The sequence below is a fragment of the Mytilus californianus genome, unplaced genomic scaffold, assembly GCF_021869535.1.
Source record: "Mytilus californianus isolate M0D057914Y unplaced genomic scaffold, xbMytCali1.0.p SCAF_3, whole genome shotgun sequence".
Lineage (NCBI taxonomy): Eukaryota > Metazoa > Mollusca > Bivalvia > Mytilida > Mytilidae > Mytilus > Mytilus californianus.
In genome coordinates this window covers 35,259,155-35,390,278 of record NW_026262679.1, presented here as the reverse complement: position 1 = coordinate 35,390,278, position 131,124 = coordinate 35,259,155, and the positions used below count along the sequence as shown (strand labels likewise).

The window sequence follows — 131,124 nt, the reverse complement described above, 5'->3', positions numbered from 1 at the left end:
AAAGATGCAGAACCAACTTTGGTAACTGGGGAATTAAAACTTAAGTCCAATGGAAATACACGCACGAGACATTTCAAAAGCAGAAAACGAGAGGATTGGAGAAACACTCTGAAGCAAAGATTTATATAACTAAAAATATGGATCATAAAAATGCAAATCAACAAAGTAGATATATGCATTGGTCACTGGGAGGAAATATCAGCACATCCTGCTTTGCGTAGAACATCGGTTGCATTGTCTTGTGGTCAAATCCTCGGTACAATCAAATTCGTGGTAAGACAACAATAAAAAAAATAATTAAAGTTTTCAGTGCAGGACGTTCCTGTGAAGTTATATATCCCAGCAGGCAAAACATCCTTTGTTAAGAATAGTTGTATGGGTGCGCAACATAATTATCATACTAGTCACCCCAACCCGGAGAATATTGAACAAGTTGTCATATTCCACATACAGGTGTGGATGGTATCAGGTTGTTTTTTTTTTAGTCATATGCCTGCAAAAAAACGTAATGTCGGGAGACGTATCTGCAGTTTACCATAAGAATAGAGTGAGTATTTTACATTTTCTTTGCTTTTGAAGATGGCTGGGTTAATGTCAAGCGTTAGTACATGGATATTAACCATTATCTAGACCTACTAGCTATAATAGATAACGTAGGTAATAATGTAAATTCTTATCTATAGTCCATGTTCTGGCATGATTTATCAAGAGACTCATCCAATATGATATTTAAATTATATAGTTCCAGTTGATATTTTGACAACATCGGTCATTGATGGATATCAAAAACTGTTTTGGACAATTGTAGCCGACTTCAATTTCGTGTAAAGTGTAACTTCATTGGAAACCTTTGATTCAATGTTAAAGTCAAGATAGAGAACAAACATGACAAAAAATTCACATTGACAATATAAAAATGTACAGGAAACCTCCTAATTTCTAATAATTAGATATGAGAAGATGTGGTATAAGTGCCAATGAGACAACTCTCCATCCAAGTCACAATTTGTAAAAGTAAACCATTATAGGTCAAAGTACGGCCTTCAACACGGAGCCTTGGCTCACACCGAACAGCAAGATATAAAGGGCCCAGGAAATGACTAATGTAAAACCATTTAAAAACTACTTAATAACTAGACTTTTATGAGTTCCACTGAATTATAAACATAAAAATTTAAATATGCAGCTTTTCTGTGATCTGTAATTAAACACACAAAAGCTGAGCATAGTGGAACTATATAGCATAATCATCGATTAACGTATTTTTTGTATTATATTTAAAGTTTATTTTTATAGATCCCTCATTAATAAGGCATCAAAGAAAAAAAAATACCCTTGAAGACGTTATAATCATTTTGACTAACGAAAACTAGTAATTCAAAAATAAGTAGCAAAAATATATACTTCCCCTTTTTATGCGAAGTTAACATCCTAATTTTTACCCAGTTATTATCTTGAAGAGTTAACAAGTACTCATTTTGTATAATGCATAACTGAATGTACCGAAGCTCATTCATTATAAATAGTGCAATACATATGCTCAAGTGTTAATTATTGAATTAATGGACATTCAATACCATTTCGGCAACGGAGACAGGCAGTGTTTTTTTAAGGATGTAGTATATTTAGAATCTGTGTTTACTTGCAGCTTATGCCAATCCTTAACCTTCACACAAGTACAATCTTCATTTTTCTTTTCTTTGATTGGATAGTGCGTTTTGTCTTTTTGCCATGTGTCAGGTTTCAGTAATTGTTGTTCATCATATGTGAATAGTGTTCTCTAAAATGCTCGTCGTTTGTTCACGACATCACAGAAATACAATTAATTTCACAAGCCAGTGTAAACATCTGAATGTACATACATTGCAAGTATCTGTTACGTTATGTAAGTGAACGTATTATTTAGATAAACTCTGACAATGCAAGGTTATAATTTCCAATGTTAAAGTCAATACTATTGTCTCAAGGATAGTTTATTTAGCATGACAATTCCCTCTTTACAAGTAACAATTGTGATCACTGATAAATCATCAAGGGCGGTAATTCGCATTCTGTAATAACTTACGAACAAGAGAAGGGCGCAAATGTGCCATTGATAAACGAAGTATTCACAATTTTACATGGTTAACTATGGGATCCTTGTAAATGTAAAACTTCGAACTGTCATTTGAGATTTCAAAACATGTTTTTAACCAACTCGGATAATTCAAACCATTTCGTTGGTTGATTATTTCCTCTTATTCATAAATTAACTGTTTACAAAATTTTGAATTATTCGAAAAACGAAGGATTTTCTACACCAGGAATAGGTTACCTTAGCTGTATTTGGCAAAACCATTCGGATTTTTGGGTCCTCAATGCTCTTCAACTTCGTACTTGATTTGGCCTTTGACTTTTTTTTTATATGAGCGTCACTGATTAGTCTTTTGTAGACTTAACGCGTGCCTGGTGTACAAATTTAAAAGCCTGGTTTCTTTGATGAGGTTTTTGTTCTGCTTGCAAAGTACTGAAGTAACCGAAGATCCGCGGAATACAATAAAAAATGATTTAAATCATTCGGGTTAGCTGTCACCAGTCGTCTTTGGATGTGGAAACTGCAGTCATAGGCGATCGAATTAAAGTCAAATAGGGTTAGTCAATTTTGATTTGCTTTAATTACCATTATGACTAATTAGATATCCACTATAGATTAACAAGGACAACTGTCGACGTTATTTCTCAAAATTTTCAGCATTACATAATGTGAGACCATTCAAACTAGAAAAACCAACGTCCTGATTTGTACTAAGTCAATCAACGAAAAACAAAAATGAAATACAGCAACCAACACCAACTGTTGAATTGAGACATGAACATCAAGAATGTGGCGGGGTTAAACCTGCTTGTGAGCGCTCAACCCTCACCTAACCAGGGACAGTGGTGTAACAACACGTCATAATATTTTTTATTGGACAAGGCATAGTATATTTATAAAAAGTGTTAATGCATTACAACCTTCACCAGGAAACGATATCAACATAGATGTTATTTGACAGAATTCATAACTTCAATAATGCTGCATTGTTTCCCGTTTAAAGCATTGAAAAATCAAAGTATCATCTTCTTTTCAACTGTTTAGACAATCTGGACATTCTCATTTGATGACAACATTGTTGCAAGAGGCAATATTCGGTTTATGATTGGACAATTTTCTTTGATAACAAGGAGAATCAGTCGCATATTAAAATATATGATGGCAATAATTACCACATAGGTTCACATGAGGGTGTCTATTCTCGATGTTAACATATATGATGGCAGAAATTACCGCATAGGTTCACATGAGGGTGTCTATTCTCAAAATAAACATAAAACCGTCGTGAGCAATGCAGGCACTTTATGAAAAAAATCCTGTATGAATCATATCACGAACTTCACATATTCTGCTAAAAAAAACTGAGAGAAACTTCAGAATGTGAAGAAGTAAGCTTATCTACTTGCACTTATTTACAGATCAGTTAATATATATATATATTATTATAGCATGTTATAGTTTATGTACCTACGAGCATTTTTTTTTTATAAAAAAAAGTCAACATTAGGAGTACATTAGTATGTCAATGCTATCTGACATGTAGAGAAGTCCCGGATGTGTTTATCAACTGACATGAAGTCTTAATATGGTATTAAGAAAGAATTTGGATAAATTTGCACAAGATCAACCCATTTTAACGTCAAAACAATACAAACAGCCAGACGTCTCTTTCATATGCAAAAAGACATTTTATGATAACAAAATTGTTTTAACAATAAACAGTACATGAAAACCATTTAAATCTTATTCGCGATAGAAACAGAGGGAATTATTAAAACAAGTTTGCTGTTCTCATTTCCTGGAAAATAGGTAAAAAATCTAAATTAACAAGTAGGTTTTTAATAATATTTGGAAATCCAATAGTTCCTTTTTCGTAGTCATATGTGTTGAAACCCAATATGTTAAACCGAGCGGAAGAAGTTATGAAGGAAATGAGGCTACAAACCTTAAATGATTGATAAAAATAGTCTGCCTTTGTATTTTGAAACACATCATAACGTCTTAATGGTTTTTTCTTAGTCGCTGTATACAGAATAAAGGTAAGATTATTTAAGTATACAATGAATACGTAAACAGATAAAAAAAAAAAAAGCTTGTTCATCAATACCACAAATTATCAAATATTACAATAATCACACTTACTTTCAGTTCCCGTGACCTGTTTACAATTATGATAACTCAAATGACGAGAAAAGAGTTTTCTTGATCTTTGATCTTTTCTGTATGTTGAGGACCATTATGACGCCATATTTAAAGTCAGAGTGTTTAAAATTCGTGTTCGTGATAGATGAAAATAATTTAATGACAGTTTATGTAAATATCGGTAAAAATTTCTGACTCTTTTCTTCGTTGAAAGTTTTGATTGTCCCAATCTTTATCAACACTTCTTAATAGTCCTTTCACGCAAAATGTCTATTTAATAGTGTTCCAATAAATCTGGGGATAGTTACGATTATCCGTTGTAATTGTTGCAATCAATTGTTTGTATTCAACAAACAACAGATTTGTTAACTATACATGCAAAGAAACGATCAAATTCATTGATGTTTTGTTTGGTTATATTCATAATCGTTTTGGAGATAGTTTACGGTCAAGTGATTGTTTTTCTAGGGACGCACAAGCCTATACAATTTCACTGAATTTCAATATGTGTCTCTTTATCGAATATTCATTCCTTAACTGTAATGAATTGAAATTTATGTACAAACGAAAAAAAACATTTCAAGACATTTCAACAAAATGAGCAATTATAAGACGAAATACTTCTTTTAGAAAATAAATCTATTCTACACTTCTCCGATGAAAATCCGCTTAATTCTTGTATGATGCATCCAAAGTTACAAGTGATCATTGTCTTTTATTTAAGACCTTGATATTACAAGTTGTCTTCGTGATCTTCCATCAAATTTTAAAGAAAAACTGATTTTCATAAATATTTCATGTCTAAAAACTGTCATAATTCCATCGTAAATAAACAAATCAAGGATTAAACAGACAACTGAGAACTCCGAAAGGAACGAGATCGGTTGTGTCTTCTGCTATGTATGTTATGAATCATCCACCATGGAAATTCAAACTTAGTGAAAATATCACAAATACAATAAGACACAATCGGTTAATTTACAGATTAGACAACCATTCTAGTACCTAAAGATCTAAGATCGCGAAATCGTGTTGCTATTAAATTCAGGCAAGGACACATGGCCAACCAACTCGTGGTGATGACCGTAAAACTTGTGAAGTATCGATTTCAGTTGTTTTTCGTAAAAACTTTGGTGGAAAAGTTTTGCGTTAAGAAAACAAAACATCAACTAAATCTTATTATTGTAACATTGATTTATTGTGTAATTATGATTACTCTTGCAGGTATTAAAAAGGTCCCTATTAACATTTTTACTAATGGGGGAAACCTGGGGTATGGGAGACAACTCTTACAAATATATTGCAAGTCATTTGTGAGTTTTAACCTAGCAGTAATTGAAACAGTGATCAAGCATTTATGTTGTTTACATTTGGTTATGAGAATGTTGCAGGAGCATCTAAGAAAAGTTTGACTTCAGCAAGCATTTAATTAAGGAATTACATGTTTTTAAGGATTAAAAAATCAAAGGTTGAAAAGGTAGACAATTAACATTCATTCATGACCTCATTTAGATAAAATCTTGGAAGGTTTGGAAAATTTAATTCGAATGATATGGATAAAATAGTGAAATTATAAGGTTTTAATTCTAAGCTATTGGTTAATAGGCTGTACTTAACTGTATGTCTTTGGTTTTCAGATGCAAACAGCAATATTCTAGAAGATCTGATCTGAACATTAATCCTAGTACAAACTAATGATAAATCATAATCTACACTAGCACAAAGATAGTACTTAGATAGTGACAGACTGTCAAAATGTTGAATTTTGCATCTGCTGACAGGGGCATTTCGTAGTTGTGGGGATGAAAACCAACTTTACGTTTTATAATGTGGATGTGTCAATTTGTCCCAAGGTTAATCGTCCCCATACTGAATAGTACTATTTGTCCTTATTATTGACTACAGTTATTATTGGGGTCATATAATTTTGACTTGAGCACACAAACATACTACAAAAAGAGACTGTAGAAGGTTTTGAAAAATAAATGAATTTTGTCTAAAATTTCTTCTTTTTTTTTCTAATGTCTGTAAGCCAAATTGTTTGAAAATTTTGTAAATTTGAAACTGTCAAATTCAACTAAAAGTTTGTGATTTCGAAGGTTTATAAACAATGATTGTTTCAGCAATTTTTTGGATGAATTAAACGATAAAAAAAATTCTGGCAAAGTTTGAAAAATAAATGTGTTATCTGAGCTGACCAGAATTTTCGACTGATTCAATCATTTTAAACCATTTGTTTACATGCAGGCTACACATACTACCATGACATTTCAGATTTACTCTTAAATATGATTCTACTTCACATTTTAACAGTCATGGATATTCCTAATGAGAACAGGTGCAAAAACACGCAATAATATATGCCTACTAGTGTTTTTGACCGGTTTTTTTTATGGTACCCCCAAAACTGGTCATATTCAATATACCATCAACAGAAAATGCAACGGTGAATTTCAACAGTGTAAGTATAAAAAAGATTAAACGAAAGGAAAATGCTGGGATTACCAAGGCCTACCCCCTTAAGTTCACAACTCTACAAACTATTCTTCAAATCTTTGTTGTTTGCCAAAAAAAACCTTATTGATAGAGTTTATGAATTGTTGTTGTAAAATAAAAGTGTCTTCTACGTATATTGTATGGATTATTATCAATTCCCGTATTTACTATTTGAAACACGACTAACATGTCAACAAGTATGTATTGTCGCTGGACGTGAAGCATCCATCCACCAATCAATCAATCTTTAAACATGCTTAAATTGAAATTTTAAAAAAACGGAAGGAGTTGGTTCTTAAAAAAATTGGCCGTTGACAGTTTGTCCTGTGTAAAAAAAACACTTGTGTGTTGATAAAAATTCTAATTTGACATCTAGATGTCTATTTCACTTTTTTAACAAAAATAAGAAGATATGGTATGATTGCCATTTAGACAACTCTCCACCAAAGACCAAATGACATAGAAGTCAACAACTATAGGTTATCAAACGGCCTTCAACAATGAGCAAGACCCAAACCGCATTGAATATGGTTTCATTGACACACAATTTCTGTTATGCATTACTTTTCTTTTTTCTCTTGTGGAAGATTCACAAACGTATCCCTTATTTGTGAACAGTACAATTAAATCAATGAACGTGTCGTGAGGGGTAGGACTGAGTTACGCAAAAAAATGTAGGCAATCTGTTAGCAAAAGCTTGTACACGGATGGTTGTTCAGATCATATCTTCCAGAATATTGTTGTGTATATCGGAAGAAGAAAGACATACAGTTAATTACAGCCTAACGCTTTACGATGAAACATCACTCCTACATTGTTCTTTCTATACTTATATTAATATTTTTTTAGAAGCCTTGCATATATAAGATAAAAAGATGTGGTATGATGGCAAATGAGACTTATCTCCACCAGAGACCAAATGACATAAAAGTTAACAACTATAGGTCACCGTACGGCCTTCAACAATAAGCAAACCCATACCGCATAGTCCGCTTTAAAAGGCCTGGAAAAGACAAATCTAAAACAATTCAAACGAGAAAACTAACGGCCTGATATATGTACAAAACAATGAACTAAAAACAAGTAGGAAAAATGCATGAATGATAATTGCCTACCTTACAGTCCTTGGATGGGGTAAACTTCCCACTAACACCATACACCATTATACCATTCACCATACACCATTACACCATACACCCTGTGCCATTACACCATACACGTTACACCTTTGCACCTTACACCTTACACATTACACCATAATGCATTTTAATTTCAAAGAAAGAGTGCGACTACAAAATTATTTATTTATTTTAAAAAAAGAATTTCGATCACCATATTGTAAATTAATGTATAAAATAAAAAATCAGTTCTTATCAATATTTTGCATAGTTTTAAATGTCGTACAACATTCATTCACACCATTCCCGATCGCATTTTACACCATTACACCATTCCCCTTACACCATACATCATAGCATCATACACCTTCTACCATTGCACCATATGCCATACATCATTACACCATACACGTTTTTTTGGGAAGTTTACAACATTCAAGGGCTGTATCAGCTTTATATTTTTACTTGTTTTTACCTAATGCCTAAATTTATTGATTGGTAGAGTCAAACTTACTTAGTCTTAAATGCTGCTGCATCATTCTCATAACCAATTGTAAACTACTAGGTAAAACACAAATACATCTGACAGTGTTATCTCCCTTTCTAGACATGACAAATGTAAAACAATAGACCACTTTCGAGTTATGTCCTTCACCGGAAAAGTTCTTCAATTTTGTGCGCCTTTGTGACATCATTTACCAGATAGAGGGGATCGCCTGTATCCCTGCTCTATTAAAGTTTGTCAAGCGTCTTTATGATCCTCATTATGCAGGATAAAATAGAAATAATATTTGTTCCGTAAGTACTTAATCACAAATGATAGCAGTGCTGAATATCAATTATAAAAATTTAATTTGCCGAATAATTCGTCCAATATAGCATTATCATTTTTTCAACCAATCGCTCAACATAGGAACGAAAGTGACGACGCCCCTAAACGCACGAATGATGTTCACTAAAACCAAAGTTTTTGACGGAAATGCAACGAACTCGAAAGTTGTCTATTCAAACGAGAAAACTAATGGCCTGATGTATGTACAAAACAATGAACAAAAAGAAATATGAATAATACATACATGAAAACTGCCTAACTTATTCAGCTTTATATTTTTACTTTTTTTACTTATGCCTAAATTTATTGTTTGGTAGAGTCAAACTTAGTCTTTAATGCTGCTGCATCATTCTCATAACCAAATGTAAGCAAATAGGTAAAACACAAATACATTTGACAGTGTTATCTCCCTTACCATAGTTTCCTTCTTAAACGTTAGTGTGATTTTAATTTTCTGTAAATACGAAAAAATGCTAGTTAACTCATGTTTATTCATTCTATGATATTTTGCAAAAATATTATCTTACAATCTTTATTATAATAAAATTGTTATTTCATAGGAAATAAAGAATATGCAAAACCAGATTAGAGAAAAGGTATGATAATTCAAACTATGGGAATTTATGACAGCTCGAGATGATAACAATATATATTTCAAATAGTCTATTTGGGATAATATACCTTTCATGGAACAAAAGCTCCTTTTTTTTTTTAAATCAATGAAAAATACATAAACTTAAATTACAATGTGTAAGTCTGTCCAAAATTCTTCTTTTGTTTACAAATTGGACTCGTTTACGAGTGTGTCACCCTCTAATACAAGGACGTTAAAAATACCTGTTCAATATTAAACAAAATTAAAGTAATAATTGATCCAGTAGCATGCATGTCTTATTCTGTACAAACTTTAGTAATAACATTTTTACTTATAAATTAATAAAATAATTGATTTTTTTTATATTGGTCAAACATTTTGTAGACAATTAGGAATATCCAAAAGGTTAAATGCAACTAACGTTATAGCGAAAGAAAAACTTATCGTTTTTCCTACTAAAAATATTTTTGATTTGTCGGAATAGAATAAGATAAGAAAAATTCAGCTTTCTAGAGGAGTTGCAATAAAATAATGCCAATCTTTTAACTTAACTTAACTTAAGGTAAGGTTATGTTCAACCAACTATCTATTTGTGTTGTGAAAATAACATCTACCAATCAGAGTTTTTTTTATGATGGCTGGTCGTCAAATAAGAATTATCGTCGTATCTGGACATGAAAAACATGACACTAGTATGGCAACATGGTCTTCTCTAAGGGTAAGTAATTTGTCCCATTTGTAGTGGAGATAAAGGGTTTGTGATACTCAATCTCTAGTTTATTGTGAAATTATTGTGGACTTGTGTATGATTTTCGACTTTTTCTTGTTTGACGTGATGCGGTTTGTCCTGATGCAAAATAATGCCTAATCATTATTTATTGGTATATGTTATCGTAGTTGATATCATTTTATTTTTCCTCAAGGTCATTGCTATGAAGCAGAAGATCCGTGAATTAGATAAGACACAAACAGAAATATTAAACCGAATGGCATCCAATGGGTAAATTTCATGAATTTTTGTTCCTTTTACCGTTATTATATAAACAAAAATATATACTGCCAATGAGACAACTGTACACCAGAGTCCCAATAACGTGGATCTTCGTAACTTTATGTCATCGTTCTTCCGTCAATAATGAGCAAAACCCATACCATTTAGCGAGCTATGAAAGGCTTTGACATGAAAACTGAGACATAATTCAATAGAGAAAACCAACTGCCTGATTTATGACAATAAACGAAAAACAAACATGAGAGACAGCAATGAACGACAAGAACTAAATTGGAGACTCCTCACGTAAGAGAGGCACATACAAATTGTGGCCAGGTAAAATATGTATGTGAGCGCTCAACCATCCTTCTTACAAGGTACAGTGGTAAACCATCACAACACAAGAAAAAGCTGTAAAATGCAAAAGTTATGAGTTTATGATATAGGTTCAAAACTCGTTTTGAAATTCCCTATTGTATAAAATATCTTAATATTGTGTTCAGAATTTCTTAATAAAACCTTACATAAAATGCTTTAAAGACACCCGGACATTTTGCTTTTTTCAGAGAATGCTAGAAGTTCAATGGACATTCTTAAATTACATAGATATAAATCTTACATTTTAAGACGATCTTACAATATCTTTCCTTGTGATGAATAAATAACTATTGTTTTTATTTTTTTTTTATCTAAAATCTATTGTTAATTTTGTACCGAATCACAGTTTTAGTTCATTTAAGTTTTAGTTAATGTTTCAGCAAGAGTGGTACTTCAATACTGACTGCTGCCTCCAAAGACATATTACGTAAGATTATTTGAAACATTTTGTGTGAAAAAAATATGGTTTCCGAAAATCTCATGTATTTCCTTTATGCACTTTCTTTGTCTTTTTTTTAAATTATTGTTTTCGTAAAGTAACATGAAAACAATCTATCCACTGGATTCCAGATTATTAGGTAGATTTAGCTTTATTATTTTGTGGGTTAATTTTTCATGACAATACTGTATGCTTTTAGAGTTAGAAGAAAGTGTGAGCCGAGTGGACACTAAATCTATTGAATATGCCAATAATCTAGACAATGTTACAAAGCAAATTTCCAACTTGTTGTTGAAAACAAGTAGATTAAATGTACTTGTTGATAACCTACAGAATAAGGCAAACTTAGGCGAGAGAAATAGTAAAGATCGTTCTAGTGACATGTCAACTAATAATCATTGCTGTGAATGTTCATTAAATGCAAAAGAAAAGAACGAATTAGTAGGGGTAGGTAAAATACCACGGAGGGAAAAAGGTGAAGCATCTGATGAAGATAATACCGAATATAAATCAGACAATGAATATTGTAGCGCTGACGCTAATATCCATAACCTATCGAGTTTTGTGAATGTCCGGACAGTAGGACTACTGGCCAATGCAGTTCAATCTTATGAATCAAATATCAACCCTTGCAAACCTCTCGGTGGAAACAGCGATACAAAATTCTTTAAAAAACTAGGAATCTGTAGTGATAATGATAAAGGTCAAAATGCTTTCACTAATAGTACTAGTAGTGAAGAAAGTATTGTAGATGAAAACAGAAGTGAAGAAGACAACTCATCATATACATTTAATAAGAAAAAGGATGACGAAAATTCGTCTGAGATTGAAAATTGTAACACACCAAATATAAAAACCACGATCCGTAAAAACGAATCTGGCTATAAAAGTAAAACTATAAAAACACAGAACGACAATCGCGTTAGCTTTCATACTATCCACAAAAGTTCTGGAGGGTGCACAAAGGAAAACGTTTGCAGGACGGACCTGCAAAGAGAATATTCGAATGTTTCAAATATAAAACCGATACAACACATCACAGATGAAATAAGACCAATGATGAAGTCAGTGACATCGTAAGTATCTTTACAAAATATCTACAAAGAACTCATTGTTTAAAATCTATACTTTTCCCTTTCTTAAGTTATTTACGATTTTCTGTTATTACTTTCCAGACGAGTACCCCGGTTATATATCATACTGTTATTGTAAATAATCAAAACAGTCATTGCTATCGTAGCAATAGCTTGCATGATGTCTCGAAAATTTTGATCCGATGATTTTTCTCCTCAAAAGCTCACTAAAAGAAGGACGAAAGATACCAGAGGGACAGTCAAACTCATAGATCGAAAACAAACTGACAACGCCATGGCCAAAAATAAAAAGACAAACAGACAAATAATAGTACAGATGACACAACATAGAAAACCAAAGACTAAGCAACACGAACCCATCCAAAAACTGGGGTGATCTCAGGTGCTCCGGAAGGGTAAGCAGATCCTGCTCCACATGTGGCACCCGTCGTGTTGCTTATGTTATTACAAATGCGGTAAATAGTCTATTTCGGTAAGTCACATTCGTGAAAAGGGAGGGTATTGTAGTTACGACATAAGGAACATATCCGATATCATCTGTGAAACGGTTATTCCATAACGGTCAACCAACTCGTGATGGCGTCCGTAAAATTTACGAAGGGATGACTTCAACTTCACCATTTGGAACTCTTGGTTTAATAGCTTCCTTGTGAGCAGCAATCCTCTATCAAGGAAATCATGATAGGAAACACAAGCCCGGGAATATCGTATCAATTGGGAGATATATACTCCGTATGCAGGCGCTGCTGGAATGTTGCTACATAGAAATGGAAAGTGCACAATTGGGAAGCTGAAATCATCTCTTTTGTCGTAAAGTTTTGTTTTCAACCGACCCTCATTGTCAATTTCTAGATGTAAGTCAAGATATGAGGCAGACTTAACTGTATCTGTAGTATCCTTTATCTCTAGTTCGATGGGATAGATTCGTTCAACATAGTCACCAAATTTTGTAAAACATGACTCATCAAGTCATTAAGTCAATAATGTTTTAAAGTTTAACATAGATAAATCCTTGAAATTACTACTGAATAGGCAAATCTCCGTTTAACTAGTTCATTATTAAACAATTATGGAAATGATAAGATCTGTTGGTTTTGAGATAAAAAGTATGTTCTATATAAGACCTTTATGATATTGTTTCCAAATTCAAAGCATGTTTTTCTTGAAAAAATAATATAAACTGTACGCTCGATACCAAAAGTTTGAAAACCAAAATGTGAAACATAGGAGAGTTTAAAAAAAAAACAGCCATAATAGAACAGCCAAAATCAGTCTAAATCCGGTCAGATTTGTCTTTTTAATTTAGCTACGGCACAATTACATCATGTTATAAACGATACATTAACCGAGACAATCTATCATTTGCGTATCTGTAAGAAACATTTTATTGAGTTCAGAATACATTATATAAAACTGCAAATCGATGAAAAAGTTAAAATGAAAAACGGATAATATATCAAGTGAACATTCAGAGAAAGCGAGTTACATATGTTTCCTTACAAATAATTTGACATAAAGATACAGTCTACTTATGTATTCTACCATAATTATTTCATATTGCCCTTACATATATGACAAATAATTCGTTTTTTTTCGTACAAATATACTGATATAATTGATTTATCGATGTTTAATAAGAACAACTGCCTTTAAAATTATACTTGTCAAGAAAATACAACTATCAATGTATATTTAGATACAGTACAGCCAGGCGATCATCAAGAGGAAGACACGAGGAAGACATTTATGATGAAAGTATGAAGGATAAACAATAAAACAATTAGATGTGGTATGATTGTCAATAAGTCAACAATCCACCAGAGACAAAAGAACGAAGATGCGAACAACCATAGGCACCAACCGGCTTTCATAAGGATAAACTATACTTATTTAATAAAGAAGTGATAATGATATATGTAATATTGTTTTGTACTTATATCTATTTGCGATAAAGATTGAATTTGAGAAATTTTTAATTGAAAAGGCAAAATTTGTAATTAGAATTGGTTGAACTTTTAATGGAATCATTGGTAAACTTTATGTGTTTATTTTTCTTAATCAAATAAAAGTGCTAATAATATATATATTTGAAGGACTTTTCGATGCTGGTCAACCCAAAACTGTTAGAGAATGGTATAAGTATACCAAACATATGACAGAATATGGTAAGTATTTTGACATCAGATATACTAACTCGTTACAGTTTGATAGTCATTAAAAGGTTAACAAAGTTTAAAAGAGATGTTACATGATAAAAGCACAGTTTGGGGTGCATGAAGCCCTGTTTCCCCCCCCCCCCCCTTTTTTTGTGTTTTAATACTCGTTTATTTAATTTTTCTTTAATTGTTTAATTTCATTTTTTCCATTACTCTTGTCTAATCTTGCTCTTATCCAATCATACAATGACTAGCGTTTGAACGTGCTGTCCCTCTTCTCTTAGAGGCATAACTTTTATAATGTAATTGATGTAGAAGGTTAATGATTTTTAAGTGCGTTGTCTGGTCTAAATGTCATTTTTCTCTGTTTAGTTGTTTTTTGGGGGGAAATCCGTATATTCAATCAAAAATTATAACGGACAAAAACATTCCCCATTTCCATTCTCAATTTTAAAAAGTGACATTTGCTAATGCCATGCTCGTTACTATGTATCGATAATGCTGTGAATGTGCTACTGTATAAAAGTATCCGAATAAATCATTAAGGAAAATTAGATTGTCGTTTATCTTCTGAAACATACTTTCAACGTGCCGAAAATATTGTTTTTAGAATTTAAGATATTTTTACAACATAACCATATATCGATTTTAATATTCGCCATCTCCGAAAGTCTACCCTGTAGAAACAGTAAATCCAATTTATGTTCTCATGTTAATGTGATAGTCTTTACTAAGTTCACCCCAATCAGGAAAGCCCGGGGCCTAAAATGTTGGAATTAAGAGGTAACAGTAGTTTCGCGATGTTCAAACCTCATAAATCAAATAAGAAAATGCCAATCTAGGTAAAACCAAAAACTGAGAGAATCGTACTAACTCAAAAGGAGTGAGAACGGGTGCTAAGCCAGGATCTCGCCATGTCTTCAGCTATGCATACATCAACCGCCATGCGAATCCCTACTCAGTCAAAATGTCCGACCTAAGAATAATTTGTAGAAATGTTTTTTTCGCACAATAAACCTTCATTAAGCATGTTAAGAACAGCAAGAGCTAAATGTTTTGAAAGTAAAAAAAGCATCAAATTATTGCTAATAACGAAACAAGTTAAAATGTGCATACAGAAAGTATTGTTTGTCAAGGTTTATAAAAGACATTTTAGATCAACAGTTAAAAACTGTGAAATGTTCATTACATTTTTTAGCTTCAGCTAGAATGAGATCAGGAACAGTTAAACTAGGAAGATCGCCTAATGTTATTTTGGTATTAGATACATCTGACCGTATGACAGGGTATTTTCAGAAGTTAAAATCAGCTGCTCTACAGTATGTGTATGGTAAGTTCAAACAGAAAAGCAGAAATTAGATTAAATGAAAGATTACACATGATAAAATCGGTAGCATAAATACCACATATTAAAAGCTGAAATGCTCATTGTAAATTTATGATTGATTTGAGGGATAATAATTATGTTTATGTTATCAAATATTTACCTTTTCTTACAAAGTGTTAATAGGCATACACAACTACATGCTTTTAAACCAAATGTTATGTTTTCCTTTGACTGTAACGACCAGGAAAAGAAATTATTTCTCAAAACCGAAGAACAAAAATAAAATCATGATCAAAACTTTCAATTTCTAAATTCAAACAAGTTTTCCTCTACAGGAATCAAACAAAGTTCGGAATGTGGCGATATAGAAAATGGCATTGGATTAGCAGTATTTGGCCGAGAAACACGACTTATTCAAGAACCAACAAGTGATTATGAATTAGTAATAGAATTGATAGGTAATATCATTTAAATTATTTTTCACAATTTGACAGTGTAATGTTTATATTTTGTTGGTACAAAATGTATTTTCAACTACGGCTAAACAATAACAACATATGTACTGTGGATTGGGTATAAGAATAAAATGTCAAAAAGGAGTCAGTAGTATAACGACGAAATACCATGGTACCAAAATCTTGAAACTCGTAAAAAAATGTATTACAGAAATACAGAACTCCAGGGTAAATTCAAAAAAGGGAGGTTCATAAAAACTGAAAAATCGGAACGAATTGAAATAACGATCATATTCCTGACTTGGTACAGGCATTTCCCGAAGAAAATGGTTGGTTAAACCTGGTTTCATAGCAAGCTAAACATCCCACTAGTATTACAGTTGTTTATAGTTCCGTTGTTTTGACACAATTGGGTGAGCAACCTCAATCGGACACAATAGGTTAATGTGACAATAATTTGGATCCAGCAGCCACGACTGTATAATTATACATCACAACTGACTTATAAATTCAAATATATATACAAATAAATCTAACAAAGACTCCAATAAAAAGTGGATGTAGCTGATAGCAATTCACAAAGACGCCGATAAAAAAATGTTGTTGTTAATAGTACATACCGTCTATAGTAAACACTTATAAATTAAGTAGGATATTAATACAAGTGTAAACAAAATGGAAACAACACTGAAATACCTCTTACGTGCGAATCTCACAAGAGGACCCACCTGCAATAAATACGCAGAAAGTCAAAACCCCAAAAGCTGGATACATAAAAATCGAGTCACCTCAAAAGTATACGCCCAAAAGAAACATAATATCAAGAAAACAAATAAATGGAAAACAGAAATTAAAAAAAAAACACAACTTCAGCACCTATAATCTATTACTCAAGTCCAGTTTGTATTATTTGTGAAGTAGACTCTGATTATGTATCTTTTAGGGGTTGATCCGATGAACTTTTTGAGAAAAAGGACGAAACGTTCTTTGACAAAACCCTGGCTCATTAATTTTTTTGCTCAGACACCGATGACGTTTTACAAAGTCTGAGTTATAGCTGCAAGCTCTTTGATATCGAGGGAATTGAGGAATGTATACTCCATACGCGAGTGAAGTTGTAAAGCAGACAACGTCGCCCATTTTTACGCCAAAATGACCTTTAAGGACGACATGTGTCCTTCTATTTACCGCTTTTTAATGATTTGTTTGTTTTCATAGTATCACTCAGTCTTAAGTTTTAAGTGTACTAATATGATTACCACATTTATAGAGTAGCTTTAAAACGCTTCGTTATTTAAAATATAAATATGAAGATTGTAAATATTTGTCTAAGGAAGATTTTCTATTAATTATAACCACATTAAAGGACATTTAAGACCGGAAGGAGATGCACCTGTTCTAGCGGGTCTATTGATGGGATATGCAGGAGTAGCTTCATGTAAGTACAATTTGAACATTACTCTGATAAGATAGAATTCAATCTAATAGAAACCACAGCCGTAAGTGACTTTGTTTGCTATATAAAAGTTAACTTAAGCAATAATAGAATCTCAGAACGCGTGTTTCCATAAACAAACAAGAAATTTTCAGTTTTTGAAAGTACTGTACGTTTTACAGTGATGGTGTATTTACTTTGTGATACCCTCGTTCATGTCTTCTTTCATTCGATCAGCTTGTTTATAGGAAATAATTATACAGACCACCGAATGTCTTGCCTTTTCATACAATTTTATCTTCCAAATTATCTAATAATTATATCTCAGGTGCCCGTTGTTGTCTACGCGTTTGCATTATTCCTTTATTGAGCAGTGGCAAGGTCGGGCATTTTATTTCAGCATTTTTTATGATTTTATTTGTATATGGCGTTCTTAAATGTCAGTGTTTTTATACGATGGAAAAAATCCTTAAAACACCAAGTTTTACACATTTAAGATAGAATTTTCCATAAGAAGATGACGAAATAATCAAATTAAATATTTATATGTGTGGCGTCAAATAAAACCAGATCATTGTATTGTTTGGATAATTTAACATCCAAAAGAACTTACAAAAAGCATTTGGACTAAACGCAAAGAAAATTTATGCCTGTAATAGCAGGTCCCAAATTAGAAAAAAAAAACGTCGCGAACTATAAACTCATCATAGATACCAGGCTTAAAATCTGTACGTCAGATGCGGTGCGTTTCGTCTACCAAAGACGTATAAAAGCAACAGTAGTTTACCCCTGTTCAAAAGTCATAAATCGATTAAGAGAAAACAAATCCTGGTTACAAACTAAAACCGAGGGAAACACATCAACTATAAGAGGAAAACAACGGAACAACAGAAACACTGAAGTGCAACAAAAACAAACGTCAATGCAACATACATAGAAACGAGCTATTTGATAACAACTGCCATATTCCTGACTTGTTACAGGACATCATCAGTGACGCTCGAATAAAAAAAGTTAAAAAGACCAAACAAATTACGAAGTTGAAGAGCATTGAGGACTTAAAATTCCGAAAGGTTTTGCCAAAAGCAGCTAAGGTAGATGCAATCTATTCCTGTGGTAAAAATTATTTTAGTATTTCGAAATATTCAAGGCTTTGTAAACAGTTAATTTATAATGATCACCCCATTAATGATAATGCAATTCAACACAGAAGTGATGACTACTAGGCTGGGGAAACCCTCGGGGAAGAAACCTCCACCAGCAGTGGCATTCACCCAGTGGTTGTAAATAAACTCATCATAGATACCAGGATTCAAATTTTGTATGACAGACGCACATTTCGTCTACAAAAAAAAACTCATCAGTGCGCTCGAATAACAAATTTTAAAGAGGCGAAATAAGTACGAAGTTGAATACCATTGAGAACCCAAAATACCGAAAGGGTTTGCCAACTACAGCTAAGGTAATCTTTTCCTTGGGTAGAAAGTTCTTTGTATTTCGAAAAATCCAAGGTTTTGTTAACAGTTTATTTATAAATAACGCCATATCAATGATAATTCATGTCAACAAAGAAGTGATAAATACTTGTCTGCAGATATAACTTTAACCTTTACTCTTTCAGTTTAAGCAATTTTGTTCTTCAATATTATCTATGTTGAAATACATTTTTCATTCTTGATAGCCTTTTTTATTTGGTATAAAAGGGGAGAATATTATGTTGTTTTTATCATAGAAATTAGATTTGCTTTTATGAATACTAATATTTACTCACAGGTTTTTTAGGCTGCTACAAAGATATTGTGTTACAGGCACACATGATAGTTTTCACTAATGGATCTTCAGAACAATGTAAACTTTCAACTGAAAATGGCGAAAATTTTATTTTTGCTTTCCGGAAATCTCGAGTAAGTATGGTGGGATGATGAGCATTTGCTAATAGTAATTCATGTTTTAATATTTGAAGCAAACTGAACTATGATTTTATATTGATATATATATATATTAGCTACATCATTTGTTAAACTGCATTTCAATATACTAATCAAGAAAAATCAAGGTATTTTTTATACACACAATCTATTATTCATGCCCATTTTAGAATAACTAGTTTTATCATTGTTGGCTATTGTATTGGTGAAAGAAAAACATTCTTGAAAATATCCTGTTTTATATTTCGCCGACCTTAAAATAACTTAATAATTTATTTACTTTAAGGTACCATCAGACATTAATGGTGTTATTGATGAGATAGTTTCGTCCACAACTAAGATTTTTTATGTGCCTATTGGCGGAAATCAATGCAACAATGTAAGTATTCTCGGTTATTTACATAATAAATTACTAGTTTAACATCAATACTTTGTCATATTACGTATCACTTATTGTTGTTTACTTACGCATTGCATTAAGGTAAAAACAACTATTAAACAATCTTTTTAGGGGAATATCTTTGTTACTATATATAAATATAAGAAGATGTGGTATAATTGCAAATGAGACAACTCTCCACAATATACCAAATGACGCAGAAATTAACAACCATAGGTCACTGTGCGGCCTTCAACGATGAGTAAAACCCATGCCGCATGGTCAGCTATAAAAGGTCCAGAAATGACAAATGTAAAACAATTCAAACGAGAACACTAACAGCCACAACATATAAAAGAGAGGCGAAAGATACCAAAGGAACATTCAAACTCGAAAGATACGAAAGGGATATCTTCTCATTTTATCACAGTGATAATTACCATTTGTTGATGATAACTTTAGCTTTAATAACTATCAGTATAGTTGCTTGATCTTGAACATATATTATAATTGTCCCATGGCCACTGATAGACAATCACATTATTCAGAATTTGATTGTTAAAATCTTCATGACCTTTTTTTACTTCAACTAGCATTGTTTGTTTGTCGCAAAACGACCGAAAACTCTATACAAAAAAGAACAAAAGAGATCAATTATTGTTGTTAATTTCCCTTATCTGGACGGTTGTGTTCTCTTAGCCCCCTTCCCACGGTGTATATTTTTCCATAATTTCGAAATTATGTGTCTAGTATAATATAATAAGACTATATGTATTTGTCTTGATTTTGCTGATGTACTATGGACTTAATACCATAATTATACCATATACTATGATTACTTATATATGTAGTTTTGTCAATAAACACATTACAAAAAACAAAAAAAAATACAAAAAAAAAGTATTAATAATAATATAATAAGATGAGCGGGCTGAATTAAATAATCATGACATTGACTTAGTGAAATTTTCAGATTTTGGAACAAGCTGTAGGAAAAACTAATGGAAAGATTATACCAGTCAATGAAATGTATCGCTTGATCAGAATGACTCGAGTTATGGTATGTATGATGTTATGTCGAGGTCTTTATTGTAAACCTATTTGTCAATCTTTTAATTCAGATTTGCTACCTCAGCTTTCAGCTGATACAATTTATGGTTACTGATTATCATATAGTTATATTAATATTAACAGTACCAATTTCATTATACCAGATGTGGATTTTGACAATTATTGTCTCTTCAGTGATGTTCAAGGGCAAAATATTTCAAAGTCCGAAACATTATACAAACGTTGAATAGCAGACAAAGCTAAAACGGACCAAAAGAAAAGCAAACTCAGAACATAAACATGCTATGCTTGAGGAAGATACATTCTTTTATTTTATTGATTTCAAAATTTTATAACAGCTAATTCAAATAGATCAATATTCGTTTTTCCATCAAAGTACTAAAGTCCTTGATACTGGCCTGGTATTATCATCTAAGACAATAAGTACCAAGAGATATATTTTTCTATGGAAAGTTATAATGCATAACGCAAAACACTGTTCATTCAAAATATTTAATTATTTGTAAAATTCCGTTCAAGTATTTTATCATGCGTTAATAATACTACATAATAAGAAACTCTCAGTGTATACAAGGAACAATATGTTTTGTGATTATTATCATTTATGTTATTTTTTGTGTTTAAACTCGTAAATGATAAATAAATTTAAATTACAGTGATTTCAATGATTTGGAAGCCATTTCACAATCAGTTTATTTATTTTCATTAAGATGAGGTTACGACTTTTATACAGAACCGTATTTTCATCTTAATAAACATCCATATTTGCATGTATTGAGCGCAGGAAAATGTTAAAAGTTTGCCACAATTATTCAGATAAAAACTTTTCATTGAGCCTATTTATGTGAACAAAAGTTTACACAAAAGCTTTAAAGATATGGTACATGAAAAATGAATATATAAGGAAATAATCTAGTTTAAGTTAATTTCATTACATACTCGATTCAATTAGAGGAAACACCGATTGATCGATGTACCAATCTCGTAAATTCGTTAAGAATATAAAATTTAGGATAAAAAAAAACCTTAACCTGAGTGGAACGCATTGGCTCTAAACGGAGAAAAAGATCGGGTGCCTTGTTAGGATAAGCGTCCCCTGATGTGCATGTATTCCCCAGATGTGAATTAAAACGTAATAAAAAAAGAAACAATGGTTTAAAAGTAAAATGATAAAAATTCCAAACTCGGAGAAAATTCAAAACCGAACGTCCTTTATCAAATGGCAAAATCAAAAGATCAAACACATCAACGAATGGAAAACAACTGTCATATTCCTGACTTGGTACAGGCATTTCCTTTTGTAGAAAATGGTGGATTAAACCTAGTTTTATAGCTAGCTAAACCTCTCACTTGTATGACATTCGCATAGAATTCCATTATATTGACAACAATGTTTGAACAAAACAAACAGAAATACTGGGTAAAAATGTCATAAATTGGGGTACAGCAGTCAACATTGTGTTATAATCTTAATCACTATAAAAACAGTGCTTTGTTGTTTGCTTTGTAATTTTAAAAGATGTGTCTTAATTTAAAATTAACTTGTCTCAGAAATGTTTTCATGTTGCAAATTAATACTTAGTGAAAAGTGAAATTACTCCGACAAACAAAATACATGTACTGATAGCAGTGCTCATCCAAAATTCGTTATACAAATAAATTACCGTCTACAACAGAAGAAAATGGATACATGCGTTGTAAAATACACACCATTTCTAATTTTGAAATCTGACTGATGCAATATTGCACTTAATAATTGAAATACCATTGTTTTGATTGCAAGAGTTAAACAAAATTATTGTTTGAGGAATATTGAGAAGTTAATTCTAATTATTGGTACTTTACCAATTTTCGTAAAAAACTTCATGGTCTGTGCTTTTTATATGATACTTTTGTGCTTAGAATTAAAGACAGAAATAGGAACTTATCGCAACACATGCTTTCGTAAGTTTGGGTTAATTGAATCCTGACAAAAGTTGTAGCCCTTTCATTTTTTTTTTTTTTTTTTTATATAAATCGCATATATATTTGTATAAAACAAATTTAGACATTGTATAAATAAAGGCAATAGTAGTATACCGCTGTTCAATAGTCATAAATCGATTTAACTGAAACAAATCCGGGTCACAAACCAAAACTGAAGGAAACACAACTACTATAAGAGGAAACGAAACGGAACTGCTACAAAAACAAACGCCAACATACATAGAAACAGACTATGTGATAAGAACTGCCATAACGTGTCAATATTAAATATACTATACTATTTCAAAACACAAATAGCTGCTGTTAGCAATATTCTCTATATTCGAATAAGAGACTGTTGTCTTCAATATTGCAATATAAAATAAATTTACATTACAGTTACTGGCAATTCAGATAGCTTCCGATATACGATATTTAAAAAATCAAAGCAGAGAAGACATAAAGAGGAGAATTTCAAATCACTCTAGCTTGGATGATAAGCATGTAAGATATTGGAATATATTATGTTTGTCACCGAAGTGTCGACAGAAATTATATTTGACGGTTAATCTGCGTTAGAGTTTTACGGTTAACTGAAAATAATGACATTGCAGCACTTTTTTGAAAATTGTGTTATAATAGGGATTTAAAATCGGTAATTGTTGATTAGTGTTTAGCATCATCATGTTTTTCTAACAGAAAACAACATTTTATTCTACTGTACTAAAGACGAATTATTTCCTTCACGGAAACTTTTATAGCAAATAAAGGCAACAGTAGTATACTGCTGTTCAATATACTATACTATTTTGCTATAAATACTTCCTTTCTCAAAAAACTTGTTGTACATAAAATCCAACTGCATTGCAGGTCGTGAAAATAATTTTATAATTGAAAAGAATATCGTCATTGTTTGAGACTTGTCTGTATGTAAAAATGAAAACAACACGTTATAAATTTAATGCGTCCGAAGCGCTTTCCTTAATTTAACTTCATCGGGAACGCTCAAAGCCGAATATCTGAAAGTCAAGGATGTATAAGAACCGAAACAGTTGAGGAGCTATATGACCAGATGTACCTAAAAATAGCCAAATTCATCTAAATGATTGAAAACTGTATATGAATTACAGTAATGATTAATGGTATAATTCTCAAAGCATATAACAATGTGTCAAAACAAAAGGAAAAGGGGAAACGATCACAAATTTTACGATAACTAAAGACTGTTAAACACAACACTCATTTTGAACTCTGTGTAAACATCTGTCAAAAAAACGATCCCTGTTTATCCAATTTTATTATTTGATAACTTATACTTTATTTGAATTAAATGATATATTAACAAAACAGGGTATTTAAAAAACAAATTATGAGTTCCATTTTATCCTGATCAAATTACTCTTTTACGGCTTAAAAGACTTGTTTGAACTGATTTCAGTAAAAGTTATCAAGCTCGATATAAGCCAGGAAACAAGTAAAATCTCGTAACGGTAACGGTATTGTTTGTTTTTTCAATTATAATTTTGAAAGATGAAAGCAGATTCACCCTAAATAATCTGCATGGTTAAATTAACAAGCCCATAACATTTTCAACGTAGTTGAAATCAAAGGTCAAGAAAGAAGTTCAGAAATATTATAAAGAATTAATTGTTCAAATTATTTTAGGAAGATTGTCTAGATATGGTACCAGAGTTCATCAATCCTTTAAATTTTGACAATATGCGAGGTCTATATCTGGAGTTAGGTTGTCATACACTCACATTGGGAGATAGAGTAAGACGAGGTCCAGATTGGACTTACAACGATCAAGATTTAAGCCTTCCAGGAACAGCTGTTGGATATGATCGAGACGGTAAACAACATTCAACGCATACACATAAAAAGACGATAAAAACTATCAAAACCATATTCTTGATTTAACTTCTAATGTTGTTATCGAACTTTAAACTTCATTTGTGGTCCATCTTTTAGCATACAAAACATTTTCAAGATTTAATGTAGCGAAGGCATTTTATATAAAAAAAATATTCATATCAATCTGAATAGCTCATAAACATTGTTGTCAGATTTTTTTTTTATTATTGTGGTAGACTATATTTTAAAGTTTTTCATTTTAAGAACTATAATTTTTCCAGCTAATCAACCTTCTTTAAATAATGATAATTTTGTGCAGATCGGTAGGCAAATTTGGAGGCACTGATGCAACAAAGGTTACATTTTTATTTTTGTTGGCAATTGGCAATCTGACTCAAACTCAATAGTTATAATGTATTTATGGTGTTTTATCAGAATATATTATTTCTTTCTTGTCCATTCTGATCGATATATTTTAATTGAAATCTCATCGGAAGGTGCCAATCTGTTCCTACTTAACAAGAATGGTGATTATTAAGAGTTTAAAATTGTAATGATGCTTTCACATAGCTTTCTATTGGACCCTTTTTATAAATCTCCAATGTTAATCTGACCAATCTTAACTAAACAGGCAAACATAATGTAACGTTTATCATTTAATTTCCGATCAGATGAAAACAGGGCACTCACACACAAGCAAAAAACAAATATTTAATTCTAAACGACTGTATAAAACGAATATAATATAAAGAATATTCTTGGCAGGGAAAATTGAATATAATCTTTAAATTTTTATATGAATATTATCTAAACTCTATGTGTTTTTAATAATACTCTTTGAATACACGTATAACTCTGATTATGACAGTTAACAATGGAAAAATTTACTTACAATATTATCATGTTATATTACTAACACCAAATTTGAGTCCGGTAAGCTGCTTCTTTTTGATTGCTTGAGCATTTTAGCACATTTAGATTGCACTTTGTAAATACAGCTGTTTCACAAGCCACGCCACTTTTGGGGAGATATATAATATTCATAGATATTTCGTGTTGTTTACGTACTGGTTCCCAGATATGATCTCTATGTTTCGTCTCATAGAGAAATAACTTGGGAATGTTACCAGTATAAAAACAGATGGTAGCGGCGATAAATGAATTCTGAGGGACATCTAAAGTGGGGGTAGGGATAGTACATTATTTTAGTATAAGTTTAAACTCTTAGAAATTCGGGGCATATAAATGTTGAAAATATGCCGCACAGTCCTATGTTTTGACCTTTGAATAAAAAAGTAATGTATATCAACTTTCGGTTCTATGAAATAATTTATTACGAAACTTCATAGTAAAAGTGGCACAGCTTTAGCCGTAAAGGGAGTTCCTATGGGAAATTGCATTGTGTATATTTACAGAAGTGCAACCTTTAGATTCCCATGTTTTAAAGTATTTTATTAAATGGGCTGCCCAAACCTCTTTTGAAGGATATTGCAGAAAAAACGTGTAATGCACAAAGAAATCATTATAAGAAAGAGACGGAAGATAGCAAAGCGAGAATCAAAAATGAAAAAATGAAAAAAGGGCCGACAAAATCTTGAGAAAAAACGAAAAGACAAATAGCAGTCATCAAAGCACTGCATAAACAAAAAAAGAATTGGGAACACGAGCCAAAATCAAACTGGGGATAGTCGCAGGTGTTCCAAAAGGGGGCGCGGATCCTGCTCCATATGCGATACCCGTCATATTATTTCTGTATAATACGTTGCAGTATCGTACGGCTCGCCTACTTTTGTGATTTTATTATGAAATTGAATCCCTTGTCCTGTTCAGCGTTTGAAAAACTTAACCTTGTCAAGTTATCCAAACACCACATAATAACAAATATGCCGTACTTGGATGATTAAGCTTTTGAATAGGTTAAAAAAACTATCTTACAATTCAAATTATAATTCCTTATTTCTACTAACTCTTACACATCTATTTTATATTTCAAAGCAGTCTCTTTTTAATATAGGGTGGGTTATAGTAGAGTGGGATCATGGCAATATCTTACCCTATCCACACGATGAACAGATGGATAGACTACAAATAAGAAAAGTCAATGAACCTAGAATTTTGATCGATGAGCTGATAGCAGTTGGTTGTAGAGTTGTCAGAGGTATATAAAAGAATGATGTATTATTAAAATTATTATGTCTTAGTTTCTCAACTTGATACTTTGAATTCAAAACAGACATCAAAATTTTTTTTTTCTCAATGACTCATTTGATGTAATAATTTTTGAATTTTCTGCATGAATTGCTAAACTAGTCGTGAGGTAAAAAAATGTTAAACTGATATGAAAATATTTTAATATATTCAGTAACTAATAACCAAGCTAATTCATAGGTAGGGATTGGAAATATGGTGATCATGACGGAGGAAAAGGAACAGAAGGAACAGTTTTAGGTGTTAAACAAGAAGACAAAGTAGTGGTGAGAATAGTAATTATTTAAAAACACTTCTGCATGCCTATTTTTCTAATTTAAAACAAATTATTTTTTCCCTCCATAATGCAATTTTATATTTCAAGGTTTGAAGCGGAAAATGAACAAAGATGTGTTAACGGGTTCATCGATTTCAAAGAAAAAGCACCTTGCAAAATTCTTTAATTTTACTTTCAGATATACTGATAATGTCCTATCACTGAATAACCCATATTTCAGTCAGTACTTGCATCTCGTATATCCCAGTGAACTTGAAATTAAGGATACTACTGATACAAGAAGGACTGCTTCATACCTTGATCTTTTCCTCAATATTGACACAGATGGACGACTTCACACTAAAATCTATGATAAACGGGATGATTTCAACTTCCCAATTATCAATTTCCCATTTCTCAGCAGTAACATACCCTCTGCTCCGTCGTATGGTGTTTACATATCTCAATTGATACGTTATGCTCGCGCATGTTCACACTATACTGACTTCATATACAGGAGTGTGCTCCTTACGCAGAAACTGCTCCAACAGAGTTATGAGGAGGAAAGATTAAAAATGAAACTCCGTAAATTTTATGGACACCATCACGAATTGTGTCTAAACTAACTAATGACATTTTTACCACGTCTTACATTGTGGTTTAACATCTATGTTGTCTCTCTGCTAAGTACCGAATGTGACCTATTCCCGAATATGACTGTTATAACGAGTGTGAATTTGCATTGCTATACGACGTGTCTCGGTATTTTCTACATCCAACATTCATGTATTTATTTTTGATGTTTCTGTTATGTTTTCGGTTGAATAATGTGTTATGTCTTATCGTTTGTAGTCCAAATAGTTATAAAATTGCCATTCAATACCATCATTGTCATGAAAATTGTTTGGATGAGTATTGTGAAAATAATTGTATAAAGTTCGAGATTGCATGTTAGTTACGTAAGCGCGTCGTGTTTTTGATATCCTGTGGTGTCTGTCGTTGGAATATGTTCGTTGTTGTGTCGACTATTATATTATTTGTTTGTGCGTTTCTCTGTGATGAATGTTCTTACGTGTATTTGTGCTGTATTTCTGTCACGTAGTGTTGTCACTTTAGCGATACTTTTTAACATTGTCATAAAGCGGGAGGTTTGGCTAGCCATTAAACCAGGTTCAACTCAACATTGTTTTCTTAAAATGTCCTGTACCATGTCAGGAATATGGCAGTTGTTATCAAATAGTTCGCTTCTATGCATGTTGGCGTTTGTTTTTGTTGCACATCAGTGTTCCCGTTGTTCCTTTGTTTTCCTCTTAATATAGTTGATGTGTTTCCCTCGGTTTTAGTTTGTAACCCTGATTTGTTTTCTCTCAATCGATTTGTGACTTTTAAAAAACGGGTATACTACTGTTGCCTTTATTTACCGTTAGAACAAGTTAGTATCAATGAATTGTAGAAAGCATTCAGGACATCGAAAAGGAAAACCATGTAAACGATACAATTTAAAGTATCCGAATTAATAGAACTAATGATAAGGAAAGTAAAATTCTTGAAGTCAAACATCTATTGTGTGTGACAGTCAAAACAAATTTTTCTCATTAATTTTGGGACCTCAACGCACTTCAAAGTTGTACTTGATTTGGCCTTTTTTTTTGTATATATTTTAGTGTCACTGGTTCATCTTTTGTAGACGAAACGCGCATCTGGCATACTAGATTATATGTCTGATTTCTTTGACTTAATTTCATCTTAAAGTCACATCTTTTGAAACTTTAAGAACAAACAAGAAACATAACACGATTCAAATGCATCAAGCGAATCAATGTGACTTTTAAATTACTGTATAGAGTCGACAACTTCTGCTAGGGGAAATAAACGGGAGATAATAATTCTGCTCAGATTCCTGACCATAACTTGTTTGCGTTTGGTCGCTTAACATGTCATTAACGATGCATCGTTAAGGAAAGCTATAAACGCAAAGGGAAAACATATGAGGATATCTTTTGTTGCAAAATGTTGAAGAAAATTATTTAGGAAATATAGAAAAAGATAACCGTAGTGTGTTATTTTTTTGCATAGGCAGGTACGAAAATGATATTTTACATATTGGTGTATATTGCTTAACACAGCCTTAAACTTTATGAACCATCCAGCTGTATATCAATATATTAAAACAAATAACATAATTTTTATTTGCTTTATATAATTTATATTTGCTTAAAAAAAACTGGACCCGACCGATGTAATTTTTCTTTCAACGACATTTTTTTAATTTATTCCTTTCTTTGCTAAAGTTTATTATTTATTTGCGCAATTTAAGTCACCATCAAAGCAGGAAACTTTATTTAGTCAAATTTTAAGTGATATTTCTGAAATTAACGTTTTAATTGATATGGCTACACTTTAATAATACTACTGAAATCAGATAAAGTACCAATCTAAAGTTTATAAAAAGTTAAGAAAGGAGACATAATTGTTCTGTACAGGAACATAAGACTCACATGAATATAAGTCTCATAAAGGACTTTTGGGACTCGAGCATCACTCATGAGTCTTTTATATAATTGAAATTGACTATGATTAGTTTAAAAGACTGCATGAAAAATGTAAGAAAAACTATGGAATAAACGATATCGCATTGATGCCTATCAACATAAAACACAGTCAACTATACCTAAATGAATATTCAAAATTTGTTCAATGATAATTGTTCACTTTTTTAAATACTAATTAGTGCAACTCTTCAGACAAATATAAGCTGGAAAGACCTATATTATGCAAAACTAATTAACAGAAGAGTAAGATTAACAATTCATATGGGATAATAAACGATATATTTTCTGAGCAGCAGAAAAGAAACCAAAAATGAAAGAGATTTCCAGTAGCACAAACTTAAAGAGCCAAATAAAGTAAGAATTTGAGAAGAGCATTAATTTGACTACTAAAAACTCGGAACGTCTTTGCAAAAAAAAAAAACAACCAAAAATAGATATGGACAAAATTCAGCATAAATAACTTCCTCTAAAAATTCAAATAAATAAACAACAACAAAAAAACACAAAAAAGCTTAGCAGAGATATATTACAATCGAAGAATGCATACTTACATTCACTTAACTAAAAGATAGCATCGTGAACACCAACTGCTGAATACAAACAGACAGAGGAAGATATTCAAGTGTTTTCCATTATTTGTGACTTTAATATGACATATCTCACTTTTACATTTGAATGAAACGGTGTAATGCTCCAAACAGTTACTATATGAAACACAGAGACACTTTACATCGTCCTGACTTTTTGATTGGCAATTGGTATCTTAATTATTTCTTTTAATAGTTGCACATAATGACTATCGTGAATCATTTTTAAACGTTTTGAAGGTTAGAATGTTGATATTATATTAGTTGATTGGTCCTTATATCTTGCATGCTGAAAAAACCATTTGAATGATTATATAGTGTTTTGTTAATCAGCAAAAAAATATTTTAAGGTAAGATGGGACGGGAAAAAAATAGGCCTCTATAAAATTGGATATAAAGGACGTTTTGAAGTGAAGTTAATGTAAGTATAACGTTTAATACAAATAAACAATTAATCATATACAGATACATGAGATAACATCGGACTCAGACAGAAATTTTTATTTTAACATTTGATAATTCACACATAGTTTCATCATCGGCTGTTTTGTCTAAAAAGTTTTTTATTATGACAAAGTAAAAATAGGAGAGAGAGAGAGAGACTCTACAAAAAAATGGATACATGAATTGAGTTAGTTGGTAAAAGAACGTTAAATTGTAACAATAAAATATCTTATTACATTGTTTTTTAATAGAAGTGGGACACTTAAAGACGTATCGTATCTGTATCTGATACGTTGACGTATATGAACGTATCATACTATTGGTTATTGTTAAAATACATGTAGCAATCGAGAATAGGCAAAAGAGTTGGAAAAAAAAGTGAAAGGTTGATAACTATTTTTGGTCTCTATCAATTTTAATACCTGAATTATTTTTTAATAATTGTGTAAGGTTTATGACCCCTTCTGTGGCCTGTGAATTATGAACTTTTCAAATTGCAATAGCATCAAAACAGCAAATATAATGAATAATAAAGATGGGTCATTTTGTACATATACCGAGGGGAAACTTCGTGCAAAGCATAATTATTTATAGTTTCGTTGCATTTAATAGAAAAGGGGAATTTGGTGAAAATAAAATCAAGAATTTTGTAGAAAATCCACAGACTTTAATACAGAGATTTTTGTTATAAAATTTGAAACATAGTTTACGCACTTGTTTTTCTGTAATCAGCTAGCGTTTATTGTTTACAAAAAGTCCTAAACAACCTTTAAATTCCAAAACACCTCGTGCTGAGTCACTAAATTCGAGCGGACCCTAGAAGGTGTACTTGAATTGGTCCATATTTTTATTTATTTTAAATAAATCTAATATCTAAAATTAATAAACTTGTTTTAAGGAAATCATTGCTAGCACTGCATGCAATAATCCTCTATCTATCATATACCGAATTGCCAAATATGAGACTACAAGGGGAAAGGCTGTGGCTTTTCTTTAAAATTTCCATATGTTTAGCATTGAAGCAACACAAGGGTACATAATCCTTAATAGATGTATTTAAAATGTGTTTATATACAGTCTTGCTTCTTGTATGTCAAAATCATGACTTCTTTTATCTATTGTTACATTTGTTGCCCTAAAGGTGATGTTTCTACGATATATGATATTTACAGAAACTAATAATACAATTATGAAAGCATGGACGACAGCAGAAGCTAACATCTACACACATGAGCCACACATTTAACAATCACATGTTTTTCGTGTCAATCTATATACTTGTATATGTATTAGCACTCGATATTTAAATCTTTAGAACTACCCAGGCGTGAAGTTGAATTATATTTAACAATTAAAGTTTACGTTGACAATATCTATACGCGTACTTTAAATTTTCTAATAAATGAATAATTCAACATCAGCAGAGTCGGATTGGTGACTGCCACCAATTTTAATACATTTAGCAGGCAATACTTTTTTTTCAAATAGTAAAAAATGAAAGAGAACAAAAATTTTCATCACCCTTTCCCTATTTGTTCCCTCTCTTATCCTTGTTCTCGAAATTATCATCACAGGTTTTGACTCAATCATTAACTATATTAAATTCATGCCTGAAAAGTGATGATCGATGGTTTAAATATCGAGTGTTTAGATATAAACGAGTAAACATAAATTGAAAACTATCGTGTTAAAAAGAGAGTGTATTAATGACTGAAAGACATCTAACATAACAAAAAAAAATCCACATAAACATGTTCTATTTAAACACGTAAATAATCAATTTTGATCAATAACCCATAGATACGTTCAGATACGTCAACGTATCAGATACGGATACGATACGTCTTTAAATGTCCCACTTCTAATTGCGTGTTATATCATTGGTTCCTCATACCTTCTTTTTGTTTTCTGTGAAAACTTTGAGATTTCATCTTCATGTTTGATATTTAGTTTAATCTAGTCTTGACATTGATCATTTCATATTATTACAGTGATAATTATTCAAACGAAGACCATGAAATAGGGTGTGTGGAAACGGATAGGTATGGTCATAGTGAAGAAATGTTTAAAGAAGCAACAACTGGAAAATACCAAAATGCTCCATATTCAATGAATGCTAATAACCGCGGTCCAGAAGACTATGTTATTCCAATATATTCCGAAACATCAAGTAAGCAAATTACTATTACATTTTCAGAAAATTCGGTTCTTACTTAGCTTTGAGCGTGCTAAAATACCAAAAACTTCTAAATTTGATTGAAATGTAGAAACAAAAAACAGGTAAAACACAACGAATAAAAACTGTTATTAATAAATGGACTTGCAAATGTTTTCAATTCAGTTCGTCTGTTATAAACAAATTCAAATTAAAGCAAACACGTGTATCAGGTGCATGAACACAAAATATTTAGTCATGTTTTGTCTTTCAAGTCAATGTTCGAATGATTCTACTATAGTAAATTCAGGACTGCTAGGCGGTTTCAGTCATGTAAGATATGCTCAGTCTAAAGGATTAAAGACAAATAATACGTTAAAGAAAAATATGTTTAGAATTCATCTAATTGGCGACTGCCTTTTCATTGTCTTTGCCCCCCCCTAAAGAAACTCATCAAAGATAACTGGCTTATAATTTTGTACGCCAGATGAGCGTTTATTCTACAAATACACCTCAGTAACGCTCGAAATTAAAACAAACTTAAAGAGCCAAATAAAGTAAGAAGTTGAGAAGAGCATTAATTTGACTACTAAAAATTCCGAAACTTTTTACTAAATACAGTTAATGTAATATATTCCTGGGGTAGAAAATCCAGAGATTGTGGTGATTTTTGTATCATGTATTTATTCAATTTTTACACCATAGCCAGTCCTTCCCATTTCTTCCCATTTTTGTTTATGTCTATTTACTCCTTAGGCACCCCCATAGCTGATCATACAACCGTACCGATATACTTGAAAGTCCATTTCAATTTTTTTTTACAGCCGATTCCAACGAGTGTGTAGCTAAAGGTAGAATCTTTTGTTAGCTTCCTTGCTAGCTCAACCATGAAATGATTATTACCTAAAAATTGGAAGTAGCAAAGCGCCATTTTGTCATCCAATGAAAACATTCATAGCAATGGCCTGTTAATTAATTATTTAAAGGTTTATCTAGACTACTTTACAAATGAAATTTCATTTCTTAATGTTTGATTGAATTAAACAAAATCTTTTTATTACAATAAATCAGAAGCGGAGTAACGTTTTTTTTTTTTTAAATATTTACGCCGTAAATAGGCAGTTTAGTTAATTAGTGTCTTTTGGTGTATTCCCCACGCATGAAATATTGTTATGCTCTTGGTGTCTTTTTTTCATATATATGAATAGTTTTTAGAACTAAAATCTTTTATATTCACACAGGAAAGAAAAATTATCATACTACTTAATATCATGCACGGTTGACTTGTGGACCATTTATTTAGTTAAAAATGCAACGAAAAAAAAACCAACTGCAGTTTGGAATTGAAAATATTGCAGAGTTTGTTAACATCCACTTGGTCCGTTAACATTACCTTACTTATTAGTTTTAGATAAATAATGCAGCCATGAAGAACAATTTTTATGTCTTTACTTCATTTAGATTTAATTTGACCTAGATTGAATGATCAGGTCATCTGTACTTTTGGACACCTTCCAATCTTTTTTTGCCTCTCCGGGTGTATTGTAAACATATGTGTATGCGTAAAAGGGAATACGGTCAGCATTTGTCAATCATATCCAACTACATTTTATTAACTTGATGTAACAAATTCAACAGACACGTAATATATATTATTATTTGTAATGTCTGACGAAGAAGAATTTTTTTTTAGGAATTTCAGCTTTCAGTTATTTTTTCACCATTTATCAATTGAAAATAAAATTGGCAAATCAAACACACCTACAACATGCTTGTGAATTATCTTATAATTATCACTGAATTTTAAATTTAGATTGAAAATTTATTTTTGAACTGACTTGTAAAACTAGTTTTACAATGTTGATATTCTGCCACTTAATTCTGATTGGTTCTCTGCTTAACTATTGACTCCACCCAAAGGCAGGATGTACAGAACCTTACCTAATAACGATTTCATGGTTGAGCTAGCAAGAAAGCTAACCAAAGATTCTACCTTTAGGTACACACTCGTTGGAATCGGCTGTAAATGATAAAATCTTCAATATAAAGATATAAGGGTGATACAGACTGCCCTATTTTCTTTACATTGCAAATTTTATTTTTGGCTTACCTTGTAACATCTTTGCATATGTTTTCTTTTGTCTTTCATTTGTTTTTTTTTTAAATTCAAAAATAAAAACCACTGATCGACTTGAAATCAAACTTGATCTTTAGCCTAATTTGAAAGTTATGGTCTCGTCATAAAACCAATGGTACCGCTATTTGTAAAATAGCACAAAGTAGTAAACAAATAAAAACAATTAAATATCTCTGAGAAATCGTATTATGGACCAAATGCTCTCAATGTATATTCCCTATCGACTTAAATTAAATATTAAAAAACAGTTTAGGTTAAAATTTATCTTAACTCTCCTGGAAAAACAATTCTAAAAACGTTTGCATATAGCACTATTTTCTGAGATCTGTCAAGCTATTATCAAAGTTATTCTTTTTTCTGTGTTATGGATAAAAATTCTCTTTGATGCAGATATTTTATTCGTTATTACTCAATCATTTCACAAGCCATAGGATCAAAAAAGAGTTTGAACAAAAATGAACAGAATAAAGAAATTCGCATAGATGTCATGGCTACGGATGACTGACGAAAACTGAGTACAAGGAGGTCAGGTACTAGCACATACCTGATCCCTAGAGGTCAGACCATACTCATTCTAGTTATCTAATGACTAATCTAAATAATGATTATTGAAATCAACATTAAGTATTACATGTTCTTTCTTTTAACAGTAAGTGCTATTTGGGAACACCAGAAAGGTTCACAATGGACGAAATATCCATCCGGAGTAAATTTAAGGATTGAAAAGGCATATCAAAGGAATAAAACAGGAAAAACCATCATCCAAATAGACCACACAACGTAAATTATATCTTCATTTTTATAAGAAATATTACCTCGTAAAAAAGAATGAAAACCTGACATGTACATGAAATAAACACTTAAAATCTTGAATCGCAAATGACCGCAAATGATCAGTGCAAACCTTTCTGAAATTGTCAAATTTTGAAGCAAAAAAGCAATTTATATGTGAAACTTTTCATTTAAATTAATTAATTTCATATAATTTCATCTTATGGTAGTTTTTTCACCAATACATATTTATTGATTATTTAAAAAAAAGATTTAGAAAGGGGAAATAATTGAGCAAATTATTTGTTTTTTTGTATAAGAGAATGCCCAATTATAAGTCATTTTCGTATAGGGTTTATCTTCAGAATGCCCTTTGTAAGAGCTATCCGCTATTTTTGGTATTTCAAAATTCCATCATTTAGTGTTCTTTCTAGTCACATGAAAGTGCATTTTCATTTATAATCATTACAAAATATCAGAACAGCAGCTAATTGGGAACAAGCACGGTGACTTATATTCTAATCATGATTTTGAAAAAAGGTCGATATAAACCACATTTTGAGTATAAAATAAAATCGGTATTTTTTATGTATTCACAAACTACTTTTATGGTGACCATGAGTATTTATAAACAAAGATACCAGGCTTATAATTTAGTAAACCAGACGCGCGTTTTGTCTACAAAAGACTCACCAGTGGTATTTGAACCAAAACATTTAGAAGGCCAAATCAAATACAAAATTGAAGAGCATTAAAAATCGAAAATTGCAAAACGTTGTACCAAAATACGACAATATAAGGCAATCTATGCTTTGAGGTAGAAAGACGTAGTATTTCGAGTAATTCAACATATTATAAAAAGTAAATTGCAAGTTATTTGTTTATATATTTATATATGATAGAACGGCATAACAGAATTAAATTTTTACACAATTAAAATGCATGACACGTGTTTTTTTAATGCATGTTCATCGGGTAGACTCAAAAACAAAGTTGAAGAGGTGAAAACATTTCAATAGCAAAACACAGCACTTTCTACTTGTCAGACCGATATTTTTAGAATAGAGATATAAGTTCATATGCCAAATTCACTTGCAACCAATTATAAATAAAACTAATGTAAAGTGGTTTTATGTCCTCTAAATGAAAAATATTTTCCTCCTTTCTAGAGTCCTTTCCTTACCATTGATTTTGACAATAATAATATTTGATATGAATTTGAATTACAAAAAATATAAATCACGCCTGCAATATTGAGCATAAAAAAACGTTATAATGCCTGCCATTGAGTTGAGTCTAAGGGCAGAAACAAAAAAGGTAGATTTTCCGACAGGTTTTTGAATTCTTTATTCTATAAAAACAAAGATTGCCATACTATATAAACTGGAGTGACGAAGAAAAAGGATATCAAAGCGAGTATCAATCTTTCAATTTTACGTTAACAAATGTTTTCTTCGTAAAAAGCAGGTATAATTTCTGTTATCGATGCCAAAATTGCTGATAAAAATCCTTTCATGTCTAAATAATTCTCTGTCATATACGACATATATGATCAAGAAACAAGATAATGTTATAACATATTTTAAAAAGCTTTGTGCAGTATCAAAAAACCCATACAAAATCAAAGCATACATAAGTAAAATTTGAACATAATTGGGTCAAGATGCGCAATTTATGTGCGGTAATAGTAGCCATTTCCTCAATTCCACTACCCATATCGTAAACTTCGATATGTGTAATGGATTGTATCGAAGCTGAGAAACTGTTAAACTATCGGGATACGAAGTGAGATACTTTTTTTCAGCAATCATAAATACCCCGAAATGCCTTTTGTGATGCGGCTTCAGGAGGTGAAAAATACCTTTTTTCTCAAAATATTTTCATTGAAAATTTTGTTCCTTGCATACATTTAATACATTGTAACACAATATTTTTTACACCTTTATCCAATGGTCCTCTTCACGTCATGTTAACAAATGGTTAAGCTCAGTCACTTGTTAAAAATTGAAACATGTCCAATATCACATAGATCTTTTGATTACGTACTTTTTTAGTACCTCAATTTGAGGTGCATTAGGTATATTGGCTAAAATTGAGGACGCCACGACAATCGCGCGTCGCATAAACAAAGTCACACTGAGTATTCAAAAACCATCATATTATGTATTTAACAGAACCCGTCATTTTTTGGTTCACGTGATTAGACATTTCTCATTCGAGTAAATATTTCATGGGATTTATGGACACATTTTCCTAGCATTTAACAGAGAATATTTTCCTGTTGTGTGCTTCTTCGTATTTGAAAAATAGCGTAAATGTCTTGAATAAACACACAGAAATGTATGTATCAATAGAAAGTTACGCTCAAATATGTACTTCACTACGACTGGTGTGGGAGGATCAGAATTATGAAACTGATAGTTTTTCGAGGATCATAAAACTAATCGGAATTTTAATAAAAGGACACTAAAGTTAAGTTTGAATACGTGGCTGTACATGTTTAGTCAATATATACCCAACTTTATAGCGACAGTTATGTCATCCTTTAATTTTATTTCATTAAGATTTCCCGTATTTATCACAAAATAATACAAGTAATGTATAATCATTATTCTGATTTCACTTGTGTTTAAATTATCTATGATATCGTTAGTTGAGTTGAGTTCAGTGCTTTTTATTAAATATGCGATTTGTGGTTTGATAACGAAGCGAAATTTATGTTATATTCATGTAATCATACCTGTTACCTATAGGTTAAATATATGGCAGTTGTTATCACATAGTCCGTTTCTTTGTATGTTGGCGTTTGTTTTTGTAGAAGTTCAGAGTTTCTGTTGTTCCGTTTTGTTTCCCCTTATAGTTGATGTGTTTCCCTCAGTTTTGGTTTGTGACCCGGATTTGTTTCAGTTAAATCGATTTATGACTATTGAACAGCGGTATACTAATATTGCCTTTATTTAAACTGATTAGTTATACATGGTTAAATTATTTCAATATGAATATCAATGACAAGTAAATAACGTTTCCTGATAAAAATAAGGCATGCACGTAGTCTACTATTTGGGGAAAGTTCACATAAAGCCTGCTTGACATATACGAACAATGTGACTTAAAATAGAGACAAAGATTGTATGTAATTATTTCTTAATATTTTTTAGTATCCACATCTAAAGTAGGTAGTTTCACACTATCTATGAAGCCTGCTCTTGATGGCTCATCAAATAGAAGTTGATTATTTGGAGAGAGGTTAAGTAGAGAATTTTGGCAGACCCATTAATATAACGCTGAGTGTAAGGACACTTATGTTATTTGGGTATCAAGGATAGTCTAATCTATGTCGTCTATATATGTGTTCTTATTAGATTTGACACAAAATTTAGAAGAAGATATCATATGTTTTAACCTTGTCTTGTACACCGAACAAACATGTCGTTTATACCTCTAAAAATATACAAGAAATGGTCTTCGATGAAACATACCTGCTTTTGAAAAAGGGTTTCTTACCAATATATTGAAAAAGGTTTTGACATTTAAGTTTTCGATAATGAAGCATGAACATGTATAAACATTATCGAACAGAATGGTAAAGAAGTTATAACCAATATACTTGAGATCCTGGAAGGATTTATGAAAAGCATAGGGATTACAATTTTACAAATTTTGTTGGTATTACAATACCACATTCCCCGCCTATGGCCTATCAGTTGATTCGATATGTAACAGAATGATCGCGTTATTGAAACACAGGTAAATAATATGTTCTCTTAATTCGAATACCGTTCCAAAGCATAATGTGAGTATTGTTTTCAACTGGACAGTTTGATTCAGTTTTATACCCTAAACTATTTCTGTTGTCATTTGGAAATAAACCTGAATGAAAAACATTTTCTAAAGATGCATCTTAATTTATATCATGTCTATGTGGCCGAAAAACAGGAGAAACACGTTTAAGATATGGCAATGAGATTGTACTTTATTTTAGATATATAATACATTTTTCAAGAATGGTACAAGAGAACGTCCAGAATAGGACGGAAATGGCAGTTAGAAGGAGAGGTGAGTTGATTATTTGATAAATTAAGCTTGGCTTCATAAAGCCGCCTTTGTACAGAATGTCTAATTTGTAAGGAGATAAACGTACACGTCAATTAATCGACAATTAACAACAATTATCAGCACATGTTTACCAACAATAAATAGAGACCACCTTCTTGCCTTCATATGATGAAAAAAGTCTGCAAACGTTTGTAAGTTAGCAGTGATAACGTAAGAGTTGGTATCAACATTTAATTTCAAAATGAATCAAAATACAAAAAATGTATGTTGAAATAAACTCATCATATATACTTGGATTAAAATGTTTTATGCCAGATGCGCGTTTCGTCTACGAGGTAAAGGTGTTTATATCGGACGCACGTTTATATTGTCCGGTTAAACTTTAATTTCAAAGTTAAATTTGTCTTTACATATTTTGATATGTTGTATCTATTGAATAGTTTATATAATTGATGTTTAAACTAGCGTTTGTCAAGCAACTAATGACTTAAATTTGCAGAGGACTTTTATGGTTGATTTAGGTATTATCAATTGCAAGTGAGTATTTATTTTCAAAAATGTGTAGCAGAAATGAGTGTTAACAAGTAACGCAAAATTCGACGCATTGGGCGTCTAATCTCTTTGGTGTCTGAGTACCTCGGTATCTCCGTTGCTAGTTGAAGACGTTGCAGCAACTGTCAAGAGTAAAAACGGGAATACATGCATTTAAATTATATACCCAAATTTTCTATTATTTCATTTGACTTTTCACGAACTCTTAAACACTTTCTCTTTTATCCCAACGGTACATAATACTCATGAAATTATTTATAATATGTCATGTGCTTAACTATTGAATACAATAATCACTTATATTCCGAGTTAGTGTCTTCTTTCCTCTTAGACATTGTTACAGCTTTTTTTTTCCTATTGCCTTCTTTTAATTCAAGTGTTTTTTTTCTTTCAGATTGATGCCTCTTTAAAACGATGACAATAACCTACTGTCTCTTTAAGCATTCATTGAAGAACACTGAAAAACATCAGTGGAATAACATAGTTTGAAACTACAATTGTATTTCAGATTAAAAAAACCTCTGTATTATGTTGCTATCGAAGGGGATTAACCATTTTATCGATGAGTTTTCTATTTGAATTTCTTATTATATTTAAGAAAATATTTCTTCTTACAACAATGTCGCTTTCGTCATTATGACTTTAACATCTAATAATTTATATAAAAGTAAGGAAATTGGGGATCTTGGCAAACCACAATTCCTTCATGGTCTCATTGAATATTACAATTAGCAACAAATCTGAGGACTTACTTTGTATATATTGGATACCTAAACTTCATTAAGCTCCGTAAAAACAACGATACATTGCCGGCTCATCTGCATGTTCCAGCAAGAAATTGTTCGTTAGATTAACAAAACTTTGTCCGCAGTGAAAGAGGGATTACAGAAATACTGTGACACTGTTTACTCGCGTAGTGGGATTAACTATATGTGGATGTTTAAGAAATCAAAAGAACTTCTGGAAAATTGAAAATCTCGGTCATTCTCTGAAATAAATTCTATCAAAACCTTCGATGTTTCCACCCTTTACACCACCATACCACATGAAAAATTAAAATCCCGTCGTAAAGAAATAATCCACGATGCTTTCCTCCATTAAAACGGTACCATACGCTATCGAGGAACAAGTGATCAATATGCTGGAGTATTTCATCGACGACATACTTGTTGAATGTGGAGGAAGTATTTTCCAGCAGGTTGTCGCCATTCCTAAGGGATCCAACTGTGCACCTTTTTTTATTTTCATATGAGTCGGAGACTCCTTCAGACGCTTTTAAAAAAAAAAGGATCAAAGTCAAAGAAGCTAGATCAATGAATGTTTCTTACAGGTATATTGAGGATATTCTTTTCATTGACAATGCCTCGGCAAAAAATTAATGAGACAGGGATTTGTGAAAGAACGTTTCGACGAGTCCTTGAAGTCTCAAAAAGTTCATTTGAAAGTACCAAGACATAATAGATAAACATTCAGTGTCTACTTCACAAACAATACAAGATGGTCTTGAGTTATAGATTCTATGTACTGATCTTGTGTATCTTTTTATTAACTTTACAGTATTCCCTTTATTTGTTTTTGTGCTATTATGTTTCTTTTGGTCGTATGACTTTTGACGTGACAAGGTATTTATGATTCTCACTATCGTGTGTTTGACTTTTGACGTGACAAGGTATTTATGATTCTCACTATCGTGTGTTTGACTTTTGACGTGACAAGGTATTTATGATTCTCACTATCGTGTGTTTGACTTTTGACGTGACAAGGTATTTATGATTCTCACTATCGTGTGTTTGACTTTTGACGTGACAAGGTATTTATGATTCTCACTATCGTGTGTTTGACTTTTGACGTGACAAGGTATTTATGATTCTCACGTTTTGGTCCTGTGTTGCGTTTCGAACGCAAAGAGGTTTTTACAGTATTGTTTCCATTTTCACCCTGATCTTAATATTTTAATTGATTTGTACTTTATAGAGAAAGTTTATACTATATATGATATGTACTATCAACTACAAAAACTTTTTTATCGACGTCTTTGTCAATATACAATCAACTACAAAAACCTTTTTGTTGACGTTATTGTCAAATTCACTATCGACTACAATTGTTTTGTAGGAGTCTTTGTTAGATTTATGTGTATGTTGTTTTTTTTCAATTTTTTAGTCAGTTGTGTAGTATGTCTGTGATGTTTGTTTACACAATTTTGGCTGGTGGATCCCAATTATTGTCACATTAACCTAGTATGTCTGTTTGGGTTGCTCAATATATTGTCAATATAACGGAACTATAAACAACTGTCATACAAGTGGGACTTCATTTTGTATTCATATGAAGCAGAAGTCATGCAAAACCTTCTGAAAGAAATATATGATATGTACTATCAACTACAAAAACTGTTTTTTATCGACGTCTTTGTCAATATACTATCAACTACAAAAACCTTTTTGTTGACGTTATTGTCAAATTCACTATCGACTACAATTGTTTTGTTGGAGTCTTTGTTAGATTTATGTGTATGGTTTTTTTTCAATTTTTTAGTCAGTTGTGTAGTATGTCTGTGATGTTTGTTTACACAATTTTGGCTGGTGGATCCCAATTATTGTCACATTAACCTAGTATGTCTGTTTGGGTTGCTCAAGTTATTGTCAATATAACGGAACTATAAACACCTGTCATACAAGTGGGACTTTATTTTGTATTCATATGAAGCAAAAGTCATGCAAAACCTTCTGAAAGAAAATGGAATGTTTTAAATTACACGTTCGAATATATTATGATGAATTGTCACTCAACTACCCACATTATAGCAAGTGCTTGCGTACAAGTGGGAGGTTTAGCTGGCTATAAAACCAGGTTTAACCCATCATTTTCTTTCGGAAATGCCTCTACCAAATCAGGAATATGACAGTTGTTTTCCACTCGTTCCGCTGGTTGATAAAAAATTGAAAACAACACGTTTAATAATTTCATGCGTCCGAAGCGCTTTTCTGGATTTACCTTCATCAGGAACGCTCAATGCCAAACATTTGAAATCCGAGGGATGCATAAGTACCAAAATAGTTGAAGAGCTATATGACACAAATACCTAAAACAAATAGCCAAATTCATCTAAGGTCAATTTTGCCTGAGGGAGTTGAAACCTTAGTTTCTTTATAATTTCAAAATTTATAAACGGACAATTTTAGAAAAGTTAGTTATAAATCATTCAGTACCGAAGTACTGACTACTGAGCTGATGATACCCTCGGGGACTGATAGTCCACCAGCAGAGGTATCGACCCAGTGATGTAAAAAATTGAAAACAACACGTTTAATAATTTCATGCGTCCGAAGCGCTTTTCTGGATTTACCTTCATCAGGAACGCTCAATGATAACGTTCGATTTTGTCAGTTTTATGGACTTACCCTTTGAATTTACCTTGGAGTTCGGAAGTCATACAAAACCTTCTGAATGAAAAATGGAAAGTTTTTATTTTCACGTTCGGATAAATTAATGATGTAATGTCACTCGTCAACCCACATTATAGCAAGTGCTTGTGTACAAAAAAGATAGGCGAAAGATACCAAAGGGATATTCAAACACATTAGTCGCAGACAGACGCATACTAACAGGAAACCCTTAAAACAAAACCATATCAAAATTCAGATTCATTATAAATAACACCATTGATTGGTGAGATAAGCAAATCTTGTCTTGCCAAGAAAAGCCGCCATATTGTCTTGCGGTCTGATAACCCCTCGGTAGAGCAGAATTCAGAATTAAACATCTGTCGTTTTATTTGGCAGTTAAAACTATGTTTAATCAAATTCAATATAAGTCAAAAATCAATAAAAGAGCGTAAGGCATTATAGAAATGTGCTTTATATTCATTTCATAATATGCAGCGTTTGAGAAGCAAACCAACTGATATATGTTTTTTTATGCGATGAATTAATTAATTTCTTCGAAGAAATGTTTAATTCTCAACCCGTATTTGGAAACTTAATTTCACACGTTCGTAATAAATGTCAGTTTTATCTAGAGTCACATATGGTGAAAAAAATTAACACCTTTGTAAGAGGAGTTCGTATGCGGAAAACTTAATACAAATCAAAACAAGTTGCTTTTTTTTTTTAAAAAGTCAATACGTGAACCTTAGAACTTTTTTATGCTAATTATTATTTCATCTGAGTTGTAAATTATATCTCAGTATTTTCATTACCATGTGTGTGGAGGATAATGTTTTCTTTTTATTGTAAATCAGGACAATTATGGCATGCTGAAAGTGGTGTTAAATATAAAAGAGGGACGAAAGATACCAGAGGGACAGTCAAACTCATAGATCGAAAACAAACTGACAACGCCATGGCCAAAAATAAAAAGACAAACAGACAAATAATAGTACAGATGACACAACATAGAAAACCAAAGACTAAGCAACACGAACCCCACCAAAAACTGGGAGTGATCTCAGGTGCTCAAGAAGGGAAAGCAGATCCTGCTCCACATGTGGCACCCGTCGTGTTGCTTATGTTATTACAAATCCGGTAAATAGTCTAATTCGGTAAGTCACATTCGTGAAAAGGGAGGGTATTGTAGTTACGACATAAGGAACATATCCGATATCATCTGTGAAACGGTTATTCCATAACGGTCAACCAACTCGTGATCGCGTCCGTAAAATTTACGAAGGGATGACTTCAACTTCCCCATTTGGAACTCTTGGTTTAATAGCTTCCTTGTGAGCAGTAATCCTCTATCAAGGAAATCATGATAGGAAACACAAAGTAGGGAGATAAGGAATGTTTTAATTTCAATAGTTCATTTCTGGATGGTGTTAGCTTTCATTTTTACCAGTGTGAAAGGTCAAACTACTACCAATGGATGACACTTCTATGGTGTTTATTGGTAGAGGTAATATTTCAACTAGAATCCCTCAGTAAGTTTATATATTTTCTTTTTAAAATACATATTTCAGAGCAAGTACGATATTTTGTTTCATAAAATGTGAAAGTTTTATTCCTACCAAATAAGACAAAATCTACTTGCTTACCATTTTATTTTGTGCCGTAAAATCCCGTTCCACCTTAGAAATGGGTTTGGATCCAGCTAATACATTCAATTTGCTGTTTATACATGTATACTTAATATACCCGGAGCCTGTTTTTTTGTTTGCTTATTATCGTGTCTGTTTTTCGTTTTTTTTTTTTTTGTGTAAAAATATTGCCATTGATTTATATCTTGTACAACACTGGTCAATTTGATGTCATTTAGCTCGCTTTGCTAAGACTACACATTCAACGCCATGTTTATTGAAAAGTTCTCTCATTGGCAGGCATAGTTTACCAAATATTATATAATCATATCAGTCGCAGTATAATTCGATTATTATGAAATGCGGTTCCTTAAATCAACATACGTAATAAATCTCCAAACCTTACACTGTTTTTTGCTAACTTATGTTTGTTGCCTATAATTCAGAAATTTAACAGTGTTTTGGGGATTTTTTGCTTAAAGTTAACTTTTTAAGCATGGGTCCCTTTTCAAAAGTCTCCCAACTACTACCTCATATGTGAACTTAAGTATAGGGGAAATTTTGTTCGCTATGTTAAAGAAACCTTCTACTTGCTCTATTTTGCATGTGAAGACCATAAAACCGTCGTCTCTATATTGACAGTGTAATTTGATGTTTTCTTTCCATTTGAACTTATCTAAGATATTTATTAATAGGACAGACAGATGAAGATATGTGCATGATGGTGAAAATATACCACCTATGGAGGGGCCCTCCTATAACTTGTTTGTATAACTTTCCATTAAACTCACATTTATAGTTTCTTAGAATTAATTAAACAAATGCAGTTGAATCTTTTTTGTTGAGAATCTTCAAAGGATATTTTTTTGTGTCAATTAATTCTTCTGCATTGATAACTGTTTCTTTTAAATTATCAATGATCATATTTGTGTACATTAACGTTTCATCATAGGCAATAAGAATACATTTCCTTTTTACCTCGTGTGTTTTATTAATGAAATCTTTTGTATCTTGAACTTAAAAGTTATGCCTCTACAAAAATGGTTTTATATTAGATCATTTAATCTCTCAATGCGTCTCGTGGTAGAGTTACACTTATTGATGATCAGTTGTAAGGAACATTAATTAATGTCTCCCAATAGTTGACCATTACTCAATGCCTCATTAATTATTTCTAGATTAATTTAATGAATTTTTGAAAGACTGAGGTACATGTGTCCATGTTTTGAATCATTATTATACTTTAAGGTAGCACTACAGTCTAACAATGATTTTTTGAAGATATTTTTTTTTATCACATAATTTTGAATTAAGTATTATTCTACACAGTTTGTAAAAATCCCAAAGTCATTATCATATCACAACAGGGAGTAAGTTGATAATGAACTTATGTAAATAAAAGCACATGATAATTAATCTAAATATATAGGCATTTGGGAGGGGCTAATATATCAATCATCTGTTGATACCAGTGTCCAGCTGTTAATCCCTGACCACAAGATACATATTGTGGTCTTATCTCATTGTATTGCAACCAAAGTAATTTATATAACATGTTTATAAACAGAGAAAAAGAAAAAGATATGAACAGGAAAACATATAAAGGGAAGAAATCTACAAAAAAATTGTAAGGGTTCCGCGGAACCCAGTGTCTCGCCTACTTTTGCTGTTAGTCGCAGGTCAAGAAAAATGGGGAAAAAATTATTAAAAATGTTCCTCTAGATACAATCTTTTGATTGTAAGAAGTTCTTTTTAAGTGTGGTAAAAATCCAAGAAGGTTTATGAATCTAATAAATGTTTTAAAAACTTGAACTGCAGACTGTACGTAATGTTAACTGGAATAAAACTAAGTCCATTTATAAGTAATATACGGAAAAACAGGAAATAAATTTTTACAAAATTTCCTTCTAGACACTAGATTTTGATCATAAACAAGCCTCTGTCCAAGTTTGGTACAAATCCAGGATAGTTTAAGAAAGTTATTAAAATTTGAAAAACTTTAACCACAGATTGAATGTTATGTTAACTGGCAGAAAAACTAAGTCCATATATGAGAAAAATACGGATAAACAGGATTTTTTTTTTACAAAATTTTCTTCTGGATACTACATGTATCTTATGAATATAAACAACCTTCTTTCCAAGTTTGGTACAAATTTAGGATAGTTTAAAAAAGTTATTAAAATTTGAAAAACTTTAACCACAGAGTGAATGTTATGTTAACTGGCAGAAAAACTGTGTCCATTTATGAGTAAAATACGGATAAACAGGATTTTTTTTTTACAAAATTTTCTTCTGGATACTATCTTAATATCATAAACAAGCTTCTGTCCAAGTTTGGTTGAAATGCAGGATAGTTTAGGAAAGTTATTAAAATTTCAAAAACTTTAACCACAGAGTGAATATTTGTGGACGACGCCGACGGAATGTAGGATCGCTATGTCTCGCTTTTGCGACAAAAGTCGCAGGCTCGACAAAAATGAAAAAAATATGGAAAAGAGTGTGAAAGTATCTCTGAAAGCCTCTGACTGCCTGTATAAATTTCTTCTATTTGATTTCTACATTTAAATACAGTTTTAGGCATTTTAACCAATTTTAAGTTTATGTGAAATTTTTCAATTCCATAAAACTCAAAAATCATGTGGGAGTGTCTTTTTTTAAAGAAGTGGATGGTCTTGGATCTTTTTATGAACATGTCTTTTGATGCACAATTTTAATGTTCTAGCTAATTTCAGTAATAGTATATTTCTTTTTAAAATACAAATGAAAATTATTCTTTATAGTGAGAATAACGATGTTAAATATTGATTATATGCAGCTGGTCAATCCTGTTATTCTCTTATCTTATACTGTCTGGACAGAGGCGGAGCTTTTTCTATATTTAATTACTACATCACAGATATTGGTCAAATCTGTGACGTCAAACTCCCGCCAAATGCCAAGTTAGTGTTGCACAGTGCCACACATAATGCAAAATTTACAGCATTAGAGCATCAAAGAGACAAAGTGTGCGGGTCTATTGATAAAGTAATGGTGTCAGAACACTCCTGGGGTGTTCCCAGTAGAATTTTTGTATTTATAATGCATTTATAGCGGTTCTAAGGGGGAAATTACGTTTTTAGGTCATTTCTCAGAATAATTTTTCATGAGATTTGTTAGGAAAAAATTAAAATATAAACTTTATGGGTACCCCCTTTGGCTTGACTTTGATATATGTGACTAAAGGGAGTATTTTCTACAATACCGTGTCCCAGTTTTTGGATAATTTGTTTCTAAATGAATTTATAGGTCTCCAAAGATGAAAAGTTAAATGAGGTTTGGCACCCAGCAGTAAAATCAATATATCTTCTTACTGGAGGCATATATAAAAAATCTGAGACACGGTTTTGCAGCTTGTATATGGTTGATTAAAGGGATGAAAACAAATGTTTACTACCATTTGACCTGAATGTGCCATTTCCATCCAAGTTGGAAGACCACTTTTTGGGCAATTAATGAGCTATATTTTGAGATTTATCATAAAAAATATACCTTGGTAAGATTAATATTATAATAATGATACCAGGACCACTTCAAACTCTGGAATATCGAAACTGTTAGGACATAGATACAGCTGTACTCCACATTCATTAGGTGACATTATATTTCTGATGGGAAGATCAATTATTTAAAAGTCGTCAAGCGTTATTACAGTTGTTTTAAGTTATAAATGCGACGTTTGACTGTTATGTTGTTCTTATGGAGTCAAGCCATTCAGACTATTTGTCAGGTTTAATTCCCCACGGACTCGGGTATCAAATAAAATTGTTTAATCATTGTAACTTAAATTTGAAATAAAATCATCAAAATTAGCACCAACATTTCTATTTTCTTCTCAAATATTTTAGTATACGGACATATATACTAGTATTATACTGTCCATTGCTAACATACGCATTCGTTTGAATTGTTTTACATCTGTGATTTCGAGGCCTTTTATAGCTGACTTTGCGGTATGGGTTTTGCTCATTGTTGAAGGTCGTACGGTGGCGTAAAGTTTAATTTCTATGTTATTTGGTCTCTGGTGGAGAGTTGTCTCATTGGCATTTATACCATATCTTCTTATTTTTATACACCTTGGTGCCAGCGTTTTTATGATTTAATCGAAAAAGGCAGGAAATACGAGAAACAAATTCTATTCAATATGATTAAAATAATTTATATCTTCTTACCAAGTCCCTGTGGTCAAGAAGAACAATAAAACAGTGAAGTATAAGCCCATGGCATTCATCCATCATCAAATATTACAGGAAAAACATTGATAATTAACCTTTAATAATATATATATAGATTTAACCAACGTTAATATATATTGTGTTAATTGTTTGTTACAAGCATATATAATATTAAAATTATCGTAGTTTTTTAACTCTTATTGTAGAAATAAGTACAAGTCGAGCTGATAGAAATTTATCAAATAAATGTTTTACCATGATATATGCAAAGTAACTTCCCCTTTCTAAATTGAAAAAATGGTATAAGCGTGCAATGAATGCCAAATTATTATAATAAAAAGTGAAAATTGTACACTAGAATCACGGTAAAAATGTGTACGAACCTCGTTTCTAAGTGTTTAAAATATGAAATTGATCATTATATCTTTGCTAAATTAATACTTGAATATTCAAATATATGTTATGTGTTTAAGGATTAGGTTCAATAAAAGCTGATATATAAAGGGTCAATATGTATTAATGTTGGAGATCCACCGCCACTGGGGCCAGTAAGTCAAAAACGTAGGCTTATATGATCCATCGGACGTTGTGCCGAAAGTTGTATGGACTCATGAAGTAGAAATCGTGCTCGCGTTCTAGCAATATGAACCCGGGTGTCAACGACACACTTACCTTTGGCCCGCTGTGACTGCAGTCTCCAGTGGTAACTGATATCTTCATTTTATTGCAGTTCCATTTTTCCACAGTCTTCTGCTAATACATCCTTTCCTTGAAAATGATAGCAACAGATATCATGATATTTCGGAAGATGTTTCTTAGCCTTTCTGTCTTTGAAATACATTGGGTGCAAATAAACTTATCTTAAATAACAGGATTAAAGTTTTGTACGCCAGATATACGTAAGATATCACTACAACCTTATTCATTTGGCCTTATAATAGATGTATGTCATCTACACATGAGAGATTTTTCTAAATATTGTAATTTTACAGTGCAAGTGTTAAATGGTAAATTGTAGTTCTTCAGTCATAGGAAAACAATATATTGTTTACATCGTGAGGTGTGATACCATATCTAAAGTAATTTTGGATTATCTTTCTTTTACGGGCTAGAAAATAAGAGGTAAAAAATCCCGAACATATAAACTTTGGTAACAGGGGAGTTATTATATAAATAACACATAGCTGAGAGGGTGATAGAGCAGATTGTTACCTCGAGAAAACATTGTCAACTGAGGTGAAGCCAAGGTTGACAATGTCTTTTCGAGGGGAAACAATCTGCTCTATCACCCTCTCAGATATGTGTTATTTAATTTATTATACTGAATAATCTGTTATTACTGTCTATTAAATTTCAAATTCAAAGTAATAAACTATGTGTTTGGTGGGGTTCGTGTTGCTTAGTCTTTAGTTTTCTATGTTGTGTCATCTGTACTATTATTTGTCTGTTTGTCTTTTTGTTTTTGGCCATGGCGTTGTCAGTTTGTTTTCGATCTGTGAGTTTGACTGTCCCTCTGGTATCTTTTGTCCCTCTTCTATGACGTCTTGTAGATATAGCTACCATCCGTATGTAATAAAGCGCACACTTGATCAAGCGTCTCCGTGAAGGGTAATAGAGTATTTACCATAAGATAGAGTAAATTGTCTCCCTCGTATTAACCAATCAAAATCTGGCATTTTGACATGAAGTATAATAAAACATAGAGTCCAATGGAAATACACATACGAGATAAATCAAAAGCAGCGAACGAGGTGAATAGAGAAACAATCTGGGGCAAACAATAATGTTTGGGTTGCTCAACAAATGTTGTCAATATAACGGAACTATAAAGAACTGTCATACAAGTGGTAGGTTTAGCTAACTATAAAACCAGGTTGAACCACCTATTTCTTCTTTAAATGTATGTACCAAGTCAGCAATATGACAGTTGTTTTCCTTTCGTTTCGTTGGTTGGTATAGTCGACCGTTTGATTTTGACAGGTTTTATGGACTTCCCATTTTTGGATTTACCTAGGAGTTATTTTTTTGTTAATGCTTTTTTTGCATAACTAAACATTTGGACAATAACAATCCAAATCAACACCGTAGATAATAACAGGTGCCTGGATGGATAGATCAGCACATCATGCTTTGCATAGAACATCGGTCGTATTGGCTTGCGGTCAAATCTCTGTTACAATCTAATTCACGGTAAGAAAACCAAAAACGATAAAAGGGCGTTTGGCAATTATTTCTGGTAATTCATTTATGTAAAACTGAGAGAAAAAAAAAACAATGTGATTGTTCCTGTGAATTTATACACAAGCAGCCAAACATCCGATGGGAAGAGTAGTTCACAACATAATTATCATTCTAGTTACTCTAAGCAGAATAATATTAAATCAGCTGTGGTACTGATATTCCACATACAGGTGATGATGGTAGAATGCTTTTTCAAGAAAAGGCTATTTGCCCATAAAAATCGTACGGATGTCGTGTCTGTGGTTTGCCATGAGAATAGAATGATCATTTTACATCATCTTTGTTGTTTAAGATGTCAGGATAATTGTCAGGCGTTATTACATGAATGTAAGCCATTATTTAGACCTACTAGATAGCGCAGGTGGTTAAATTGTTACTTGTTATCTCAGTCAATTTTAATTCCAAAAAATGTTTTTACATCAGAATCCATCATGATATTTAAATTATATATTTCCAGTTGATATTTTGACATCGATCATTGATGGATAAAACTGTTTTGGACGATTTAAGCCGATTTCAATGTTGTGTAACTTAATGTTTAAGCTCATTGGGCTATTTGCTGCAACGTTGAAGACCTTCACGCACCTGTCAAGATGGAGAGCAAATATAATAAATCATTATGTCATGGCATTCATTCAAGAGATTAATATTACTTTGACTATGAACCATATTTTAAATTTACAAAAACTTATTACCCTATGATAATATGTAACGGTTTATAGTTCGTAAGCCTTTCTTTCTTTGTGATGCATTTTGCAAATTTAACCCAACTCAGCCTTATTCCAGATCAAACTTGTAATAAGGATGCATGGAAAGGTTTCGGCTTTTGATATACACGCAATAATCCCAACGTGATTTGTTAATTTGGTATAACGAACGCAGCAATGATATAACCGATATACTTCAAACAATATGATTGGTAAATTTTGCACAAATATTAGTTATTCACTTATTTTGGTACTACCATCTGAATGTTTGGTAACCTTGACTAAAAAATTAATCCCGTCTTTTATTTTTAGTATGAGATTGCCATGGGGTCCAAAAGCCTGTTTTGGGATTGATTGGGGGTCAAGGAGTTTCACCAATGTTTGACGGACAGGTTGAAGTTAGAGCAAGATCGGACACAGGGGGTCGGAAAATCTTATTCAATAACGAAATTTGCTCTCGGCCAATTGGAGAAATACTGGGAATCATTGGGTTTTTTTCACATTGTTTCCATCAATTAATTAAAACTTAGCTTCCAATATTTAAATGATTTAATATGAGAAATTTAAAGATATTATCAATACATAATAATAAAACGACTGTCTTTTATTTGTTCTTATAGGCAGCATTCAGTAGTAGAGAGGATGTACCTAAATTTTCTAATCTATATGCCAAAATTCTAAATAGGTCTTAACAATATCAAAATATACTGGAAAATTCCCGACTTCTGATAAAACTGCTGTATAACTGGATTTTTATTAATTCCATTAATATAGTTATAAAATTTAAATATGCAGTTTTTCTGTAATCAGGTTGCCATGTATATTATCCAAAGAAAGCCTGCAAAAACGCTGTAATTTGCTGTAAATTGATTAAAAGTACTGCAAACCTCAGGCCCATAAAATAATATGTGTTTGATCGTGTGGTCAAACACACGAAAGCTTTGCATATTGCAACTATATACCATAATCATCGATGACGTCTTCTTATGTTTTTTTTTTGTCAAAAATCTATGCTTATAAGCACGGACGTCGTGCCAAAAGTTACCTCTCTGTGAAATGGTTTCGTGTATTGGACTGGAGTTCTAGCACTGTGAACTTGTCAGCGACGTTCTTACTTTGGCTTGCTGTGACTGAGGTTTCCAGTGGTATATCTTCGTTTTATGGCAGTTGCATACTTTACTTCAGTCTTCTTATATAATATTCTTTCCCTGAAACAATAACAGCGGATATAATGATATTTCGGAAGATGCCTTCTATCTTAGTAATACATTGGGTCCAAATAAGCCGTCAATACAATCCTTTTCATTTGAACAACGATATTTCCTCATAACAGATGTATGTCATATACCTATGAGAGATGATATATAACATTGCAACTTCAAAGTGTAATTGTTAAATGAAAGTTCTTCATGTTATGAAATTTCTCAAAGGAAAACATTCGTTTAGGTATAATACCATATCTTTACAAATTTTGAGTTATCTTTCTTTTACCGTTTATCAAATGAGGAGTAAAGATGCAGAACCAACTTTGGTAACCGGGGAATAAAAATCTAAGTCCAATGAAATACACACACGAGATAAATCAAAAGCAGAGAACGAGATGATTGGAGAAATATTCTGAAGCAAAGATTCATATAACTAAAAATTTTCATAGTAAAAATTCAAATCAACTCAGTAGATAAATGTATAGGTCCCTGGGAGGAAAGATCAACACATCCTGCTTTGCATAGAAAATCGGTAGCATTGTCTTCTGGTCAAAGCCTCGGTAGAATCCAATAAAAAGTTTTTAGTGCAGGACGTTCCTGTGATGTTATACATCCTAAGCAGCAATCCTTTGGTAAGAGTTGTTGTATGGGTGCACAACATAATTATCATACTAGTCACCCCAACCCGGAGAATTTTGAACAAGTTGTGATATTCCACATACAGGTGATGATGGTATCAGGCTTTTTTTTTTAATCATATGCCTACAAAAAAAAACTTATTGTCGGATGGCGGGTCTGCAGTTTACCATAAGAATAGAGTGAGTATTTTACATCTTCTTTGCTTTTGAAGATGGCTGGATTAATGTCAAGCGTTAGTACATGGATGTTAACCATTATCTAGACCTACTAGCTATAGATAACGTTGGTAATAATGTAACTTCTTATCTCAGTCCATGTTCTAGCATGATTTTTCAAGAGACTCATCCATTATGATATTTAAATTATATAGTTCCAGTTGATATTTTGACAACATCGGTCATTGATGGATATCAAAAAATTGTCTTGGACAATTGAAGCCGACTTCAATTTCGTGTAAAGTGTAACTTCATTGGAACCTTTGATTCAACGTTAAAGTCAAGATGGAGAGCAAATAAGACAAAACATTCACATTGACAATATCAAAATGTACAGGAAACCTCCCGATTTCTGACTTTTGTGCGTTCCATTGAATTATAGACATAAAAAATTAAATATGCAGCTTTTCTGTGATCTGTAATTAAACATACAAAAGCTTAGCATAGTGGAACTATATAGCATAATCATCGATGACATCTGCTTAACGGATTTTTTTACAATTTTTAATGTTTATTTTTATAGATCCCTCATTAATAAGGCATCAAAGAAAACAAATAAAATACCCTTGAAGACGTTATAATCATTTTGACTAACGATAACTAGTAATTCAAAAATAAGTAACGAAAATATATACTTCCACTTTTTATGCGAAGGTACCATCCTAATTTTTACCCAGTTATTATCTTAAAGAGTAAACAAGTACTCATTTTGTATAATGCGTAAATGAATGTACTGAAGCTCATTCGTTATAAATAGTGCAAGACATATGCTAAAGCAAGAATCAAATATGGAAATATATTTCGGTTTCAATTGGTAAAGTGTTAATTATTGAATTAATGGACATTCAATACCATTGCGGCAACGGAGACGAGCAGTGTTTTTAAGGATGTCGCCTATTTAGAACCTGTGTTTACTGGCAGCCTATGCCAATCCTTAAACTTCACACAAGTACATAATTTCAGAGCCTGACAGTCTTCATTTTTCTTTTCTTTGATTGGATAGTGCATTTTGTCTTTTTGCCTTGTGTCAGGTTTCAGTAATTGTTGTTTATCAGATTCGAATTGTTTTCTCTAAAAGCTCGCCGTTTGTTCACGACATCACAGAAATACAATTAATTTCACAAGCCAGTGTAAAAATCTGAATGTACATACATTGCAAGTGTCTGTTGAACTTTTAAAAGATTTTCATTGTTGTGTTCAGTAAAATTCGCAGCAATATTTAGATAAACTTTGACAACGCAAGGTTGTAATTTCCAATGTTAAAGTCAATACTTTTGTCTCAAGGATAGTTTATTTAGCATGACAATTTCCTCTTTACAAGTAACAATTGTGATCACTGATAAATCATCAAGGGCTGTAATTCGCATACTGTAATAACTTACGAACGAGAAAAGGGCGTAAATGTGCCATTGATAAACGAAATATTCACAATTTTACATGGTTAACTATGGGATCCATGTTACATGTTAAACTTCGAACTGTCATTTGAGATTTCAAAACATGCTTTTAACCAACTCGGATAATTCAAACCATTTCGTTGGTTGATTATTTCCTCATATTCATAAATTAACTGTTTACAAAATTTTGAATTATTCGAAAAACTAAGGATTTTCTACCCCAGGAATAGATTACCTTAGCTGTATTTGGCAAAACCATTCGGATTTTCGGGTCCACAATGCTCTTCAACTTCGTACTTGATTTGGCCTTTTACTTTTTTTTTCGAGCGTCACTGATTAGTCTTTTGTAGACTTAATGCACGTCTGGTGTACAAATTTAAAAGCCTGGTTTCTTTTATGAGGTTTTTGTTCTACTTGCAAAGTACTGTAATAACCGTAGATCCGCGGAATAAAAAAAATGATTTAAATCATTCGGGTAAGCTGTCCACCAGTTGTCTATGGATGTGGAAACTGCAGTCATAGGCGATCGAATTAAAGTCAAATATGTTTAATCAATTTTAATTGGCTTTAATTACCATTATGACTAATCAGATATCCACTATAGACCAAAAAGGACTACTGTCGACGAACTTTTTTCTCAAAATTTCCGGCATTACTTAATGTGAAACCATTCAAACTAGAAAAACCAACGGCCTGATTTGTACTAAATCAATCAACAAAAACCAAAAACGAAATACAGCAACCAACGACAACTGTTGAATTGAGACATGAACATCAAGAATGTGGCGGGGTTAAACCTGCTTGTGAGCGCTTAACCATCCCCTAACCAGGGACAGTGGTGTAACAGCACAGCATAGTATTTCTTATTGGACAAGGCATTGTCTGTTTATAAAAGGTGTTAATGCATTACAACCTTCACCAGGAAACGATATCAAAATAAATGTTATTTGGCAGAATTCATAACCTCAATCATGCTGCATTGTTTCCCGGCGTTTAAAGCATTGAAAAATCACAGTATCATCTTCTATGGAACTGTTTATCCAATCTGGACAATCTCATTTGATGATAACATTGTTGCAAGAGGCAATATTCGGTTAATGATTGGACAATTTTCATTTTTTCTCCTCTAAAACTTAAAGATCATATCTTTGATGACGAGGAGAATCAGTCGCATATTAAAATATATGATGGCAATAATTACCACATAGGTTCACATGAGGGTGTCTATTCTCGATGTTAACATAAAACCGTCGTGAGCAATGCAGGCACTTTTGAAAAAAATCCTGTATTCATCATATCACGAACTTCACATATTCTGCAAAAAGAACTGAGAGAAAGAAGACTTCAGAATGTGAAGAAGTATGCTTATGATCTACTTGCACTTATTTACAGATCAGTTAATATATATACAAGTATATAAATATAAGAAGATGTGGTATGAGTGCCAATGAGACAACTCTCCATCCAAGTCACAATTTGTTAAAGTAAACCATTATAGGTCAAAGTACGGACTTCAACACGGAGCCTTGGCTCACACCGAACAGCAAGCTATAAAGGGCCCCAAAAATGAATAGTGCAAAACCATTCAAACAGGAAAACCAACTGTCTAATCTATATAAAAAACGAGAAACGAGAAACACTTATGAACCACATCAACAAACGACAATCACTGAACATCAGGTTCCTGACTTAGGACAGGTGCAAAAAAATGCAGCGGGATTAAACGTTGTAATAGGCTCCAACCTTCACTCTAACCTGAAACAATAGTGTAACATCACAACATGGAAAGACACACTATAAAATATGAATTGAAATGGCTTAACTCAATCAAAAGACATATTTACAAAAACAAGTGAACATACACTGAACGAATAAATTTGATCTATGACACATTGTAAATACAACATTAATTCAAAAAAAAGGGGGATATAACATGTTATAGTTTATGCACCTACGAGCATATTTGATACAAACAAAAAAATCATGTTTAATTCCTTATTATCAACATTAGGAATACATTAGTATGTCAATGCTATCTGACATGTAGAGAAGTCCCGGATGTGTTTATCAACTGACATGAAGTACGTTAAATGGAAGAACATACAGGATATGGCATATCCAGATATAATTTGTGATTGTTGAGCGAAAAACCAACATTCGAAAAGGAAGCGTGTGGAATTAAAATTACTTTCAAATAAAGGTGATTAAATAGGACTTTTGCCAATATTTACTGTAATCACTACAAAAACTACTTGTATTGCTTTAACAACATTAAATCTCAGAGGAACTGAAGCGTATGACAACGTCAGTCGGCGATCCTTTCAATTTAATACGTATAACTTACATTAAAATAGATAATGTAAAAGAAATGTATAGCTACTTCGTGGATAAGAAAAGTCAACCACCCTTGTAAACAGTATACCTCAACAATCGTGTTTTTCGAAAATGACACTAGAACAACACCGTTTTCTTTAATCAAGGCTAGTACTTCCCATGTCTACTAGTATTCAAAAGGTCAGTATCTACAGATAATCTGGTTCCAGCGAACATTTCAAAGTTAACGCGAGAAAAATCTCGTTTAAAAAAAATTTACCAAAATATGATTTCGAACTTTGTTGTATTGGGTTTTTTAATTTCTTCGTAGAGGTTATCTATTTTCAAAGTTTTCAAATGACATCTTTCGACCAGCACATACTAAATGATATGTTATAAATTTCTGTCGCTTATATACAACAGCAGAGCACATATCGAAGAGGTCTTCTCAATGAAAATAATTTCAGAAATTATTATATTCAAGTTCCAACCCCAAGGGTTGACTGGAGTATAGAAATATGGACATTTTCCGACGTTAAACCTGATGTCTCGTGAAGGAAGAGTGTCACGCTCTCGGTACGTTAAGAATCCCTTGGAATAACTCTTTGACGGGTCTGTAAGTAACCTGTTTCAAGACAAAATGCCTGTCCATATCCAAGATAACGTCTCTTATTCAGTGGCAGTTTGAAATTCCAACCCTTCATCTCGGTCGGCCTACGTTGCGAAACCTGCCATTTGTATTAATTGTTGAGGGGTTCTCATCTTGAAAATGCAAGAAGCAATTGCCACTATAACAATAAGGAGATGTGGTGTGATTGCCAATGAGACAACTATTCACGAAAGTTCAAATGAACTAGATGTAAGCAATTATTGGCAACCGTACGACCTTCGTCAATGAGAAAAACCAATACCGTATAGTCCTTTATAAAAGGCCCCGACATGTAAAACAATTTACGAAAAATACATATGACAGACATGAACCAACAACAACCACTGAACTACAGGCTCCTGACTTGAACCAAAGATAACCACTGTACTATATACAGGCTCCTGACATGTATGCTGGCGCCAAACCTTTCTCCTAACTCGGTACAGTGGTGTAACAGTACAACATAAGAACAAACTGTAAAAATCAATTGAAAATTAAGGGCTTAACTCATTAGATCGATACAAAGCAGAAAATAAAACAACTAACAAACACCCTGACCGGACGTTGCAGGGAATTTATACATCCCCCACAACAAAAAAGACATATTCATTATTTTTTTATTTGAAAATCAGAAAGATTACAATGCCGTATCGTTCTGGTTTATTTTTTATTTTCAAAGTATGTATGAACAGCTACTTTCCAATTTGCATGGGCATTCATCATCGTATAGTTAATAAATAAATTTATTTTAATGATGTAATACGATATTCATTTATACTCGTGAATATCATAATTGACGAAATGTAGTCTGCGTTTACAAAGTCATTGAATCGTGTATATCAAAGCTTTGTTTTACATTTTTTGTAACGATGTCTGTTTCAGAAACACTGGTCAAACCCTTTCTTCTTTCTCACTAATGAAAATATAAAGTAAAGTTAGATAATGAAATCAAAGCGCAGTATCTTAAGATGTTATGTGTCAGTAATGTTCAAAATTCAACTTTGATATAGTGAACCCTTTCATAACCTAACGATTTCTGGACTGAAGATAATTTAACCGTCAGATCTAGACATTTACAACAAGTATGAATATTCAATGTAGTCACAAAGTTAGTGTTCAATTTATAAGGATTCGTCGTCTATTTAAAGCTGGTGTGCGATCATGTTATAATTCTTACCGAGAAAAGATGGCCGCCTTGTGTTAATTCTAGAGATACTTTCTGGTTTTTATATACCTCCGCCGATTGGCGCGGGCATTAAGGTTTATCCTTATCCGTCCGTCCGTCCGTCCGTCCGTACGTAAACCCAAATGTTCTGAATCTTATACAGAAAATACAGCCAAACACAGACAAAGTTTGAATTTGGGTGGCGTCACTTTCATCGTTCTTGAGTTATGGCCCTTTATATATTGAAAATTTTGCAAATTTGTCGTTTCCGCACTCTAACTATACTTTGCCACAACCAAATGTTATGAAAGTAATACAAAATGCTTATTACCACCAAACACATGTCAAGTTCAAACTTGGGTGGCGTAACTTACACTGTTCTCGAGTAACCACATTACTGTTTGTTATTGAGCAATGAGAGCACTCAAACACAGGCACTTGTCTCAGAAAAAAAAATTCCTATATATCTTAATATAACACAGTGTTTTATTAAGGTATATAGGGGTAAAATTCTGAGAAAAGTGCCTGTGCACTCAAACACTCAATCAATCTCTAATGACAAAATACAGAAACAAATGTCATTTATTTATTTTAGATTTCTTTTACTGATTCCTTTTTCAATGAAATAGAATTTGCAATTTAAGCTATAATTCTCTGACGGTGTGGAAAAGTCTTATTATAATAGAAAATACTTTTAAGAGAAATCAGAATTCTATCTTAAATGATTTTTGAGTTTCCTCTAAAATCTCAATGGCCATACAACAAAAATCTTGAAATCCATAGTATTTTAATTTGCTCTCGATTAATGTGATATATTAAAGCGTTGATTCGAATAATTGAGTGGGTGGAATCAATTTTTTTAATTATTTTTGTCGTCTGATTTTATACAGGTGTAAAATAAGGATGAACTAAAACGAATATGCCTCTCTAATTTACCAAGATCAGTACCATTCAAAATTCAAAAAGATTTTACGTTTGACAATAGGAAAAACAACTTATTTTTTTTTTTTTTTTTTTTTGTGTTTTTTTTATTTTTTCGGGGGGAGCGGTTCATAACCAGTCCTTTTCTTAGTGAAAAGACGGCTCAATGAGACTTCTCCACGCATGTTCGTCATAAAGAGTTAAACGGTACAATAACTTATATATAGTTTACACAAATCGGACTAAACATGTTGTAAACAATCCAATACAGTGGGGTTGATAAACCACAAGACAGCATGACAAACTTTCAATAAATCTTCCTGTTATTATATCTCGTCTGATCTATATTCGAGATATCAGATAATAAAGCTTAGATTTCTATAGCCTTAGATATCTCTCCCATGGGGTCTACCCCCCTAAACACGAAAACTGACACAGGGTAATCTCCGGGTTACTTAGTTAATTTCTCCCTTTTAAAAAGTAAATCTTTGAAAAGATCATAACTTTAAGGACATTTTTGGGTTGTGTTTTATTCGAAATGATTTTAGCATTAAATTTGCCATATACGTATCGTTTGAAACAGAATAAACAGATCTGTTTTGTTACTGCATAATAAGAAAAATATTTGTTATGCTCATGTAAGTCTTGTCACTGGCTGAAATATACAGTTGTGTTGTATTTGAGATTTGATTCAGTTATGAAAATGATGCAATATAGTAAATATCCATTTTATGTAATTACATAATTTGATTTTGAATAGCGTTAAGATGGAAACATATTGAAAAGGTATTCATATTACTTTTCGGCGTAGCTGATGTTTATTTAATCAAAAGCATGTAATGGCGCCAATTTCAGATCTTTTATGGTTGTTTCTTTTACGCTTTATGCGATTGCTCCCCCGGATATTTGTATTTCGTTGTCATGTGACCTTTTTTGCACTATATATATGAACAAAAAGATGGATGAATGGTGTGCATTAGTCGGGATGGATGGATGGATCTGGTGATAGGTATAGAATTTATGACGTCATGATTACATATATATGACTGATCCAGTGGGAACTGCTACATATTTATTCAGGACGAGACTAGTTAATGTGTTAAGAACTCAGTCTGTTTTTTGTTTTGTTTTTTACTAAAATGACGGGCTGAGTCAAATTTTGTACCTTTAACGCCCCAGTGTTCCAACTCCCTAACACCGCGTGTTAAATGGTGAACTGGCAGAAAATTCCCATTTCCAAGTCTTCGATTGAACCTCAGCAGACGATCGAACCCACAACCCCGTGTTCTTCTGTTGGTGATATTGGTTTTCTGTACGTTTCTTGGTGGCGCTATACAGTTTTTTCCAAAAAAAAAAATTCTTCTTCATTTTTAGAGTTTGTGTGTGTGTATTTTGTTAATGTGTTGTTCCGTTGCAATAGCAATGGCATATATACATGTATGTACCTTAGATCAGGAAAACTCGGAGTGACTGATCTCCTCTCATTCATTACTGTAAATTAATATTTGCTCTTTCTTCTGTAAGTACGCTGAATTAGTTTCGGAACAAAACATACGGGAGATTTCATCAGCATAATGTGCCTTGTTTGGATAAATGTCCTCATGCCGATTGTTGCCTTATATGTTAACAAGGAAACGAGAGGCTCTAAACAGCGCGCGACGCTCACCTGGATCTGTGTGAATTTTCAACATTGAAGACTAAAATATAATTCATAACTAAGATTGTATGTCTGATCTCATATTCTCTCTTTCTCTTATAGTTTTTGTTCTCTTTATCTTCTTTAGAATTTGCCAAACACAATGACCACTTATTTGTATATGTTGTCTTGCTTATCATTTTGCTGTTTAAAGTTTTCTTTGTCTAATATCGTTTTCGTCTATAATACAAAACTAGAGGCTCTAAAGAGCCTGTGTCGCTCACCTTGGTCTATGTGCATATTAAACAATGGACACAGATGGATTCATGACAAAATTGTGTTTTGGTGATGGTGATGTGTTTGTAGATCTTACTTTACTGAACATTCTTGCTCCTTACTATTATCTCTATCTATAATGAACTTGGCCCAGTAGTTACAGTTACTTTATAGGAAAATGATTTTTTATCCACCTCACTGTCTGTCTGTCTGTAGTCCAACTGATACTATCATGTTTGTTGGATATTGATAAACTTTTACAAAGTTTTAGAACACTACATGAAGATGTGCATAAAAGAATATTATCCAAGTTCGACATAATTAAAGGGAGATATTTGAACTTGCGGGGTTGGGGTAACCTTTAGTGCGTTCACTGAAAGATCTAGTTTTTATTAGTTTAACTCTATTTCAATGTACTGTACATCAGTTCAATATTTATTTTGGTTTTATTTTTGTCCTAGGTTATAGAAGACTTCACAAATTACAATGTTAGAAGTGATTACAAATAAGTACAACATTTGTACTAATTTTATTCTTGTCCCATATTTCCTATGACTGTACATAAAACAACAGTTGACATGTAATAGTCTTATTAGTGTTCCATGATTTCTAAGTACACACGTCTGAAATAACAGTATGTATAATTGTTATTCTAATATTATCAAGAAGATATCATGATCAATATTTTACTGTCTTATTGTCGTACCTTTTTTACTAAGGAAGACAGCAGAGAAAAAAATTATGTTCTGTTGATGTCATGTGCTTCTTATGATTGTACCTTTATTAAATATCTGAAGAGGTCTAATTCTTGTGTTTTGTAAAAGGTACTTTTTAAAATTTTTTATCTTGTCCCATTTCGTTTTGATTGTCCAATTTCTTTCTTTTTTGAATTGTATTATTCTTGTCTTGCAATAAAAACGAAATAATTAATTTTTTTTTGGTAGCATGCTGAATACTTTCTATGTGAAGAAATAGAAATGAGGAGTTTATATCAACAAGAAAGCCATCCAAATACATGTAATGTTTTTGTTGTTGTAATCAGCATTCTAATATCCTTAGACACATTTCATTGCATATCAACCCATTCTTCAAACTGCTGTGTAACACAATGAATAGAATAATAAAGAAAATGTTGTTTTATTATTATTTTTAATATTTTTTAAATTCTTTTTTCATTCATTTTTAACTTTCTGTTGGTACCATAATATAATACATAATATATATATATTTGTTTAAGACAAGTCTAAATTCATGATGATAAAGCAAATGGTATAACAACTCTTTGTCTTAAACCAAAACTACCAAGAAATGAAAGAAAGAATAAATCTGATTTAGAAAAAACACAGAACTTCCTGCAACTGTTCACTCCAAATGTCAGGATAGATAACTCTTTGCAATTTAATACACATGCAGAATTTTCAAAATAACCATTCTTGATGTAGTTAAAGCATCTAGGAAAATTCATTTCTTTAAATTATTACAACATGGTTGTTCAGAAATTGCCTCCATTAGCAATGTTTGAAATCAAATTCTTAAGATACTGGCCAAAAATATTTTACAGTTAACGTGTGAAATACATTCTTTATGTTGTGCACTTAAATAAAAAATATAAAAAAAAAAGATTTTTATTTAGTTACACAATCTGTAAACTTTGTCACTCTTTTCTTCATTTCTTGAAACTTGTGTAAATACTGTTATACAAAAAAACAATAAAATTTTCAACAACGGAACAAGCATTTACATTATATATATAAAAATAAAACGTTCATAACAAGTTTCCATGACTATAACAATAAATGATATGATACTGCATGGAATATATGACTTTATCAAATGAAATGTTTCAACTTCAAGTTGAAATATTACAAAATGTAAATAGATTAAAAAAAAAAAATTTCTCTTATATTATGAAAGAATTCCCTTTTAAAAACAGGATATTAAAAATGTAGCCCCAGGATAAAATTTAAAAATAAAAAAGTTTAGAAACCTGTTTATCTTACAAGTTTGGTAGTTAGAATCAAAAATTGTTCAATAAAAATATTATTAATTTTATAAAATATTCTCTGGTTACAAATTTCTAGCATATTTAGTTTTAAGAAAAAATATTTTTATTTAAAATATCAATTAGACTTTAAAATGATATTCCATATTTCCATAAATTGGAAGCAATGGGAAAAATACAGTTGTTTTTTATACATCCAAACACTTGTGAAATAGAATTTCCCAAATTTCAAATTCCTGTCATATGTTTATAAATATGAAAAAAGTGAGGCGACAGTAGTCTACCTATGTTCAAAAAGGAGAATTATAAATTTGTTTTGAATTAATGAAGAATTGATGAGATGAAACCAAGTTTAATCTTATTAACAATATTTGAAACTAACAAATCGTGATGTATACTGAATAGACGTGCAAAAGTTTTAACTGAGCGTGATTCTATGTAATATAGATGATTACATGTGAAACTGGATGACTGCTATAAGGTGGGAAATTAATTCCAAGTCTGCCAATAAATTAAGTAGATAAATATTTCACTTTAATGAAACAAAACACTATATTTTTCAACTATATCTTAACTCTTGTCAGTTAGTGGAAAATAACTGGGAATAAACAATTACTTATACATGAGAATACCTTAAATAGAAGTCTATGCAAAATTACCATAAAATATATCAGTGTCTTTAAAATTGTATGTTAATATCAATGCTTGAATGTTGTACCATAAGACACTGAACATTTATAAGACCTCTTCTAAAATCTTTTGGTAAAATATTTGACAAAAGCTTTCCTTTTTAATAAATATAATTAAATAACTCAGAATGAAAATATACACATCTTTATAAGTCTATTAATATAATTTGACAACCAAATTGTCAAAAGCTTATTAATTCACTGATTTCCCTTACATCACAACCTTTCATTTTATCATATCGTTTTCTTTCTTTTCATAAATATATTTACTTTGTTTTCCATTAAATTTAATTTTGTAAATCTTTATCATTTTGTTTGTATATTTACTGGTAACTTGATTTTGAAAATAATGTTAAAAGTTTAAGTTTGGCCTTTACCATTGGAGGTGAAAATCAGTAAACTAAAGCCATGTCAACATATGAAAAAACAATACATAAAATTCTGTTAACAGATGAAACAATGCATAACATATTATATATGATCAAGGTGTATTGTATATTACATATACATGTGATGAAAACATTCACTGGCAGTTTTCTTTTTAAAAATATACATATTTACAAACATGGCAACAAGTTTCCTTAATGTTAATAAATCAAAATCTGTTTGCCTGATTAGAGACTCTCTACTTTGCTTCTTTGGGTTATTATTTAATTATATTTCTTTTTTTCTTTTTTTTTTTTTTTTTTCTATTTTCTAATTCTTTAGCTCCTGCAATATCTTCCACAGATGTTTCACACTCCAGGTCCTTTGAGCAACACAAAGTGTAGAATGCATTTAATGATAATAATGTGTTGAGATCATTAGCTTTTTCTACACCCAGTATATCTATCATATAACAGAACAAAAAAAGTTTAAGGGAAATTTCATTATTTTTAAATTGTCTTTGCTTTCATCCCCTGTTGAATGTAGAAATTGTCACCGTAAATGTTCAGTTTGGGGGTTTAAATTTTATCAAAATTTGCTGTTTCTGAAGTTGGACTGCTAATTTTGCTGCTGAAGTGAATTTAGTAAAAGATATATACAATCAATTTTTTTTAATCTACTTATACTAATTCTACAATAAGCTAACAAAATCATCTAATCAGGCACAGTCGTTCAAACCAAGGGAAATTACTCTTTTTTTTGGGGGTCTATCCCTTTTTATGTTAATCTGATCACACCAGAAACTTGTTTTATTGTCATCATGACAAATTGTGATTTAGGAAACTTGTATGCCTTTTCTACGAGATCATTTATATAGATTAAATGGCTTTTCTTTGAGTATAATTGAAAACTTCAATGTACCATTAGTTTTGTTTATTTTGTCCATCTTTGCTTGGCCATTATCCTGTAAGTATCCGATTTTTTGTTTGCTTCTTTATCTTTTAAACAGGCAAAGGTTCGTTAAAAGAACTAGCTTTTGTTTAAAACAGAAAAAAAACTGCCTTTCTATATATATATATAAAATTTATCTACATTTTCACTTTACATAGCAACTGCTGCCCTATAAATTATATGTAATCGAACATTAGTTTGTTTTTTTTTCAATTGGAAGGTTTTGCATATCATTGTTCTAGATATAAAAACATCTTCCAATCCAAGTTTCATATAACATCACAGGATCTAGTTTATCTTTGGCAACATTATCTCCTTACTTTATATCATATTGTCCTCATTTTTTTTGGCCCATGTGTCATTGATTTGCACAATTTTATTAACTCATAGATATGATTGTTGGATGTCCTCGAAAGTTCAATCCATATTTTACGTCATTCCATTAATGACTTGTTTTTTGGCATCCTGATCTGTATGTACATATTATGTACAAGTGTATGTACAAATTGATAGCACTATAAAATCTGGCAGTAAAACATTTGGAATGTGTAGTTCAGTCTCTGTATCACAATTAATGAACACAGTCAGTAATTGGTTCCATGTTTAGGCTTTAAATAGTTCATGAACTGGCCGTTTTTCCCTGGTCCCGGAATTACTTGGAACATGACGTTTAGTATCACAGCACTATGTGTGTAATAAAGAACAATTAAAAAATCCTATAAATACACAAGAATACTATACGTATGTTCGGTCAGGAAGTGGTTGCGTTAAGTTAACTACTGTCTTTGCAGGTGCCCCTCCATTGGGAAGGTTTGAGCCCTTCGGCTGAATGTTCACAAGTAAATTTAATTGTTTTACTGAGTTATTACGCTCAAGGTCAGAATGATTAACATATCGTGGTTCTTTATTGTCCACAAGTTTATTTGTATGATTTTTCGTTAGAGTGCCATAAATTTCTCCTGGGTTTGCAGTCATGTGATCTCTCTTTCTACAGGAATGTACTTTGTAACCAGCAATGAAACTGAAGATTGAAGACAATACTATAGCACAAACAATTCCAATTGCAGACTCGGCTACAGAAATTGAGGATTCTTTTTTCTCTGTCATTTCTTCTTTTCTAGGAACTGTAAGAAAAATGAAAGACATTATTTACTGCAAACAAAAACTCTTAATGAAAATTTCATCAAAGTTGTAAACAACCTATAAAATCTTTAAAACAATCAAGTTTTTTTTTTATACAGGTTGAATGTTTATCAGATTTGAGACAAAAACTGGCAAGATGCAGCATACAACAGGTTTTTGAAGACTATAAAATACAGCTATTGAACTGTTTAATTCCATTATTCCATGCTTTTAGTATTTCTTGTTTTAGGTTTGGAACAAAAATTCAGAAAAGAAAACTAAAATCAAAATATAAAACAACAGAAGTATTGTTATAAAAGCAAATCAAGGCAAACAAACTAATGTGAAAAACTATAAGATGCAAATTAATTCATTCAATGATATAAAACTCAATTAAAATTTTAAAAAAAAACTAATGCAAAGAAAATTAATTAAGCTATATAAATCATAAACTGGTTACATAATGTATATACTGATTACATGAACTAGAATCAAAGCAAGATACCAAATATGCATTCTATTTCATAAGAAATAAGTACAAAGCTCTAGAGATGTATAATAATATATTTACTATGTGCCAATTATTTTTCATTTCGTTTAAAATATAATTATCTGAAAACTTTAAACAGAATTAAATACGAATTTGAATATGTTTTTCAAAAAGACTATCCAAATGTGGTTACTTGGTTTAAAGATTGAAAAAAAGCTATGTCATTATGAAGCATTCAGGTACGACTGACGTTTGAATGTACTAATTTTATTTTGCATAACAACAAACAAGTGATCTAATTTTCTATATTAATTTAGTAAAAAATTACCAAAAATAAAACAAAAACAAAAGATGTAAAACAACAAAAAATATTCACAAAAGGACTTGAGGTCAAGTCTTGTGATTATTTTCCCAAATTTCTTCCTCAAGCTTTGTATCAATTTCAAAAGAAAATATACATTAGAATATATGATACAGAATAAAACTATAGAGGAATATACACAACTAAGCAGGTAGGCAAGACTAGTTAGAAAAGCAACTAATACACTACAGTAGAGAGACAAGTTAGAATAACAACACAATGAGTACAGGAAGTGACAAAAGCAATAGACTGGTAGGTAACCAGTCACAAATGGGTTTCTTGTTTTAGGCAGGAAAAGAGCTGATGTAATAAAGTGATTTTGCAGCTGAAGTGACATATAAAAAAATTGTGCAAATCCTTACCAAGAGGTTTTTTGTCCCCATGAGATGGTTCCTCAGTGGGGTACAAGGGTTCATCACTTAAGAGGGAACCTTGATTTCCTAAAAAAATAAAGTCTTTCTTAAGGAAAAATGGACTAATAGACGGGAAAGCAAAATATTTGGAGAAAATAAAATCTTTGTTTTAGATTTAAATAAATATAAACTTAATTTTGAAGAAGAAAAATAAATGTTTAAATTATATGTCATGCAATAATAAGATAAAGTATAACAGAAAGATATTACTTCATATCAAATACAACAACATTCAAGAGGCACACATATACAAATATATATGTATATAATTTGAATAACAGAAATAAGAAGTGTTATGTTTATATTTACGATATATATTTCCTAAGTTATTAAATAGATAATATATATATTTCAGCATGGAAAAGGAATGGAAACAGTTGCAGCATATTTTATAATCTCCACTAACCATTTTCTTCAGAATTGTCTGGAACATTGTGTTCTGACTGTAGACCATCCTTTTTGGGGGGTTCACACTTGCACTCGCAAGGCTTCTGACTAGTTGTGGGAGGGGCTAATGTAGTGGTAATGGTTGACTTGGTAGTTGCAGTTGTGGTGTCTGTGACAGAAGGGAAAACAAAAACAAATATAAAAACCAAACTCCACGTGTACTACATCAATAATCAGACCAAAACATGCTTAAGAATTTCACTCAGAATAGAAAATTCAAAGAATAAAACATAATCAAACAAATGTTTAAAAGCAGAACATATAAAGGAAATAATATGAAATGATACATTATAAAAATCACCATTGTAACATCGAAAATGATAAAAATTTAAGTCAAACAATAATTCCCTACATCTCATACCAACCTTCAACGCCACAATTCTCGTGATGACCTGTAAGAATGCCCTCAAAGCCTCGGTCGCTGGCGACACATTCGTTATTACTCCAAGAGCAGTATGGGTCCTGCAGTCCAATACAAGTTCTACATTTTTTCATCTGTGCACATCTTTGGAGTGGGATAGAGGCTACATTTGAGTTAGACAAAACAATAAGTTTCTTCACACCCTTCTTGTTGAAAATTTTCATGCTTGTAACTGGTGCTTTGTTCTCAAAAACTTGTATATCTTCAATGATAACAGACTCAACCTTGGCTCCATGTCCTTTATTTATTGACTTCAGAACTCTTCCGTCATCTAAGAAAAAAACAAGAATCAAAATTATATATTTATATATACAATAAACTAAAAAAAGAAGATTTGTATCAATCATGTGTTTTATGGCATATCTATGACTACACATTTAAAAAAAGTAGTTTAAAACCAGGACATATGTTTCTTAAAAAAACTGTACATTGTCATAATAGTGGTAGCGTGACATCAAATTGTACAAGAGAAAATAAAGTTTAAAGAATTAATGTAAATCTTTTTTTAAATAAACTGTTTAAAGGACAATTACAATTCAAATGTTATCATAGCTGACCATTTAAATTTACTTTTGACGTACTGAAAAATTGCATGTAAACAACACGAAATTGGACCTAATTATTTCCAATTAAACTAAAATAATTTTCAAAAACAGTCCATGTAAATGTTGAAATAAAAACTTACTCTTTATGTTGTTATTGTTTTGCAAGGAAAAGAAAAGTAAACTTATTTGTATGGATCAACTCACGATTATCAATAAATCCGATTAGCCCAAGTTTTGTTTTTAAGATTGTTTTTCAATATTTTTCTAACCAGTGAACTTTTTAAAACCTGTTTGACCAACTTAATGCTCTTTTATAAAAAAAAAACATTTGGCAAGCAGTTTATTATCTAATTATTAATTACAAACATTATTATGAAATCATTTAGCTTTGCAAACAATTAATATTGGATAAATTCCAATAAAAAAGTTCAATAACATTTTTTCTTGGCTTCAGTCCAATAAAAATAAAACTTCTAAATCAGGGACAATTTCTACTAAATTTTTATTCTTAAGTGCTACAATAAATATTCAGAAAGGTTTCATCTTTTACGTAATAAGCATAAATTATAGAAATATGTTTACCTCTAACACATTACATGCTTATTGTACCTTGCTATATATATTCTATATCTTAATAATGGGCACTTATCTTGCATAGAAAGATTTTTTTTAAATAAAAAAGAAATTTGACACACCTGTTTAGCGAAGAACTGCTTTTCACTATTCAAATCTTGTCTATAAATCATTTTCCTAAATTATGGATAATAATTCAAATTCAAATAAAATATGGTGATTTTTTTTTCAATTACATGACCCCTCAACAAGCTACTAAAAACCTTACCTGTGCCTATGAAGATGATGTCATAGTATCTTCTGTCTGCTGCATGGACCTGCCAATCAACAGCTAAAGCTGTAAACAGGGCACTGAAAAAAAGTCAAAAATGCAAATGAATGGGTGCTTTATATGACAATAATTTATACTTTTTCAATTGAATTTCAATGAAAACAGCTGCATACAAAGATGAAAGTTTTAATGTATCTGAATTAAATCTCATTTATAAACAAAATGTAGCTTAATATAACTCAGAGATTTATTAAGTCAACGCTGTTATTTGATTATAATTATATTTCTTTTGTTAAACTTTATTTCAAGAACATAAAATAAAGCTTACTTAATTCCATGCATTGTAACAATGGGGGCGCCACCAGCAGCAGGTACAGCTTTATCCATTAATGTATGACTCTTGATGAAATTCAACGCCTTATCTCCTAACTGATGAGTATCGTTTGAACACTGCTCTGGGTGTGGTACTGGTGTCTCTTGTTGTGGAACAGCCAACCAGTTGTGGGATGGAGATGATTGTCCTTTGAACTTTCCTTGGAATGTTTTGACAATGTCAGAATAGCGGAATGCACAAACAGCTGAACCTCGTACACTGTTAGGATGTGTTTGGAAAACAGCATATACCATGTCTGTTCTATTAGCACTATGAGTTGTAGACATAGGATTTCCCTGTCCAAGGTCAGATGTTGATTCTGAGGGTTGAAAAATTGTCAATTTTAAATTGTGAAAACAAAGAATTAACAAAATTCATACAAGACATAAATATCAATCAAGTGAATTTTAAATCCTGAAATTTTCTGAAACAATGATGCCAACTATCTTTACAAAAACATCAATATTTCATTTGCAATTATCAGAAAATCAATCTTAATTAATCCCTAGTCTATGGATAAAGTAGAGGCAGTACAGACAAAATAATTCATGTCTAATCCTATTATTTTTTCATGAAGATGATACAACCACATTTAAATGCTACAAATAAAAAAACTTACGTATCAGGTCAAAATGGAAAGGATATTCCCCTGGTATTGAACAGTTCAGTCTTGCCTTGAAAAATGATGTCCATAAGTTCTTCATCAGGTAGTTACCTCCCTTGTCATTTTTACAAACTCGAGCCACTCGTGAAAACACAGCCTAAAAATATAAAGTTGAATTCTTTTTAAAGTCTTAAAAGAACTAAGATGTCGACAAACTAGCATTTAATTTATAATTTTGTATTTGCTTAGGCTATGAATAAAATTTTTATTCTCATGTACCAGTATTATACATCTATCACCACGATCATTAGAAATTTTAAGTTCCGGATAATTTAATTTTCTCAAAATGATTAAAATGTCATGTCTCAATATCTTACCTTTCCACAGTTGATATGTTCTACAGCAGTTTCTCTAAAGAAAAAGTAAACTTTATCCCCAATGTCAAATGAACTCACGAAGTCTGGATCTAAAGAAAAGAAATATACACCAATTATTCAACATATAATTTCCTGAAGAAATAAAGGTCAGCTTATCATGATAATCAGTAAAGATGAGAAATATTAAATCGGTGACTGAATTTTTATTCAAAAGCATGATATTTAAGTCAAGACAATTAATGTATTAAATGTCCTTTAAAATGAGAGTAAACTGGCTTATTTATTTATAATTTAACAATATCATATGAAATACATAAATCATAAATGTTAATGAGGACCGTAAAGACATAAATGGTTAATAAATCTAAAAAAAATCTGCTATGGCATAAAACTCACCATTGACTACCTTGGAGTCATGTTGCACTGTTCGTACCATTGAACCCTGGTGTATTTTTAGGATTAATGGATCTCTTTCTGATGCATCTGCGACTGTCCCAGAAAACAACATACCATCTATAAAACATTGAAATATGAGAAAAAAATTAAAAATTAAACAAAAAAGTGTTAGTTTTCAGATTGATTACAGGAAGGGAAAAGAAACTACATTTGTTATCCAATATATGGTATAGATCTATAAAATGAACTATTTTTTTATTGAATAAAGTGTTGTTAAAACTGTTTTCACATTTTTGTTTTTTTAATGTTACAACCTTGCATACCATTGGTATCCACTTTAGGGATTCTATCACACTGAAGATTTATCAGGGATTTGTTCACTGTTGTTTATAATTCATATTTTATGTTATATTGTTCTATACTCTAATATAGATAATTACAGCAGGTTATGGTGGTAGTGTGTAAGACTGCCCTTCTTTTCTCCCCAAATCTTTCTTATGGATAATTCTAACAATCACTCAAGCATTAACCTTAATTCATCAAAAAAATTCTGGATTTACCCATACTATATATTTTGATTTCCCATAGTAATATACCTGTATAAACTGCTGTACTATTCTGCATTGGATCAAAGGGACTTTTACCGACACCGTCTTCCTCCGTCACCATCTCGAAGGAATTGTCCTAAAAATTGTATATATTTGTTGTTTACGATTGAAAGATTTACTTATTTTTAAATGACAAATACTGACAGAATTATAGATTTTTTCAAAATATCATTGATCCCGTTTTATTTTTTGGACACAAAAATCTCCCCTGCACATTCTTATCATTTCACAATGAGGCCCACTTTATTTTTTCTGTGTAAATAAAGTATTTTCATAATAATCCCCCAATATAAGTTTTATCAGATAAACTGTCGGTATGAATTTTGACCTTTAACAGTTTCAAACAATCATTCTACTGTCAGGTGTCAAAACAAATTCAAATGTCACATTTATCAAAGGCAATAATCAGTAAATATACTACTGTGTGTTATTATTAAAGTAAGTTGATGCAGTTCAGATTTTACTAGGACTTGATATTAATTCAATTCAAACTTTTTCATGCAAACTCATCATGAGTGATTCAAACTTTGATACTATTTTTTCCTTGGTATCAAAACACAGAACTACATGTCAATTTTCACGTAGTCTTAGTATGATCGATATTTTTTACATGAACTCTAGTTTAGAACTTTAGACCCAAACAATATTTTGAAATTTGAACTTATGCCTTCAAATAAATACATACCTGTACTAGTTTTTATACTTTATTAGAAAATCTTACCACCTATCCAAATTTCTCAACCAAACAATTATTTACATATATCAATTTGTATCTTTTTGCAATGTGTATGTGAAGAAACTTCCGTCAAGGATGTGTATCATACTAACCGGTTGTTTTTTGTAAACTCGACACCTTGGTTTAAATGCATTAGTCCCACAGATGTAGACATCACCATTGTCCTTCTTTCCATATAATCTAATGTAGTTCTGACATTGGTCCTGAAAATACAAACAATTCATACAATTCTGTTCCAAACAGTCATAAACCTCTAAGACGAATTGTTATTCTATTGTATTAGATGCTAAATGCCACAAAATTTAAAATTATGCCTTAGATTTAAAAAAAAAAGAAGATGGAAATCTACCAAGAAAGACAGACAATACAATAGCCTTAAAAAAAGACCCCCAAAAAACTAATCCATAAAACACAATACAAATAACCTTGGAAATCCAAACACCTACTATGATCATGCAGGACCAGATATAGAACTACTTTGTATATGGAATGATTCAACAAGTTTTTTTTAAAGAAAGATAAAAAGGCTTAAATGTGCATATACCACATATTTTAATATAATGGGAAGATTCATATTGTATTGTGTACCTGCAATTTATTTGTCACAAGTTTATCTGTCTTCAAATATTTTAAATACCTAACAGTAAAACATGCCTTACTTCTAATGAGGCATAAGAGATTGATCAAAACCCATCCATTTAACTATTGTTTTGTAATTATCCTATGGTCGCTGATTGTCTTTTTAGGCAAATTTCAAAGTCATAATGAATATAATATATTTTTTTAATTCATATTGTCTGTCCATGCAATGTCCAGAATAAAGGTCTAAACATATTTTATCATAATTACGTCAAATAGATACCAAGTCCGACGCATATTTAAGCCGAACACAGATAGAAGTATGTGGCTTATATCAGGTGTTACCTCAGGTGCGTCACCTTTGATTATCAGGACAGACCAGTTAATCCTTTTATCAAACTAGTTGTATCTCGTCTTTATTCAAATTTAACACACTTTTATAAATCTTTTTGGACAATTCTCTTTTAGAAGGCATATTGATTTGTTTTGGGCAATGACTGTTTAACCTCTAATGTAATTGTTAATTTATAGGAAGCTCAGAGAAGATTGATTCTGGTAATGGTTGTTCAATTATTCTCATGCAAATAAATCAGCAACAAAAACGTATAAATCAAGAAATGAAAATGTAGTTTCCGACATGATCCAGGATATCAGACTTCCCTACTTGTCCTATTACCAGAGGAAGATCCTTATTCTGTTGACACCAATGGTAATCAATGCAGACATTTACTTCTGATTTGATATAATGAACCTTGCACTAGAGACGATTTTTAATGACTGGGATCCTGTAGAGAACATAGACTAAAAGTTATGTTGATTGGAAACCATTTCTCAGTTTAGTCAATGATCAATATCGACAAATACTTTATATGGTTATTAAAATATTTCTTGCCTTGACAAATTGGTAGTATGCAGCAACGATAATGTTTCATAAATCATATAATATAAGCTTTGCAAATTGGTCATCAAAATGAGGCTAGTGATGGAACTCTTCTTATACAAATTTTGATATTTTTCCTGTCTAAACACTGCATAAAGACACTGAACAATAAAAATATACGATAAATCAGAAAATTCACATTCGTAAAAATTTGCATGAATTGAGACAACATTAAATCATGGAAGTATTATATTGACAGGAACTCCCAACTATCTAATCAACCATCCCTGAATTCCCTACATTGAGCCCCAAGATTCTCCTGTTAGGAAGAAGGAAATGTATTGGTGTCACATAACAGCAATCATTGTCGTAAATTCTATTTTCTCTTCCTCTAATACCATCTTTATTGCATGTAATGACAAAACTTTCTCAATGCTTAAAACAAAGCCGAACACCATTAATGGATTTAAACACAAAAAAATTGGTTAAATCAATTTTTTTTTCAAAACGTGGAACAATTATCCATGTAAAGAATCATTAATTAAACTGTGACTTTTGATGAAGTCATTTTATATTCTTTGATAATTATACATCGATCTGGCCATGACACAGGTGGTTTGATATCCTATTACAGGTACTGCCACGCCACCTCAAGGTACAGGTGTCACTGCTTTCGTGTCATACCATCATAAAATGGACAAATTGATTTTTACACCTCTGACAAAATCTGACATTTTTATTCCTGGGTCAGTTGACAATGGATATTGCACATGTAAAATGGTGACCATTGTTATTTGTTTGCTCTTAAGACATATTAAACTTGATTATAAGTACTTGATTTAAAAGGACTGTTTGTGTGAAAGAAAGGTTACAAGAACTCCAATGAGCATAGTTAATGAACAAATATAAATCAGTGTTGTTTTTCTGTTGTTTTTTTTTTATCCTTATAGTTCTACACAAATTGTGGCCTACAGCTCAATAATTTTCCATGAATTTTACTTTATTTAAGGAAATTGTGCTGAAAAAAAAGTTCTGAGTATGGTAACGATTCCTGAATGTACTTTTCATGATCATGGAAGATTTATGAATCTGCTTGCTCATCTTTATAACAGCTGCTGTGTTGTACAAATGTCTCCCTTCAAATATTACATAATCTACTAATTGAACATGTCAGAAACAGCCTCTCATAAAGATCATAATCAATCAGAAAAATGTCACAATCAGCCCTCCATACATGACATGAATAGAAAAATCATCAGAGTCAAGCTCTTGTATTATTTGAATTGGTTTTGGCAAGAAATGGTTTTATCTGATCAATAACTCTATGTCAGAAAATGATACAGACAGATAAAATTTTAAGATACTTTAAGAAATTTGAAAATTATATTCAGAGATGCAGAAACTGACAAACCATCCTAACACCAAGAGAAAAATTTGCTAAACTGTAAAAACTGATAGTAAAATTGTCATGAAATAGAAGTTCCATCATAATATAAGTTCCAACCGGAACAAAATATTCTGTAATATTATTTCCAATTTTGGAAAAAATAGGGTATAGAATATTTGTTCCAACAGGTACAGATATTATGGTATTGTTTAAAACAAAGTTTCCAGGGGAACTTCTGTTAAGCATAAAAAATATGACAATGACAAAACAACACATGATACATCATGACCTTTCATGTTCCTTAAGCTTGAGATAACATGAGTACGTGTGGCAAAATGTAAATCTTAATCATACATGTAACCAGTGTGTACATGAAAAATTAAAACAAAGAATCTTTTTGACATTGCACGTAAATTTTACTAATATCAGCTGTCAGACAAAACATAGTGCAGTTTATCTTAAAAACATCTGGTATCTCTTTGATAGTATTTTAAGTTACTATATACTATATTATTATGTAATCTGAGTAAAAGGTTCGTTAACATCTGTGAGGAACTAAATAGGGAAATTTCAACTTTGACATTAGACAGATTTTTAATTTAAGAAAACCCTTGTTCAAAGTCCACATTGTTTTTTTAAATACCATATAAATAGACTGATAAATGTTAATCCAAAACATCAAATAAAAAGTATGTTAAAAACTATGACATCATCCTCTGGCGTGCCTATATAACTTGTATAGATTGGTAAATGATCTCAATTTTGGCATCTCATTACCAATACACATAACTGACACAATGTTGCATAACAAAGCACATCAGATTAAATAGATGCAAAACAAAAACCCATCTATTACCAGTATTGTATAATATACAGGTAATAAAGGACAGTTTATATAAATATGCCACCCAAGAATAGATGACATCATATCATGACTTTTATACTTTGCTTAGTACAACAGCTAGTACATTGATAAATCTTTGAAATTCAATTATACAAACGAGGAAAACATCTCTGTAAATGAATTTTTACACATTTCTAGAATAATATTTTGTGCAGTTCTGGGAAGTTCTTGTTGCCGAAAATTCATTCTTTAATCATGGTCTGAGATGATTAAATATCGCTTGACCAAATGCTTACTTATTTTTACACTGCTTTTAATATGTACTTAAAAAGTCTCCTTATAGCACTCATATGATCATTATATCCTGAGGAAAACATATGTAATTATTTTTTTGACTTCACACAAAGATATCTCCATCACCGTGACTCACCTCTGAATTTCTCCTCATTAAACAATAGTCTTTATCATACTGCCTTGGATCCCATTCAATTCTCTGTAAAACATAAGAAAATATGATCTTTCTAAGTGCTGATTAATGCTGTTTGAAGTTCTGTTATACAATATCGTGATGTCGTTTTTATAGACAACAAATGTCTTCAATTTCATGTTCTGTAGGAAATAACCTTTCGTTTTTTAACATTTCTAAGATGTTTTAATACAGCTTGTTGCATGTTAGTTTTTGTTTCATCATAATTATGAGACGTTCACTGTGTTCTTCTGTTAATTATTGCATATCTTTATGTACTTTGGTTCAAATGCTTTCACATGATATTGGCGAAAAATCTATCTGAAAATTTTGATGAGGTAAAAGAAAAGAAGCTTTCTTCAAAGGTGCTGGAGTGTTTTCACATTTTTGAAAATGAAGTTGAGCTATATACCAGGACAGATAATTCAAAATATTACAAATAGAGTGAAAAGATGCTATGGGGGCAATCAAAAACCGAAAGACCAATAAAAACAGACAACACCATGACCAAAAAGAAAACAATAAAAATACTAACAACAAACCCCCATTCAATAACAGACATTTAAAGATTGAGCAATGGCAGTCTCATCTTCACCGTTAAAACAGGCAAGATTTATTATTAATATAACCCAGTTTATCAGATGGAAAGACAATAATTCATGTCAGAAGCATATGCAAGCATCACCCAGAGAAACCCTATTACTTTTTTCCAATTAGCCAACATTAAATCATAAGTCTTTGATTGATGAATCTCTATAGAAATATGACAAGGAAAGTCATCCACTGGTTTTGTTATTGTGTCTGTTTCATTGTTTTTGTTTGATAGACCTCCACAGCATGAAATGAACATCACAATGAATGTACTCCATATGTACACCCCACCCATGTTGTGATTCTTTTACTTTTTTGCCTGTAAATTAATTAGAAATTACCAGATGGGGTAAAGATGTTTGTTAAATGAAGACAGTATTTCTAGCTAAAAAGCTCCTGCTGGATTAATCATTTGCACTTCTGGAGCACATACTTTGTAACATATGTCTCTTTAGTATACATCAATTTCAAATTCTGGGACTCTTTTTTGTCTGACCTCAATTTTGTGTTAGTTTACATGCCTCTTATGATGTTTCTAAAACAATCACTTTCAGATTTTGACATCAACAGATTTCTGTTGCTATGCTATTAAATAATTGGAAAATATATTATTCTTTTTAAATGGAGGACAAAGTCATAATTTTCGTCCTTTATTATTTAATAGTTACCTGCAATTCTTCAGTTAAGGTGTTCATACTCAGATTGTAAACTTTGTTTCTGAAATTAAAAAAAAATCTCTTTCATAATCACTGAAAAACTATATATGCAAAAATCATGTGTGAATGCAATTAATAAGTAAATGCACTAAGACTTGCTGTACATATTTTCAATTAGTAAAACAGAGCAAATCATGTCAAATAACTTTACATGCACCTTGCATTTACTTTCAGTCATAAACCTTTATTGAACAGGAGACCTGCTGTTGAGCAAAATTATCTTCAGACTTCTTATCATAGTTTTCACATGTTAGGTGCAGTTGTACCTACGTACCTACGTTAATCATACACTGATAAAATGTGTATGAATACAGATTCTTTAAATCTAGTTTTAGTTGAATGTACTTTTATTTTACTACCAAAAAAATGTTTTTGATGATTTTATGATCAGGTCTTATACTTGGAAGGGCACATTAGCTATTCTATCGATGTCATACTAAAAAGACAATTTGCCAAATTTTATATTTTGGCACTCGATCACCATCCCACTGATGTTTTTGGAGCGTTACTGATTTGTAAGACGGTCAAAGAACAAACAAAACTATATGTTTACCACATTTATCTATAAATTGTATTTTATGATGATATTTGTCTAATGGTTATTACATTGTGTGGTTCACACCTTTTTAATTTCAAGCTAATGAGACACGGGAGGCGATATATATGACGGGAGGCGATATATATGACGCCATACATGTCATTATGACAAATACATTTATTTACACTTAAGTATTGCAATTTATAACTTCATTATACTTATTGTGTTTGTCAATTTCTTTGGAAATAAATTCAATTATAGACTGAGTTTGTATTGTACATGAAAAGTTCTTTCAAACTTTTAAGATGGGCCAAGGATATCTGTATTTGATCAGGGTTTTACCATGTCTCCAATTGAATAAAAATCACCAGCACAAGTGTGTTTTGTATAGTATGCACTTTAATCTTAACAATCTTTATTTTTCTTTTATCAAAAGATCATTTTTAATTCTACTTGTTAATAACCATACTTTTCTCATGTAATGTTTTCACGACTTTACCGTTTAAAAAAGGGCGAAATTAATATACCAAGGGGACATTTACAGTATGAACTTTTTGTTGATCCTTGATGTGTGCAACCTCCTGTTGAAAGCTTTTTGGTGATCAATAGAATACATTTGTTCACAATCCCCCCCCCCCCTTTTTAAACATTCTAAAGTCGTTCTCTAATCTCTCGGATGTTCAATATCTAAGATATTTTATGGATGTTACACATGCTGAATTCTAAGGTGTGTACTGTTTAATACTTTATGTCTTGTATGATACATACCTTCCACCTAATAACATCCATTCTCCATTTGTATCTAACACTTTAAAATGGTCAAGAAAATTTGGATCTCCTTCAAAAATCTGCTTTCCTCCAACATCTGAAAACAGAACAAAAGACTTCAAATATAATTGTTATAAAACAATATTATCGACTAGATTTTACAGTAAAAAATCCACCAACATTTTAGAGAGAGGATAGGTTGTATGTATTATAATGTTGTTACTTGACACTCAAACTGTTATATTAAACATAAAAAAAAGTAAATCTTGCCCTCGATCAAAAGACAAAATTTTTGTGGACATACTATCATTACATTTAGCCAGAGGCCAAGCATCCCTAGTCATGACCGCAAAACTGATAAAAAATATCTTATTGCTAGTTTTTCACATTCTTATAATTTTTACTTTAAATTTGATCCTATATATGTTTTTTTCTTTTTTTTCTTGTGTTCAATTCAAGGACCTTATAGTTTATGAAAAAAGAATTTCCAATTAATACAAGAATGGCCTCTCCATATCCTGCTTCAGATCAAGTTTAAACACTCCTCACAAAATATGATAAACTTCATGAATAGATTTATCATTTCTTGTAAAGATTTCATTTTATAACACTTAAAAACAAGTTGAAGCACAGGTAACGCAATAGATCTTCATGAGGACACAGATCACGTATGTGACCTAAAAGGAATAGCTCAACATTGTGTTGGCAAACTTCCAAACCTAATAAAAAAAAAACAGCTGAATCTTTTTACAAAAGTGAGGTCAACCTGTTTTCTGCATTATTCATGATGTTCTTAAGAAAACCTATCGGCAGAAAATCAAATTCGATGAGTTTCTCGTAAACATCTGTGGGTCCTTTATAAAGTTTTATCCCGAAATCTAATCAAAGTATTAAAATTCTACACCGACTTGTCCTTTAATCGACCAAAAGTGTGCTTTTATCCAATTTATAATACAGAGTTAGATTTTAATGTGGGAAAAAACAGGGAGCTCACACAAAATTACTACAGTTGACATGATGTCGTTTGATACTGACCTTGGACAAAGGGAAATTGTTTGAAAATGCTATACACTGTAATAACAAATTTGTTACATTTTGTGCTTATAAACTTGTTAAGTTTTTTTTTAAGTTAAGTCAAGTACTAGTAAAAGTGAAGAAGTGTATATACACAACATTCTGTAACACAAGATTAAATTTATAGGTGAATTTTAACTCAAAACATATCTATTAGTGGCCATGGGGTGCAATTAAATTGATTAATAAAGGAAATTTTATGAGATAATTTTACGCCTTTTTTAAAGATGATAAAGCAGCTTTCAATATTGCATGACTACATATACAGGTTTTTTTTTCTTTTTTAATTTTCCAATGACACAGCAAAAGTATTAAAAGACATCACTTTTTCTTTCAATATTGATAATTTATTCAAATTACGCCTTTTAAATCTTTTAAATTAGGTTGATTTTTTGACATTCTATCATTTATTAATAGAAGAATATGTACATATTTTATCAAGGATTGAAATCTTAATGTGAGTTTGTTGTAGTGTCACTGAACATCCGTTCTCTTTTAAGAGAAAAAAACCAAGGTGGCCTAAAATAGTATTTCAACTCTTTGTATTATATCTTTCGTTTATAGATAAAACGTTTTTTAAAGAAATTGTTTTTTATTTTGTTTTCTTTAAAATGTACATGTATGTACATTGACAACCACCTAAATTCATAACACTTCAGATCAATTGATGTTCCGCTTTAAAAATGTGGATACAAAACTATGCCGAGTTCATTTGGTTTCTGAGCACTTTAATCTTATTTTTACATCCTAAAATCTTGCCTGACATATTTTTGTATTTACTTTTCATTTTTAATATTTGTTTTCATCTTATTTACACTGTAAACTCTTTACACTATGAAAAGTCTACAAAGCTATGTTACATGAACTTGTAAGAAATTACGTCAGCGACTTAAAACCAATTGCAAATAGTCTTTGCTCACGTCAATGAATATATATCCCTAGATATCGACTTTTTTAAGTGTTGACTAACTCATGATTCCCTGACCACAGAATAATATGATTTTAAGCTACTTGTAGTTTGATAATAGATTAACTATAAGACTTTGACAACACAAATCTTTCCACACCTTTACATATTTCTAAACAGTAAATATATTCAACAAAAATCTACGACACATATACATTTTAATTCCTAAAGAACCTTAGGTTGGATAAATTTTCACTGCTACATAAATACACCACTTTCCTAACTTTCTCTCTTATTCAAAATTATATCTGGTTAAATTTTATTGACTTTAAGCTTAGAAAAAAATTTGTGTATCTTTTGTTTGACTTTTTTATGTTTTTTCTGCTACTTATTACCTACAATAATTAAATTATATAATATTCTGACATTTCCTACATGTAAACTGTGTTAACTGTTTCCTTTCAGCTGTTTCAGCACTTATAACAGGCTTTTATTCAATCAAATTTTACAAGCAGACAAAAAAGTTGAATGTATAAAGATCTAAAATTATATTCACTTATATGTTTTAACCTCTTTTATGTTTCTTTTAAACAAAAGTTAGAATTATGCAAAAACCTGTTTTATCTATAGGACATATGCACAGTATAATTTTCTCACATGTAAATATACATGTTAATTTTCCATGTTACTGTTTTGATTCAAATAGAAACATCAAAGACATAACGACCTAGTGAAGATGTATTTTCTAATTACTAGAGTGTTACACCTGGCCCGGGGCAGAACGATCTATAACAGGAGTTACTTCCCTTAGGGGCACCTGTCTTGTTTGATGTTCTCTCATCAATATTAAAGTTCATTATCCACGGAGGGATTAATGTTTTATCTCAATTATCATATTTCATATAATTATCATATTAATTCTATACAACTACCTTATTAACAATAGGTCGGCCATGGGCCAGGTAAATTAATCCTATTGTTTTCCTATTTATCTAATAGAAGAGCTTCTCTTTGAAGTTTGGTGGTTTGAGACAGATGTGCAAGATTTTGGCCATTATTTCAAATTTGATACATTTGTGTACATAATGATGTTGCGCTTTAATGATTATGATTTTTATCAAATAGGGGTTTTTGTTAATCCACCCAGCTTTTCAAACGTGTTGATTAATCGTTAATAACCCTGAACCTTTAATTCATTCAAACCACAAACCTATCTAAATATAGTAAATTCACATTGAAAAATCACCTGATTAAGAATAAATTGAAATGACTCATTAGATTAATGGAAAAATAAAGATTCAAAAGCATTTCCAACCACTCATGCAATTTGAGACCCTCGAAATGATAAACAGTTCCGTCGCACTATCAGTGGAGTACTGTCCAACAAGTCAACATGGCAGTAGTCAGAAATGCCATAGTCTCTAACAACTACCAAGTATTATTGGTAGTTCTATATATTGACATAAGGAACAAACATCAAAACTCTTAACTTTATCTATCATATCCAGTCTATCATAAATGTCCTAATACTTGTCCCCCATATAGAACGTAACTACAGCTAGAAATATAAATTTATAGGTCATTTATAAGAAAGTGTAGTGTAGTAAACTTTCTTTTATACAAAAGAAGGTGAACTCATCTTTATTGGCAACTTGCATATATATGTATATATGTAAATGTGCATTATGGTTAAAAAAAAATGTTGTTGTTCCAAGAATTTCTCATGTTCTTGCAAAAAAAACAATTACCAACGATCCAAATGCAAAAAAATGGGAGATTGTTATATCTTCAAAGTATAGAAATTGGAAGTCAATTACTATTAATAAAATTAATAGTCTACTAAAGATATTATTTATGTAATAACATATAATCACTAAAAGTATCTTATTTATTATATCAATAAAATATGCACATTTAATGATAATTTTTTCTCCTATCAAACATTTCATATGCCATAAATACTCCAGTAACCGACTCAAAGAAGACACTAAAGAAGACGGTTATATTTTATCAATTTGTAGGTTACTATATCTGATAAGGATACACAGTATTACTGACTCTTTCATAACTTTACAAGACCATCTTACAAAGAAAACAAACACATGTGTGTTGTTTATTATTTTGCTATCAGATTATTTGTTGCAATACAATGCACCAGGGACTTTACAAATGGCATATGCAAGTTTTATTGCAATGTAATTGTATCTTAGACAGAAAAGCTGTGGAAATTTGCATCTTATACTGCAATCTGCTTTAGTTTTGACATGCATCTAAACAAGTGCACTTTTTTTTAATTTTGAAATCAGTAACTGCTAAGTGAAACCTTTTGTAATAATTACCCATAATCAGCAACTTTAAATGTATCAATTGTATTTTAAATACTACAATTGCTGAAACATTTTCTCAATCTTTAATATACAAAATTGATAAGCTTTTTCGTTTGACTTTCAACTAAATGTATAGCTATGTTTATTCATTCTAAATGTCACATTTCCTAACATCTGGAGCTATAAATATATTCAAATAGAATTTTATTGTTGAAAATCTTTGTTGCGGTAACAAGATGTCGATTGAAATTTCTTACAACTTCCTTCTAAAGAGAAAACTAGGTATCCTTATTTAAAGCTTTTATCAGATAATTAGAAAATCTTTACAATTCTTGTTAAGATGTTTTGACACTACCGACAGAGCTTTACTCCAGGTAGCTTGTCCTCAAGATTTTATTTTAAACTTAACGTGAATCGGCACAAAGCTACGGCTTTAACTACATCTACCATAATCCTTTCTAACAATCTTTTGACCTAGATACAACCATTCAAGTTGAGTCTAAGCAGGTTTATAAAAGATTGTTTAAAAAAGGGGGATATTCAGATTATAGCGTTGTTTGTCCTTGATCATGAACTTTTAAAATTTAAATTAAAAATATCATTTGCAAACTCATACACATCAGTAAATTTTTAAGTGCAAACCATGTTTTATCTAAGATAAAGGGCATGCATGTTTCTGCTATAAAAGATGAAAAATCAAAAGAAATCTGATGTCTACAGTCTTGACAAATGTCAAAATTAACGTAATTTATGATGCTCTTAAGGTTTAAAATATCGGCAGTATCAGCAAAATCTTTATACTTCGTAGGCATTATCTATTTATCTACCTTAAATCATCATAGAAAACCCTTCTCTAACCATAATGGATGATTTTCTGATCAACATGTAAAATATGGTCATTTGTAAATCAATTTACTATAGAAATAATTGTCTAATTAAAAGTATAATTCCGGCCACTTAGTATACCGGAGAGGTGCAATTTGTGAGTAATGATCTATTTCCTTTATTATTCTTTATTTCCCCAACAATCCAATTTATTCGGATGTACCTACTTCATTTTGACGATCTTTTTTTATTTTAGTCATATAAGCGATTGCATTGACAAAAGCTCGTTCAAGCATTTATCAAAACTTTTCAAAATTTTAACCACAATCACAAATATGGACAACTTCATGTGGTTTTTGTGTATCCTGAATAATCTAAGGGAGAGCTTCAACTACAATGATTAACAATTTATCTATAATTTAACTTTTTGATAATTTGTAAAAACCATTTTATAATTACATAATCACTTTTTCAAAAGAGGTGTTTGAAGTATAAAGTAATTTTACAAGTTAATAAATTATAATAAACACAACGGAATAGTGTGTCGATAAGTATTTTTTTTAATTGAAGTCAATATGCCTTCAATAGAAAAATGCCGATATTTGTGTTCTTGTGTCATTAAATAAAGTAGAAGGCAAATATTACAGTACAATATACCTATTAACATGGGTATTGATTAATTGATAATTTACCTGTTCAGGTGTTAAAGGCACCTGCCGTCTTTATGTGCTGCAATTTGTATTACACTATTGACTTCTGCAGTCTCTTACCAGAGGGAGGCATAAATTAGTTTTAAATAGTTTTATGGACAATTTAATGAGAGAACATAATTAAAAATTAATTAAGCTTTGGCTCCCGATGCTTTTTTTAATCAATATATCATTCAGACTTATAAGAGAGGCAACATATCATTGTACAGTGAACTGTATGCTAAACCAGTTCACCTCAGTGTTCTACAAGCTCCAGAGCTAATATAAGGCAGCACATGGGAATGTTGACTGATTGAATGTTGTTTACTTTACATCCAGTGGAAAATATTTCATGTGAAAGGAAAAGTTCAGATCAGTGATGAGAAGAAGCCATCAAAAACAAATGTCTTATCAATTTATGAAAATTCTACAAAAAGAAGGAAACAGGCAGTTCTTAAAATTTTTTAACTAGGATATCCATGTTTTCATTTTCCTGTATTGCATCATTTCATAATCGTTCATAAGTTTATACAAACAGAACTGTCTGTGAATAGACGAAAAAAAACCCACATATCACATGATTTTATTGTTCTGTACTTCACATGTATTACCTACTAAATATATATATTGCACAGATTAATTATGCACACATAAATCAAAATAGCTACTTGTCATACAAAATGTCAAACTACTTGATGACAATGACTACTGATTGTCCCGAATCTGCCGATAGACTAACGGTGCCAGTGATCATATGCTTCACTGGTGTTGACAAAAACATTTCATTGCACTCACTTTTTCCGATCTCAATCAGAGCTTTGAGCAAGGCCATCTACACACGATCTTATGAATAATTAAATGGCGCTCTTGTTAGCATTTAAAATCAAATTAATCTATACAACTACACAGTACTTAATTTCCCTTCAACCAAAGGACGATATTTCAATAACAATTCTTGTGGCTTCCGTCAAACTGGGGCCAGTTAATAGCTCTGAACCCCAAGAACAGGAGACTTGTCACAGTGGCACCCAGTGGTCAATCCTTGCTTATAGTTCATGTAGACTTAATTGCAAACTTTGTCAATGTCATTTTTATACCACACGTCAAGTCATACGATGTTCATGTACTTTTAAATGTGCTTTATGAATATCTGATCATAAATTAATGTAAAATTACTAAATTTATTACCAAAATTTGATTGAAATTTAAAATCAATCATTATTTTCATGTATCACCTTCATTAACCTTGACAATATTTATTTCTTCCCCCTTTTTTAATATTCATATTATTCATTACTCTTATTCCTTCCTTTAAATCAAATTTTAACATGCACAATCTTGATCAGAATATATTAAAATTTTAAAATGGAAACTTTAAATTAAAGTTGAATGTCAAATTCACAGCATAATATTTACGTGGATAGAAAAAAAAACCCTGAAATCACTTGATTCGGATTGGTGACACTTGGACAATATCGTGTCCTAAAGGAGTACAGACCATCTGACACTGAAACTGACAATTCTGACGCTTGGTGATGACATATATTACACTATATATTAGTTTTCTGTTAGTGTCAGCTGAACTTGTAACCTTCAAATTGCCTAAGACCTTATAACTGTAGACTTTTCAAATTAAGATCAACAGACATTTTGACTATTTCTGTTGACAGATGACAATACACAACAAGATTGTACAAATTTAATCCAAATATTGGAAAAGGGAAATTTTTTTCAAAACTTTTGTCAAGCAGATTTATTTATATAATGTATTTGAAGGTATATTGGTTAATAACCATGTTCGTTAACTAAAACAATCATTTATTTTTAAACTTATAACTTATAACTTGAAAACCAAATATATTAAAACAATAACAAAAATATTATCTTCCAGGAACAAGGAAATACTTTTTTCCCTGCCTATACTATTAATTCATTACGTACACTGGTAGTTCTGTAAATATTTGAAAAAAATATGATTGATTTTTGTTGGTTTGATGTCCAGTGGCAATTTTTTTCTGCACATTTAGGACAATATTGGTTATCTAGAGAACAGACTCATCTATATGATGACAGAAAAACAAAGAAAAACTTTTTTATGGATTATTTTTTCATTGGCATCAATTAGTCTGGGGGTAATTAATCTTTAATCCCAGTGCTATAATCAGGATGTAACAGATAATTATAGATTACAGTGCCAATATACCTATCCTAGATCATTTTTTATCAAGTAATGAAGCTCTTTATCAGTGAGGTTCCCGAGGGAAGGGATTATAACAAATATTTGTTGTACAAAACATATGTTAAACCATAACAATGTTTATAGAATGACGAAAGAATGAGTAAATATTAGGTGAGAAAGGAAGAAAGAATGTTTATATAAAGCTGTCACAACATTTTTTTTCAGCTTTTATTCAATAATACAAACCAGTTGTACATATATATGAATAAATTAAAATGCTACATAATGTCTTTCTTATTCAAATTGTTGACCCATAACAAGGAGTAAATATCATTTGTTTAAATGAATACAGTAATTATTTTAGTTTTACGAAATTCAAGAATATAAAAAAGGTAGATAAGAAAAGCAAAGGCACAAATTCTCCCCATTTTGGACTGTTGTCAGAATGATTATTTGACTAATTAATCCGTGTAATGACTTCCCATCCTTCCAGGCATAATACATTCCTTGGTTAATGAAGATATTTACATTCATATGGGTCAGCTAAGAAAGCTATAATTTACATTCCTATTGCCAAAAGTTACACCAACACTCCACTTCATCCTATAGTTACCAGATATTCCCTTAATTCTTTCCAGAATTTGATGTTAACCAATAGTCAACTGTTCTTTGTTGTTATTATATCCAAAAAATTCTCTTAGGTTTCCATTTAGATATTTTAGGGTTTTTTTTTTCATATAAAGATAAGACAAAATGATAATTTCATAGAATACTGGGTTTATTTTGTTCTACAGACTGCAGTCTAAATATGACAATAAGAAGTTTTGATTTCAGGATCTTGAATCAGGACTTCCCCCCTCCAGATAATTTGCTGATAGATTTGTATACATTCATATTTTTTGGCCAGTGGTCAAATGATGATTTACATCTTGATTACTTATAATTAGACCAGAATAACCCCTCTCCCATTCCTTTCCAGATGTAGATGTGATTTACTTGATTTTGGCCAATGGTCAAACAATGACATAAAAATTGATTGTACATAATTAAACCTGATGATAGTGCACCACAGGATTCACACTTCATGATCTTATCAACAAATAACATGGTCAGTTAGTGGTCACTTTAGACTTATCTCTGTTGTAATGAGGATTTGATGGCCAGTCAGTGGTCAGGGAATCTGCTTTATCACTTTAGATTAGTGGTCATTGTTTACATAAACCCCCTAAAACTATATCTTACTTAGCGCTAGGATAATGAATGGGCTAAGCAGGGGGTAACATATACCCTTTCTGTCTATCAAGAAGGAGAAAACTGTTAACATTTGAAAAAAAATCCTTCCTTTTTTCAAGTACTGGGAACATCTTTTACAGTATTTAGAAGAAAATCTTTCTCCTGTATTCCTCTACTCCCACTCCAGCAATTTCCGATTTCAATTTATCTATAAATTTCACAAACTATATAAATTACTATGATTTAAAATGTAGATTTTATATTTTAAAATAGTCTGATAATGTAAACAAGTAAATAAAACTGCTGAGAAACTTGATGAAGACTGATGCATTTTGTTTGATATGAGATCCCATCTGTCTCATAGCTACCATCCCTATAGTGAATGAATAAAACACAAAACATATGCAAAAACATGTCAGTTTTATGAAAATGACAAATGTTCTATTTTGTCAGAATGTCAGAAAGAAAAAAATCATCTTGTAACAATAAGCTGGTTAGAAAAGGTGTAAAATTTGGTAATACATTATATGGTAAAATGCAAATGAGCTCGGTGAAAAATAACAAATACAATATCTATCAAGCCTATCCTAGTAGCTTGTTGAAGATGATACGGAGAACCAAACCATAATACATTAAGATGTGACACTTAAAATTCATACTTCAATTCATGCATCAGTGGCCTTGAGCCTAAGATTTAACCAAGTTGGTTAGATATTAAAGATCTTCTTTTCACCTGAAGTAGAGATTTGTGTTTAGGCAATCAGAAATCCCCAATTCATAACTTAAACTGTGAAATGAATTTAAGGTGACATTTTGTCAACTGACACTAATATTGCTTTTAGTAAAAGCTTATTACTTTTTGTGATATACGTGTATATCTCAAAAATAGTTTATTTTCTTTGAGACATGTTAATTAGAAATAAGTTTTAATCCTTAATCTCACTTATATTTCTTTTCAATTACTTTATTACGCAAGATCCCAAGCTGACAAAACGTTGTTTTACAATTACATTTGCTCTAATGAAAAATGATTTCTGAAATTTACCACATTATAAATAAATTATTAAAAATTTCCTAACAAATATATATTTGTTTATTATACAAATTTCCAGATATGTTTAGTACTTTTCCTGTTGTGCAAATTTTCAATCTTTTTAATTAAAAAAAAAACATCCTGCATCTTTTTCATTTACCTAATCATCATTTTTAAGGAAATATATCCTTAAAATAATATAAAAAGTGAATAACTGTCCAATTAAAGGATCGACCTATAAAAAGATCACTAGTGCCATCTAAGTTTTATTGAACTTTCTATTGATATAACATGTCACTTTTCAAGTGCTTTTATCTAAGGAAAGTTCAAGTAGTTAGGCCAATCGCACACCTGTGTCATCAAAATCACAACCCTCAAATATAATGGTCCTAACTTTCAATTGCTATCATAAAATTTTATGCTCCAGCATTATTTGTTTTGATGAGTTCATATCCCCAATAACTTTTCTCAAGTGTACAAAATATACAATACTCTATTTAATAGTAAAAAGTCTTCTTCCACTCGATATTTTAAGTTCTTAGTGTTCAATGTTGTACAATCTTTTGCTTTTCTGTGTAAATATTTACAGAACACAGTTTGTCTTCTTATGACTATCTTGTTTGTACTTCTTCTCTTGTTTTCATCTTTATTTTTCAAAAAGTTGAATAATTAATAAAAGTTTGACAATTTTTTTTCTACTTAAGATGTTAAATTCTGTTAGCTATAAAAGTTTTCAGTGCAACTCATATGTTTAACATTCAGTCTTGCAGCAGTTATTGTGCACTTTTTCAAAATTTTATAATCAATATACTTACCAGTTGTTTTTAATATCAAGTTCGCTGAATTGTCAAAAAATGCTACAGAAAGTCCCAGGATAGCTAATAATACTGTTAATACTTTAAATAAATCCATCCTGTTTTGGCACTTAAGCTGTAAAAAGATGTTACTTTGTTAATCTAAATATCTTTAGACTAAAATCAATTTTTTCTCACTAAATATAGATGGTTAAAGTAAAATCCAAATTGTACAATATGAAATATAGAAAACACACTGTTTATGTGACACAGATGTTCGTATCAAAGGTTTCCACTGTTCAGGTAGATGTATGAAGATAAAAATTCACTGAATGTCAAATGTTTTACTTGTCAATGTATAATCCATGAATCTACAATATTTGACATTTCTTTATACAATTATCAAAATCCTTCTGGTTAAAAATATTTCCAGTATATAAAAAAACAAGTTATAACTCTAGGGCCATGTGTGATTATAAATCTGTTGATAGTAAACTGTTGTTGTATAGTGTAAACCTGAACTGCTCTCTGATTGGCTGACTGTCAAATCATACTATGGGGCTTTCAATGGGGTTAATCAAGCATAAAAATAATTACACACACTATAAAACAAAACAATAGCTATGTGACAAAGCAAAATCAATTATCTTTTTAATTAGATCATTCTTTGTTTATGGAAACAGTTAAAATAATTACTAATCATATTTTAATTTTCTATATTGATTTTTATGAAACCTTAGGCACACTCTTCTCCTTTTGATTGACAGCCCTAATATGGGGTTTTGTAAACATAAGTTAGTATAATACTTTATACAAAAGTAAACTATTGAAAAACATTTGCCTCTATCAAATCCTTTTTAGCAACTATCACTCTGTGTTTATTTTGTGACCCAAAAGAAAATGTATTTGTTCAAACTTGATAAACAAATGGTTTCAAGAAAGCAAAGGGTCTTTTTCGCTTAGTCTTACTCCAAATTTCTTTTTAAATTTATAATCCCTCATTTCAACAAATCTTTTAAAAACTATTGTCAACATTAAAATGGTAAATTAGTCGGAGCTTTTAGTTTGTAATGAATTTTGGAAGTATATCACGCCATATTGAGGTCGACAGCGTCAGGGGGTTCAGATTTCACTGCAGGGGACATAACAAGTTTCCTAATGTTTACATACAGTATTACACAAAACAACTAGATTTATTTCACTTTCATTGTCTTAAGTGTATACAACAAAACAAAGAGTGGAGACACTAAGAGAAAATTTTGTAACTGATCCCTTCCCTTAGAACAATACTGTTACTAAGTTAAGCATACTCTATAATTAGCGCTTAATTCTATAGAAACTGTTTAATTGTATTAGTAACTCACACCTTGGTAATTAAACAAATTAGACGAAACTCAATTTTAAAAAGACTTTGATCTAAAGTTCAAAATGTGTATTTGTCCTGGGTAAACTGTTCTTTTCAACATTAGAAGTCATGGCAAATAAATAATGCATCAATTTTATATGTAAAACAAATATTAAAATAAGTTAGTAAAACAGAAATTGATTAATTCAAAATAAATTCTAATTGACTACATAAGGACTTTAAAAATATCAATATTCTTTCCAAGTACAATAGTAAGTTATAATGAATCTGAAGTTTTTTTATTTTCTTTGACCAAAAAAAAAATTCAAATGAAACAAAACTTTTGAAAAAAAGAAAAAAAATGAATAAAAATCTGTAGACTCTTAACTTCTCAATATTGTTCTTAGTAAATTAATTTCCATATTACTATATATGATTGTGTCTGAGGATTGTACTAATATTGTGTATACTTCTTAATTTTGGATTACTAAACTGAAATTTGATATCTACAATTAAGTTCAAATAAAACTTTAAAAGTGTTCTCCAAAATCAGTAGTTTAAATAACTCAGAAAAAAATGATGTGGAAATCTAATGGTGATTACTTCACACTGCCTTGATATTTCCTAATGTACGAGTGTCATTTAATGTACCCAATATTACACAAAAGTGTGAGGATTGATAAGTCAACATTTACGTAGATAACCACCCGTACACACAGGTAAAAAGAGAAGCACTATGAGTCATGATAGCGTCTATTTGCTTACCGGGAAAGCAATACTAAAAACTGATCAAGGTCACGGGGACTTTGATCGGTGGTGTAAAACCCTCTGTATGTCTTTAAATACACTTCCTTCAAAATCAAAGAAAAGATAAAAGGTGTCAAAAGTAAGTGAGCCTAAATGATAACAATGTACTTTAATTTTTGTTACTATTTGCCGCAAGCAAAGGCAAAAATTAAAAACCTATAAAAGGTGATCAAAAATGGTTGCTTTGTAATAGTCAATCAAATCTTTAATCGCTCTTTGTGTAAAAAAAAGTCGTGTTGATGCCCTAGGTTCTTAACTACAGTGAAATAATGACTGCAGTAATAAGATATTTATATTTGGCTTTGTATAGGCATTCTATTATTAATATATTTATTGACTAATATACTAGCCTAGATCAAAAGGCACACATACAAACATGCATTACAATTCAACCATACTATATAGCCCTACAGAATACATGATATACACATTTTTGGTCCATATTTAGAACTGAAAGTATGGAGGAAAAACAATCTAGACATCTAAATGCAGAAATCATTCTTAATGATATTTTTAATGTCTACAGATAATTCTTGAATCTAAAGGTATATTGACCTTGCTATCTTAGTAACTGCCAGCAAAACTAACAAGGTTGAATTTGTCTTTTAAAATAACTAGTATGTAAGAAGTAAAACGTGCAGATGTGCATACCATTCTAGCAGGTAGATAGTGGGTTTTAGCCACTTATAGGTTGCATTTCTGTAAATATTGACAATGCAATTTCCCATAGGAACTCCTTTTAGGGCTAAAACTGTACCACTTTTACTATGAAGTTTTGAAAAAAATCATATCCTAGAATGGAAAGTTCATATGCACTACTATTTTTTTCAAAGGTCAAAATATAGGGCTGTGCAGCATATTTTCAACATTTATATGCCCCGAACTTCTAAGAGTTTAAACTAACACTAAATTTCTTAACTACCCCTATCTTAACAGTAGGATTACCACAGATTTCAATATAAACAATATGCATCTATATGTATATTTACTGGTAACATTCCCAAGTTATGTCTCTATGAGATGAAACATAGAGATCATAACTGGGGATCCAGTTTGTAAACAAAATTAATTATCTATGAATATTCTATATCTCCCCAAAAGAGGCGTAGTTTGAGAAACAGCTGTATTTACAAAGTGCAACCTATAAATTTGACAATATACAATCTATTTCTATTTGGCCAAATCAAAACCTATGTATACACAACTATGCATTACTGAGAATAATACAAAATGAAATGTGTGCATAAATTTGTTGGCAAGAGTTTTGCATTAAGTGATAGTCTGTATTGTACATAGACCTGTTTGTGACAACTTTGCATAGAAGTATCATTAAGTATTGTACATAAATGTGATAGTCAGAATTGTGATAATCTGAATTTTATATTTTGTCAAGAAGCAAAATGTGAAAGCAATTAAACTTCACACTTAAAAACAACAAAACAAAACTTACCAGTATTTAAGTTGACATCAACTGTTGTTTAGCTAGCACCTGGAATGAAAAAAAAATATCTTTAATGCTTCTTTTTCTACTTGAAAGGTACTGAAAGCTATTATACTGACAGCAGTCAGAATTTATCAAGGAATAGTCTACAATATAACTTATAAACCTCAGGACTTACATTACTGGGTGACAAGGGAGGAGATGTTGCTTTCCCATCTCTCACTTAGCTTTTTCTGACTGCCAAAAGTGATATCCAGTCCATATCAATTATTAAGTCCAGGTTGAGCTCCTACGTTTTAAAGTGCTGAATGAAATTTGCACCATTACTAACAGAACCTATTGCTGAATAAAATTCAGATGACCATTGAAATTAGTTTGGCAAATGTCCAGTGAAAGATGACTGCACAAAATAAAGGATGCATGATTCTTATTAGACAAGCAAATTCAGTGAAAATGTAACTTCTATGAATCACTCAACTATAAGTATGACCCTTATAGTAATATGAACATTACAAGGAAACCCCAAAGTATACCTCAGTGAAACAAAACCACAATGACACAAAAAACCAAAACACATCTACAGGTTAACCTAGTCTTCAACAACAGTCTATGTCTCTATACACAATATTTTAAGTTCTAAATAGCACACCAGTACTTAAAGAGAAATTATGCACATGATGCTGGATTTTGATCAACTGTTTATTATATGGATATATCTACAATAATGTACCTGTATTCATATGCTTTTGAGTCAGCAGGACGGAAAATTTCTAACAATTAATTACTTACTAGCCTTTTACCAACATGATCAAAATACAAAACAAACATAATGTATAAATGAAGTTTGTAAAGTGAATGGTTTTGTTTATCAAATATGCTCTTCTTGCTTTTCTCATTTTTTAATGGACAAGGTATGTGCAATAGTCACAGCACCCTCAGTTAAAGGCTAAACTCATAATTGCTGCAATTATATTTAATCGTTCCAACTAAAGCTTCAAAACATTGCATCATCAACATGATGTAAATCTAAAGACGCAAGTCCTTAATGCTGCTATTTTAGTTTATGTTATATTATGTGCGCTCTATTTATCAACTTGACATATGATCAATTTTTTTGCACAGCAATAGGACTTGCGGCATGTTCAATTAAGATTGTGAAAAGAAACCAATCGGCAATCAATTTTTCCCATTACATCATCAAGTTTTCAATATGGTGCATCATGCATAAACCCTTTAATCTTTTCTTCACATGCAACATGTTGTATCATGGATATTAATGCCTGCACTTGATGGCATCGATATGCATTAGCAGGTAGCATGCAATAGTGTGCAGGTATGTTATTATCAAGGGACAGGTAAACAATCTAATGAACCTGATTACAGGTAAAAAGGAAGCTTACAACATACACCTGTAATCAATTGTAAAGAAAATATGCTCACCTGTACAAACACATAATGGCACAAAGTTTCTATTATTAATGCATATAAGTTACTCTAAACTTACCTTTTATAATCATAAAAATGTACACAAAATGGTTTTAACTCCTATATTTCCAGATTCAATTTTGCTTGCAAAAACTTAAGTAAACATTATAGTATTCTTGATAGTAAACAATTAGGCGGGAATCAGCCAATGGAAATAGCTGGGCTCATTTCTCCCATAATCCACTTGTTCCCAAACTTCGATGCGATAATGTTTTATAAATCCGATCTTCCTCTCACCTGGACAAGTGTTGATTAAATTTTTACAGGTGAACGAGATTTGATGATTTAGGACGGGTCAAATTGTCCAACTGTGCTTGACCACAGGGCTATTTTTTACAATTTTTTGGCTATGTCATTATTACAAATCAAACAAAGATTTTTATCCAGTCTATCGCCTGATCTAATGAAAATAATAGCTGATTTTAGGAGACACAATTTCTCACTGATCATTGCACAAACATTATAGCATATTTTATAAGAAGTTGTAACATTTTATAGCAAACTGAATAATTGGATAGAAATGAAATTATATACGTCTTAATCCAACCAAAATGTAGTACTATTAACTTACATTAAAAAGTATTATTAAAAAAATATATATATAAAAATAAGGAGATGTATATATGTTTTAATAAAGGAAATGTTTGGAACAAATCCATTTCCACCTAACAGCCAATGTAAAATTTACAAACAATCAGTTTTGCCCACAAAACTGAAAAAAATAACCATCTGCTAACAAATGGCAGCAGACATCCACGACACCTATTTGTGGTATTGTCAAGTATGGGAAATGTATTCATAGTCACCAGTGACATAAAATATTTATTTCTTGAATGATCTTTTGCAGTCCACCTTCAATAAAAATAAATATTCATGCACACAACTCTATAAAATACAAACGACATCTGCATGTCTACATGTATGCATTAATCATTTGTATACTTATGACATGCATGTTTTATTGCAGTAAGTGTTTTTGGTCACACAGTACAAAATTAGTACTTTGTAACTGGTACATCTCTACAAGTCCCAAGAACCAGTAGTGTTTATTGCTCACCTTGCAATTACCCTACGCAATTATAACCTTGAATGAAAATAGGTCACTAAGGTCAAGTTCAGTTTGACCTAATCAAAGATTTCAAAATAAAAGACGTTTTCCAACATGGTCTAATCTTCAGATCAAGTTTGGCTTAATTTACAAAGAGGATTGTTCAATGTTGCAAGGGTTCACAATGATGGACTAAGACAGCTAAGATTAGCATGAAAATCACAAATTTAAGTAAGGATCGAACTGATATATTCAATTATAATGAAATATACTATGAGATGGTGGACATCTCAAATTTCGGATGACTGCTCAAACCACAATTTAGGAAGGACTGTCATATCATTATCTCTGCAATATATAATCCCAGTCTAGGTTTCCTAGACGATGCTTTTAACATGAATTTCCCCATCAGGTTATATACAAATCTTTGATCATAGTAACAGCCATACTTACTTTCAGAATTGCAACAAAACCACATTTTATTTAAATAAGGCCATACATCATCATCTTTGCATAATTCATGTATCAATCAATCAATGTCACTTTTCAATTTATTCACAACTTTTCTAGACAGGGAGATTTAGGACTTTATATATCAAATAGACAGTCACACTTTGTTGCCCTCTTTTTCTGGGGGGTTATTTTTGTTGTTGGTTTGCTGCCTCATTGACGAATACCTTGTATATTCTTTTACTCATAATTTTCTATTGTTGAAAACCGTATGTTGACCTCTAGTTGTTTTTGGTTTATTTTGAGTTCTTTTGAGTTGGAGTCTCATTAACAAATATACCAAACATCTCATTCAGTTATATCCAGAAATATCTTGACTGAGCTATTGCAAGGAGAGTAGTTTGAAGAAACCTTATGCAATATTCTTAACTGTACAAACTGAACTCTACAAAAAAAGAGTGACCTCTATCTTGACCTTAAATGACAAATAAAAGACTTACCATAAATGGTCTTGTCATTTTTCTTCCTGAAATAGAATATAATATTGTGTACAAATCTGCATATAAAAATCTTAATGTTATCACAAATTAATAGTCTTTTATCGTAAAGAACATTAATACAAAATGAAAAATGAAGTAGTCTTTTTTCTTAAATCTCAACAATCATACCACCACAGAGTAAAAAATCTAAAATGGGACATAATTTATCAGAGAAATTTATGTGGTAGCTTTACCTTCAGCCATGCATTAATTCATGTGAAAGTTGTCTTGACCTAAGGAAATAGAAGGGAAAGAAGAATGTTCCCATATCTACTGCAGATCTTTTAAAAAAGAATGCCTTGGATTTGCCGTGAGGTGTGGGAGTCACCTCATTGTTGACAACCATGCAGTGACTTTCTTGATCTTACAACATGTAAGCATGAGAAGAAGGAGAAATGCAGTTCTATGTGGTATAAATAATTGAGAAAAAACCAACATGACAGCACAATAAAACCAGAAAAGACATATAAAGGTAAAATTGTGGTCTAAAGCAATATAACAGAGTCTACAGCATATGTCAAACTCTGTTAGTGGCAGATACAGGGGGGACTAGAGGGGTTTTGCCACTACTTTGATCGTAAACAATTTTTTTTTGTGCATAAAATCGTCAAATAAAATTTCACCTCACTGCATGACCCCTTTCTCTTGAAACCTAAGATCCTCCCTGGATAATAAATTTTACAGAGATTTCTAAAGATTTGCCATCAACACCAAGGACATAAATACTACCAATTAATATGTAAACAAAGATGACCTGAAGAGGTTCCTAAGCAGTATTTTTTGGTGCTTTTCCAGTTCAATTTAGGATTTTTCCTTTGAATATTTCATATATTTATTGTATAATTGCCAGGAGAGTTTTTGTCCTTATTGTTGGCACAAGCTCCAAAAATAACATTGATGGGCTATCAACATGTTTGATAATTATTTAATAATTTTAGATATTCATTATCAAATAAAATGCTTCGCTAGACACAGCTTAATACGACTGCAGAGGTCGAACCATGTACAGTTGGGGCAAGAATGAACACTACATTCAAGCTTGATACAGCTCTGAATTTGGATTGTGATCAAATATATGACACAGCATAGGTTTCTGAAACAAAATGAATCTGGTCAAAGAAGAACTGAAAAATTTTAAATTGCACTTTAACCTATATCAAATATCTAAATACATGGTTAGATTCAGTATATCCTAGTACACCACGAATTTATGTATTTATTAATGGACAATATTAGCATAGTTTTTAAAGGGGTTTGCTTCATCAAAAAAAAATACACATTGCATTCTGAAAATTAATTTATACAGAATAACAAACAAACCTACTACAAAATTCTTCAAAAAAAAAAGATGTGATATGAGTGCCAATGAGACAACTCTCCATTCGTCACAATGTGTAAAAAGAAAACAATTATAGGTCAAAGTAAAATTTTATTTTGGACTCTTTGGACCTTAATGTGGACTAATTTTAAAACGGGCCCCAAAATTAAAAATCTTAAAAAAAACATGGTTAGATTCAGCATATCAAAGAACCCCAAGAATTCAAGACTTAAAATCAAACCCCATTGAAATTGGTCAAGAAATAAGCAATTTATACAAAGTACTACAAAAGTATTGTTTTTGGCCCCTTTTTCTAAAAGATTAGGGCCATAACCCCAAAATCAATCCAAACCTTCCTTTTATGGTATGGAACTTTGTGGTACAGTTTCATAGAGATCCACAGACTTATACTCAAGTTATTGTCCAGAAACCCTAAATTTTATTTTTTTGGCCTCTAATTCCTAAACAGTTTGGGCCATAACCCCAGGAAATCAATCCCAACCTTCATTTTGATGTATGTGTATGGAACCTTGTGGTACAATTTCATAGAGATCCATACACTTTATACACAAGTTATTGTCCTAAAACAAGAAAAATGCCTTTTTTTGTCCTTTTTTGGCCCCTTATTCCTAAACAGTTAGGACAATAACCCCCAAAATCAATCCCAACCTTCCTTTTGTGGTACAGAACCTTGTGGTACAATTTCATAAAGATCTATACAATTATACTCAAGTTATTCTCTGGAAACCGATGACGCCACTGACAAAGTCATAACATTATAATTTTTTACGAAGGCAAATTTTGCAGTTGTATAAAAAGCTTGTTAGAATGGGTTTTCATGCAGCATTAACAATTTTATCATTTTATTTTCCATTACTTTTGTTAATAAAAAAAAATGGAATGGCTTTTTAAGGGTTCTAGGTGTTTATACTGATTAATAACTTTAAATGTTTTAGTAAGGGTTGTTAATCTATGAGTAAAACAAGGATAATTCTGCTTTTTAGATAAACAAAATCATTGCTCATTTGATAGGTGACTTTTGTAATTTCAAATCCTCAAAATAATGAACATGCACGAACACCAATTCAAGTCTTAAAGGTCGTTAATATTAAAAAAGGGTCAGTTAAAGTTTAGACTCATAATATTAAGCATCTACCAAATATTTCATCTTTTATAAATGCAACTCTCTCTTAACAAAATAATTTCAAAAAAATCTGTACTTATAAAAACAGAGTATACTGAATTAAGCGATATCACATACAAAGATCATGATAATGCAGATGATTACAAGTAATGTTTGGATCTTAAAAAATAGTGACTCCTAATTTAGGTCTAGAATTTTTATGAATGTGCTTTGTCATAATAAGCAGGACATATATAGATGCATAAAATTTATTAAGACTAAGTATCAATTCAGTACACTGGTATTTGGTGGTACCAGATACCTATATTATAAATGCAAATAGTGTCCAGTTGATCATTTTGATTTGCCAATTAGTTTTCTGGCAGACAACATGCAATAACAACTCATCTAAAATATAATGATATAATTACCACAAATATGATATCGATTTGTTTTGTCAAATTTTGATGGTGTCGTTAAAATATGATTAGTTAGCTATATTCCAATCTGTCAAACTCTGACATGATGGTGTTGTTATATATGTCCGAACTATAATGATTTTTCCCCGTCATAAAATAACTGATGAATATCTTTTCAGGGGTATGACATCAAGATCATAATACGATGGTCCATAAAACTTGGCTGTGGTGTCAAATGACTTTGACCTGAACAGGAAGTGGACTGGGCTAGAAATTGTCAACAGCAGACGACACGTCCAGGGACAAGCAAATATAGAAAGTCATAAAGATGACCACTGATTGCCAAATATCTGGAAGGTTTTTGCAGTTATTTCGCCACACAGTGCATGATTTGCGTCACTACCTGGTTAATATAAACCTTCCTTGATCCCTCCAATAAATTATGGAAATTTCATAAATGTTTAAATTTCAATTCACTTGCTTTGATAAGAGTTTCTTTATCAAAACTTAGATGATTTTGATGTCACCATAAAGGGTTAAAGTCATAATTCATCCAAGGTTGAAATTCTATATTCCTATGCAGTGGTCTTTATTTACTATCAGTAAGGTAAAATAATTTTTTTTAATAAAACAAACAAAACTGCACTTAAATCTTGTGGAAAAAATAGTCCAGTTAACTTGTCAGAAGTTGCCTTGAGGGCTTGAATCTGAGGTCTTAGTATACATGCATTCATCTATGACAAGGAGACATCTGACAACAATTTACAAATTTACAACTGTACTTTAAAATCTTTATAAAATTTATCATTTTTCTCCTTTCTTAAATAAATTATATGACGTCATATTATACCAACTGAGACAGAATGATAGAGTGTTGAATGGATGGCCCTACAATCTGTATTGTAAATCAGCCTTCAGTCCTATTTCAGGGTTGCTCGTGTTCTGATTTCAACCATAAACTGACCTCAAAAACAATGAATGAATGATAAGGGAACTGTGATCTCATTTTCTTATGACAGTCCATGATATAACTTAATCCTTGAACAACTCAAGTTTCCAAAAATTGCCTTTGGGATAGAACATTAAAAGAATTAATGCAGAGGAAATATCCTTTATATCCATTATTTGGGTCCTTAATAGAATTTTCTATGACCTTTTGAAATCTAAATTTTCAGGAGAATGATAAGTTCCATAAACAGACCTTTTCAACTGCTTCAACTAATCAAGTCAGATGGCACATTTTCAATTATTTAGACATGCATTGCCATACATTTCATTAGAGTACAATTCTTATATTCCTATTAACCTGTCACTCTCCTATGTTTTTAAAATGCTCACTACTATAACAACAATTTCAAGTGTATCCAATATCCTGGAAGACTTAAGTATGAAGTTATGCATATTTTTTTGAAACCCACAAGTGATATACTCAACTCTTTCGGATGTATCATATGTGCAAATCATTGCAAGTAGATGCCTCTGGAAGAAAAGGACCACCTAAACATTATTAGATAAGAAAAGACTATTTTTGAATCACATGCCAAGGCTAGATTTCCTATCCTATCTATCTCCATATTCTTCCTGTGGCAGTCTCATTCCCACTCAATTTGCATTTCATATTTATATTTTTTTATCTTTGCCATGTTCAGTCATTGGGGTTTCTATGTCAATTATCTAAATCAATCTTTGGTTTCGAATTCTCTAATTATATGGGTCAGTGTGACATTTTTAAATTCATTTTCCTATTCAATCTATGGCCACTCAGTCCCTCATCAAATAAAAAAAAAATCAAGAAAGCAGCATTTTTTTCTTTTCCATGCTTTCATATTCAAAGCTTCAGAACGTTCCATCCAATGCAATTTTAACATGTTTCTTGTCAGTTTCCACTTCAAAAACCTCTCAACTATATAACAAACATTGATCTAAAATTAAATTTAACTACAGAACTTCAATCCAGTTTTCTCTTTGCTGTCTCTCCATAAATTTGATTACCAGTGAAACATCATTGAACCAAGAATGGTATTCCAATACTCGTAACTGAATTACAAAACAATAAACCTCTTTTTTATTTCTGTCGGAACTTTCAGAGGGAGAAATCATCAGAAGAAATCGAGAGTTTTTCTCACACAAAAGAACATTTCCAAAGCAGTAATTATACTAGGGAGTTTATTATGTGTTATTTCAGACTTCAGTAAGTGATAAAAGTTCCGGCACTGTAATTTTTGCCAACCTTTTACAAGAAAACAGCCATATGAATTGATATAAATTTGCATGCAACTGTTAATTTTAAGTATTAGCCAAGAAATCCTCATTTTATTGTAAATTTGTGGTGAAGCGATAATTGGTTTGAAAAATCAATACAATAAAATCAGGATTAAACCATATATATCATATATAAAAATCTCCAAGAGATCTACACCTGGCTTTTAAAATAATTCTCAAGTGTAAAGAAATTTTACATCCACAAATTTTTTTTTGCAATATTGTGTAAAAGTCTTTTGTATGACAATTAATGGAGGGATTTTAAGATTAAATCACGTTTACCAACATGTTCAATACGAATCCAATAGGATTAACAATGGATCTAACAATATGGTTTTCTATCTGCTAGATTTGTACTTACTAAACTACACAATATATATTGACAAAGATGAACAAAATGGGATCATCATTATTATAAAGATTAGTAAACATAGGCCAAAGGCATTTAGCATACTTGGTCAAAGGGAAAACAAATATTTTAAAGAAACTATTGCTAATTACTATCCTTTTTAAGATGCCTAATATTTAATACAAAATCATTGTGGTATTTTATAGCTTTTTCTTACTGTTAGGAAACAATACCGGTCCTTCTGAATCCTGAATTCTTTCCCACTCAAAATATAATATAGAAAATAGCTCAACAAATGTCAAATGAGTTCAATACTTGTTAATGTGTCTTCATAATTTGAAAAGATTATCCCTCAGTTTCAACTGCAAATGCTGGCTAAAGAAAAATCGAAAAATACAGGTGGTCAAATTGATTTTAGAGGTGGAAAACTTTACCTCCTGTAGAAATGTTTGTGAAAGTGAGGTATCAGGCTTTACATGGAATGGTCTCTGAGGGAGAAGTTCTTTCAGCAAAAGTGTGATCATGGACAGTGCAGACTTTTCACGGTGACGTTCAAGGTGACAGACATTGATCTTTAAGTTTTTACTCTGCTATCATCCTGATAAAATGAACAAAAAAAGAACAATATTAAGCAACAGAATGAAACATGGCTCCATTTAATATTCTCCAATGGAAGGTTGATACATGAAGCTCTACAATAATATACTAATCCTAATATGTTTTAAAGTTTAATGTGTTAACTTTCATCCTTGATTTTAATAATAAGTTAAAACCCCTGACAAAGCTGAAAGCATTATTCTTCTGAAACTTAGCATAGCGTGAATACTTTTTGGCCTTGTGCTGTTTTCTGCTCTTTGGTCGGGTTGTTGTCTCTTTGACACATTCCCTGTTCCATTCTCTATTCTATTTATTTATGCAGATCAGGGGCGGATCCAGACATTTTAAAAAGGGGGGGGGGGGGGGGGGGGGGTTCCCAACCCAGGATAAAGGGGGGGTTCCAACTATATGTCCCCATTCAAATGCATTGATCGTCCAAAAAAAAAAGGGGGGGGGGTCCCAACCACAGGAACCCCCCCTCTGGATCCGCCACTGCAGATTAATTCAATGTTCATTTTAAACTTTCCAAAAGAAGGGTCTCCAGAAGATATGTTTCGAAAGGAGATTTACTGTAGAACATATCTCAAGTTGACAGGACATACCTCATTTTACACTAAATGCAGTTAAAACTTTAAATGCGTAATGCGTAATTTTATTTTACAATCAGGATTCAAATTAATCAAAACATCAATGAATTAACTGACTAAAACAACATGGCAGGTAGCTTGGGCACTCTGAATTGTGTAAGAAACAAGCAATATTTTTCATTTAATTCTATTAGAAAAATAACAGCCTATAATGAAAAAAGGAGGAAAGAAGCAGAGAAGTTGCTCTCAAAATTAGAAATTAATGTGTGGCTAATCTACATAGAGAGTTAACAACAAATTGTTCATGGTTTCATGAGTAATAAATTAAAGCATATATTGGGTAAATGCCAATGCAACAATAACTCACCAATAAAAGGAACCCCAAAAAGGAAGAAAAAAAAAAAACAGATGAAGGGTCAAAATGACCTCAATTCTTTAAAATATTTTCCATTGTCAAAAAGTATCCTTGGTCAACTTTTTTAAACACTTTAAAAGCATAGTCACTTGAAAAATCAAAGAATTTCACACCTACAATCAAAATAACATACCAGAAAATGGCATGGCCCTAGTAAACATCGACATATATGGCCACTAGCTTAATTCAGATCTCCTTCACCCTGCAAGTAGAAAAATAACATGAACATACTGACGAAGCAGATTTAAAATGTCCACTCAACCAACTAACCAGCTTAATTAGTGAAAAGGAATATTATATCACCTGTTTTGAGGATTAGATCTTACTTAACTATCTGTAATAATTCTTTTAGTCCAAAACAAGATTACTTAATCCATTGTCGTCACTGAATTGTCCCCTTTTCAGTTACTTTGTATGTCAAGATGGGTTTAAATACTTTACAATAAATTCTGATTATATCTTTGTTTTGTTTTGATTTGACACTTGCACTCCTACTGTATGCAATTTTTCAAAAACAAACTGAAGTGTTTATACAAATTTCAAATATTGTTTATTATTTCTGTTTAGTAAGAAATAAATAATCCAATTTCTTGCTGTGCAGTTGATGTCAATATGAAATAAACAAACGATAAAAACATTTAAAGTGTTTTGACTAAAAACATTATAAACCTTTCCATACTTTCTGCAAGTTACAACAACACATGAATAAGCATATAAACAGCCATCTAAGTAAATTAGATACAGGTAAAGTCTAGTGCTTATTCTTAAATTGAGTTATTCACTTGTAGCAGTAGAAAACAGAGGATGGTTATGTGCTCAATATACATATAAATGGAACATTTATAAAACTAATAATGTAACCTGAATAATTCAGTCATTTCTGTTGCTCTTCTATGACTACAATCTTGAGGGAGGGATTCATTTTGGGATTGGATTAATTTATTTGGGTTAAAAATAATGAGAATTTGCATTACCTTTGTTATCAAAGGCCTTCAACACACACCCAAGATCTAGGCTTCAACACACACCCAAGATCTAGGCTTCAACACACACACCCAAGATCTAAGCCTTCAACACACACACAAGATCTAAGCCTTCAACACACACCCAAGATCTAGGCTTCAACACACACACCCAAGATCTAGGCCTTCAACACACACCCAAGATCTAGGCTTCAACACACACACCCAAGATCTAGGCCTTCAACACACACCCAAGATCTAAGCCTTCAACACACATCCAAGATCTAGGCCTTCAACACACACCCAAGAGCTAAGCCTTCACCACACATCCAAGATCTAGACCTTCAACACACACCCAAGATCTAAGCCTTCAACACACATCCAAGATCTAGGCCTTCAACACACACCCAAGATCTAAAAAGAAGCTGTGAATACAATCTTTTTTCATAAATACTTCACATATCTTTTTTATAGGGTTAATAAAAGCAATAAATAGCAAATGAGGACACAGTCTATCACCTCCAACCTCAGAATAGCTTTTAAAAAAAAAATATGTGTCCATAGCACACCAAGAACAGCTCTCACTAACACATTTACATATGTTCAGTGAACCACACAATCTGGGTCAAAGCCCTAGTTTGGCATATATTTAAAAATGTTCACATCATAATGAACATCTGTACAATGTCTCAAGTTGATCAAACCACAACTTCAAGTTGGGAAACTACCTTGTCAAAAAACTTTAATCTGACACAGGATGGAAGGACAAATTGACTGACAGACTCTCTGACTGGGAAACATAACGCCCCTCTACTATCTTAATTAGGCAGGGCCATAAAAATTTATGAAATTTCATGTTTAAACATTTATTTAGAAATTTTCTTACACTAAAACATTGGGTGTTTCTAATTGATTTAAACCAATTAATGCATAAAAAATTTGTTTTTTCGTCTGATGTTTTGGCGTCACTGCTCACAACATGTAAACTATCATAAATTAGTGACAGGAAAACACTTAGTGTATTTTCATAATTTTGTATAATTTTAACCAAGACATGTGTTTTCTTCTGTGGCGATAGAAAATGAACTGAATAACTTTTTCATAAAGGATATAAAAAAAACCTACAATAGGACACATCATAAAATGTTGATATTAACATCACTATAAACACATGTCTATGAACCATATATAGACATTTTATTTCTTTATAAATTTACAGTTGTTTTGGTTTGGTATGACACATCTTGATTGCTAGTCCACCTACAACTATTGGTGTTCGACACACAAAAATACACAGAAAAATCACATTTGATAAAATTTACATTGGTATCCTTGGTACAAAAGTTGTTAGCATTCACAATCAAGACACGTGAATCCAAAATAGAAAGTCGTGGGGATATATATATATCATTTCTCAAAGTCTACTTAGCATTTTGAAATGATATGCAAGAACATGAATGGAATCTTAAATTGGATTACATCAAAGTTCTTGTACGAATGATTTATTTGTTTTGAGGTCTAGTAGCCTTAACCCCAATGACCTGAAATTCGCCAAAACTTTACTTTATCCACAATTTCATGCAATGAATACTGTTCCTTTTTATCTTAAAGAAAATTTCAGAAGATTAAAACTCCTACAAATAGTAGAAGTCATACAAATAGTAGAACTCATTCTTGGACTAAAAAATGAGAATATCAGAGTTTTGAATCTTGGTCTTTAAATTTCATTTTGTTATAAAAAAAAAAACACACATTTCTTATCTGTTTTATCCATCTAAAACAGTTGTGCTTAATTTCTAAATTTCATTTCAAAGTATTTAACAGCCTGGTTCATACAAAATATTAACTAGATTTCAGTGTTCATGTGTGTGTGTAGCTTTCCACATTTCAATTATCATTCTCACCCTTTGAGCCATGGTCTTTACAACTCTCTCATCCCCTCCTTTAGTTACCTTATGTTTTTTTCATTTACTTTTTTATTAAGTTCCACAACTTGCTTCTGTGATTATAAAATCTCCATTTTTCTAAATGCTTATCTATTTCTTATCTCTAAGTTATCTCCCTTTCCTGAGATTATTTCAAGCACATTTCTACAATAGATATTTTATCAACTCAAAAGTGGTTAACAAGATAAGGATGCCAAACAGAAAACAAAATTTTTGGAAGAAATTTTCATAGGGTTGCTTATATCATCTTTTCATCAGAAACAGCATTTAACAGAATAAAAAAAAACAAGCTCAGAGGAAACTGGCAGTAACAAATGCAATGTGCAAATTTGAAGGTATATTGACAAAAATCAATGTCCATATATGCTAGTTAATGTCAGGGAAAATCTCTTCAGATTATTTCCAATGTACCATTTCTGATTGACTGTCAAAGCACTTTGCAAATGAAAGCAGTGGGATGGAAGTAATTGTTTCTTCAATAATTAATCAAATAAAAGAAAATCCCTCTAAAATATAACTCCATATTAGACAATGGAAATTTAATATTTGTACAAAACACTATTTAATGTTACTATAGTATCAAAGCCTATGTAAAAAAAGGTAAAGGTATTAGACTACATTACATGAAATCACCGTCTTACAAATTGGAGGGTTTAGCCTGCCGCAAAAGTTGGTTCAAATCACTGCTTTCTTTGCAAAGTGCTTGTACAAAGATAGGAATATGGCATTTATTGTTCCAATGATAATCTTCTTAAATTATCCAGTACATATTGACAAAAATATTCAAAAATCCTTCAACTTCAAGAGGTGGATTCAAGGCCCTCGTCCCAAATGGAGCTACATACATGTAGATGGTTACTGAATAGACTTTTTACAAGTCCCACTCCTAACATTGCCTCGCAGGTTATATCAAAAAGTTAATTGAAAAAAATGTACCCTTAAAGTGAGATGTCCTATTCCCAATTTTTGTTAATATTCAAAAATGAAATGAAAAAAAATTGCACCCAAGTGAAATGTCCTATCACAATATTGATCAGGGTGTTTTCTTTCCCTTTGTGTGTGTGTGCCGAAATAATGACATAAAATTAGTATAATTTAGGTCATCCATCATACTTAAAAAGAAAGAAATATCAAAGATAACAGCTAACACACTTGTTTATATAACATAAACAAAGTTTGTTTAATTTATTATATCATAATCATTTTTATTAAATATACATGTTCAAGCAAAAAAAATCACAAAACTTCAGTACTTGAAAACATGCCCTATTGACAAACTGCATATTATTTTCAACAGAATACTCTTTATACACCCTGTTTTTATCTATGGAGTGTCAAAAATATCTTGTAAATGATCAGAAAAAGCTTTGATAATAAAAATATAGTTTATCTTTTCGTCTCCACAAAGAAAATAGAAAGTTTATGTAGTGATGGCCCTGGTGTCCATGTTTTATGTCCAGAGCAATGACCACTGGCTATTTGACAAGTGGACATAACACATTAAATACAGGTGTCAGATGTTTATAAGTATATACTAGGGATATTGATATGTTTGGTTATAACTATTATCAAACAGGTTGATAATATTTTATAACTGTAATAATGGCCATATTAATTGTTTGTTGATCCAAAAAAGGATTCAATCCGTTTTCAGAATTAAAGTAAACAATTAATGTTTGTCCAAAGGGGGTAATAGAATCTATATTCCAGACCATGAAGAAAGTTAATACATAGTTACATGTCTGGTTCAATTGTGTTGAGTAGGAGGCTTTTTCCTTTCTGGGAAGTCAAAAAAGACCATAACAGATTTAATTGGTCTTAAAATAGCTTTAATATATCTGTCTATTTACAGCAGTAAAGCAGTAACGACTGTAGTGAGATGAACTGTACACCATGAATGCTATCATAGAAAAATTAATAAAGGGTCTTAAGTTGAAGAGTTGATAATCCTAAAAAATGCAACCAATTTCTCCAAAAGTGGTTGACTGCCTGGTGCAGGAACTGCTTACCCTTCTGGAGCACCATATAATACCACCAGTTCTTGTCGGGTTTCTGTTGCTCTTTATACTTTTGGTAGTAGTGTTATGAGGACTTGTGTCTTTCTTCTTTTGGTCATGGTGCTGTCTGTTTGTCTATGAATCATGGTTTTTGATTACCCCATATGTATCCTCTCCCCATTTTAAGTATTAAAAGTACATGGTCAAAAATGCACATTTAAATTGAACCTCCAAAGGACTGTCATCATTGGGAGGTAGGTAAAACCTGCATGATGTAAATGCCTAGTTCAGCCAAAACTTGATGACAACTGTAAACTGACGATGGTTTCGAAACATTATTTGAAAAGACTGTCTCCCAATTGATAAGTTTAAATGAAAACTGAGTTTTTCAAGTATACATTGGATTTTAAATTACGACAGCATTATTCTTATATATGCACCATTTCCTGATATCGCAATAATAAATGAATGCAGTATTTTCATTTAAATAATTTAGCAAAGACAAGTTTTGCAATATCAGCTGAAAATCTATCTCAAAGGAATATCAAGTGGTCCTTGAGAAATTAATCACATAAAAGGTACAGAAACTGATCTGTGTTGGACAATTCTCTTATTTACTTTGATAAACTGAATGTAATTTACAAGATGATGGTCTGTCTACACAACAAAAAGAGAAGATCATGGAATGTTTACACAACAAAAAGAAACTTGTTTTCTATCAATTATTTCTGTTTAATTTAATCAGTCTAATCTTACCAATGTTTAGATTCAACAAAAGAGATATGTGACCAGAATTTGTAGTAAAAGCTAATTTTATTTGTGTTGAGATGAGTGGTTTCTGTTCAGTCTGGAGTTGATGGATCTTTTTTAATAATGGGATTTATATGTTTCATGCAATCTAAAACCATGATACGTGTAACAAGAGATGTCAAGTTTTAGGCTATATAAGAGAATGGCATGAAATTCATCTATTAAAATTTTGTTTTCTAAATAGAACACTTGTCTTTGACAACATAATACTAGGACTGTTTCATGTTAGACCCAGTTCAATTGTATAGACAATTTTCACCCTAAATTAAAATTCATTCAGGGTGGGAGAGGGAGGAATGTAACTTCCCTGTTTTGGTGTTCTATGTGATTTCATAGTCATTTAAAATGTCTTTTTAACATGATTTTCAGCTTTCTGTGTTGACATGAATTATCATTGATATGGGACATAATTATAAATTAACTGTTTACAAAACTTTCAATTTTTCTAAATCCTAATTATTTAATACCCAAGAAATAGATTACCTTAGCTGTATTTGCCAAAACGTTTAGGAATTTAAGGTCCTCAATGCTCTTCAACTTCGTACTTTGTCTGGCCTTTTTAACTTGTTTGATTCATACCTCACTGAGGAGTCTATTGTAGATGAAAAGGGTGTCTGGCATACAAATATTTTAATTCTGGTATCTATGATGAGTTTATTTAAGTCTCTGTAAGATGAACCCAGAACCAATAGATATCAGTATATGTATTAGTTCCAGGATGAATGCACATTCAAAGAGATAAGCGATTTTGATGTACAGTAATATTTTCTAACAAAAATCATAACATCATTATTAATGATTGCTCTATGACATTTTTTATTTTTGTTGTAGACTGCATTATACACTTTAGGGTGGATTCTGAAACTGGCCTAGTCCTAGGGTACAGTGCCCTGGAATAGTAAAAATGTACAATGTATTAGGGACAATATAAGCAGTTTGAACTACTATTAAGGCTTTCCAACTTTTGCCATTTTATTTTATCAACTTAGATATGCTTTTAATAAATATTTTTTTCTTCTAGAATTGGTTCTAGTGGACAAAATTAGTAAGACCACAAACATGACTACTTTCAACTGGTGTGAAACAATGACATGTAGATGAGACAAAATATAATTTTATAGATTCTAACTCATTTAAAACTTTCTGACATATTTCTGATCCTAAGTTATAACTATGTAGGATCCCAGGCTCCCTAGTTATTTACTTCTGATGTGGTTTGGTACATCAGGATGCACTTAGACATATATCTGTACTAAGTAATATTCAACAAGCTTTACCATCCCTAATTGAAATACCCATCTTATAGAAACCCATTATGAGACAATTATGTGACAATTAGTAGATTATTATGTAAGAAATATCATTGTAGTACAATCAGTCTTGTAAGACTAAATTTTGTGGCCAAAAATATTACATTGACAAGCAATAATTAGCCAGTAAGTACCTCATCATACTGCCTTAATGTTCTTATCAAGCCATTCAACTAATATAGATAATTAAATACATTTACGTAGGTAATAAATCATGGATCAACATTGAAAATGACCACTGGCTAGATGTAAAACTGGACATTATCTATGTGGTTGTATGTTGTTTTTTATTGTTATCTTAATTAGGTCAGATCAAAGGAATTGGACATAGTGGACATCAAATACAAGCAATCATACCATGTTTAAAGTAAACTAATTTTGACAATACAAAGGACACCTCTCTCTATCTTGATGGCTATTTAAGATAAGAAATAAATAATAAATAAACAATTTTTCTACCAACAAGAAATGATTGTAACAGGATGCTGTTACGAAGTCTCCCAAACGAAGCTCCCATAATTCGTAATTCCCAGGGTCGCCTGACATTGGGCAAAGTCCAGTGAAAATTGGTTTGGTCCAGTAAAGTTATATGCATTAGTGATGCCTTGGACTAACCCTGTATATCATTCAAATCATCTTGGCATGATAAACCAGAATATATATGGTTTAGGGGTGGGGATCTCGACCATTTACAAGATACTAGAACATTGGGGGTGGGGGGAACCCCTGGGGACTGACCCTATACGTCATTCAAATGTTTGAGACATGACGAACAGGAATATATATGGTTTAGAGGTGGGGATCTCCACCATTTACAAGATATTAGAACATTGGGGGTGGGGGAACCCCTGGGGACTGACCGTATACGTCATTCAAATGCTCGAGACATGACGAACAGGAATATATGTGGTTTAGGGGTGGGGATCTCGACCATTTACAAGATATTAGAACTTTCTCAAATGGCAGGGGGTAGGGATGACCCCTGGGGACTAACCCTGTATATCATTCAAACCTTCTTAGCATGACAAACCAGAATATATATGGTTTAGGGGTGGGGATCTTGACCACTTACAAGATATTAGAACTTTCTTAAAAGGCATGGAGTGGGGGTGACCCCTGGGGACTAACCCTGTCTTTCAATTGATTTGCTTTATCATGACAAACCAGAATATATATAGTTTAGGGGTGGGGATCTCGACCACTTACAAGATATTAGAACTTTCTTAAATGGCAGGGGGTGGGGTGACCCCTGGGGACTAACCCTGTATTTCATTTGATGTGCTTTATCATGACAAACCAGAATATATATGGTTTAGGGGTTGGGATCTCGACCATTTACAAGATATTAGAACTTTCTCAAATGGCAGGGGGTCAGGATGACCCCCAGGGACTTACCCTGTATATCATTCAAACCATCTTAGCATGACAAACCAGAATATATATGGTTTAGGGGTGGGGATCTTGACCACTTTCAAGATATTAGAACTTTCTTAAAAGGCATGGGGTGGGGATGACCCCTGGGGGCTAACCCTGTATTTCATTTCATGTGCTTTATCATGACAAACCAGACTATATATGGTTTAGGGGTGGGGATCTCGACCATTTACAAGATATTAGAACTTTCTCAAATGGCAGGGGGTAGGGATGACCCCTGGGGACTAACCCTGTATATCATTCAAACCTTCTTAGCATGACAAACCAGAATATATATGGTTTAGGGGTGGGGATCTTGACCACTTACAAGATATTAGAACTTTCTTAAAAGGCATGGAGTGGGGGTGACCCCTGGGGACTAACCCTGTATTTCAATTGATTTGCTTTATCATGACAAACCAGAATATATATAGTTTAGGGGTGGGGATCTCAACCATTTACAAGATATAAGAACTTTCTCAAATGGCAGGGGGTAGGGATGACCCCTGGGGACTAACCCTGTATATCATTCAATCCATCTTAGCATGACAAACCAGAATATATATGGTTTAGGGGTGGGGATCTTGACCACTTACAAGGTATAAGAACTTTCTTAAATGGCAGGGGGTGGGGGTGACCCCTGGGGACTAACCCTGTATTTCATTTAATGGGCTTTATCATTTAGAACATTTTCAATTAAAAAGATTGTGTCTATCACAAAAGGTTTTCAATTTATAATCATTTGAAAATTTTAAAAAATAAAATCCCATAGGGTTCTATAGTTAAACCCTCTTTTCTTTTTGCCCCTCAATGTACCCCTTTATAAACCCCATTGCACAAACAAAACCCTGATTGCACCACTAGACATGTTAGTCTAACATATTGTGAAACCCTAAGTTAATCTGACAAGCGGTTTTGGAGACCAGGTGCGGACAAGTTCAAATTTAAAAGCGGCGGAAGAGGAAGAGGAAGAAGAATAATAATAACAAGAAATGATTGTAACAGGATGCTGTTACGAAGTTTCCAAAACGAAGCTCCCATAATTTGTAATTCCCAGGGTCGCCTGACATTGGGCCAAGTCCAGTGAAAATTGGTTTGGTCCAGTAAAGTTATATGCATTAGTGATGCCTGGGGACTAACCCTGTATATCATTCAAATCATCTTGGCATGACAAACCAGAATATATATGGTTTAGGGGTGGGGATCTCGACCATTTACAAGATACTAGAACATTGGGGGTGGAGGGAACCCCTGGGGACTGACCCTATACGTCATTCAAATGTTTGAGACATGACAAACAGGAATATATATGGTTTAGGGGTGGGGATCTCAACCATTTACAAGATATTAGAACATTGGGGGTGGGGGGAACCCCTGGGGACTGACTGTATACGTCATTCAAATGTTGGAGACATGACGAACAGGAATATATGTGGTTTAGGGGTGGGGATCTCGACCATTTACAAGATATTAAAACTTTCTTAAAATGGCAGGGGGTGGGGGTGACTCCTGGGGACTAACCCTGTATTTTATTTGATGTGCTTTATCATGACAAACCAGAATATATATGGTTTAGGGGTGGGGATCTCGACCATTTACAAGATATTAGAAATTTCTCAAATGGCAGGGGGTCGGGATGACCCCTGGGGACTAACCCTGTATATCATTCAAACCATCTTAGCATGACAAACCAGAATATATATGGTTTAGGGGTGGGGATCTTGACCACTTACAAGATATTAGAACTTTCTTAAAGGCATGGGGTGGGGGTGACCCCTGGGGGCTAACCTTGTATTTCATTTCAAGTGCTTTATCATAACAAACCAGAATATATATGGTTTAGGGGTGGGGATCTCCACCATTTACAAGATATTAGAACTTTCTCAAATGGCAGGGGGTAGGAATGACCCCTGGGGACTAACCCTGTATATCATTCAAACCATCTTAGCATGACAAACCAGAATATATATGGTTTAGGGGTGGGGATCTTGACCACTTACAAGACATTAGAACTTTCTTAAATGGCATGGGGTGGGGGTGACCCCTGGGGACTAACCCTGTATTTCATTTGATTTGCTTTATCATAACAAACCAGAATATATATGGTTTAGGGGTGGGGATCTCGACCATTTACAAGATATTAGAACTTTCTCAAATGGCAGGGGGTAGGGATGACCCCTGGGGACTAACCCTGTATATCATTCAAACCATCTTAGCATGACAAACAAGAATATATATGGTTTAGGGGTGGGGATCTTGACCACTTACAAGGTATTAGAACTTTCTTAAATGGCAGGGGGTGGGGTGACCCCTGGGGACTAACCCTGTATATCATTCAAACCATCTTAGCATGACAAACCAGAATATATATGGTTTAGGGGTGGGGATCTTGACCACTTACAAGATATTAGAACTTTCTTAGATGGCAGGGGGTGGGGGTGACCCCTGGGGACTAACTCTGTATTTCATTTAATGGGCTTTATCATTTAGAACATTTTCAATTAAAAAGATTGTGTCTATCACAAACGGTTTTCAATTTATAATCATTTGAAAATTTTAAAAAATAAAATCCCATAGGGTTCTATAGTAAAACCCTCTTTTCTTTTTGCCCCTCAAAGTACCCCTTTATAAACCCCATTGCACAAACAAAACCCTGATTGCACCACTAGACATGTTAGTCTAACATATTGTGAAACCCTAAGTTAATCTGAGAAGCGGTTTTGGAGAACGGGTGCGGACAAGTTCAAATTTAAAAGCGGCGGAAGAGGAAGAGGAAGAAGAATAATAATAATAATAAGAACTGAGCAAAAACAATAAGTCTTCCCAAACTTCGTTTGGGAGACTTAATTAAAAGCTTTCTAAATCCCTTAAAAAGAAATTATCTCCCTTGTATTGTATAATGTACAAGATTGATCTTTAATCTATTTCCAATAAAAGTTAATATAAAATTCAAATAAAACACTGCTGAATGGAGGTGAACAATCAAAGTTCTAAAATTCTTAAGATGGGCAACATTTTGTGGTTAATTTGATTGAATTTTCTAAAGTTGTTGCTATATAGTTAATGTTCAAATTAAAATGTTCACTGGTGCTATTTCATTTGAACTTTAAGAAAAAGATGATTGTTTTCCTTATTTTTCATTCATTTTTATTGAATCAAAGGGTGAAAATAGGCCATCAAGTATCATAATCCATGCCACATCAATCACTGATTAAAGCAGTCACCATAACATTTTCTTTCAATGTTAGCTGGGAAAAAAAACTACTTTGACAGTCACAATAGAAATGTCAGGCCCATAGAAAGGGCATTTGATGGTAAGGTTAGGCACAGGCCATTCATATTATGTGTGGAAAGAGGGGGCATGTCTTTGTAGGACAAACTTTTTTTTTACTGTAATAAAAAAAAAAATTTAAGTAACATACTGTGATATAGGAAAAAGAATTTTTTTCGAAACTCAATTTCAGTTGAATTAATTATTTTTTCAATGGAAACAAACATTTAAAAAATATTTAGAATAATAAAAAAATATCAACAAAAATAAAACCCATGCCCCCCAAAAGACGAAAGGTTAGTGCTTTATTCCTGTCCTAAAAAAAGGTTAATATTCTTCTATCAGAAGAATGTGTATTACCTAAATTAAATCATTGCTCAACAGAACACACATCTTTTTTGATAATTAAAATTTTTACGATCATTTTTAAGACCTAATTAACAAATTTTTCAAATTCCTCTGATATCCAAACACAAACAAACACTTGTGATTTACAAAGAAATGCTATAAAAATACCAAGTATAATGAAGATGCTCCATTACGATACAAAATCACTACTTGAAAGTTAAATTCTTTTAAGACAGATTCAGCACTTGTATATTATATAACCTAAAATAAATTCCAAGTTTACATGTTCAACAACTGTTGAGAAATAATTAAATTATTGTATGCATAATGTTCACTACTTTTTTTACATTTTTTAACTTCATTGAAATATGAAGTTGTTAACTTTTGTTGTTATTGTAATTATAATTCAGGCATTTCCTTTCAAGTCGGGAGAAGACCATTTTTTTTCTTTCTGCTTTTGATTAGCAATTGCATGATTGCTTTTGACTGAGATATTTCTGTATTACTGAACCTCCTTGTTGAGACAGAATACATACAACTTTTTCTGTGAATTTTCAAACCTCCAGGGTTCCACAGCAAACAGATATCTTTTTCAGTGAATTTCAAAACCCCCTGTGTCAGATAGCATACCGACATCTAATCTTTTTTTAGAAAATTTCAAACTTTTGCATCCATTTGAATTGCAAATGGTTGAGAAAAGAATCATCAAACTCTGGTAAGTCAATGCATGACTTGGAAATCAGACATCCTCAGATAAGATATCCTATCATCTCTAACTTGGAGAAACATCCTCAGAGACTTAGCAGCTTACCCTTGAGTATTGGTGAATTCCAATGCAGTTGACCCTAAAATCCTAATTCGTGTTTAACAATTCTTACTTTTAATGCAAATTTTGAACCAACTGCTTTTTTATATTATAAATTCATTTAAAAGGTAGTAAAATGTGAAAATCAGACTCCTCATGTTACATATAGAAATACCTAAAGGTTAGGGTTAATATAATTAAAGAAAGAACAGACTAGCAGAACTTGTACAATGTCTGCTTAACTTCTGTTATTGTTTTGCTTTCTCAGATGTTTACCCTGTACCTAGCTGCTGTTGACCATAATTGATTTAATATAAATCTAGCTTTTGATTCTCTCATTCGAATTGTTTCACATTTTGTCATGCAAGGGCCTTTAAAATTAACTTATATGGTTTGAGTTTTTCTCAGTGTTGAATGCCGAATGGTAAACTGTAGCTGTCCTTTTGCCCTTGGTGGGCTGTTGTTCCAATTGGCAATCGTACCATATCTCCTTATTCTCATTACATCAATTTCATATTTGAAAGACTTAACAATTCAATGGAAGTAGTTTATTTCTTTCTGAAACCAATATTGATTTGTAACATTTGGTACCATTTTGAAAAAGAATTGTATCAGAATATCTTATTTTCACATCCGTAGAATGAGCTGTTATCAAAAAAATATCAAAAAGTTTTTTCATCAATTGCTGACCCGACCTATTTTTTGAGAATCCACTTTTTCAATGTTTCCTTTTCCTCTTCCGCTCATTGTGAAAACCGCAATATATATGAATGGAACTATTTAAAGTATGAAAGGATATCCTCTCATTGAGTCAAGTATACCCACTTTCCTAAAACAATTGTTACAAATGGACCTAAACTTTACATTGATCATTTTCCTTGAAATATGAGATTAATTAAATTTCATTATGTATGATTTGAGGATTATTGCAATTTCATTTCCGTGTAAGTTTGGGATATGTACAATGTAATATAAGATGCATATCATGTTTTACAGGGGTGTTGCATCATACCTACTTTATTACACTTCAATTAAAATTGTCTCATGATTTTTACATGATGTACATGTCACATCTAAAGTCTTATCTTAAAAAGAATAATGTGTAAATACATGTAGATATATCCTGTATGGTCAGATAATGCCCAAATGCCCATGCAAGATTAGTCACGAAAAATTTTGCATTTAGTGTCAACAAGTTGCACATGATGTTGTGGTAAGAATCCCCCTACTCATTCAAAATACCTGAAAACTAAAGTGGCAAATCTGAAAATCATTTGCACTACAATTAAACAATCTTTTTAAACATTTTCCTCCAAACCAATAAAAATTAATAAAACTTTGCTACATTTTGAAAATAAAATGAACCAACATTATCAAACATATTTAAATTCTATTCCATGCATTACAAGAGAATACGCTGATATGTATCGCCTTCTTTACTTACCATTGATTTTATGTTGATAGTCCTAAATATAAAACTTTACTACAAGTAACACATAAACTTAATATGATCCAAGAAAATGAGGTCAAGGTCAGATAAACCAAACGAGAAATACATATACACCTTACAATCATTCAATAAACCAAACATAGTTGACCTATTGCTTATAGTTTCTAAGAAACAGTCTTAACCAAGAAAACTTAACATTGACCAATGAACCATGAAAATGAGGTCAAGGTCAGATGAACCATGCCAGACAGACATGTACACCTTACAATCAATGTATGCATTAAATATAGTTGACCTATTGCTTATAGTATCTAAGAAACAAACTTAACCATGAAAACTTAACATTGACCAATGAACAATGAAAATGAGGTCAAGGTCAGATGATACCTGCCAGACAGACAAACACACCTTACAATCCTTCCATACAACAAATATAGTTGATCTATTGCTTATAGTTGAAGAAAAACAGACCAAAACACAAAAACTTAACACTGAGAAATGAACCGTGAAAATGAGGTCAAGGTCAAATAAAACCTGCGAGACTGACATGTACATCATAAAATATTTCCATACACCAAATATAGTTGACCTATTGCCTATAGTATTAGAAACTAGAGGCTCTAAAGAGCCTGTGTCGCTCACCTTGGTCTATGTGCATATTAAACAATGGACACAGATGGATTCATGACAAAATTGTGTTTTGGTGATGGTGATGTGTTTGTAGATCTTACTTTACTGAACATTCTTGCTCCTTACTATTATCTCTATCTATAATGAACTTGGCCCAGTAGTTACAGTGGAAAATATTTTGTAAAAATTTACAAAAATTTACAAAATTTATGAAAATTGTAAAAAATTGACTATAAAGGGCAATAACTCCTTAAGGGGTCAATTGACAATTTTGGTCATGTTGACTTATTTGTAGATCTTACTTTGCTGTACATTATTGCTGTTTACAGTTTATCTCTATCTATAATAATATTCAAGATAATAACCAAAAGCTGCAAAATTTTCTTAAAATTACTAATTCAGGGGCAGCAACCCAACAACATGTTGCCTGATTGGTCTGAAAATTTCAGGGCAGATAGATCTTGACCTAATGAACAATTTTATACCATCAGATTTGCTCTAAATGCTTTGGTTTCAGAGATATGAGCCAAAAACTGCATTTTACCCTATGTATTATTTTTTTGCCATGTCGGCCATCTTGGTTTGCGGGCAGGGTCATCGGACACATTTTTTAAACTAGATACCCTAATGATGATTGTGGACAATTTTGGTTAAATTTGTCTTAGTAGTTTCAGAGGAGAAGATTTTTGTAAAAGATTACAAAAATTTACGAAAAATGGTTAAAAATTGACTATAAAGGGCAATAACTCCTTAAGGGATCAACTGACCATTTTGGTCAAGTTGACTTATTTGTAGATCATACTTTGCTAAACATTATTGCTGTTTACAGTTTATCTCTATCTATAATAATATTCAAGATAATAACCAAAAACAGCAAAATTTCCTTAAAATTACCAATTCAGGGGCAGCAACCCAACAACAGGTTGTCCGATTCATCTGAAAATTTCAGGGCAGATAGATCTTGACCTGATAAACAATTTTACCCCATGTCAGATTTGCTCTAAATGCTTTGGTTTCAGAGATATAAGCCAAAATCTACATTTTACCCCTATGTTCTATTTTTAGCCATGGCGGCCATCTTGGTTGGTTGACGGGGTCATCGGACACATTTTTTAAACTAGATACCCCAATGATGATTGTGGCCAAGTTTGGTCAAATTTGGCCCAGTAGTTTCAGAGGAGAAGATTTTTGTAAAAGTTTACGGACGACGGACGACGGACGCAAAGTGATGAGAAAAGCTCACTTGACCTTTCAGGTCAGGTGAGCTAAAAAAGACCAAAACTCAAAAACTTAACTTTGACTAAACCATGAAAATGAAGTCAAGGTCAGATGACACCTACCAGTTGGACATGTACGCCTTACAATCATTCCATATACCAAATATAGTAGACCTACTGCTTATAGTATCTAATATATGGACTTGACTACGAAAACTTAACCTTGTTCACTGATCCATGAAATGAGGTCGAGGTCAAATGAAAATTGTCTGACGGGCATGAGGACCTTGCAAGGTACGCACATACTAAATATAGTTATCCTATTACTCATAACAAGAAAGAAATTAACATTACAAAAAATGTTGACTTTTTTTTCAACTAGTCACTGAACCATGAAAATGAGGCCAAGGACAATGGACATATGACAGACAGAAACTTCGTAACATAAGGCATCTATATACAAAGTATGAAGCATCCAGGTCTTCTAGCTTCTAAAATATAAAGCTTTAAAGAAGTTAGCTAACGCCGCCGTCGCAGGATCACTATCCCTATGTTGAGCTTACTGCGACAAAAATTATGCAGCAATGGGTAATGTAATAAAAATATAACAATAATAGAAATTTGTTTAATTGCAGATGTGATGATACCAAAAAATAAATTTTTATATACAATTATACTATCAGGTTAGTGGAAACATGAAAGAGGTTGTTGCTGGTTCCTGTCTATCATAGATTGATTTATTGACTTGTACATAAATGAGGCAGTTAGTTTTCTACTTTGGTTGTCATGTTGAGGCCTTCTATAGCTTACTATACAGTATGGGATTTGCTCATTCTTGGAGGCCATACAGTGACTTATAGTTGCTTAAAATCCACATCATATGGACTATAGAGGATAGTTGTCTCATTTGCAATCATACCACATCTCATTATCATGCTCCAAACCAAATATTTAGTACAGAAACTGCAACAAAAGATTTCAGTGCATTTAGTATTCTGAGATAGTTTGATGTTTTACCGCCTTTTAAGAACTTACTGGGATGGTGGGACATCTGAGTGCAAAAAGTCCTTAAGACTTCAGACCAATCTCAGACTATTCATTCAGAAGAAAAAAGTGACCAATAAACACAGAGAAGGAGAAATAAATATGTTGAATGCAGTATGCCAATTACCACTTTATGAGTGGAGATATAATTTTTAAATGCCATAAAAATTTCTTTTAATAAATAATTGTTGACTTGTTGCCATTTCAGGCATAACAAAAAAAACCTTTATTGTATATTTCAATGACCTTACTATGGGGCAAAACATAAAACTGATGCATGCAGGGTAGGAATGCTATTGCTCAAGGGTATTTGATGAGGCTTGCAGTTTTAAGTGGGCATTTTCTCGTTTTTTATATAGATTAGACCGTTGGTTTTCCTGTTTGAATTGTTTTACACTAGTCATTTTTGGGGGCCTTTATAGTTTGCTGTTCGGTGTGAGCCAAGGCTGTACTTTGACCTATAATGGTTTACTTTGACAAATTTTGACTTGGCTGGAGAGTTGTATCATTGGCACTCATACCACATCTTCTTATATCTATTTGCTGAACTCAAGCTTTAAGTGTTTAATGCTTAAATTTGTACACTGTCGATGTGATGGAATCAAATTCAAAGGAAATGCTATCAAAACCACTATTCTGACAAAAATATTTCCAATAGATCCTCCAACAATAAATCAAATTCCCACCATTTTATCTGTTTTGAAATGGTTCAGTCTTGTATAGTCCCTTTTGAACGTCTTGGTGGTTATGCATGCTGGCTTAAAACCAGGACATCAATGTATAGGATTACCAGCTGGATCTTTTAAAATCCAACTAAGCATGTATGTCTTCGGCTGTTGTCTGCTCTATGGTCGGGTTGTTGTCTCTTTGACACATTCCCCATTTCCATTCTCAATTTTATGTATCATACAAAGCAGAATATATTTATATGGCAATAGACTGGTTCCCAATCACAATATTCAGTATGTTACACATAAACAAATATAACGTGAGTGTATGGCTAATAGCTAATACCTGGAAAGTAATCCTTGGAACCAGGATAATATGGCAATAACATGCTATTATTCTGCATGTGCATGTTACCTATTAAGTTAAAAATCACTCTTGGCATTACTTTTTCAGTGATTTTTGGTGATTATAAGCCATTCACTCACTCTGGTATATGATAATCAATAGTGAAAGGAAAATAAGTGTCTCTCTGTATAGTTCATAGCCATTTTTGATAAAGTGGCAGATATTGTACTGTTATTTTTTCAATGATGATTTTCTTTTCCATAAAGATACCCTTTCTCTCGGTATTTCATTGTAAATTGTATTTATTTCTTTTTAATATATTCCAATTAAAAGATTCAGCAATCTTTTTGCATTCTGGAAGTTATCTCCCCTTATTGTTTTAGAGAGTTGCCTACCTTCTGTACATCATTAGATACTTCATACAATTTTAATTTTTTTGTAGGAAATGAAATTATAATAATTTTCTGACACAGTAGCTCATTCATTATACATGTATGTCAATTCAGGTTAAATACATTGTTTTAAATATGATAAAAGCGACATAACATTCTGTACATGTATACTCATAATATTATTTTCTCCAAGATACAATATTCTGACTATAAACCCATAAAACATGCCTATACAAGTAATCCACCTGAAGATACAATGCCTTCATGTAAAAGCACTTCAAGATAATGTGTTTTACCCATAAACTGAAGTCCTTAATATTTACTTAATATTATTTACATTGTGGTTATCTGCAAATATGAACTATTTGTCGATAATTTTCTACCTGATGTTAACAAAAGGTCATATTTACAGATTACAAAGGGTTACAATTACTTCCAAATGAAACAGGTCAATAACAAATAGTAGCAGACCTCATTGCAATAATGAAGCGGATGTGCTTGTTTTCAGACTACAACAACATCTAATTGATTTAAGCTAACTGTGAAGCAATTAAGCTTTGTTCTCTAAGCAAGTTCTTATTACCCCTATTTTAAATGACGTAATTGATTTTGCTTGATAAATATTATGTGGATCTGACAGGATCAGCCAATTACGGACAATTTACAGTAATTATGACATCACTAGTTGTTTACCTACGATTCTCCGTTAAAGTCTGATTGTAGTACCATCGTTTACCAAGTTCTATCAACGTAATAACTTGTTTACTTCACATTAAATCCAATTACCACACTGTACTTGTTACGCAATCTGGAAAAAACCCAACAACATCTTAAGAAAATATGTTGCTACTTATATATGTAACTATATAGTTCTTAAACAGACATATTATGTTCTAACTAGAACAAATATACAATTATATGATCGTAAAAATAACTCAATTTGTGACATATAAATTATAAAATTAGTTTATCTTGTCAGTATATTTACTTCTTGATATTCAATAATATCAATTTTCAATAAAACAGAAATAACTGCTTTAAAATATTCCAATGAAAAAAGATTAAATCATTTAGAAAGACACCAGGCCATTGGTTTTTCTCTTTAAAATTGTTTCATTTTTAAGTCTAATCAGTGCTTTTCATAGCTTACTTTACAGTATGGGTTTTGCTCATTGTTGAAGACCATACCGTGATCTATACAATATAGTTGCATACATCCACGACCTTTGGTCTATGGGTGTAACATGTATCATTAGCAATCAAACCACGTTTCCTTATTCCACAATAATATCCTGTTGATTATGATTTCAACTACTCATGAAAAACTTAAGCATTTGAAATTTTTAATATTGAGTGGAAAAATATGACAATTAAAAAATTAAAGGGGTCAGTTTCCATAAAGATTAAATGAAAAACTCATGAGTATATAATTAGGAAAAGATTTGGCAGGAATCAACATGTGACAATTTAAGTAATAGGTATTCATTAAGTTATCCAATTGTTCTAAAATTGTTTAAATGCATTTATTAAACAAATTAAGTAATCTCATCTTTAAGTAATTAAGCAGATTTTTTCAGAATGGGATTGATAAGAAAAATAAGGAGACTTCTTTACTTTAATGACTGCTTCAACATATTCCTTAGATTAGAACTTATTATTTTTGCTATTTATAAATTAAAAATACTCTATTTGTTCATTAGTACTAAACATATGTTAATTATTTGACAATCTAGAAGAAATTTGTAGATACGATTTAACCTTCCCCTTCATTCACTTCGTTCCAGAGAGGCCACTCTTATAATTTCAAAGTGGATGGAGGGTAATTTATTGTATAAATCTAGCACTATGACTGGCTCTTTATTTTCTAATTTTTGACAAATATAAAAATAAGAAGATGTGGTGTGATTGCCAATGAGACAACTCTCCACAAGAGACCAAATGACACAGACAAAGTTTTTTTATTCTTGAAATTTTGCAGTACCCTACTTTTTCTAATTCAACATTGTGGTGAGATGATGAAATTACTGCTTATGGAGAAATTATGATCATATGACAATATAAAGTTCTTTGTCAAGATCACTTATCTGAATTCTTATTTATGAAAAATTTACTAATTTCATCATTATTAGCTTCTTATTTCATTTTCTGGGAACCTTTTACATCATATATTGTTTTCTTTTTCCCAGTTGATTTCTTAAGATTTTACTTCTATAACATTTTAACAAACTTATTTCCATTTACAAGATTACGACTTGGTGGAAATGTTCTGTAATGAATGATCTATTTTCAAATATACAGTTTTTTGGGGTCATATCAGAATAAGAATGTAATGAATATGAACTCTGCTTTGTACTAGACTGACATGATGATCAAGATTTAATGAGCTTAAGTTCACAAGTTAACAGTCAGAAGAAAACATGTCAGCCTAGCCAGACATTATTCTGACTCTAAGCCGACCTGTCTTTGCTCTTACTCATTAATGCCACATGCAAAGCAGAGAAGTAGCATTAGTACCAATTTTCAAGTCTTTGGTTTGACCTGGATGGAACCCACAACCTCCAACACGAGAAGCTATATACAACCACAAGAAACAGTAAAAATAGTTAAAAAGAGTCAAGGATGCAAAGTGTGGACTATCAAAGAAAAGATGGATAGACAAACTCAAAACAATTAACACAATGTATATTTTGCTGCGGTAAGCAAGGGTTTAATAAAACAGATTTTTAAAATCATAACTGAGATTAAGACATCTAACAATGAAAATAGAAGTACATTTAATATTTGGATTATGATTGATGTAGCACAAAGACTAATCAAAACACTTTATCAATAATGTCTGACAAAACTTGTTCAATCCTGGTAACTTGATTTTCTTCCAGCAAAATTTTAACAGATTGGTGCGTTTGACTTCCACATAATTTCAACCAATCATTTACCACACAAAATTGAAATCTTGAATTTTGTCAGAACAAAAAATATAATGTAAAGTGTTGATTAAATGTCTACAGAAACAATTTGGCTACTGTCTATTCTGTTTCTATCAATCACTACAATTTGAATCAACACTTTCTATTCCTGCAAAATGACAACTACCTTTCAACCTGTTAGCCTAAATCAATGTCTATCTAAAATAATAATTCTTTTTGTTATTACAGTAAATGAAACATAAAATGATAATTCCAGATGATTTTTTCATACATACTGATTTATAAAAGAAATAGACAACTTTTGTTTGTAATCTTTTTGTAAACTTATTACAGTAAATGAAAATAAAACAATTATTGTTATGAAGAAATCATTGGCAAAAGTACTCCTTATGCATCACGTCTTTAGTGCATTTTAATATTATTTTAGATGTGAAAGATTACATGTATATAATCTAAATGAATGTGTATGTGACTCAAGTCAGTGAACCTTGATCAGCCAATTTCTACCTTAATAAACAATACCTAAAAAACTTGTGGTTAAAAAATCTTAAAGAAACACTAGGAGAAATTAGACCAAATCAATATTCCATGTGATTTCATCATATATGTGCCTTCTTTTTGCCCTTTTGATTTTTAATGGCAATATGATTAATAGAAGATATGGATTATGTTAATAAGACATCAACCCAATAACAAAGAAACACACAAAAGACATCCCAATTCAATGATACCAACCAAAACAGACATGAGGAATTTTAAGAAGTATATAGTTTCAAGATAGAATTGTAGCATTTAAGCCTCTGAAAACATAGAAACATTCAATTCCTTTCATTTTGAAATCACTAGATTAAAATATATGGTGAAACATTACATTACCGCATTAAATCCAGTTATATAAATTGCTCTTTAATAATGCATCTACACTGCTTTTGAAAAATTTGACTTTACACATGACACTTTGATCTTATCATATGATCACTTTCAAACTTCTTTTAATTTTACAACAACCTGTCTTCAAATTTCCTTTGATAATAGACAAGTGTGCTACTTAATTATTGAAAAGTTTAGTTCTAGCTGTATACCATAAGCTCTAGTATAGCCAAGTGTGTACTCCTGATACTGTATGTATCTAACTTTTATTTTGTTCAAAATCTCATTTAACATGTTAAAGTTCTTTACTTATTTCATTATAACAATTTTTTTGCAATGTTTGTCTGTTTGAATGTTTGTTTGTTTGTTGGTGTTCCAACACCAGATTCAACAGCCTCTTTTCAATTGGTAAAAGATGCCAGAGTACCATCAGAGAACCACCAACCTTAAGGAAGAAAATTGGCAATCCTTGTCAATTAAGATCAAGAGTCACCATTAGCTTAGTTCAGATTCACATCCTCAGCAGCTACAGGCTAGTTATCTCTAAGGATGAACTACCTAGACTACTCATCTAAAGAGACCCTCAATTTAAACACATGATACATATTTCAACATTCACTACACATGTTTCTGGAATATAACCTCCATTCAAGTATGTATAGTTCAGGAAGACAAATACAAATGTACATAAAATCATGAGCATAAATAAGAACATTAGACAGCTGAAGTTGTCTTAAGGTCAACTAACTTAGTTGCTTGATAGGGTTAAACTTCAGTTAAAGTGCAGTTACATAATATATCAACTTAAAATTAACAATAACATGTGAAACCATGCATTAAACAAAATCTTAAACCATAAACATCGATCTCATTTCAAGAAACTTCAGATTATGTAATATTGAAAGATTCTGTGTTCAATCTACCATTGCTTTAGATCTTTGTTGCTATAATCTTCATCCAAATTACTAATTTATAATGGATTGTTGCATCACTGCATATAAAGATTACCAATTTTCTCCTTCTTTGGTTGTTATATTAGCAGTGTTTATAAATAACATGCAGCCTCGACAAAGTATTAAGCATTAGTTTGACTTCATTGCTAATCAATATGGAAGCTTTGTCCATTTCTGAAACAAGACAAAGCCATCATCTTTGAATTTTTCAGAACCTGAGAGCTATGATAAAAATTGATGTATAGACAATCCTTGTTACGGAGCTTCTGTGGGAGTTCGTTAAGTTCTATCTGTAGGTGTTAAGTCATTAGAACTAGAATCCTTAAATCAGTCAATGACATATGATGCAGAATATTGACATTCTTTTTCAAATGCATCATTCAAATTACAACATGTGATTACATGCAGAAATCAATGAACAATTTAAAATATATATGTGTTAAAAAATCTTCATGCATTTAGTCAGTTTTATTTAGTTTTTTTTCAAATACCATTAAAAAAAAGATCCATGAAAATCAAAATTGTTCTTTTGTAATTCAGGATAATCTAAGTCATGTAAGTTAATAAAGTATAACAAAAATATCAAACTTCAAGGTAAATTCAAATCAAGGAAGTCCATAAAAACTGACAAAATCAAATGTTAGACTTTATCAGCCAACAGAACAAATGGAAAAACAACTGTCATATTCCTTACTTGGTACACGCATTTTTCAGAGAAATTGGTGATTTAAGATAAAACCACGTCACAGGAGTAATATTGATTGTAAAAAAGTATAACAGTAGTCAAATATTGGACTAAAAATAAAATCCCAATGACAATTTTTAAGGAAATTGGTTTACAGTTGTATGATTTATGATATAAACAGGAAATAAGCCTACATGTCTCGGTAAAATGTCGTTCATTTCATTGTTTACCACATTCACACCTACCTTCATTTAGCTGTATGAGAGAGTGGGGGAAGGAAA

The 131,124-nt window shown here is 31.6% G+C and overlaps 3 protein-coding genes and 2 long non-coding RNA genes across 7 annotated transcripts; 3 read left to right on the top strand and 2 right to left on the bottom strand.

Moving 5' to 3' along the window:
- The first annotated feature begins 11,272 nt into the window (after nucleotides 1-11,272).
- LOC127733467 (uncharacterized) lies at nucleotides 11,273-16,114 on the top strand. Its single transcript, XM_052242822.1, has 5 exons — nucleotides 11,273-12,141; nucleotides 13,856-13,914; nucleotides 14,253-14,324; nucleotides 15,514-15,645; nucleotides 15,978-16,114. Exons 1-5 carry the CDS (start codon nucleotides 11,447-11,449, stop codon nucleotides 16,112-16,114), a joined length of 1,095 nt encoding a protein of 364 aa, XP_052098782.1. The 5' UTR covers nucleotides 11,273-11,446.
- Nucleotides 16,115-20,818: 4,704 nt separating this feature from the next.
- On the top strand, nucleotides 20,819-27,224 carry LOC127733466 (uncharacterized). Its single transcript, XM_052242821.1, has 5 exons — nucleotides 20,819-20,899; nucleotides 23,275-23,379; nucleotides 24,541-24,727; nucleotides 26,744-26,887; nucleotides 27,118-27,224. Exons 1-5 carry the CDS (start codon nucleotides 20,867-20,869, stop codon nucleotides 27,222-27,224), a joined length of 576 nt encoding a protein of 191 aa, XP_052098781.1. The 5' UTR covers nucleotides 20,819-20,866.
- A 3,121-nt stretch (nucleotides 27,225-30,345) lies between these two features.
- On the top strand, nucleotides 30,346-35,845 carry LOC127733536 (uncharacterized). The gene is made up of 3 exons (XR_007997111.1): nucleotides 30,346-30,753; nucleotides 32,768-32,946; nucleotides 35,719-35,845. It is a non-coding gene; the product is annotated as an uncharacterized LOC127733536 (long non-coding RNA).
- A 28,326-nt stretch (nucleotides 35,846-64,171) lies between these two features.
- LOC127734445 (semaphorin-1A-like) lies at nucleotides 64,172-97,820 on the bottom strand. Of its 3 annotated transcripts, XM_052244307.1 has the most exons (17): nucleotides 97,712-97,820; nucleotides 96,217-96,255; nucleotides 92,636-92,750; nucleotides 81,554-81,650; nucleotides 80,200-80,248; nucleotides 78,905-78,967; nucleotides 74,877-74,987; nucleotides 74,037-74,124; nucleotides 73,441-73,557; nucleotides 73,045-73,133; nucleotides 72,683-72,824; nucleotides 72,019-72,382; nucleotides 71,688-71,770; nucleotides 70,246-70,572; nucleotides 69,840-69,989; nucleotides 69,383-69,460; nucleotides 64,172-68,171 (listed from the first exon to the last, which is right to left on the bottom strand). In XM_052244307.1, the coding sequence occupies exons 3-17, from the start codon at nucleotides 92,730-92,732 to the stop codon at nucleotides 67,783-67,785; spliced, it is 2,244 nt and encodes a 747-aa protein (XP_052100267.1). In that variant the 5' UTR covers nucleotides 92,733-92,750; nucleotides 96,217-96,255; nucleotides 97,712-97,820; the 3' UTR covers nucleotides 64,172-67,782. The 3 variants fall into 3 exon arrangements, with proteins under 3 accessions (XP_052100267.1, XP_052100268.1, XP_052100269.1); XM_052244308.1 differs by lacking the exons at nucleotides 69,383-69,460; nucleotides 96,217-96,255; nucleotides 97,712-97,820 and having other exon boundaries at nucleotides 92,636-93,100; XM_052244309.1 differs by lacking the exons at nucleotides 69,383-69,460; nucleotides 69,840-69,989; nucleotides 96,217-96,255; nucleotides 97,712-97,820 and having other exon boundaries at nucleotides 92,636-93,101.
- Nucleotides 97,821-105,465: 7,645 nt separating this feature from the next.
- On the bottom strand, nucleotides 105,466-126,204 carry LOC127734444 (uncharacterized). The gene is made up of 3 exons (XR_007997601.1): nucleotides 126,102-126,204; nucleotides 106,933-107,001; nucleotides 105,466-105,798 (listed from the first exon to the last, which is right to left on the bottom strand). It is a non-coding gene; the product is annotated as an uncharacterized LOC127734444 (long non-coding RNA).
- Between the last annotated feature and the right edge of the window lie 4,920 nt (nucleotides 126,205-131,124).

Excerpts from the sequence above, each read along its gene's own strand:
- LOC127733467 (XM_052242822.1), top strand. The coding sequence starts at position 11,447 with ATGTCAACTAATAATCATTGCTGTGAATGTTCATTAAATGCAAAAGAA. Across the intron at positions 12,142-13,855 it reads ATGATGAAGTCAGTGACATC|ATACAGTACAGCCAGGCGAT; the intron begins GTAAGTATCTTT and ends ATGTATATTTAG. Across the intron at positions 14,325-15,513 it reads CAAACATATGACAGAATATG|CTTCAGCTAGAATGAGATCA; the intron begins GTAAGTATTTTG and ends TACATTTTTTAG.
- LOC127734445 (XM_052244307.1), bottom strand. The coding sequence starts at position 92,732 with ATGGATTTATTTAAAGTATTAACAGTATTATTAGCTATCCTGGGACTT. Across the intron at positions 74,988-78,904 it reads TAATGAGGAGAAATTCAGAG|GACCAATGTCAGAACTACAT; the intron begins GTGAGTCACGGT and ends TTGTATTTTCAG. Across the intron at positions 74,125-74,876 it reads GAGTTTACAAAAAACAACCG|GACAATTCCTTCGAGATGGT; the intron begins GTTAGTATGATA and ends TACAATTTTTAG.
- LOC127733466 (XM_052242821.1), top strand. The coding sequence starts at position 20,867 with ATGTATCGCTTGATCAGAATGACTCGAGTTATG. Across the intron at positions 20,900-23,274 it reads TCAGAATGACTCGAGTTATG|TTACTGGCAATTCAGATAGC; the intron begins GTATGTATGATG and ends TTTACATTACAG. Across the intron at positions 23,380-24,540 it reads CTAGCTTGGATGATAAGCAT|GAAGATTGTCTAGATATGGT; the intron begins GTAAGATATTGG and ends AAATTATTTTAG.